This window comes from Peromyscus leucopus, chromosome 6, assembly GCF_004664715.2.
Source record: "Peromyscus leucopus breed LL Stock chromosome 6, UCI_PerLeu_2.1, whole genome shotgun sequence".
NCBI classification, from domain to species: domain Eukaryota; kingdom Metazoa; phylum Chordata; class Mammalia; order Rodentia; family Cricetidae; genus Peromyscus; species Peromyscus leucopus.
This window is the reverse complement of record NC_051068.1, coordinates 75,564,828-75,691,765: the sequence shown is the minus strand read 5'-3', so window position 1 is coordinate 75,691,765 and position 126,938 is coordinate 75,564,828. Positions and strand designations below refer to the sequence as shown.

Sequence of the window (126,938 nt, the reverse complement as noted above, 5' to 3'; positions counted from 1 at the left end):
GACTTACGAGGCCCCATTCCTCTCCAGACAGCTCAGTGCATCCACTCCCAGAGTCTGTAGTGAGAAGGTAGAACATTGTGTGGGAGAGAGCATGTGCCCTCTTTCTAAAGGATTTTTTTAAATTATGTATATGGTGTTTTGCTTACATGTATGTCTGTGGGTGTATGCAGTGCCTATGGAGGCCAGAAGAGGCCTTCAGATCCCCTGGAACTGCCATGTGGTTGCTGGAAACTGAACCCAGGTCCTCTGGAAGAGCAGCCAGTGCTCTTACTTGCTGAGCCGTCTCTCCAGCCCACAGAACACCAGTTAAGTCCGTCACTGTGGCTCATGCCCATCTGCACAGGCAACCACAAAATAAATAGGTCAGTAACATAAACATATTTCTAAAGGAAAGCGCTCGACAGAGAGCAAATGGGTTTAAAACACAAATCATACGTAGATACGTGCAGATAATTGTACCAGAATTCAGAACAATCCTATGTGTGCTTTTGCCCAGTCATATCAGAGTTTTGTTGCTGTTTGTTTGTTTGTTTAGATGTCTTACCCTCCCCACAAGTCCCCATAACAGCCTCCAGTTCAATAAACGATGTTTTAAAACTTCAGTGGGCAGAGGTACCTGCTGCCAAGCCTGATGGCCTGAGTTTGATCCCCAGGACCCACATCATGAAAGGAGAGAATGGACTCCTTCAAGTTGTCCTCTGACCTCTACACATGTGCTGTGGCTCATGTACACATACACACACATGCACATTAAGTAAAACTATTTTAAACCTTACAATTTATCTTTCATTATTTTGCTAATATAGAGACAGATGTGTATCACACATATGTGTGTGTGCATTGTTTCATTAAAGTGGTCTGATGTATATGTTCCTTTACCCTACCTTTCTTCTGTTGTATGTGTGTATTTTCAAAGAAAGGGTCTTGAAAAACCAAAAAAAATAAATAAAATATAAATAAAAAAGAAAAGAAAGGGTCTCATTACACATCCCTGATTGTCCTGGAACTCACTCTGTAGACCAGGCTGGACTTGGACTCAAAGAGATCTGCCTGCCTCTGCCTCCCAAGTGCTGGGACTAAAGGTGAGTGTCATAATCTTGTGACTCTACCAAGTCAACCTGTCTCACAATATTCTAAGGTGTTCATGGATCATAACTGACTGGCATGTGACAACTAGTCAGGTTCCCCCCCACACACACACACACCGACAGACACACACACACACACCGACACCACCAATGTGTATGGTGTTTGCCTGTACGTACGTTTGTGCACCACTTGTACACCTGGTGTCTGAGGAGGCCAGGGAGGAATTGGCTCCTCTGGACCCAGAGTTACAGGCAGTTGTGAACCACCATGTGGTTCGAACCTGGTTCCTCTGCAAGAGCAGTGCCTATGGCCTTAACCACTGAGCCATCTCTCTAGCCTGTAAAATGGCACTTTTGTGCCTGCATTTGTCCACCGCAGTAACACTGACATAACTTTCTTCGTGTGTGTACGGCTTTTGTATTTATAGAGTGATGATCAGGAGTAGGGCAGGGTTGCTGAATCAAAGAGCAAATCAATTTTCTATTTTAATAGAAGCTGCCGTACTGCTTACAAAAAAGATGTTACAGTTCCCATTTCCATTAGTGGCGTCTGAGACATATTTTCTCTGCGCCCTTTGGTTTAGATTCTCACACTTAGCTATTGGCCACCAGCAACCTTTTGTTGCTATTTGAAGATGTGCTTCTCTGACCTTCGGGCTGGAAGCATCTTCCCTGTTGATGGTTTATGTTGCTTTTTCTGAGATCAATCTTTTCACATCCTTTCCCATTTTTTTTTTCTGTCAGATTGCTGGTCTTTTTCTCATCAAAGTTTAAGAGCTCCTGGTAGATTATATACATATTTTTTTGTTATCAGTCTTACAATGTTTTTAAATCCAGCTTTGCCTGATGAGTTTAGCAAGTGGATGTCTTGTGTACAAAGCTTCTAAATCTTCACACAGTCAAAATGTCTATCTGTTCTGGCTTGGTGTGGGAGATCGTGGAGGAGCAGGGTGAGAGAATGAGAGATCAGTCAGAAGGCAGATGCCGTGTCTGCCTCAAGCAATGGTCTCCTGGCCAGGCGGGAGATGGCTCAGGACCAGGATGAGTGGTTCAGGAGACGTGGGAGGTAGACCTGGCAGGATCAGAGGAATGACAGCATGGGAGTAAGGAAGGGAGGGGTCTCAGGTACCTTTCCCCCAGGTCGTTGGGGATGTCTTTTCCTATGAAAGGGAATGCAGGGCGCTGGAGCTAGGCTGATGCTGGTGCTCTACGTTGGGGACAGTGAGAGCGTGAGAGGCCTGTAAACACGCAGTGTGAGTGTCCAGTAGCTACTTGGTAACAGGCATGGGCTTGGGAGAAATGTGACTCAAGCAGAGCATATGAGGACCAGGACCAGGGAGAGCATCGGAAGTGAGAAGGGAGGGCCTGTGTGAGGACCAGGACCAGGGAGAGCATCAGAAGGAGAAGGGAGGGCCTGAGTGAGGACCAGGACCAGGGAGAGCATCAGAAGGAGAAGGGAGGGCCTGCGTGAGCCATTTAGAAGAAGGATGGAGAGAAGCAAAGACCAAAAGTGGTCTGAGACGTAGACCAGGAAGGGACGATTCAGTGACTGTCGTAAGCAACAACACATGGGGCTGGGGATATGGGTAACTGATTCAGAGTACTGGCTCTGCAGTTGTGAGGACCAGAGTTCAGGTCCAACGCCTCAGTAACCAGCCAGTCAATCTGCATCCCACAAAGGCCTGTAACCCCAGCTTCTAGGAGGACACGGGATGGTCTCGGGCTGGCTGATTTCCAGCCTAGCCAAGAGTGAGTTCCAAGTTTAGGGAGAGACCCGGCTTCAAAAGGAAGAGGTGGAGAGTGGTAGAGGGGGATACCTAGCGCCTTCTCCTGGCCTCTGCCCGTGCACAGGCATGCACACCTGTACTTACACACAGAGAGACACATCTGAGGGAGGCAGAGCGAACAATGGAGATGCAGATGAACAAAAGGTACCAGCAACAGGACTCAGGAAACAGGAAAAAGTGCAAGAAAATTCAGATGCAAGCAGAACTGAACACACACTCGCATGCACACACACACACACACACACACACACACACACACACACACACGGCTTATTTCTGTATTTATTTTTAATTAAAAAAATTTCACCCACATGGTGACTCACAACTGTCTGTAACTCTGGTTACAATTCCCTCTTTTGGCCACACAGATACACGTGCAAGCAGAACACCCATCTTATAAGGATTCATGACATAAGTACAATTCAATTTTTAACTTTTCCATTTTGAAAATATGATCACCATATTTTCAACTCTGCAGTTAGTGAATGAGAATCCCTCAATGCCAGCCACACATCCCTCTGGCAGTTCTCACTTGGGTCCTGAGGTTGCCGTTGACTGCTGTTCTTATTTAGTTAATCTCAGACCTGGATGGTACTTGCTTAGGGGCAGGCTAACTCGTCTTACAGAATTTGGAGGGCAGGGTTTCTCCAAGTTGGTTCTTAAAAACAGATGATGCAGGTATAAAAATTTTACTCTCATGCTCATTGTGGCCTGTAGATTTAAGCAGCTTTGATGCTTAATTTTAACTGTCAACGTGACACCATCAAGAATCACCCGGGAAGGGAGTCGCAGTGAGGAACTGTCAGGATTGGGAGCCCCTGTGAGGGGGTTTTTGAGGTGGAAAGACCCGCCCTGAATGTGGACCACACCACTCAGGGACTGGAGCCTGGGTAAATGAAAAGGAGCGAGCCGAGGGCTGGCAAGCATGCACGCATGCGCTGTCTCTCTGCTCTTGATCATGGAGATGGTGTGGTGGTTGTTTTGTGTTCTGGCTGTCTTTGCTTACCGCCCATGATGGATGTAACCTGGAACTGGGAGCTACAATAAGCCCTTTCTCCCCTAAGTTGCTTTCTGTCGAGGTATTTTATCTCCGTGCAAGAAATAAAACCAAGACAGCAGTTAATGTTTAAAAAAAAAATCATTTGTCAACAAGAGGTTTCAGCACTCAACTCTGTAGACCCTGGTATTTTCTTCTGGATAGTGACATCGCAGGTTAAAGTCCTGTCCCAGCCCTGAGACAGCAGGGGCGGCCGTAGGGCAGCTTTTCTCCTCAATGAGCCTCTCCTGGCTGTGGCTTTGGGATCACACAGTGGCTCCTCTCCGCTCTGCTGATGCTCATGCATCAGCGCACACTTCCATGAGAAGCTCTCCTGGATGATCAGGACAGTGGCCTCCTGGGAAGAAAAGCCTCCCTCCACACATCTGCACATCTGCAGACCAGGAGCAGCCATTGTTTAAAACTCTAGGCCAGCTTGGCTATCAAATCATCGGTCCTCTGAAGCCAGAAATTCTCAGGTGAGTTGTTCCCAGTTTGGGGGTGAGCATCTTCCCTGGGTATGCAGACAGAGAAGAAGGTTACTACCGTCTTTATACTCAGGCAGGCGTGAGCAGCCTGTTTCTTTCACCAAGCTCCACAGAAATCCACTGCAGCGAGACTGAGGCTAAGTTCCCTCAGCAGTGATGTTGAACCATGGAAGCTGTACAAACATTTACAGAGGGCTCTCCATGTGCCAAGCACTTCTTCTAAGAGATTTACTTATCAACTAATTTAATCCTCAAAACTCGGAGAGTCGGTCTTATTCCTTTATTCATTAATCAAATGTTTGTGGAGTCCTTTGTATGTGCCAGACACTGTAATAAGTGCTCAAGGCACACTAGAGAGCAAGAAGATAAACCCCCTGCCCTCTTGGAGTCTATGCTACAGAGGGCACAGAGCCCCATGGGTGATGTTAAGGGCTGGTGAGAAAAACCCAGCAGAACGGGGCCTGGGCTGATGAGTACAAAGGGGGTGGGGAATGGTTGAGCAGAACCCAATAAAGTAAGAGTGAGTCTGAGATTATGGGGGTAGGGGTAGAATACCCAGAGGGTAAGAATTATCGGGTTATAGGTGAAGACTATCTTAGTTAGGATTCTGCTGCTGTGAAGAGACACCATGGCCATAGCAACACTCACAAAGGAAAAGATTTAATTGGAGCTGGCTTACAGGTTCAGAGGTTTAGTCCTTTATTGTCATTATGGTCAGAAGCACGGTGGCATGCAGGCAGACATGTGCTTGAGAAGGAGCTGGGAGTTCTGCATATGGATTGGCAGGCAGCAGGAAGAGAGAGTACCTCTGGGCCTGGCTTGAGCTTCTGAAACCTCAAAGCCCTCCCTCAGTGACACACTTCTCCAGCAAGGCCACACCTACTCCAACAAGGCCACACCTCCTAATCATTGTCAAGTAGCCCTACTCCATAATGACCAAGCATTCAAATATATGAGCCAATGGGGGCCATTCCTATTCAAACCACCACAAAGACTGAGCTCGGAGGGGCTGAGAAGCTAACAGCGAGCACTCCGCAAGTCAGGGACACAGCTGATGTCCAGGCTCTGACAGTAGCTTTGAAGCCAAGTGTCACCTTGGTAGGGGTCATCCCTGTCTTGCCTTGTCATTTTACCCTCAGTTTAAGTTCATGACTTCTCTCTGATGGCCAAGGGCAGAGATCTGCCTGTTTCAGCCATATCATCACAGCTCCTCTGCCTCCCCTGGTTTTGGACTGAAACTGTGGCCATCTGTCCTCTCAAGAGGTAACAAACCCCTGTACCCCAAGAGTAAGACTTCCTGGAAATGTGCCTCACATATACCCTTGGCAGCCAATCAATTTCTTGAATGGCTTCGTGCAGAACTGAGCTGCCAAATCAGTGTTTTTTTTTTTCCTAAAAGTTTTTTAAAGATTTATTTTATAATTGTGTGTGTGCATGCACATGAGCTCACAGGCACATGAGTTCAGGTGCCTGAAGAGGCAGGAAGACATTGTGTTCCCTGGAGCTGGAGTTACAGGTGGTTGTGAGCCACCCGATGGAGGTGCTGGGAGCCGAACTCCCGTCCTTTACAAAAGCAGTGCATACACTTAACTCTTGACTTTCTCCTTTCATTTCTTTTCTTTCTCCCCCGCCCCCCAAAAAGGGTTTTCTCTGTGTATCCCTGACTGTCCTGGAACTTGCTTTACAGAACAGGCTGACTTCAAACTCAGAGATTAGCCTGCCTCTGCCTCCCAAGTGCTGGGATTAAAGGCGTGCACCACCACTGCCCCGTTCCTTTTATTTCTTATCCTTGGCACTTAAAATGTTTCTCCTCCTTCATGGTGTTTCCCTTAAGTCTGCGTGGTCCAATGCAGCAGCCGCTAGTCACTCACCACTAGGGCAAACAGGAATGTGGTCTGAGTCTATAGTTCACCCTCTGAAGGCTTAATATGAAAGAGCAGAATAGAAAAATCTCATTAACATTTTCTTATAACCAAATGTTGAAAGAAAATGTGGTGGATTGAGGTTAAACAAAATGCATCATTAAAATTAATTTTAGCTGTTCCATATTATATCTGTATTTGATGGCTCTGTTCCAGCCTGTCCTTTCAAGACACTCAATCCCATCATTCTTGAAGGTCATGTCTACTTCTGGCTATTCCTGTGTTGAGTGGGATGGAGCAGAGAGCTACAGCATGCCTTGGGGGTTCCGGTTCTTACAGGGCTATTTAAAACTCCACGAGGCTTTTAAAATCTATTTTCCAAAGTCTGATTCACAGCATTTCAATACATTATTGATCATTTTATTAAAATCCCTATAAAATCCCTACTATTTTCCAGACACTCAGTCCCTCTCTGGGAAATTGCACTTCAGCTCATTTATGATGCGTCGTTACCTTCTTATTAATCTGCATGCTTTATTAGTTTCTGATTTTATTTGTGGAACTTCTTGCTTTCTTCCCATTTTTAGTTGTTGCATAGGGGAAATGCACACAAAGTTACGGAGCAGCCAGCACAGTGGAAACTTGGGCACATATTGGAGAACACATAGCCACGCAGGAGAGCACTATGTATGGAGAACCCACAGCCATGCAGGAGAACACCATGTATGGAGAACCCACAGCCATGCAGGAGAACACCATGTATGGAGAACCCACAGCCATGCAGGAGAGCACTATGTATGGAGAACCCACAGCCATGCAGGAAAACACTATGTATGGAGAACTCACAGCCATGCAGGAGAGCACTATGTATGGAGAACCCACAGCCATGCAGGAAAACACTATGCATTTTTGCTTATATGTTTCTGCAGGGCTGCAGATTGAGTCCAGGGTCTTGAGCATGGCAGGCAAGTGCTTTTCCACTGAGCTACATCGCCAGGATTTTTGATGAAAAATAACAACATCAACAACAACAACAAAGCAAAAATCGGTAGGCTCCAGATGAGCCCATTTCCTGAGAACAAGCCTATCTGGCTCCCATTTTGAGGGAGGGAACAGGCATGCAGTCATTTCGGTAACCTGAGTCAAGAGCTTCTTCTCTTACTTGCCCTGGTTTCAGTTTGATCCGAGGAGCCATGGACTATGGAATCACCAGCACAGGCACAGAGGTGAGAAAGGAGAAGGTGGCCGGGGGAGGGAGTGGAAAAAGAAGATGACCTGGGTCGACAGGAGGGTGAAGGCATGTTCCTCTCAAGCTAGCAACAGATGTTGGGTGACCTCACGCCAAGAGCTGCACAATTCTTTCCTGAGGGCTTCCTGGTCACATGTCATATTCATGTGTCTGGGTTTCACTCACAGACCAGAGGTGGAAGGCTTGATTTGTGACTACAGAATGTGAGAGGCTCCCTCAAGTACAAGCTTCTGGTCACCCTACAGAAAAAGCTACAGACAGCCTTCTGTACCTGAGCGGGAACTACCTGAGAAGAAGCCAAGCAGAGGAAGTGTGCAGGCTTGTTCTGACTCTGTCGTGGACTTTTTCTTTTGGTAGTAGATAGGTTCATAACATATATTTGATATTGAAAGTGAATGATGCAGTGCAAACCTTCACAGCTTCCATTCTGAATGCTAATTCTAGCTGTACCTACGTTCATTAAGTCGCATAGTCTTTGAGTCTGTTTAATTTTGGTGTGTGATGTTTTTATTTATTCCCAAAGTTTCTTTTCTAATAAAGAGAAAAAGGAAGAAAGAAAAGAAAACAGGTCTGGGATTTGCTTTATCGCCTTCCCCACCCCGCAGTGTGTGTGTGTGCCTAGTAAACCCAGGTAGGTACTGGGTTCTCTGCTTCAAAGCAGAAAGTCTGTCTGCACAAGCCAGCCAGCCCCGCTTCCGACGCTTTCTGTCTTTGAGTGTCACATGTGACCAAGTGAACGATGAGTTGACCAGGGTTGCTTATATCACCATGAGTGACAACTCAAGAGAGTTGCATCCCTGAGGGTTTGCTCAGTTTCAGAGGGACACACACACACACACACACACACACACACATCCCCACCCTCCACCCTCCAGCCCCCAGCAATTGCATACTGTTTTTCTAACCCTGGGAGAAGGGGTGAATCCTGTAACTTTCCAAACTTCCTTTCCTCCTTCCTCTTGCCAGGAAGGAATGTTTTGGCTCAGAGGAAATAGCTACCTAACACCCAGCCCTTCCTCTGGCTCACACATTCTCTTCCTCTGGCTCACACATTCTCCCAGCCCCTCTTCCACCGTGTTCCTTAAAGCTTGGAGTGGGAAATACGGACGTCGGATTATTTTCTTCCTTTCAGTTCTAAGTCTCTGTGGTAGGTACCACCTACTGCGCAGAAGCAGTTTCCCTGCCCGAGCAGAGGAAGCTGAAAGCATCAGTAATCTGTGGGTGTAAACACAATCAGAAGACAGCCGGACAGGCACATCACATCCATTTAACAAAACAGCAGTAACAGCCTCCCAATGGGGCCTGTGCCCTCCTTAGCCATGGCTTTGCCTTGTTTTATTGTACCAGGCATGGGTTCCCTCCTGTGAGGTGGGCCTCAAATCAGACCAGAAAGCCACTGTCTGCGTTCCTAAGGATCACGTTCTGTCACACCGTGCAGGCACATCTTCCTGGACTCCAGTCAGAGTCCATAACCAAGTAGGACTTGCTGGTGACACCCCTCCCCCAGCAGCACACCTAGCACCTACTCTTACTACAGATGCCGCCACCCATCGGGGAGGGAGCCATCAGCTGAGTCCCCCGACTTCTTGCAACCAAAGCATGTGATGTCTTCAATGGTCATTCCAGCATAAAAGCAATAACTGTGGCAATAGCTTTCATGGTTTATGGAACTTCAGGGGGCCTCCATGGCTAAAACTCGTAGGGAGGTTAACTCACCCTTGACACTGGGATTTCTGCCTAAATGTACAGGTTTTGAGACTAACTCTTCCCACCCACGTAGGATGCCTTTGTTCAAACTCTTAGCTTCTGTTTTTGCTGTTCTTTCAGATGCTTTCCAAATCTGCAGCACACTCAAGTCTTAGTGTTGTATAACGGAACACTTTCATGGAGCATGGACAGGATCACGGAAAGCCGCTGGTCTGTGGAGCAAGCTCCCGATGGACTGGCACGGCTTATGAAGTACTAAAAAGGGAGTGTTAGCAAGGTCCGGGGAAGCATGCAAAGGCCCTGCTACTTCTGCCAACGGTTTCATCACAAGAACAATGAAAGGTACTACTATCATCTAGCCTTCCGAATCTACAGCCTTTCCCCGTGATGCATCCTGCTTCCTGGGCCCAGTACCATTCATTGCTCTTGGAGGGCTCCTATGCCTCTCTTCAGCACTGCTGGTCTGGGTAGGACTGGCTTATGTTTTTTAGCCTAGGCCCCTGTGCCTGCCACTGGTGCTGGACCTGGGTCTGACGGACTCCAGGCCAACTCTGTGGCTCTTGCCTCTCCTCTGGCCACACCTGGCTGGTGGTGAAAGAGCCCTGATCTGGGTCAACAATCTCCACTCTCATCCCCATGTATACTTAACTTTTTAGGAAGAAACGTCTACCTCGTGCTATCAGTGGACACTGTCCACACCTCAGGCAAGCAGCAGGTGACTCCACTAAAGCATTCACTCTCTCCCAGAAATCACTTTCTGCTTTTATAATCTTGGGGAAGGACCTTACAAATCTCGTGACTGCCTGCATTTCATCAGCCCTGTAAGTTGTGATAGTTGATTGGGTCTTATGACTGCTCTCCCCCACTCCCATCCAGGAACGCAGAGGGAAAAGCTACACACAGATAGGTTGAAGATACTGTGCCATTTATGTATTGTGTGAACTTGGATGAGGTACTTAACCTGCCTGAGCTTGTTCTCTTTACCCAATAAAACTGGTGTTATACCCAGGTGCCACGGTGAGCACTTAGAGCCTCGGCTACTTGGGAGGCTGAGACAGAGCATTGCTTAGGATCAAAAGTTTAGGGGCTGGAGATATGGCTTAGAGGTTAAGAGCACCAACTGCTCTTCCAGAGGTTGTGAGTTCAATTCCCAGTACCCACATGGTGGCTTATAACCATCTGTAACGAGATCTGGCACCCTCTTCTGTATACAATAAATAAATAAATCTTAAAAAAAGTTTAAAGCCAGTCTGGACAACACGGTCAGACTTTGAGGGAAAGGGCAGGGGAGGGAAGGAAGGAAGGAAAAGGAATGAAAGGGGGGCGCTGGAGAGATGGATCAGTGCTTAAGAGCATTGTTGTTCTTCCAGAGGACCCAGGTTCGGTTCCCAGCACCCACATGGCAGCTCACAATCCCAGTTCCAGGGGATCTGATGCCCTCTTCTGACCTCCATAGACTCCAGGCATTGCTTATATCCACTTGAGTAGAAGATAGTACACATTTTATAAGACATTACAAAGAATAAGATTTAGCACATTTTGAAAGTAAAAAGGTAAAATCCGTGCAGGTAAAACACCTGTACACACAAAATAAAGTAAATTTAAGAAAGGAAATGGTGTCTATACAAAGCGTGCGATAATACTATGTTGCTACAAAGCATTATTTCCTTTACCCTGTGTGACAGTTCTGATTTGATTTTACTATTTCTCAAGAAAAACACAAGACTCTCTGAATGTGACTGTGGCGAATTGTGCAGACATGTGTCCTGGGAGGATGTGAACTCACCAGATGGAGAGACAACTGAAGAACTTTATCCTCTAGTGCTCCCACTGAACACTCTGTCTTGTGGAAGACAGAAACTACAGCAAGTCAGTGAGAGGCAACTTTTAAAAGAGGAACCAGTGCCTGAGAACATGGGACTCGCTTTCTAGACGGGGAGACAACTGGTCAACTTGGGCTCAACCACAGCCACAGGTCTGCAGTAAGTGGTAGATAATAACGAAGCTGCTAACACTTGTTGTCAAGGTCAGATTAGCTGGTTTTGTTTTGTGTCTGTTTTTTTTTTTTTTTTTTTTTTTTTTTTGCTTATTTTTATAAGACATTTCAAAGACTACGATTTAGCATATTTTAAAAGTAAAAACGTCAAACACCTGCGCAACAGATTTGTATGTCTTATAAGGTATCATTTGGACTCCTACTGTCTTTTATTTTTTTTAATGATTTTTTTTTTAATTGTCCATCGGTGTTTTGCCTGCATGTATGTCTGTGTGAGGGTGTCAGATCTCCTGGAACTGGAGATACAGACAGTTGTGAGCTGCCACATGGGTGCTGAGAACTGAACCTGGGTCCTCTAGAAGAACAGCCAGTGCTCTTAAACACTGAGCCATCTCTCGCGCCTTTTATTTGTAAAAAATTAAAATATCACATCATTACGCCTTCCTTTTCCTCTCGCTCACCCTTCCCATGTACCCTTCCTAGGTCCTCTCAGATCTGTGGCCCCATTTTCCTTATTATTTATGTATTATATTATATATTCACACACATATGCAGGCATAAATATATAAATCCAACCTCTGAATATGTTTACTGTTGCTCGTATGTACTGGATTTCAGGACTGACCACACGGTATTGGATAACTAATTAGGGGACTCATCAGTGGGGAAGACTAATTCTCCCTCTTAGTAGTTGTTAGTTACCGGTCCGGGGTGGGGTCCCACAGGATTTCCCCCTTGCCACATTAGGTTAGCCTGGTTTACTGGGGTTATCATTGCTTGGGTCTTGTCTTAGCAGTCATTGGGTTGCAGTATCCTGAGAATAGCTTCCCTGTCATCTCCAGGAGACACAATTGCAAGGCAGACTCCCCCTCCTCCGGACCTGACCCACCTTTCCACCCTCTTCCCTGAGCCTGGGTGCAGAAGTTGTGTGTTATAGATGTTTCCATTGGGGCGGGGCACCCGGTGACCAGTTGTTCTCTGTGTTTTGACCAGTTGTGGTGCCTGTCTGCTGCAGAGAAAAGCTTCTTTGATGATCAGGAACAGGGGGCTCACGAACCAAAGCCCCCAGCTCTTAAGCTCTTGCTTGGTCCTGTCCCCGTGCCACTGAACTCAGCCGGTGCCAACCCATGCCAGTTCTGCCTTCCTAACAAAGCCAGGCGCTTCTTGCTTCCTCCATTGCCTGTCCAAGCTTCTCTTCATTTTGTTCCTGTGCTATTTCTGGGACCCCTGTTCCTCTCTACAGACCATTCTCCACTCAGTGACAGAATTATTAAAAATCACACCCACTTCATAATACATATTATATCGATAAATCAACATGCGTCCTTAAGCCCATTGATAAAAAAGACTCTGGGAATGTGCCTGGGGATGGGGTGGGAGGGGGATCCTTTGTCTCTTCCAAAAAATCCACCCTGTTCCAGGTCAGGCTGGCCCCTGGCTGTGTAATGGGGAGAGGAAAAAACAGCAAGCAGCTAAGGGTATTAAAAAACAAAACAAAACAAAATAAAACATTGTCCTTGAGAACAGCTAGAAAGGAACCCTTTGCCAACAGAGGTTACTATTGCTTATTCCATAATATAAAATGCCTGCTGTGGGAACAGGAAGCTGAGAGCCCATCCATGGAAAGAAAGTTCCACCAAGAACTCCCAACGACTGCCTCAGCTTCCCCAGCGGATTTCTGCTGGATGTTGGTAAATCCCTGACTGATACGTTACCTCAGGCTACTCCAGTCGCTACGCTGAGTGTTGTAAATGGCTTTGATGATGTCTTGCTACCTGTGTTGTAAATGGCTTTGATGATGTCTTGCTACCTGTCTGCTACTTACGATCTGTTTGTTTACTTTGCTCCTAAGTACTTAATAGACTCGTTCAAAACTAAAGCACAGTTATCACAGGCCATTTTCCATACTATAAATTCGCTCCATTCAAAACCCCCAGAACTTTCCGTTTCACTGACTGTCCATTTTTTGTTTGTTTGTTTGTTTGTTTGTTTTGATCTGTAACTTTGGAGCCTGTCCTGGATCTTGCTCTGTAGACCAGGCTGGCCTCGAACTCACAGAGATCCACCTGTCTCTGTCTCCTAAGCACTGGGATTAAAGGCGTGCACCACCACTGGTGGCCTTGCCTGACTGTCCATCTTCAAGAGTTCCCAAAACGCGTGAAAAAAGTGGGACATGGGACTTGCAGGCCCCTGAGTAGATCCTTTGTGAGAGGCATCCTAGTGCTCGGTAAGACATGCTCTAGCTGTGGCTGCAGGAACATGTTGATGTCCTTGAGCCCACAATGAGGCAGGGAGAGATAAATATTGGTACTCAGCTGGCTTCCTTTTTTCTTCTTTATTCAGTCTGATAGCACACCCTACGGGACAGTGCTACCCACACTCAGGATGGATCTTCTCTGTTCAATCTCTCAGGAAATGCACTGATGGACTTACCCAGAGGTGTGTCCCAGATGACTCCGAGTCCATCTGAGAAGGAGGTTTAAACTCCAAGGAAAATTACTACCTAGAGTGAAATATTGCCTTTCGTGTTTGTGAAGTCTTACTTACCATTCCCTCCCCGCTCCACCACGTGTTACATTGGGTCTAACTACAGAGTTAAGACTGCTCACTACTTTGTTTTTCAGGTTTCTGGGGAGGCAGGCTAGGCTCCCAGAGGGCTCACCTCGAATGGGGCCCAAACCCTCCTCATTTACAGCTATGCAGAACAGATCCTATACACAGCTTTGCTGGCTGAAATGACCTCTGAATGGATTCATGAATTCAAGGAGACACCATTCAGGAGCTTTTTCTAGCCTGGGTTCTAGAAGTTCCAAAAAAAAACCAGTAGTCCAGGCACTCATCCCAATATGTCAATGAAGAAGGCAGAAAGGAGAGGAGAGGGGAGGGAAGGGAAAATAAATAATAATAAAAGCAAAGGGAGACTGACTCAATGTGGTCACATTAGGAAGAGGAACAAATACAGAGGTCCAGGGGCCCCACTCCCAAGTCCATCTTCGGGAGTCCTGGCTTAGTTTTAAACAGTAGGCACAGCATATGCACATAGCCCATCGCTCCTCTACTGTCCTGTGAGGCTCCCTCCTGCAGCCCTACAGACTTGATGAGGGCAATCAGAAGTGGAGGGTCAGGCTGGGGCGGTCACTCCCAGAGAGCTGTGCCCTATGGGGTTGGCCTTGAAGTGACACTATGACGGACCAAAGTGTGCCATCCCACCAAGAGGTGCGTTACCTCTTCCCCTTTACTCAGCCCACACAAGATAACCTCCCTCCCACTTTTTCCTCAAATATTAGAAGGGGCCCTTTGAGACAACTGCTAGAATGTGGGGTTTCTTAGAGTGCCTCACACAAGTACTTCTTTTCCTGAATCTCCCAAGGACAACCAGTAGCCTTGGTTTCTCTCTTCCATTGCCACGTTGTTGGGTGTGAATTCCATTACATTCAAGTCTGTGTGTGTGTGTGTGTGTGTGTGTGTGTGTGTGTGTGTACATGAACACCATGTGCATGCAGTAGCCCGAGAAGGCCAGAAGAGGGTACCAGATCCCCTGGAACTAGAATCACAAGCCTTGTGAGCCACCGTGTAGGTGTAAGGAATTGAATCTGGTTCTCTGTAAGAACAGCAAGTACTCTTAACCTCAGAGGTATCTCCGTAGCTCCTTGTTCTTTGTTCACAGACAGGGTGTTTTGTAGCCCACACTAGGCTAGAACTTGACGTGTTGTCAAGGGTATCCTTGAATTCCTGATCCTGGGTCTCCATCTCCCAAGTGTTGGGGTTACAGACTGATTTCTCAGCACCCCCATAGAACCCAGGGCAGGAAAGCACTGCCAACCGAGCTACATCTCCATTCTCTCCCTTGGGAGCAACCCCCCTGGCCCCCATGCACCCCAGCCCGAGACAGTCTGTTAATTTAGCTTTCGCAGGCTTGAACTCTTCCAACCCACCAGACCCCAGGTCAAATTACTGTTCTCAGACCTGCACTTTCAGATCCTCCTTCCTGGCTGTCCCGGTTCTTGCAAAGAGAAGCATCAGGCTTGGCCCTGTGCAGCTGAAGGAATGAGGGAATGAATGCTTGTCCTGGGAGCAGGACTCTGCTGTCCACATAGACACCAAAGCGTGCCGCCAGTTGTGAACACGAAGCATGCTTCTTGCTGTCATCTCCTTCACCCTCAGGTGGGGACCCAGTCACCCAGGCATGTGAACAGGAATTCACGTATGTCTCAAACCAGCCATAAAGTCGTAAAGGTCTTTCTGTCACTGAATTCCTGGGACGGAATTCCCACCCCATGAAACCTACTTTCTATCGCTTGCAGATCCTGGGAACCAGGCAGGTACAAGGTGTGGCCCAGAAAGTGAGAAAAGACATGGTCTTCTCCACCCCTGACAGTCAGTCAGAATGTCCCAGCTGGGAAAGGCAGGAGAGGTCAGACTTCAGGTACCAGGCAGCTGTCAGAAGTCTGTCTTGGAGCTGGGTAGGAACGATGAGTGTGTTGTGTGTGAGCCTATCACCTGGCCGGTTTTCACAGGCTTGCCGCTTGCTTCTATCTTTACTACGAGTTAACTGGCTTTGGGAGGATAAACAGCTTACCTAAGACCCAGTGGGGGGCCGAGTCCAAAGCCTCCCCTTTGCCCTGCCCACACAGGAACAATGACGGAAATGAATGGGGCTTTGGGACTGAGCTGCCAGGGTTGTCAGTAAGGCAGAGGCGAGCTGCAGAACGGAGAGCCCTATCACCGGGTGCTGGGGAAGTGCCTTAGGTCATGGTCTCCATGTATCGGGTGAGGGTGGACTCGTTAGACCCTTGATTGCACTCTGACCAGTGGCCAGTGCCAGGCCTTTCATTAAGAGAACGGCTGTTTCTATCAAGATTCTCTAGATGAGCCGAGAGGCCCTGCACAGCCGACTTCATGAATCAAAGGTGGCTTAGGATGCCCCATAATGCATTTGGCAGAGAGCCAACCAGCTCCCTTCACATGCTGAGAACCGTCTCTACTTCTCTTTTTAAAGGGATTGCCCAATGTGTGTTCGTCCTGTGACTGGCGTTTTGTGGTCCAGTTTTTCCTTCTCGTCACTGTGGGAAACTGTGGATGAGAAGGTAAGAAGAGACAGCCCAAGAGGCTTGGACCATGCTTTGTGGCATGCCACTCTCTGCTGCTCTGGGCTTTAGTTTGGCCAAACACTTGGAATTACAGTGTAGAAATCTGGGACACAGTGACAAGACACAGCCTCTAAGCCCAAACACACAGATGGTCATTTCCATCATACGCCTCACGGGGAGGTACATGTTCATTTTAAACCCAAGGGCTTAATAGGGGTAATCTTACTCTAGAATACTCTGCTCCCCCTTTAAAAATTTAGTTCCTGGTAGGAAGAGGGCATTTTGGGGGGGAGGGGAATCATGCAAAAATAATGGGTAAGACTTAATAGGGAACCATTTGTGGGTACCTAGGAAATAAACAGTCACATTTTCACCTCCTAAGCAAAAATAATGCGTAAGACTTAACACGGAATCATTGTGGGCACCTAAGGGATAAGCAGTGGCAGTTTTAACTGTGGCCAAGCTGGCGGCTGCAAGAAGGTGATAAGAGGAGAGCAAATGGGCCGGGAGCAGAGGAAAGCACATGGCAGAGCCGCGGGACGGAGACGGAAGGGAGGGGAGGAGCACACCCCCTCTGCTTTTCTGTTCCCTCCTCTGTACCTCCTATGAACTGCAAAGACCCAACCAAGTGTGATCACCACCGGGGCCTACATCATCCCCCTGCTTCTCTGTCGACCACTCCAGAGCAGTGACCGGTGCTCAGTCCCACTGCCCGGGACTGGCCAGCTCCTGGCCTTGTGTCTACCCGGGAAAATGCCTGCTGACCACGTCCACTCACGAACACTAACGGGGCTGGGGAAGGGACGGCGGGGCCTGTGGCAGAGGTCCTAGGGAGCCGGCAGGTTCTTTTCTTCTGGTGTCTTTTGACCCTAGATTTCCCACCCAAGAAAAACCAGTCACGTAACCCATTGACAGTGTCAACTTCTCGGTCTGCCTCGCGGGGCCCCAGGGCTGCTCTGTGTCACAGCTCCCAGGGGCAGCAGTCTACATGGGGTAGGTGTAGAGTCGTAACACATTTCAGCATGTGGCCCAAGTGTCTTGAGAAAGATTTTTATCATTTGTACAAAAACATAATTTAGGCTGGGCGAGGGCATGCATAGAAAAGCTACAGCTTGTAAAACTCGAACCTGGTACACCTCAGTGCCAGGGGTGGGACTCCAGGCCACCCACGAGCACAGTCCCACAAGCCGGAGGTGGCTGGTTCAGTGAGGGGCAGGAGGGCATCGGACTCCAGAAAAATGTAAACAGCGTAGTGTCAACGTAATTTACTACAGTCTCTGCAGTGTCTATAAAATGTCTTAGTGCAGTGGCTTACAAACAGTTTCTCCTTTTAAAAAAAAAAAAGCGAAACAGACCAACAGCTCTCTACTTCATGCATGGATGGTCTTCTCACTCCTTCTCTCTTCATCAATGAACGCAGAGAAACCATTGTTTGAAACGAATATGAAAACCTGCTACAGAGACACCCTGGTGAGGGAGGGTGCGGTCGGATAGTGTCCTGGGACATGCCTAGCACAGTGGAGCGGACAGGTGTCAGGAGTCTCTTGAGTCCTTTGCTCTCTGAATTTAGAAGACCAAAGCCCCGGCACACAATGTGCAGTGAGGTCTTCCAGCCACTGGAGGGCACCATCACCCTTCCTCTGACAACACATGTCCATACAGCCAGCCACAGAGAGGCCCTGGGTTTTTGTTTTTCTTTTTTTTTTCTTTTTCATAAAAAGCTCAGAGTTCAACGTTTGATTGCATCCCCCAGCCCTGCAAGACACACACACACAAAGCAGTTGTTAAAATACTGACTTCGGTTTCTTCCCTCCTTGCAAACGGCCTGCAACGGCTTCACAAATTTACGTGCAGCGTCAGGGTTCCGCTGCTACAGAACCCATCTGAAATCTTAATCCAGGCCAGCCCTCTGGCGTCTCTCCATTCAGAGGCAGAGTCAGTCTTTCCTCATTGACTCAGCCTAAAAACCAGGAGTCAGCATGACCCACCGAGAGCCCATACCCACGGAGTGAAGGAACAGAAGAAAAGACGTTTTCTTTGTGACTGGGCCAATTTGGTCCCTCTGAAGTGTTGGTGCAGAATAGGCAATCAGCAGGGTGGGCACCCGAGGGATTAGGGTGGCCGTGCCTGGAAACTTCCCAGAGGATCAAGGGGGAAGAGGAAGGTTTGTCTTGCCTCCCTTGCCCTCCTCTGCCACCCGGAACGTGGCCTACACCCAGTGGACCCCTGGAAAGGACCTGTAACCACATGGCTCAGTGGCCTGGAAATCCCACAGCCTCCGTGTTGTGCTGACCATTTATTCTCATTAGATTTACTTCCGCAATCTTGGGCGGCTTTTCCAAGGGGCTCTATCTTGGGATTCAGAGTGCAAATTCCCAAGGGAAGGTATGGCTGGTAAGGATGGGGGAAGAAAGGGGGGCTTCACGAGATCTTCAGAGCGAGTGAAAGGCAAAATGAAGGATGTGCAATGGATGGGGCTCTAGGGCAGCCAAGCATCTGGCCTAATAACAGTGGAGGCAGTGGATTTTGAATTTGTGGGCTGAAAATTAGAAGCCACTAGTACAACCAGACAACCTAAACACGCACACACGCACGCGCACACACAGACAGTCACACACACACTCATACCCTCACACCCTCTCACTCACACACACTCCAACAAAGAGAAGGGACAACCCCTGACTCAACACCTGTGCCCCCCCCCCAGTCTGCTGAGATTAGGGGACAGCTTGGATCACAAAGGGCATCTGGTCCTCTCCGAGGACAATATCCCCACAGCAGTGAGATTCAGGGAGAGAGCAGTGACAGATGAGGAAGACCTCATCCCCTGGTGGGAGGAAGACAGAGAGGTAAGACTTCCTCCAGCCTCTCCAACATCAGGGTCTAGAGACCCCCCACCCCACCCCACCCTCCACTCTCCCAAACTCAGTACGAGAGCTCAGCACCCTCCACTGGGCCACAGTGCTCCACTCAGGGTAGCCCCTTCAGGTTCACTGGACATGTCCCCTTGAAAATTTGGCAAAACACCTGCAGATAAAAGCTCCCTGCTCAGGGGTATCAATCAAGAGACTGAGCTTGCCATCATCAAGACAACAAGCAGCGTCTTTCCCCGTCCCTAATCATTGGCTTTGGTCACTACAAAGGTAGGTACACTCAGGGCAACCCTCAGAAGCTGAGGGCCATCTGGAGCCCTCGACCCGGCCTCCAGGTTGGCTTGCTTGCTTTCTTTATTTTTTTTGGCAAGGACGGGGTCCCCTTTCGCCTCCCTGGTAGATCGGCTGGCTGGCTACCGTCTAATCCTAACAGGTTCTGCAGGCCTTCTTCTGCACATGTGCAGTTCTCTGAAGCAAAATTCAATGCTTTCATCTTGACTATAAAGTGGTTCCAACAACTCCAGCTGAGGGAAAAGATAAGATACAAATTGGGCCCACGCTACACATATTTTTCAAGTCTTTGCTAAGAAAGTAAAAAAAAAAAAAAAGTAAAAAAAAAATGTTTGGGTGTATTTTGATCCACGGGTGGCATTTTCAAATGTGCAAAAACAAAAAATGTCTTGGAAGAGATTTCTTGTTACTATAAAGTCGTCTTCCTCTTGCTTTTCGGTTGTGAGAGAAACTCTTCCACAACATTATGAGATCCACACGGAGAGGACCAAAGGGGCTTCAAAGAGTACATTACACTGAACAGGAAACCCCGTAGCACCGGTCCGAAAACACTAGACAGACTGGTGAGTAGATGCGGCCCCTGGAGCTACGCACTACGTTACCAAAACCAAAAACTAGAAACCCAGGACGTTGGGATCATGTCGGGATCACGACGCCTGGGTGCAAAGAGCTAACCAGGACTGCCGCCCGGAGGCAGTCATCTCCATGACTGGGATCTTCCAACACGGTCCAGGTCTGACTGGTCTCTGCAGAGAAAACTGCCGAGTTCGGGCGCTGTGGCCTGTCCAATCACAGAGCACGAAGCAATGAGGAAAAGCCCACAGGGCTCCCCGGACCCGACCCTGCCATGGGCAATGTCTGCAGGGGGGGCCACCCTCCTTAGTCTATGGCTCCCGGATGGATGCTGAGCACCGGGGGCTCCAGGCAGGTCGGGGAGTAGTTGAGGTGGGGCTCCTTGATCCACAGCAGGGGCACCCCGTTCTTCCCCTCCGAGTTCTTGCTGGAGTTCCGGCTTTTGAAGCGCACCAGCAGGATGGTGATGATGAGGATGCCGAAGATGGGGAACGGGTAGAAGAAGACGAAGTAGAAGAGGGCGTCGTTGGAGCAGATGAGCGACTGCAGCGTGGAACCTGGAAGGCAGCAAGGGACCAACCGTGAGCGGGAAGGCTGGACTGCACGGGCCTGCTCCTGAGACTTCCCCCACACACTCTCCCAGCCCTCCCCACCGCCACCAGGGACTCGGAGACTTTTCCCCGTTCTTTTTCTCACAACACCCTGAGCACTCATGCCTCTCAAGTTCAAATGCTGCAGAACCTCCATTCCCACCGAGATCCACACGTCCGCCGGGAAGGTCACACACTCGGGCTTACTGACCGTGACCTGGCCGGTGTCTAGGGGGGTAGAGACGCTGACCCCCGTTCATTCTTACCTTCCTTCGTTCTGAGAGGGTATCTAACATGTCCTTCTGTGCCTAGGTCTACTGTAGACGCCTATGCCGGGGAATCCAGCACATCCCCTTCCTGGCTGCTTCAGGGAGCAGCTGTACTGGGAAAGGCACTTGCTGAACATTATCAACTCACGTAACCACTGTGGGCCACGGACGGTGTCCAGTGTCTGGCTGCACAGGGGGGACTTACAGCCAGGAGCCCTGACACCAGGTCTTTATCGGTCCTAGGCAGAACCCCGGCCTGCCTCTGCCTCTCAGTGATCCCCATGTTCACGAAGCTTATCCCAGGTGTCCACAGAGGCGGATCAAGTGTGTCCTCAGCACTTTCACTCCTGACACACGGGGTGCACATTTGGTTCAGGCTCTGTTTCCCCTTCTATCATACGGTCGTACACCATCGGAATTATTAAGAAAAAGTCAGCATGTACTGATAGTTGGCAAATTTATATCAAATGACTGACGATCAACCACTTTCAACCCATACACATTTCAATGTCACTTGACATGATATGGACAGGAGGTGATCCGGGCAGAGATTTCTGAGCGCCCGAACCTCAAATCAAGATGACGGGGTAGAACGAACTGGCTGAAGAGGTTGAAAACCTGAGATCTCTTCGGTTTCTGGATTCTAAGCCGATTCTACTAGAGCAAACACCACGTTCAGCCCGGTCGACTCTATGTTTTGACAGACGGGCAATCAAAAGAGTATTTCCTCCAGTCTGTGTTCGGAGCAAAAGGCCCTCATAGGAAGGAAACTGTTCCAGGCCATTCTGAGGTAACAGGCTGCTGCTGTTGTGTGCCTCCAAACTCCCCTGGCTGTCTTTCTAGGCTGGTCCCAGTGACCAGGCAAAATCTACTATACCCACCCCTAAGTCATCCTCCAAAATAAAAGTGACCCAGAAACATGGGGGACGGCATGACTGACGGGCTTTACCTCTTTGCCCGCTCCTGTGAATTTGGAAACACTTGCTAAGTCGCTGCAGACTGACCTGGCATTCTAACGTATAACAAAGAAACACTAAGCAAGACACTCGCCCAATGAGATCTTACTGAAACAGACTCAGGTAGAGGTCAGGTTGATCATAAAAGCCATGTGGTATCTCATCACTTTAATTCCTAGCCCTGGTATGTTGTTGTTTGCTTGTTTTTGGTGCATGGGTAACCTAAGGGTCAGCTCTGTAGGCTAGTGTGTCAAATTCTACATCTCAAACCCTACTAGTAAAAGCCCACTGCAGTTAGGAAAAATGCTTAACCCACAACCAGGCTCTGAATTTACTTTCTAGGCCCTGCAGGGACAACAGTCACACCCCTCTTCTGGAACTGGGGGAACTCACTTGTGTCCAGAACCCGGATGCCAATGGGGGCCGACTCCTCCTCTGTTAGCCGGTACCATTCCTTCTGGGGGCTGGGCAGCCACTCCTCCACATGGCAGGAGTAGTTGCCTGTGTCGTGGGGGTTCGCCTCAAGCACCGTGAGCCGGTAGAGCAGGGGCGAGAGTCTCTGGAAACGCAGCCTGCCCTCCCAAGGGCTGCCTTCGGGACCAAAGACGGCATCAGGTCCCACGCTCAGCAGGACCACCCTCTCTGTTGGATCTTCACTGTCCTCGTCTTCCGATACCTCCCCCTCCTCCTCTTCCTCTTGCTCTTCAACGCCAAGGCTGCCTCTTTTTCCTCCACCTTTAGTCCTTAGGGAATACCAGGCCACAGCAAAGCGAGAGTCTTGGCTCGATCGAGACAGGATGCTGCAGTCCAGCTGGAAAGCTGCCTTCTCGGAGACTGTGGCATTGGGGACCACCGTGTCCACCTGCAGGGCGGCATCTGGGGAGGGACAAGGAACGGAGAAGGGAGAAAAGGCTGATTCACTTCCCTAAAACAAACAAAACAGGCCAGGGTGGTGGCTCCCAAGGGAAAAGAGCCTGCCACACAGTCCTGAGTCCAAGCTGCCCCAGAACCCAGGTCAACAAGCCCAATGCCATGTGTTTGCAAGTGAAATGGAGGGTGCTGGAGAGCTGGCTCCATGGCTAAGAACACTTGATGCTCTTGCAGAGGACTGGGGTCCAATTGCCAGCAGCTACATAGTGGCCTACAACCATCCTTAACTCCAGTTCCAGGAGACCCAATACCTTCTGCTGACCTCTGCAGGTACTAGGCATGCATGTGATTCATTCATACACACACACACACACACACACACACACACACACACACTGACAAACTCATAAAATAAAATAAAATAATCTAAAAATTTTTTTCTTGTAGGGCATGGTGGCATCTTTAATCCCAGCACTTAGGAGGCAATGGCAAGCAGATCTCTGGATGTTCGAGGCCAGCCTGGTCTGAGAATTCCAGGACAGCCAGGGCTACATAGTGAGATCTTGCCTCACCACCACCCCACAAGTAAATTAATTAAATAAATGCATCAATAAACCAGGGAGAGGGAGGGAGGGAGGGAGAAGGGAGGGGATCTAGACTGTGGACAGGTCTCAGGCTTCGGGACCACACAGGAGCACACAGTGCGGCAGGGTGGAAACTTGCGGCCACTCTGTCGGCTCTCGTCAGCTGTGCGGAAATCCCCTCCGGTTTCATTTCCCTCGTTAGAGAAGTCTCCCGCTGGGGGTTTGAGTTAGACTAAACATCAACCTAACTGGCAGGGACCTAGCTGGATCTCCCCAAGTGTCTGTCTCCTCCCACTCCACGGGAGGTCGGAGGGGGGGGGCTTCCCCAGTGATCTGCCGGGTGGGAGTTGGGGAAGTGTGCTCAGCATCCATTCTCTACACTCTGCTTCCAGGGAAAGACAAGCACCGGCCTGCCTCCAGGAAAGGTTTCAAACACCAGCAGCAGCAAAAGAGCCAACTATGTACGTGAAAAAGAAAACTCCAAGGAGGGGATTTCTCCTCCAGCATGGCCGAGCACGGCGAGGTCAATCAATGCCCCTCTCCTGAGACAGACTGGGGCACGAGACAGCTGTGACTCTGACATCAGCTCACATTAGCTGTGGCACCACAAGGGGAAGAACTTGCAATGGTACAAGGACCATTCGGAGTGAACATCAAGATGCCCAGAAGATACAAGGTCAGGCATTCGCACTGACAGGTCGCAAGTTCAATCCCGTGCCATGTCCTTAAGGGATGGTTGGCTCCTTGCTCTGATAAGGCTCGGTGGTGCTGTGGTGCTGCAGGAGATACGGGGACTCTGCACATCTCAGCCTTAATTACGTGTTAAATGTAACAATAATTGCACCCAGTAATTATATGCCTTTAGACACTTTCGAAACGGCAATAGAGACACAAGGAACAAAGGGCCACACGGAGAAGTCACTAGTGTCAATAAAATGATTGGGAGAGGAGGGGAGGCCGGAGGGACTTGCTGCATTCTGCTTAAAGAACGATTCTTTCCCACAGTAAACCCACCAGCATAACTTCTGAACACACGGCTACTGTTCCAAGGTTTCCGTCATACTAACCACCTGTTCCCACCTGAATGGATGCTTTAAAAGGAAAATATTCCTATGGCCTAGAACGATTAACTGCTGGCTTTTATTCTAATTAAGAAATCTAATCACCTGAGGAGAAAGCCTGATGTGCGATTTCCCATTCATAGGAAAAACAAGTTGAGAGAATTTAGAATACGAATGTACAATATAAATGTTCATATGCTTAACTGCAAATAATTTCTCCCTTTTTTAAATAAAAGGATTTATTCATTTTTATTTTATGTGCACTGTTTGTGTGAGAGTGTCAGGTCCCCTGGAACTGGAGTTACAGACAGTTGTGAGCTGCCACGTGGGTGCTGGGAATTGAACCTGAGTCCTCCGGAAGAACAGCCAGTGCTCTTAACCATTGAGCCATCTCTCCAGCCCCTGCAAACAATGTCTTAACTAAACTAATTTTATTCAGGATCATGGTAGTTAACCTTTATTTCTGACCGCATTTGGAATCACTTAGGAGACACACCTTTGAGCACGTCTGTGAGGGCATTTCTAGAGAGGATCACCAAGAAGGGAAGACCCACCCACCCCAAATGTGAGCAGCAGCACCCTACAGGCTGGGGTCCTGGTGACCCAAAGGCAGAAAGGCAGAAAGCCAGATAAGCAGCAGCATTCACTTCTCTCTGCCTCCTGACCAGATGCCATGTGACCAGCTGCCTCCACGACACCCCTCCATGACACCCTCCACGACACCCCACCACGACACCCCACCACGACACCCCACCATGACGGGCTGTCTCCGCCAAACCAACCCTTCCTCCCTGAAGTTGCTTCTCTGGTCACAGCGACAGGATAAGTGCCTTTCAAACATTCAAAACATTCTTCACACAGGAGGCTAGGGGAGGCCTTACCGGGTCGCATGACCGTGACGACCGTCTGCCCGGCTGTGTCCTCAGCCCGTTTATACCACACACCGCTGGGGCTGGGCAGCCACTCCTCCACTCGGCAGCTGTAGGTCCCGCTGTCCTGGACCGCCACATTCTGGATGAAGAGCCTGTAGACGCCGGAAGACGGGCTCTCCAAGTGCAGTCGGCCCTTGAGGTTGTTTTTGGCGGCCTGTTCACCATAGTGGAAGGTAGCATCCCGGCTCAGGTGGGCCACTGTTTCCCGCTCTGGGTGGTTGGGCTTCCAGACAAACCATTCCACCGTGAGCTGGGAAGTGACGCTGGTACGGTTCAGGACCACACACTCCAGCTGGATCTGCCGGGTCTCCAGAATAGACAGGTTGCCCTGGGCCTGGCTGAGCTTCAGGCGGCTGTCTGAACAGGGAAGAAAGAGACACTGTGACCTGACCGCGAGCACGGCACAGCACCCCGAGAGAGCGGGTAACAGGTGCCCTTGGGGCCAGGAGAGTGTCTCATACATTTCTCAGACATGGCACCCTAAGTGTGCTGAATCCCTGGCCATGCGTTCAGAAGCCTTCCCAAAGCGCTTTAGATGTTTGGGGAGGGCAGACAAGCGACAAAAGAGTAACTGCATAGACCCCAGAGTGTGTGGTTGACTGAAGAGGTAGCTAGCAAGAGAAGGGGCAGGCAAGGGCAGAGACAGCCCTTCTCCCAGCAGGGGTAAACTCGAAGTTGAACCCAGGGCCCTGCACACGCTAGGCATGCACTAGACTACTGAAACATGGCCGTGGCTTTGAAGGAGAGCGGCCCCCATAGTCATGTATTTGAATGTTTGGTTCCCAGCTGGGAGAACTATTTGAGAAGGACTAGGAGGTGTGTCCTTGCTGGAGGAGGTGTGTCATCGGGTGTGGGCTTTGATGTTTCAAAAGCCTACACCATTCTCAGTCTGTCTGTCTGTCTGTCTGTCTCTCTCTCTCTCTCTGCCTAGGGTTAGTGGATCAGATGTAAGCTCTCAGCTACTGCTCCAGCACCATGCCTGTCTGCCTGCTGCCATGATCCTCACCATGATGGCCATGGACTCACCCTCTGAAACTGTAAACAAGGCCCCGATCAAATGCTTTCCTTTATAGATTGCCCCCGTCAAGGTGTCTCTTCACAGCAACAGAACAGTGAGCAGGACAGTCATCGACCCTTTGAACACTGTGTTTTGAGACAAGGTTTCACTATGTTGCCCATGCTGGCCTTGAGCTTCTGTAGCCTGGCAGGCCTTGAACTGGTGATCCTCCTGCCTCAGCTGTCTGGGAACCCTGGATTACAAGCCCACACCACTAGGCCTGTGCGAGGAGTAAACTTGTAAGTCTGACCACATGATAAATGGACTATGCAGAGCCAGAACCATAAAGGAACTGCCAAGGAAAGCCCAGCTTAATATGCACAGACACTGGGCCTCCGAATGACTTCTCTTTCAAGGTGAGGGAGAACAATGTGACATCAGCCCAGGAAAGATGGTACTGATGAGGCGGGGTGGTGGAAACAGCCACCAACAAGGTTTCCCCATGGAAGAAGTAGCATCCCTGCAGCTCCACAAAGGACCCGGATGAACCTCTCTGTACGAAAAGGTGCTAACAGCAATGACTGTAAACACACAAAGGAGCCTTGGGACCAGCATCCCCGAGTGACCTGTAAAGTGAAGGAGAACCCGACACGCTCACTCTCTGCACTTCAGTGTTGTGTGGATGGTTTGTTCCGCACAGAAGATCGCTGGTGCAAATAAAAGGCAAAAAAAAAAAAAAAAGATTCTATTTTTAAACAGTCTGGCCAAAATATACATATGAGATGTTAACGCTGGCACTGTATCTGAGTCGCAAGACTACGATGCTTTCCACTGTGGGTCCCCACTGCCTGCAAAGGCTCAGTGATGTATGCTTTCTCATCAGGAAAAAGTGGAGGGGGACAAGGAGCAGGAAAAAAAAAAAGAGATAAAGATGCAAACCACAGAATCAACTGAAAAAGCAAAAGCTGTGGTAGTCAGCACCCTGGGAGTTTTCTGTACTCAGATTCGCCACAGGAGAGGTGTCACTGTGCTTGCTGACGGGGATCCTCGTGGCCCCTTCCATCATTGTCTCACTTAGCTCGGCAGAAGCCTGAGATGGGGAAACCCCTTCAATATATTGAGGGCCCGAGAGGACCTTCTTGGCATCAAACCAAAGGAGGAAAGGAAAAAGACTGGAGACGAGAGAAGAAACCTTAGGAGGTGGGGATCAGAGGGGCGAAAATAACATTATCCTTGGGAAGTGGGGATCAGAGGGGCAAAATTCACATTATCCTTGGGAGGTGGGATCATGGGAGCAAAACTCACATTATCCTAATGGAGAGGAAGCGGGACGGAAGGCAGAGGCAGGGCAGGTGAGAGCCCCGCGGGCCTCACAGCAGCTGTCGGTCAGCTCTCAGAGGGCCCTGCCTGACACACTGCAGCATGGGCTGCAACCTCAGCCACCTGGGAGGCTGAGGCAGTAGATCTCAAGGTCAAGGCCTGCCCTGCCTGGACTACATGGTGAGTCTGAGTGCAGCTTGAGTAATTGAGACGTTCATCCCGGGGGCCGGCAGGCAGGCCGGACCCAGGTCATGGGATGGCCACAGAAAGCACCTCAGAGATGGACTTCCTGCTCTATGTACCAGTGAAACAGTCAGCAGAACATGCCCCTGTGTGCCAGATGGATCCCAGAACACAGGGCATCTTCTGCAAAAGGATGGGAATGGTGTCTTTGCATCCAGCGTGCATCAGGCCACATCTGGACGTCTGTCCCTGGTCCCATTGCTTTGCTGGGAGTCTGATGAAGAAACAACGTCCCTGATAATTCATGGAGCTTCATCTAGTGAAGACCCAGGCAACAAATGTGTCTATGTACATGCATATATATGTGTGTGTGTGTGTGTGTGTGTGTGAATATATCAACAGCATAAGGTAGCTAGCTGTCTGCATTCTGGAGACCTCAGCTGGCCTCAGTATCTCATTGAAGAAGCTCCCACAGGGGAGTTGAGGATGCTCAAGTCAGCATCAGGACAAGGGAAAGGTCTATTACAAGGCCTGCAGGGCACTAGAACTGACGGTCTGTGCGTCTACAACCACACCCAGGGTGTCTCTGTGGCGGCCTCAAGTTGTGTGTGTGGGGGGTGGAGTGTGTGCGCGCGCACATGCATGCATGCACACACATGTGTGTGGGGGCTATGTTCAGAGTTCCCCAGGTCCTAGGGTCTCTGCAGTCAACACACAGGCCCATGATGGCCACACCCCCTCTGCGTACCTGGCTGCTTCACGGTGACCTCGGTGCGCCCTGAAACCTCCTCGGCCAGCTTGTACCAGGCGTAGTTGGGGCTCAGCAGCCACTCCTCCACGTGGCAGTAGTAGCTACCACTGTCGCTGACCTCAGCCCTCTGCACGGTGAGGCTGAACAGGCCCCCCCGACGCGTGCCTCTCGAACTGCAGCCGGCCTCGCAGGCCCTCCTCCTCGGCATAGGTTCCATACTCGAAGGCCGAGCTGTGCGTGGTCTTGAGAATGAGCTTGCCGTCCGCGTCCGAGGGCTTGTGGACGTACCACAGCACGGCGAAGTGCGAGTTCTGGCTGGTCTGGGACTTGACGGAGCAGTTCAGCTGAATTGGCCGGTTCTCCACCAGCGTGAGGGTTCTCTTCGACTTGCTCACCTGCAGCTTCGTCACTGCGCGGGGAGAGAGGGCGACTTAGAGGGCCGGCGGTCCTGGAAACGGGGCCCGCCCCAAGCTCACTTCTAGGCTGGGAGACTGGGTCAGTCCAGCAGGGAATATACCATGAGTGAACATCCTTCCCGACCTCCCCCAGTGTTAGCCACCCATCTCCTGGCCCCGCTGTCCATTCTCCGTGCACCGCTCTCCACCCCCAGCCAAGACACCAATCTGCCCAGAGCTTGACCTTGCTTAAAAAGTTTAATGGCTCCCAACTGCCTGTAGAATCTACAGAGTAAGACTCACCTGGCCAGCACAAAGCCCGCTCAGAACTTGGCCTAACTGTCTTGACTCATCTCCTAGGACTCACCCTCCACACGCACCGCTCCCCCGCCCCACACGCCTTGCCCTGCGCCCTGGCCACTGGCCTGCTGTCCTGCCACCTCCCCGCCAGACTCTTCTTCCCACTCCATCTCTTGACCCTTTCTGTCTCCCATCCCACCAGGCAAGGTTTTTCCTCCCTTGGTGCCCTCTGGTACCCAGGCTGTCCCCGCCCCCTACTCTCATCTCTCCCCTCCCTAGATGCTCAGCTCCCAGGACCAGAGCTCAAGCTTCTTCATGTAGCCAGCTGACATGTCCCATCACCCACGGTTCCACTAGGGCTGTGAAAAGCTGAGGACACCCTGAGAGTGGGACAGTCTCAGTCTCACAGTGTAACTGCTGGTGGAACCCCTTATTTCTGTACCCTAGAGCCTAGCACAGTGTCTAAGCTTCGGAAAGCAAAAAGCCCTCCCTCGATGATTGCTAGGATACTGGAGATGTGGCAACGGACAGTTATGGGATGTTGGTGCAGATCTTGAAGAGGATAGCAACGGACGGAGCAGAGCCAGCACCAGCCTCGCTTCCCTTACTATCGTAGTCCAGAAGCAACAGGGATGGCCCACTCCAGATAATAATAATAGGGATGGCCAACTCCAGAGATCCCTGCTTGATAATGGAGACAATATTCACCTTTAAGGTGCCGAGAAGCCAAACTCTAGTAAAATGTATCTTAGGATGATAATTGGAGGATTTTACCCTATACATCATCACACTTGTCTCTGCTCTTCCCTACCAACCTACTTCTTCCTACTAAAAACAGAAAAATATAACAAAAAGAAGAAAGGAGAAGACAATTCTCTTAGTGAACCGATCGATAATCAAGGCAGGAGTCCACCACACTCCACTCTTCACACCTTAATTCTGGACCACTTTGCCAAGTACAGGACCAAAACAGGGGATGGTACAGGACCCGTGGCGAGGAAAGAGCTAAGGCTCCTGCCGACTGACCAGGCCCATCTCCAGGCCAGGCTGGGCAGTCCATTTCTTTAAGGCTGGAGTCCAGCAGCTGGAATGCGCAGAAACTGTCCAGGTGTGGGGCTGGGCCCTGGCTGTGACCCTGGGATTCTGGCCAGCTAGCTAGCCTGTTTCATTAGCAGCTTCAAGGGCTGAGTCCCATGTGTAAGGAAGGAGAGCTTCTGACGGCCATAGACCACTCTTCTGTGTGTCGAAGAACACACAGATGTTCAGGATGAATATGAAAGTTTGGCGAGAAGGCAGAGCAGGGTCCCACACCCAGCACCATTACTACAAAAGCACCTCTGAGGATCTGTCTCGTATTGCTGAGGCAGACTTTCTCCTTGTGAAGGACCTTTGAATTCACACACAGACCTTCGAGCCACGGAGAACACATTAAGACGGGCCATGGCCCCACACTCTAGCATCATCTATTTTTCCTTCCTTCAAACACAGAGTGCTTCAGGGCACACTGGGCATCCTGGAGCCTGGGTTGGCATTAGCCTGACGGTCAACTTTTCCAAGTGGACTCCTGTGAGTCCTGAAACAACCTGTTCCCTTTCCGACCCAATTCCCCACATGACAAACGGTATCTCAATCAGTGCAGACAGCACCACCTGAATTATCTGGTGTATGGCCAAATGAACTGGGTTGTTCTGTGTGGAGCAGAGAGAGCTTTAACATGTATTATTAATTGGGGCCAGATTATTTTTGCAACAGTTACTAAGGAAACCTCAATTGCTATAGTAACCGCATATGTTAAACTGGAATCCTATGACTCAACTTCAGTTCAGTCACATGGTCAGAAAACCAGAAGCCAAGGAAGAGAAATATTTCAAAGCATTTCCAATTTTTCTTTTTCTTTTCTCTTTTTGCTATCCCATGTCAAAATATTGTGAAGTATTGGGGAGCTTAAAAGAGAGGCACTTGTGAAATTTGGTACATGTCTGACAGACGGGCAGGGGGTCAGCTCTTACTTTAAGCTCAGCATTTCCTCCCATATCTCCGGGGTAGGGAGGACATGTCCTGAAGCCTGGAGGAGTCGGGAGGCTCCACGGCTAATTAGGAAGCATTCACAAGCCTGTCTCAGTATTGCCCGGGGCAAGGAGCGGCTGCAAGCCTGGTCTCCCTCCCCGCTGGGCCAGCCTGGACTTTTTAAGGACCCTGTGTTTTCATCTGCAAGTGAGATCACCAGGCGTGTGCATCCAATTCCCCCAGAGTGCCCAGAAGATTAAATGCAGGAGCTAAGAGTTTAGTACTGGACTGGGTGCACCCTGAATACTAGGTAAGTTTCAGCTCTTCTCGTTCCCTTTTGGTTTCTATTTCTGGTCCCAAGACCAAAGCCCATCATTAGATGGGACACTGATAAAAGTGGGCAACTGAACTTTTAAAAGTGCTGTAGACAGGGCCGTCAAGTTGGCTCGGAGGATAAGGGCGTTTGCTGCCAAGCCTGGCGACCTGAGTTCAAACCCAAGGACAAAGAGAACTGACTCCCATCAGTTGTCCTTTAATCTCCACGGTGTGCTACGTTACGTACCTACTTCCTATAACACACACACACACACACACACACACTCACTAAAATAAAATAAATCCTAGGTCTGGAGAGATGGCTCGGTGGTTAAGAGCACTGACTGCTCTTCCAGAGGACCTGGGTTCAATTCCCAGCACCCACAAGGAGGCTCACAACCATCTGTAACGCCAGGCCCAGGGATCCAACACCCTCTTCCGCACCAGGCACATGCATGGTACAGACATACATGCAGGCAAAACAACCATATACATAAAATAATCATAAACAAAAACTTCGACGTGCTGTGGACCAGCAGCATGAGATGACTTGGGTGGGCGTTTCTCAGAAACAGACTCTCAGGCCCACTGCGTCCGAATCTCCATCTGAACAAGATTCCTAGGAGAATCAGACTGGCCTTCAACCAGGGAAACCCCAGGCTTCGCTGCTCAGCAAACGGACTTGGAGTCAATGCATGCTGAGGCGAAAGGAGGACACTCAGAAGTGAGGCTGAGTTAATCCCCCAGTGAACCAGCAGGAGGTGAGAGGATGCAGCAGGAGGCAGGAGAAGGGTCCAAGGCTGGCCGGGATAGCAATGGCTGGCCGGGATAGCAATGGCTGGCCGGGATAGCAAAGGCTGGCCTGGCCGTGCAGTACACTCACACGCCAGCACCTGCCTTCCCAGCAGCTCCCATCATTCACAGCAACACCCTTTCTTGCTGCGGATGGGCAGTTTCCACCCCAGGTTTGGATCAAACCTAGGAGAGTCTGCCAGTCAGTCCAGGAAAGGCTGCTGAGCCACGAGGAACAGGGTGCATGGGGGACAGAGAGTGAAAAGGGGGCGCTCTGCGGCAGAGAAGAGCAGCTGCTCCCCCAGCCAACCTGCCCCATCCTCTGGTTTTATGCGTGTACTGCTCATGTGAAAGGAACCTACTCCACCAGTAAAGGGATTCTCCTTAAGCGCAACCATAGCTGCCTTATGCCAGGGGCCATTTTTAAAAGGGCTTCTCTTTTTGCATATGTCTGGGCAAAAGAACTATGACCCAATCATTGCTAATCACATTAACACATGGGTGACTGAATGAAAACCCAATTAATCTTTTAAAAGAGGGGCCATTAATTCTGATTGTGATGAAGGAGTGAGAACCTTGCAAAAAAGCTGTGGTCCCTGAGCGGGGCTCCGAGAAACACATGAGCGGGCAGGCGTCCAACAGGTGCAAACAGAAAGGGAGAGGGAACCCAGAACAGGCAACAAGGCCAGCTTCTCTGTGTACTGATCGGGGAAGAGCCAGTGGTCAGGCACGGTGGATGAAGTTACAAGGGTGAGTGGCCAATGCTGTGGGGTCCCAGGACTGGTTCTTGATCCTGCCCACCTGTAGCTCTCAGAGAGGAACTGATGGATAAGGTAAGCAGAGCTACCTGGGGACTTGTTAGAACCATACTGGGTCGGAAACAGGGGGAAGAGGGACACCCAGAGACCTGGGGGTTTGTGAGCCTACAGGCCCCGTGGTGCATTCAAGTGTGAGAAGCCACAGGTGCGGCAGCATGGCAGGTCATTCTGGGCGGGAGAGCAAGGAGAGAGCAGAGGAGAGGTGAGGAGAGATGGGTAGAGAATGGAGGCGAGGGAGGGAGAGTCCGTTCTCTCTAAAACACCTGACGGGAATGCCAGGGGCAGAGGAGGCCAGTGGCTGGGGCAGGAAGTGCAAGGGAGCAGGGCACCCAGGAGACACCCCGCCCTCAACACGCATGGATGCATGCATGCACCAACACATGCACGCACACCCTGGGAAGCGAGCAGCAAAAGCAGCTGCCGCTCATGACGTGTCGCTGCTGTGCCTCGGCTCCTGCTCTCCTCCTCCTGCGCGGCCATGACCTATCCAGTCTCGGATGAGCCCTTCCTCAGGCTGCCAGTCTGAAGACGGGTCCCCCAGTCTCTGCCCCAGCCATGGAGAACTTCCAAAAGAGCAAGCAAGGGGGTGGTCGCTCCCAAGCTGACAGCCTGTCCCTGGGACAGTGGTTCTCCACGGGGCGGACAGCTACCTTACTCCCCTGCCACACACCGCCCATCTTCACAGGGATCTGGAGGCAGCAAGTCTTTTGATTGCTACACTGGTTTAGGGAGTGGGAGATATTTAATGGCTCAAATTCTCTCCAGTAAAGCTCTGTCCTGAGTCCCGTATGACTTTCAAATGACATGCTATGAGTGAAATTCTTTGTAATCTACTCCTCAATGTACACAGCATCATGAAACACAACAAAAATTATCTTCAGTCACCCCCTCTGTAACAGCTGTCACTGCAGTTAATGGCAGCATGCACAGCCCCTCCAGCCATGGCTGTGCCCCCTTGTCACTGTCTTTGGGTAGTTATTTATGGTGAGATGCATTTTACTACAGAAACTTTAATATATATATATATATTCCTCCTAGCCAGATGTGGTGGCACATACCTGTAATTCTAGCACTTGGGAGGCTGAGGCAGGAGAATCACAAGTTTGAGGCCAGCCAAACCAAATGAAAATAAACAAAGAGTACCACCGGGGGAACCTGACACTGTTTAAAGGTTATGTGACTAGAAAACTACACTGAATTTTATTTAACATCATTTCAGGTTAGTAAAGGCAAACTGTCATCTAAGGGGGTACATGAGGGCTGGCGAGGTGGCTCAGCTATTAAGAGTGCACGTTGCTCTTGCAGAGGACCTGAGCTCAGTTCCCAGCACAGGTCAGGCGGCTCACAACCACCTGTAACTTCAGCTCCAAGGGATCTGATGCCGTCTTCTGGATTCCCCAAGTGCCTGTATTCCTATCTACACACACACACACACACACACACACACACACACACACACACACACGCTATAAAAAGAAAATCTTTAATAAAAGGGTATATGGTCTACACATGATCGAATCCCCAATTCTCCAGGTTAGGACATTGCTGCTTAACAAACTCATCTCATGCTATCCTCTACCCTAAGCTCTCTACAGATATTAACTGTGTGTTCCCCGCTAGTCCTAGCGAGTAAGTATTAGTCCCAATTTTACAAAGATTCTTCCTCAGTCACAGAGCCAGTGATCTGGGAGACCTGGAATCCCACCCAGGCCATGTGGTCCACCATTACTTTTAAAAGTATGAACTGCCCCACCCGATGTGTCCATTGCCCGTGCTGGCTCAGGCCCACATCTGGAAGGGCCGCATGCATTGCCGACTCCCATCTGTAACCTCCTCCAGCCAGTCTGCACTGGAGCCCTGTGTGACACCCACTTCTGCAGTCCCAGCAGATGCTCGGACATGCCCACAGGGGTAGGGAGGGGTGGGGCCGAGGGAGAGCAGCGAGGGCTGGGAGGGGAGACAGCAGATTAGGAGAAACCCAGGCACACCCTACCCCGCCTGACCTGTCTGCAGACAGAGCAGTGACCCTAACTAGCCGACACCAGTAACACACATCAGGTAGATTCCTGCTGCCACAGCGGCAACAAGGCTGAAGCGCCAGTGGAGGGCCGAGAACGCCTCTGGGGCTCACACACTCACGCTTGCTCTGTCCTGCAGAGGCAACAGGCAGGCAGAAGCTGTGTGGATAGGAAGAGAATCGAGGCAGCCCTGGGAGAATGCAGGGCCACTCCTCTGTCAAGGACAGCGCATGTTCACATACCACGGACGCACACAGTCGTAGGCAGGGCCCTCAGCTAGCTCAATCTGCCAGGTCAGCAATGTGAACGCAAAGAAAACGGATTTGGCAACATGCAGAGGGCATTAAATATTCATCCGCCTGCCCATCAGTCCGATCCCAGCAGAATACACCCACTGACAAGCAGGCTTCTGCCACCGGACGGATGCTGTCCGCCTGGAGGCTTGTTTATTGCTTTGTCAATTTTAATGCACAATATTTAATAGTCAGACCAAGGGATGGTCATAAACATTTGCAAAGTGAATGCTGACATTTCCCTTATTGCTTCTGTATTTAGCCATGTGAAATTGGAGGGTGTTTTTGGAACTGGAGAAAATCAGAAGGAAGCAAGATGATACTTCACAGTTAAGAGAGGGAGAGAAAAAAAAAAAAACTGAACAAGAATGGAACATATTGGACCGGCTAAGTCTTGCCTAAGTGCTCCATGGGATCATGCAGATACGACCAGACTAAACCAAGCAGAGAAAGGGAGGCTGATGATTGCCTTGGGATCACAGGCTCCGAAGCATGCCTATGGATTGCAAGTGGCCAATGAAAAATCCAGGGCAAGTCACTTCTGACAGCAAGTCACCCATTCCAGGTAACCAGAGAGCTTGGTGAAGTAAAAGCAGTGGGCTGGTCACCATCACTGGCTCTGGCAGGGAGCAGTCTGGGTACAGACCACATGGCACTTGACTGCAACGGACTTCGCAGCAGTGGAAGTGGATGGTAAATGGACGGAGTCAGTCACCGGTGCCCGAGTTTCTTGTCGATTCTCCTCAAGTGAGAACATTCACTAAACTATTCTTTAGGGGTGGATGGCATCTCTCTGGAAGATGCTAACCCAGGCTTGGAGGGGAAGGCTCCACAGGGAGGGTGGGAGGAAGGAGGCTGGCACTGGCGTGTCCCCTGGTCCTAGAGCCACCTTGTGGCAGAAGTGAGAAGAAATAAAGGAACCTGAAAGAGGTATGTATTCGATTTTGTCTTTAACAACTTGTGTGCCAACGAAGTTCCAAATGCTTTGTGGCCTTAGTGCCACAAAGCAAAGGTCCAGGGACTCCGGATGACAAAACCAGACAGGGCACCCACGTAAAGTGCCTGGTGCCAGGGTGCAGCCCTGGGAGTAGAATGCTTGCTTAGCACACGCAAAGCCCTACATTACACACACACACACACACACACACACACACACACACACACACACACAGATACACACACACACACACACACACACACACACACAGAGACACACACACACAGACACACACACACACACACACACAGACACACACACACACACACACAGACACACACACACACACACACACAGACACACAGACACACACACACAGACACACACACACACACAGACACACAGACACACACACACACAGACACACACACACACACAGACACACACACACAGACACACAGACACACAGACACAGACACACACACACACACACACACACACATAGACACACAGACACACACACACACACATACACACAGACACACACACACACACATACACACACAGAGACACACACACACACAACACACACACACACACACACATAGACACACAGACACACACACACAGACACACACAGACACACACACACACACACACATACACAGAGACACACACACACACACACATACACACAACACACACACACACATACACACACAGAGACACACACACACACAACACACACACACACACACATACACACACAGAGACACACACACACACACACAGACACACACACACACAGACACACACACAGACACACAGACACACAGACACACACACACACACACACACAGACACACACAGACACAGACACACAGACACACACACAGACACACACACACACACAGACACACAGACACACACACACACACAGACACACACACACAGACACACACAGACACACACACACACAGACACACAGACACACACGCACACACACACAGACACACACACACAGACACACACACACAGACACACACAGACACACACAGACAGACACACACACAGACACACACAGACACACACATACACACACACAGACACACACACACACACACACATATACACACACACACACACACACTGTACCAAAGGATGCCAGGGGACAAGAAAACACAAGTAAGTATAAATTTGGCTCATTGTCTACAAAGTACATAATATAATAAAATCACAAATGGAGCTCTGGGGCCAGACTGCCTGTTGAGGCTTGAATCCTGGCCCTGCCACTCATCATGAGTCACTGGGCAACTTATTCACCCTGGGTGGCAGAGTCCTCATCTGGGAGCTCTGTCAGGCACCCACACACCCACTGACCCTGCATGGACTAAAGGAGAATGAAGTAAGTTGTCAGAAGCAAGGCGTTTACGACGGTGACGGCCACACATTGCTACTGTTATTAATCCTATCACTGCTGTGGTTTCCACACACCAAGGACCTGAAAGGAAAAAGATCCTCCATGTCACGAGGTTGAGTGCATAATAAGATGTGATTACATGGTTTCAAAAAAGGGCACTATCTCCACTACCAGCATTTTTCATTAAGGCCAACTTACACTTGGGTTCAAATCCCAATCTCCCACTCATTGCTGATGGCGGCGAAGTTGGGGGCGGGGCACTGTTTGACTGTCCACTTATCAAATGGAAACTAAATACCTTCCTCCTGGAGTTACCACAAAGTCTCAGTGAGAGAGCACACCCCAAGGACCCAATACTGCCTCCAGTACACAGTCTCCCGGCCCCCAGTGAAAGCACCCGGCCTGGCTGAGCCTTTAGGGAGAAGAAGCTCTTTGGAAAGTGTTCGGCAATAAGTGCCTAAATAATTACCATCAGGAGGCAGTGACACTCAGCCATGCGGGGAGCCACACGCTCTTCCAGGTGCCTACCTTTGCTCTTTCCAGCCTCCAGAGGGCTAGCACGAGTGTTCCTGTCTGCCCATAAGCGCAGGCCTTGTGACCGCTGTTGTCAGGACCTTCCCCTAGGGAGGACAAGGCAACACCTCACCCCCTCCAGGTCCCAAGAGCAAAGCAGAACTCGATTCTGCCAAAGCTCACCTGGGCAAACCACTGGCTTTATCCAGCTCACTTACAGAGCAGCAGGCGAGGGGTTAATCGGCAGGAGCAGGGGTGACTTCCCAGCAACCACACTGGAAGGGTGCACCCAGCAGCAATGGTCCAGAGACACAGCTGTGCAGAGGGAACCCACTCTCCTAAGTCTTTCACCCACCTGTGTACTCTGGCCTGCCCATGCGATCACCTGCAATTAATGCAGAACTGCGATACAACTAGTTGGGAGGGGCATCTGGATACAGAGGTGAGGGTCCCATGACCCTTCCTGACCCCTCCTTCAAAGAGGGAAGAACCAATGGCCAACAAGCCCAGGTGGAATGACCTTTTGCAAGCAGGCCCAGGAGGCCCCGAAGATGGTGGCAGTTTGGAATGCTCAAAAGTGCCCAGTGCCAACCACGACTTGTGGTCACTTCCCAGTGAAGCCACAAAGTCTCCGTGGCATGTTGACGCTCAGGCAGATGCTGTTGCTGGATTCAGCCTTCTCAATGGCAGTCCGAGTTTGGAAAGCAGGACTTGCCCCTCCCTGGAGCCCTCCATGCCGTGTGTATGAGACACAAAGGCAGTCCTGAGCCCACAGCAATGACAGCCGATAAGATGGTGATGGGAAGGGCAGAACATATGAAGTCAAAGGGGTCTGGGCTCTCACCTCAGGCGGAGTCTCAGCTCTGCGCCTGTGTCACGGCTCATAGCAGTCAAAAGAGTCGCCATAAATTTGAATCAGAATCCAAACAATGAGAACTGTAATGAATGAGGTGCACACATGTGCTTCTGGTTCTAATAGATTCCAAGTAGTAACAGAAACAAGCAGACAGCAGGGGCTTATTCGGCAGGCAATGGCAAGCAAGGTCTGGAGGTCACTGTCTCTGCTACCTTCCCAGCAGGACAGGTACTGCTGCTCACAACACTGACCTCGAGTGGCAGACGAGACAAGGAGAATGCAAGTTACCATCCCTAAGTACTCTACTTCCTAAGGCAGTCAGCGGGTATCTCCACACCCTCCACACGAGCTCACATCCAATGGGGTCTCCACTTAGTCCTCCATTAACCTGAACACCCACTGAAGAACAGCCTCTTCCTCAGCATCCGGTTTGCCCAGTTCAACTCTAATTGGCCAGACAGAGTCTCAACATCTATAAAACCCTTTGTTCCTAATGGGGTACAGAAGAGGCCTCTGTGACGGGGTCGGGCAAGGGGAAGGATAAACGCAGACCTCACCACCGTTCTAACCTCACACTGCTGAAAACTTCCCCATCTGTGTGCGGCCCTCTGAAGGGACCAGGCTGGGCACTAATCATAGTAGGGGAGAGTGAGTGAGTGGGTCAGAAAGACAGAAAAAAAAAGTTTGTAAGTTCTAACCACCGCCATTGGCTATGTGTGGGGGCGGGGGGCTTTTCTATTCTAGGGGTGCAGCATCCTAGACTGGGCTCATCTGCTCCAAGAGCTTCCAACCTAGCCAGCCACGTTACTCCTCAAGCCATGGAAAACCCGATGGAGGTGTCTGGAGGAACCTCCGCTGCAGAACGCTCCCCAGGCTAGCACCTTCGGGATGACCGGCCTTCCCAGGAGAAAGGAGTTCAAACTCAGTCCATAGGACAGGTTCCAAGACAAGAAAAGACTATGAAAAAGACCACATGCTTCCTCCAGTGACCGGCCCCATGACCTCAGGCTAGCCCCTTTAATTCTTCCAGGGAATGTGAAATTCCAATCAAAGGGCTGTTCTTCCCTGTTGGGGACAAAGAAGCTCAACAAACACCTCTGTCTCCTTTCTCCTCTGAGTTCCTGAACAGGGAACGAGGAAACCCCACACAAAGTTACGGCCAGGATTATAAGACAGGAGCCTGCCCACATTTTAATGTCAGTGTCCACACACACACACACACACACACACACACACACACACACACACACACCACAGCAGGCTGGGGACTGTTCTAGATTAACAGAGTGCAAAGAGACAAAACAACCCTAAGTGCCGTGCGCTCCCCAACTGAAGTCTCCTTGGAGGCGGGAGTTACACGGAAGAACACAGCTGAGAAACGAGACTGAACCAATGATGAATTCCTGAGTCGGACTGTGGATGGGGGCTGCGGTTTGGCAGGACAGTGTCCTGTTCTTAGGGGGTCACAATCGTCCTAGTGCCCCCCACCTACTCTGGAATGCACAAAACGGGGGGGGGTAGTGGGGAGGAAGGGAAAATATACACAAAGGTAGAAAACACATACGGCAGACATGAACTGTCCACCAAGGAAAGGGAGCGCAGGTGATCTGAGTTTCTCAGAGGTGGGAGGCAGATGCTGGGCCAGGGCTCAGTTTCTCTCCTCACGTCTCCCCGTCAGGCAAGCATATGCCCTTCCTGTCTTTCCATGTCACATCAGCAGACATCCTCATGGCTCACATGTCATGGCAGAGCATGCCTCCACACATTACCCTGTGTCAGGTAAGAACAAGCATCCGCATCTCATGTCATAGGAGCACACATCCTCAGGTCTCCTATCACATCAGCACACATGCCTGTGTCTGTGTCTCACCCTGCCATGCAGACCCACCTGGGCCCTACAGCAGGGGGGCCCTGCAGCCCGAGCACCCACCTGGCTGCAGCACCCGAATCTCCAGCAGGTTGGAGGTCCTCTCCGCCAGCCTCGTCCAGGTATTGTTGTAGTTCCTCCGCCACAGCTCCGCCACGCACTGGTACTTGCCGGCCTCTGTGTCACTGGCCCGGCTGATGCTCAGGCGGACGTTGTTGCTGGACTCGGCCTTCTCGATGGCGGTCCGGGTTCGGAAGGTGGACGACCTGTCTCCCCACTGGACCCCTCCGTCCCGTGTGAAGGTCACCAGGTCGTGGAACTCAACTGTGCCCACTGGCTGGAACCGCCACGTCACCGACACGGGGACTCGGGACGGGTAGTGGGGTTTGATGATGCACTGTAAGTCAAAGGAGTCGCTGTAGGTCACCCCCGGCGTCCGGGAGATGGCGGTGACGGCAAAGCCCGTGTCTGCGGGGAGAGAGAGAGATGAAGCACAGTCGACAGCACCTGGCTTTTCTGGGGCAGTGTGTCGTCAAATACGGGCCTCCTGGCAGAGCCGGCAGGCAGAGCGGAGGCTGCAAGTTCTTAAGCGTTCTTGTCACGGGCAAGCTATTGCTTGAGGTATTGTGTTGAGGCCCAACTCAACAGTTCCTAAGACTTCACACAACTCCTTCTGAGCAACCCAGTCCTGTCTCCTCCCAGTGAGACCTGAGGTCCTCATGTGGGTTTACAGTACATCCTCCTCTAAGATAAGACACCAGAGCCTTCGCAAGGGCTCAAACCAGATGGCCAGGATCATCCCTAGCAATCCCAGAATTCTGTGCAAAAATAGGAGAGGGGGAAAAAAGTTCCAGAGCCAACTTCCTTCACTGCACATACCCAACCCTCAGATAGCTGTCCCTGGTCCTCTAGCGCATGACGACCTGAAGTAGGCAGGTGAAGGCTGCCAACGCCTCCTCTAATTCCCCAACAAAACCTAGGATCAGACAGGTATTAAGGGACAGAGGACAGGAGGGCTTGGTCTCCACGAGATGGACACCTGAGGTGGGGTGAGGCATCACTCCTAAATTGAGGTCCCTGCGGTCTGAGGGGGCTGTGAGTCTCTCAGTATTCCTTACTGACTGGGGAGCATGCCTGACCTCTAACACTCATTCTCCAGTACACGGGACTCACAGTTCCTTCGGTGTGGATGAACACACTGATCATAACAGTAGCGGTGGCCGGTGTGTGCTGAATGCTGCGTGCTAGGCCAGCTGTCAGAGGCTTGGCTTTCACCCCTCACTGGATCAACGCTGGCCTTCAGGCAGGCTTGCTACCCCTTTTGCAGAGTGCAGAGAAGTCAAACAAACCACCTGATACTGAGTGCAGTGAATGGTAGAGTCAGGCTACAGACCTACGTGCACCTCATCCCAGGGCCTGCCTGGGGCTGCTCTGCCCACGGGAATCATCAGACTGGTCAAAGGCACCAACTCCGCAGCAGGCAGGCAGTCACCTTCTTAGGACAGTTCCCAGCTGTGTGGCGTGAAGCAAATGACCTAAGTCCCCGCTGCCTCTGTTTTCCTTTCTGTAAAGGGTCCTTGTGAAGGTTAACTGAGTATGTAGCACATTGTATTCAGTCTAGAAAATATGTAGTTTGGTTAAGAAACCAAAGCGGTGAAATACTTGAAAGTCTGCAGGTGAAATACAAAGAGTCTTCGGGATTTCCCTAGGGAGCTGTTAGAGAACGGGGCGGCAAAAATTGCTGAACTCTCCGGATCTTCCATTTAAAAAAATAAAGACACCGAGACTGATCCTGTGTGGCTGTGACGGCAGCTTAGGCAGTGGTGGGTAGCACACAATGACACAAGAGGGGTACAGATCAGGGATGCCAGGGAACAGGCCTTGCGCTGGGTGTTCCTGGCTTCCCATATGGAGCCATGGTGCCCAGGCCCAACACAGGCTACACTGTGGACACAGACCAGAGTGCACAGGGCTGAGCCGTCCCTCCAGTCACAATGGTCTATGGGCAGCCTATTAGTTCATCCCCACACCTGTCACTGCTGAGGGAGATCCATACAGAAATGTTTATGTGTCACTGTGTACTTTAGGTAAGACCATGGCTGGCAGGACACCCATAGTCCTAGTTCCAGAGGGAGTCTAGAGAGAGGGTCAAGTGAGCAGAAGCCGCCTCAGGATTCCAGGGGAGTGCTACGCAGCATGTCCTGGCTGTGGGAGCAGCCAGATGTATAGTGAGTTTAAGAACACTCCTAGGGAAAGAACCCGGCATCACCCTTCCCTGGATACCCCTAACCGCCTTGGTGAGGAAAAATTACATGTAGCAGATCCCAGAACCATCTCCTAAGTTCCCCTGTCTGGCTTCACAGCAGTGCCAAGCACAGGCAGCAGGAACTGCGATCATCACTGGAGGAAGTTTCTAGAAACAGAAATCCGAGCTGCCTGGGGACTGCAGAAGGCAAGCCCATCTTTGGGAGGAAGCTTTCAGAGAGCAGATGCAATCGCAGTGAGGTGGGGGAGGACACAGAGGCTGCATCTGGGCTTTCCATGATGCTGTGTCCGTTCCAAGTCCTAGACTGCAAGCCGGTCTAACCAAACGGGCACCAGGGAACGCCAGGGGTCTGGAGCAGCTTACTGTTTCCCTGCTGTTTGTGTCTTTTCCTTTCTTTCTTTCTTTCTTTCTTTCTTTCTTTCTTTCTTTCTTTCTTTCTTTCTTTCTTTTTTTTTTTTTTTTCTTTTTTCTTCCTTCCTTTCTCTTTCTCCTTTCTCTCTCTCTCTCTCTCTCTCTCTCTCTCTCTCTCTCTCTCTCTCTCTCTCTTTCTTTCTGCATGTCTTGCTTGGGGAAGACACCTTGTTACCCTGAAAAGCTCCAGGATTCCTAGAACCGTGGCATGTGGCCTCCCTCTTTGTGAGGCAGCTGGAGGGAAGCCCTGGCATGGGGGGGGGGCGCGTTAAACATCAAATAGAAAACGTTTTATCACCAGACGATTGAAAACAGATATTTAAGAATAAAGCAAAGGCGTTGCTAATCTCGGTAGGGAGAACAAGGACTTGGTCATAGTCAGCTCTACCCTGCGCGGCCATCTTTACTGGGTGCTCGACAGCACCACCAGCCTTACCTCAGGGAAGGTGGTGGTGACACAGCCCTCGAGAATGGGGACAGAGAAAGCCTCCTGATAAACAGAAGGCCTGACAAAATAAGTTATCTGCCCAGCAAAGTAGCAGGCTGGTCTTTTAAAACGTGATAGACCGATTGCATCTGGCAGATAACACAGACAGAAGCCGCTTTGGATACCCCGTGAGAAGCAAATCTAATATTGCTTGGTTTCTGCAGATCTCAAGGTATCTTTTCACTCGGTGCAAATGCGGAAATGTTTTCTTCTTAAGTGGGGGCTTTACAGAGGAAGAGATAAAAACACAGGCCTAGATGGGACAACTGAGCTGGGTGCTGAGACTCGGGCAGACACGGGGCGAGTGTTGTATCGCTGGCAAAGGACTTTCCATCTTGTTCAGCCACTTTTGGGGGGCTGGACTGTGAGCAGCTGGGCAAGACCCCTGTGGACAGGAGACACTTATCTCTCTACCCAGTCACTCTTCTCTTTCAGGCCAGTTTTACCACAGCTATGTCCTGCTAGTTGGTAGCACTAATCTGACTAGAATCTTGACACCACCCAGCCCCAGGGGTGGTAACAGCCCAAGGGGGTCACTAACCCCAGATGCCCCACCCACCATCAACTGTTAAAGTTTCCTCAACCCTGAGCATGCTACCCTAGAGTCCTTTCAACAAAACCCCTCTAGAAGACACCATTATCTCCAATCAGAACTGGCTTTCCTTTTTGCTGAGTGTGTGACGTGATGCATATATGAGCATATGCATGTTTGTGTGTGGTTGCATGTGCGTATGTATGCATGCACAGGCCTGAGATTGATGTCAGGCACCCTCCATTGTTATTCCACCTTATTCATAGAGGCAGGGTCTCTCAATCAAACCCAGAGCTCACTGGTATGGGTGGTCTCAATGGTTAGCTTGCTTTAAGGCGCCCAGGTCTGCTTCTGAGGCTGGAATTACAGGCATGATACCAAAGCCCACTCCACATTTTCCCAGGGTTCTCTGAACCTGAATTCCAGATCTGCATGCTTACAGAACGCACTTTAACCACTGAGGCATCTCCCCAGGCCCTGCAACCAGAACACTGACAAAGAGGGAAGGAGCCGGACACAAACGCATCCGCCATGGTCCCACTGCTCACTCACCAAGAGCTGTGATGGAGACGAGGGTACTGGCGCGGCGCTCTCCCACGATCTGCCATTCCCCATCCACGGCCCGCACCCACTCCGTCACGTGGCACTCGTACTGGCCCTCGTCCTCCTTCCTGCTGTTGAAGATGCCCAGGCTGAAGGAGTTGGGCTGCACCTGCTCCATCTGGACGCCCCCAAAGCTGCTGCGCTCCCAGTAGGATGAGCCTGGCTGCACGGTGCCGTCCCGGTCCAGCCACATGACGTTGCTGCGGCGGTTCTGCCGATCCACAAGCTGCCAGATGACGGAGAGGCGGCCCTGCAATCTGCCCACTGTGCGGACACTACAGGAGAAGCGCAGATCCTCACCCTCGAGGATGACGCTGGCGTTGCTGGCCACCTCCACCGAGATGCTGCTTTCTGGGGACAAGAGAGAGTTCCACACTGAGGGGTTTACAGTCTCCATGGCGCCCTCCTCAGAGACGAAGGGTGCAAACCGAATCCCACGATTCTGACAGTGGCACTCCAAGGATTCGAAACACTCTGATTTGTTTTGAGACACAACTTACATGTTGTAAGATCTGGCTGTTCAAACTGGGCACTGCTGCCTAGATCTGGTGGCCTAGAAGGCTCTACGCTTGGTGTAGTGGATTGGGACAATGAGGTCCTGAGACCTAAGAGTAAACCAGAACCTGAGAAATAGAATACAGTGACAGGATGTTGACAGTATAAAATTATTTATGGGTGACCTGTTCAGATGTAGTTCAGGGCTGTTGGCTTGGAGTTTCGTCGTGAGGGGTAACTTCCGAATCCTACTGGCCCTCAATCTCCCACCACTTGGAGCTACAGCAGTCAAACAAAAGCTACAAACATTCTTAGTGAATCCTTCAGGGAAGTATGAGGAAGTAGAAAAAAAATGTCAGGAAGTGTTTGGAAGATGGCATGTGCTTGTGTGTGGAAAATGGGGCACAGATGGTCTAGTCTCCCAGAGTGTGTGGAGAGCAAAGTTTCATTCCCACAGAAGGAGCCACAGCCAGCGGCTCACCATTTACCGCTCTCCTCTTCACTCACTCACTCAGCCGTGGGGCACCTCTGCTCTCTACCCTGGCAGTCTGCCGAGCAGCGGTGGAGATAAGAACTCCACTCCCTGCCTAGCTTGGTCTAGCCTCTGTCCCTCCTGTGGATGGCGGCTCTCAGTCAAGGGGATGATTTAAACTCTCTAAGCCTCAGCTGCTGCTTCTGTAAGATACCATTTTTAACTTACAAAAGATGAAAAAGCAAAGAGGACAATGCATACAGATTGTGCGGCACACACAGTATGTTTTTTAAAGGTGGTACCCACAATCATGATTGATTTTACTATACTCAGGGATATTTCTGCTTTCATAAAGAGCATGGCTAACACTTTCTTAATTACGCATACATTATTCTGTATAATTACCTGTATTGAGCTCAATGAGCTCACAAGAATTAAACAACACAAAACACAGTGTCATAATCAATTTGGACTCAATTTTCTAGGCACCACTGACGATCAATTAAGTCAAACCCCAGATCAAGAAGCACACCCGATCACTGCAGCATTTGGATCCACTTATTCTTCTCCCCTTCATTTCCCCCACAGGCAGAGACAGAAAAGAAGAGCAGCAGGCCTCAGCACTAGGCGGTTTTGTCAGAGTGAGTATGCTGGGCTTGTTTCACAGGAAGGAGGTCTGGACACGATGGGACAGCAGTCTTCAGGAGGACAGCCTGTCCAGGGCAAGGCTCTGGAGAGCCATCGTCCACAGTGGCTGCACTGCCTCGCTGTGGAATCTTGGTGTTCTTACCAAGCCTCAACTTATCATGTGCAGAGTTGGGATGTTCCTGGTGCCAACTCAGGGTCATGACAGAGAGAATGAAATGGGGAGGAGGGGCAGAGCTGAGGGCTGTACCTAAGGTTTCATGGACGCTCTGCAGGCATTCTATTGCTGAGTTACAGCCCCGGGCTTTAAATTTGTCATCATCAATATTCTTCCTCCCTGTTTTCAACTCAAGGTGAGGTATGCAAAAGGCAACTTCAGCATCAAGGAAGAAAAAAAAAACCCTTCCATCTGTCTTGTACAGAAGATGGACCTGTAGGACATCAGTCATATGCTCTACTGTCACCCCAGTGGACTCTAAGGACATGCTGGATGGCTATTTGGAGAAAGCCTGGAAAACCTAGATAGAAGAAAAGCCTTCTGATAGCTGAGGCATGGGTAAACACAGATCTGGTGCTGCGCTGCCCATTGTAACTATTTATACAGGTTCCCAGGCTTTAAAAAGGTAGCCAACAAGTTAAAAATCCTCCAGGCTGAATGAAAACCAAGACAGAACTAATGAAAATCTGAGTGTGTGTTCACAAATGAAATCTCCAGTCAGGAGGCTGCTGGCGGAGCACAGGCGGAGCGCAGAGCAGCGGGTTTGGAGTTAGAGCAAATGTTCCTAATGCGATTGCAAGTCAACCACCAACTGAACAACCGGATCAGCCACTTCCCTGTGTGCGCGCTGACGTCTCCATCCACAAGATGGATGTAACACTAGCTTCTACAGGGACTGGAGGATGGAGAGCGGAGAGATCATTTATGCAGAAGCACTTTGGGTTCTTAGGAGGAAAGGTGCCATTAAAATCCAGGGCATTATCACCATTACCGATTGATTGTTATTCTTCAGTAGACTTACCCAAGTGGCCTTGGGGCAGGATCTGGTGCTGCTGGGGGACTTTAACTACCCAGTTATCTGCTGGAAAAGCAATATAGCAGGCCACAGATCATCAAACAAGTTCTTGGAAGGGCTGGGGGAAATCTTTTAGTACAAAAGATAGAGGGAGCCAACAGTGTGGCTGCCCTTCATGCCGTCCTTACGAAACAATGAGAGATTAGTTTAAAAGTTTAGAGTCTGTGGTTAGGGCAGGCACAGGAAGACAGGACAAAGAGTGTGGGCATTCAATCTGACAGTTTCAACTGTTCGTGTGTTTAGCAAGCACCTAAATCTATGCAAAGCATCATGCACCGCGAGGAAAGCACGAGAGTTCAAGGTTACGTACGTATGTACGTATGTGTGTGTGTGTGTGTGTGTGTGTGTGTGTGTGTGTGTGTGTGTGTTCAAAGTACAACGAGCAGGACAGAAAACAATCCCATTGATGAAAAAAGAAAGGGTGACAGGCCTCCTCTATTTTGGACTTCACACTTAACAGAGAAACATTTCAAATACATAATCGTGTAAATAAAAATGTAAAGGAAATCATTACAAGGCGAAGAGGAGGAACAGTCCTGGGAACTAAGAAAAGGTTAAAGGTTAGTTCTTAAACTAGACCATCTTGTTTAAAATCAGAGCTTTGTAAGTTTTGATTAACTTTTTGCTAAGAACAGAACTGTGAGAGAAAAGAGATTAATAAGGACATCTTGGCACTATGGACATTTAAACATGGCATGCACACACACTGTTTATCTCTCGAGTTCCCAGAAGAGTACCACCCATCCTGATACTGTCAGTGTGCATGGAGGCAGAGTCCCTGGAACAGCCTTGAGAGGGCCAAGCTCTTGAAGCATACTCCAGGAAGACAGAGACCCCATCCACTGAGCACTTTATATGCACATTAAGAGGAACCTAACACTTGGTACATGCTAGCAAGTACTCTATCACCCACTGACTTTTAACAATGCAATTTCAGTACAAAAGAGACAATTAGGGAAATACCTGCCTTGATACCTGGAAAAACCCAGACAGCAAATCCTTCTTAATAATGCAGCTGATGATATCCAAATCCTCCCCTAAGAGATGAGCTCTTCTTAAGTGAGATTTCAAGGCAGGCCTCTGCCCACTTCTTTTGGGATTTAATTCCCCTAGAGGAGCAAATGACTTCCTGGTCTTCCTCCAAGCTGAGCTGGCAAGGCTGGTGTTGTACACCGAGCTACTTGAGCTCAAGGCTGCAGGTACCATCTCCAGCCCAGACATGTCCCTGTCGCTTTGTAGACATGGGGCTGGAGGAGGTGGAGAGGCCCTCTCTCTGGTCATCTTTATCCCAAAGTCTGCCTCTTCTCCTATAGCTAGTCTCTCTCCCACTGCACCAGGAACTAGTAAGTGGCGCGCTTCTACTTACTGAGGGGAAGGACGACGATGGGGATGTTCTTGGGACGCTTGCTTTCCTTGTCAATGAACTCGCCAGTGACAGTCTTCTCTCGCTCTGTCACCCGGCAGTTGTATTTGCCACTGTCTTCCTGGCGGAGGTGGTATATCTTCAGCACAAAGACACCGTCACCCTCTTTGGACACTTTAAGCTGTCCCTTGGCTTCACGGTGGGCAAATTCACTGTTGAGGACGGGCACAGCATTAGGCCCCATGGTGGCGATGAGTGAGCTGTTGAAGGCCCAGGAGACGGCAAAGTACCGGTCGGGAATGTTCTGAGCCTCTAGGACACATCTGAACTCCACCGGCTCCCCCACTGTGTGCAGCCTCTTATCTGTCTCCAGACGCACGGTGAACTCTTTGTCTGGGAACACAAACAAACTGGATGCAATCTGGGCAAATGGGGCTGCAACCCACCAAACTGCTTCAGGAAATCCCTATTCCCCTGACCTTCTTCATGACAATAACCACAGAGAAGACTCAGTGTTCATCTTGGAGAGAAAAATCCAACTCCAGCCATATAAACCCTTAAATACCAGAGTCCCAGCCAAACCCAGGAGGTCTAAGGAGTTTGCCATTCCCATCTAGACCAACAGGGCTCTGATGCCCCAGATTAAACCATGTCCAATGACACAATGGGTGTGCATTGTTATGAATGTCTCTGAAAGTGTGCTTACTAGGGGGATCGCTCGCTTAAGTTACAAAGACAGCCAATGCTGCCACTAACAGGTCAGCAGACCTCCCAGCTGGGCTCTGCAAGTCCTCATGACCCTTCACCTCCCTTGTCTTCTCACAGTTCAGGGAATCACAGATGACTCCTTCACCACATCTCTGTCCTTCTGCCTCCAGCACCAGGGCTGCCCTCCCAGGCCATCACCACAGCCTGGCCATGTAAGTTCTTCACAAGCCTGTCACCTGATTTAATACCCAACCTGTCTAACAAATGTCCACATGCCCCCTCCTCCACATGCCTGAGCTCTTCCTTCTAAATGACCCAATCAGATGGGACCTCCTTTACATCATGTAAAATCTTTTCCTGCTCAATAGGGCAGACATCTGGCTGAAGCAAGAGAGGAGCACACAGGTTCTTATGCTCTACCCACTGGTTCCCACACTTGCATGTGAGGAAGTGTACTCACTCAGGTGCACCTCTCTGGTATCCCCCAAGCACCCACTGAAGTTCCAAGAAGAATGACTTGACAACTCCTGGTCCACAGGGTCAAGCCCATGCTCCACCTCACAGCATGTAGCTGCAAGTACCCACCCTTTCTTCCTTCCTCCCTCCCTCCCTCCTCCCTCCCTCCATCTCGCTCTCTCTCTCTCTTCCTCCCCTACCGCTCAATCTAGACCTCAACATCTGGTCACTTGACCTTCTTCTGCCACCCAGCTACCAAATGACCTATGCCTCCCGCATTTCCTGCTGCTGTCTGCTCAACCTTGACACAGCTCAAGTCAGCAGAGGAACTGGAATTCCCAGGTGTGCTGTACTAGCCGTCTTCTCCGGGAAAACGTGGCGCTCACACAGCCTTCACTATTCACACAGCACTCAGCACCCTAAGTGCGCAGAGCAATGCCGTTCACCTTGGCATCCCCAGATGCCTCACACCACACCCTCAGTGCTGTAAATACTAACGTCTATTAAAATAGACATGAAGCAAGAGACCGGAAGCCGGAGTTGCAACTCCTGAGCCTGAACAGGAACACACAGTGAAGTTATCAACACTTCTTTTTTCCATTAAAATTTTCCTTTGCTGGCTTAGGCTGGATATATTTGCAGGGCAAATTCAAAAATGTCCTAATTCTAAATTGGTAAGATTAAAATAAAGAAGATTAGCTGATGCAACCTAATTTAAAAGTATTAAGACTCCAAATTAGGCCCAGACTTTTTTGACACTGATCTTAACACCAACCAGGAAGGAAAAAAACGATAAACAGGAACTAAAGCCTCTTGGGTAAACTTAATATTAGAAGATCCAGAAACCGCTAAGAGCCCTGGTCCTAAGTGTGGATCAAGTGTGCCTTCTCACCAAGAATCCAACCTTCTTTTGCTTTCACACCCATCAGGTGTCCAGAGGATCCTCTCAGCCCTGTTCCCTCCAGAGCTGTGCTAGACAAAATGTAGGCAGGTAAGAATGACCAGGGAAGTACATCAGAAACGTAGCTTCCCACTACCGCTCCCAGCAGTCTCCGAGCAGGGACTCCAGGGATGAGTCAGAAAGTTTAGTATTAGGTGAGTCCGAAGCATTGCTCTCAAATGTCACAGTACCCATGCAAGGACCAAGGTAAGCGACCTCCAGGACAAGAAGGACAAGAGGCAGGGTCTGACAAGGGTGCGACCACCGGCAACATGACACTTCCTCTGCTCCTCAGGACCAACAGCCCTCAGCAGGCCACCTCAGTGACAGCTTGATGAGCACCCTCCAACCAAAGCCAGGCCCACGTAGAGGAACCTGGCCCAGCTCAGCCAAGGCAGCCAACAACTGCCGTCAGTTCTACACTGGAGCTCTGCAGGTGCAAGAACCGGGAGGAGAACCTGGGTCTCAGGAGATGCCAGGAGACACTGTGGAGGACTGCGGCTTGCCAGGCCGCCATCCCTGCCTCAGTAACTGAAACATCATCAAACTGGGTGGCATCCACGGCTAACAGGAATGGGAGCCCAGGGGTATAGGATACAGAGATTTTCTGTGAAATCTCTCATTTTTAAAATTTTTTATTTTATGTGTGAGTATCTTGCTGCATGTATATATGTATATCCCATGTGTGCTTGGAGACCAAAGGGGGCAAAGGACCCCCTGGAACTGAAGTTAGCAATAGCTGTGAACTGCCATGTGGGAGTGAGGAATTGAACCTGGGTCACCACAAGAGCAACAAGTGCTCTTGGTCACTCGCCAGCCATCTCTCCGGCCACATTTTTCTTCAAAATCTCTCATTTTTATTTGCAGTTTCTTTTCTTTTTCTTTTTTTCTTTCTTTTTTTTTTTTTTTTTTAATATTTATTATGTATACAGTATTCTGCCTGCATGTATGCCTGCAGGCCAGAAGAGGGCACCAGATCTCATTACAGATGGTTGTGAGCCACCATGTGGTTACTGGGAATTGAACTCAGGACCTCTGGAAGAGCAGCCAGTGCTCTTAACGGCTGAGCCATCTCTTCAGTCCAAAATCTCTCATTTTTAAAAAATAAATCTCTTATTCAAAATGATGTACGACACCATGTTGTCAAGAAAACATGACGATGAGCAGGGGCCCAGTACGGGTAGGTGTCTGTGACTCACTGGAAGTTGGGTACCTGTTTTCTCCAGCCTACATTACAGTCATCTCTAACCTCACCCCAACCCCTACTTGTTGTTACGGTCACCAAACAAGGTGTCCCCACACCCTCCTAGTGTCTGAATCCCTACCAGGTAAAGGACAAGAAGCAGAGAGAGACTGACCGGTGGGCTGGACGTTGACGATAGCACCCTCGGAGCGCTTCCGGGTCATGGCGTACCAAGAGCCATCTGGATCCTGGATCCACTCGGCAGCCTCACAGTAGAACTCGCCCTGGTCGGAAGGCTGCAGGTGGAAGAGGGTGAGGCGGAAGGTGGTCCTCCCCAGCTTGTCCAGCCGCACCTCCCCCAGGCTCTGCCTCTGGGCGTATTCGCTGCTGGAGTGCAGGATGAAGTCGCGGCTCAGGGCAATGACCTCCACAGGCTTCTCGCCACCCTTCCGCCGAAGCCAGGATACAGAGAGGTGGCTGTGCTGGTCGCTCTCAGTGGACACTTCACAGCTGAGCTCCAGGGGGTCCTGTTCCACTTTGTGCAGAGTCTGGGGGACAGCTGTGGTCTGCAGGGAATCTGGGATCACTGTAACAGAAAATGTTCCCACGGAGGAAGGTTACAGGGCTACAGAATCTGAGACTCGCCTTCCGGGAGGCTAGGGCCCTACACCACACAGAAACCACTGTTACAGCCTCAACAAAAGCAGCTCTGACAATCGATTCAAGGCCACAGACAACCCCGAAAGGCATAGAAACCTAAATACACTTTTCTGTTATGATAGCTAAGATAATATTTTTGGCACTGACACCTGCTTGGTATTTTAACGACACTCAGAGCAAAGACGGATTTTATTTTGAAAATGTATACAACAAAGAACTCCCTGAGAATACCATATAAGAACAATCGTTGAGGTCTAATAAGATTTGCTGTTCATTTTGGTATTGCTCTGAGATACCTTAACGTCACGCCCTGGACCTTCTGGCTTTACATTCCTATACAGTCCTTCCCTTTTCCCTTCTTGACCCACTCTCCATCCCACCTCCCAGTTTACCTCATCAGTACACTGTCCTTAGAAGGACACTTACAGAGGACACTGGGGAGTGGAACTAGAGAAAACCATCCTCACCCCTACTGTCCTGGGGACAGAACCTAGGACTTCATAAGTAACAGGCAAGGACGCTACTACTGAGCTACAACCCTAGACCCAGCTCTTGGATTTGGAGACAAAGTCTCACTACGTTGTCCAAGGTGGGCTTGAATTTGTGGTCTTCCAGCCTTCTAAGCGGCTGGATTATGAATGGACTCCAGTAGGCCTGGTCTGCTCCTCTGTTCCTTCACAGGATTCATCAAAGTGGCCCACAGCAGAAGGAAGCCACGGGACACAGAGGACTCAGATAAACGAAGACACTGCTGGGTCCCATCACTGGAGTTTTCTTCCGACTTTTATCTTTCTGAGGATTAAACGCCACCCCCACACTGCTGCCTCTGCTGCCTGATAAAGGCGCCCCAGTCACAACAAGGGTACGTCTTCCTCCCAGAGCCTGTCCCAAGACTGAGGCTAAAAGTCCACTTACTAGGGTACAGGTTCATTATAGCAATGAAAACTAAGCCAAAGCAGTGTCCTTATCGACAAAGACCCACCAACACGTCCTGCCTAACTGGGGGAATGAGAGGTAGAGCTCAGGACGTGGGCACAAACAGGAACAGCCTGTTCTTTGTCCTTTCTCACTGGCAATGGGTAGCCAGAGATGTCCACACGAAATGCTCCCACCCTTCCAGCTGGCATCTTCTACAGCATGCAGAGAACATCTGGAGAGAGAGGCCATCCATAGCTTCTTAGCATGCAGCCAAGGAGGTCTCAAGCACCCAGAGCCCTACTCACTCCCTGTACCTCAAAACCTGTCCTTTTTGCTCATCATTTCTGGGGGATGGTGTCCAGGGAATTTCACCCCCAAACAGGGACACCTGTGTGTTGTCAATTACTTCACATTAAAGAAAGACCCTCTGGACAGTAGAAGATGCTTTAAGCAGCGACGTTCCAGTGCCTGTCTGTCCAAAGGGCAGGCCTGCTGAAGACGCTCTGACCTTCTATTTCTTCTCTGGATTTTCTATTAATTAAACTCCTATCGACAGGAAGGGAGAGTAAGGAACACAACTGCTCGTAGGCAGCTTCAGTCACAAGCTACTCTCTGTCTGTGGGATCCACTCACTTCCCACAGGAACCAGTACTGATGTCTGAGCATCCGCCGAGGTTGTTCACTAAAATCACTTACTATCCCTCCAAACGCTCCCGTTCCCTTCTTGTTCCCTCTCCCCGCTGAGCGTCTGGAACTCACTGGGTTAGTGAGCAGGAACTCTCCGGACACACACACACATTGCTGCACTCCTCTGACGCCCCTCCTGCCGGATCTCTGGTCACTTCATCCTGGCCTCTGCAGGGGGGAGCTCTGCCTTGCTCTTATAGGGGCTTTGCCTCTCTTCCGGCTGATCTCATCCACTTTACCTTCCAAGCCCTGCCTCCAAACTGTCGCCCACAAATGTCCTTGCCACAGGGCAGTCCCGTTGCCTCGGCCTCCTGGATGCTGGGATTACAGGCATGAGGTACCACGCCCGGATCTTGCCTTTATACACTCCTATTGCCTTTCACCAGTAAAAGGTTAACCACTGAGGTTCTTAATGTTCAAGAGGACTCTCCCAAGTGTCAGCCTTAAAATAGTGTTCACGAGTGTACCCAGAAACCGTGTTCACTCATGCTCCCTAATGTATTCTAAGACATTTGGGGAAGAATCTGTTTTTCAGTCACATGGTATGCAGTAAAGGTACATGGCAACAGAGGGGACTCAGGCCGGACATTGGCCACTCGAGAGCAGCGCTTCCTTCCTTACCCACGAGGTCCATCTTGGCACTGTAACTTCCAAAGTAGCGCTCATCCGTGTTGGGGGTGTGACATTCATACTCCCCAGCATCCCGGGCTTGCAGATCTGTGATGTGCAGTAAGGCCGAGTTCCCCTGGATTCTCTCCACGTAGATCTTCCCACCTCGGACTCGTTGGGTGTAGATGGCGTACGGAAAGGAGGAGTCCACCGTGCTAACAATCTGTACTTCACGCTGCGGGGCGGAGGGCAGGTAAATGGACCACTGGAAGTTCTGCTCCGAGGGACCCTGGTAGCCACTCACGTTGCACCAAATGGTGATGTGGGAGCCCTCTGTGCGGTACAAGGGCCCTTCCTGGACGGTGACCTGTCGCTGTGCTGACACCACACCTAAGGGAGACAGACACAACAGCGTGCTTACTTTTCTGACCAAATGCAAAACAGCGAGCAGTCCCCGGAGGATTTGTTATTTGTGTGACATGATGGCAATATAAATAGGTTACTGGCCCTTTCCGAGGCACCCTGTGATTTATAAATATTAATTAAAACACTGTAGTAAAGCTCTGTATCTCATTTGCATATATGAGAATTTGATCGCACAAGGACGTGGCTCTGTTACTTATTCAACAGTGACCCTTGTGAATTTCATTTGGTCTCTCTGTCATTTATACGGCAGTTTTATATCTATTTATTAATGCTGTTTATAAAGTTTTTAATAAAATGAACAGGAAAAGTTGAATCCTTGGCACAAACCCAGCCAAAAACAAATAAAAGCAACCGCTTTGTAATCTGGTTGAAATTAAATGTTTCTCCCATGATTAGCAGGGCTGGCCCAAGAAAGTCATTGAGTCTTTTTATTTGAAGGGGGTGGGCTGTGCCTCACACTTTATTTCCATCTCATCCCAAGGAGCATCTCCTTTTCCCTGTGCAAACGGTGGCGAGCAGATCCCGCAATGGCTGCCGGGTGATAAGGAGTGAGCAGGAAAGTGAAGCCGAGCAGATTCCCACCAGCAGACGAAGCAGAGCAGGACAGTGCATAGGAAGACCTGAAACAAGGTCAGCCGCCCTTGGGCTCCAGGCTCTGACTGGCCCGTCAAGACCCTGCTTCCTGGTTTCCAACACAGCTGCCCAAGGTCACTTCCGCCTCTGCCTGCCCTCTCTTTGCCCTTCACATTGCCTCTTGCAGGGGCAAAACCTAACTATGGAGACTCAAGTTTCTCAACCCCTGCCATCTGCTGTGCCTTCAACAGGGTCTAAGTGTGCCCCACAAGGGGTCCTCGGCTGGAAGCCAAGCCTTTGGTGAAGAGAAGTAAGAGGGGCGGAACCTTTAAGAGATGGGGCCTAGGACAAGGGCAAGAGGTCAAGAGGTCATGGGGCCACTGGAGAGATCAATGCTAATAGCAAACCCTCCATCTCCGGCTTCCTGCCTCACTCTAAAATGGGTCCTCACTCTTGTACATGCCAGGATAACATAACCATGTTGTGGCCCGGTCAAGAGGGCCCTCACCAGAAACAGAACACACAGGGCCAACCAACCGTCTCTGGCCTTTGGTCTCTAAAACCATGGCTTTAAAAAAAAAAAAAAAAAAAGTGTTTTTAAAATAAAACACTCCACTTTAGGATTTTGTTACAGCAATTAAAAAAATGGATTGCTGGCTGGGCTGTGGTGGAGCACGCCTTTAATCCCAGCACTTGGGAAGCAGAGGCAGGTGGATCTCTGTGAGTTCGAGGCCAGCCTGAGACCAGAAACAGAACAAGTTCCAGGACAGCCAGGCCATGTGTAGAGAAACTCTGTTTTAAAAAATTAAAAAAGAAGAAGAAGAGGAGGAAGAAGAGGAGAAGGAAAATGAATTGCTATATCTGACCATTCCTGAGCCACTCAAACATGGAGAGACACCTCTCTGCGTGCTCCCTGGGCAGCAGCTGGATGTGGCAGATGCCAGGGACAGCAATGTGTGGCAGAAAGAGCATCTGAGGCCTGGCCTCAGGAGTCAGCACAGCTCAGACCAGACACAGACGCATTTTCGTTTGCAGGCCTTGGTCTCATCTTACAGAAAGACATCAGAGAGGACAACATTGCAATGCTGGTGAAGTCACTTAGCAGCTGAGACCCTGTGTAAGTCACTCGAGGCCTGTAAGCCTCAGTTTCCTCCTGTGCAAGACGAAAAAGACTGGATGTCTATAAAGCCTCCGACTTGGAGCCTAAGACACAATTAATACTCAACAAAAAGCACACAATGGACCTGGATCTAGAGACAGATCTTGGTCAGTAACTGCTCAGGGTCATTTTGGTAGCCTCTTGTGAATGACCACATCTTGGCTGCGCACACTTACCCAAAGCTACAGCCTACTCCCATGAATCCTTTCCTTTTACCCAACAGAAACTTAGCTCAGGCAGACTGGCTCCTAGGGAAGTGGGATAATGCTAATCTCAGTGGGACACAGCTCAGTCCAGCCCAGGGGGCCCTTGGGCCTCAAAAGCAAGCTAGCCTAATCTGCATGACAACAGACCCCCCCCCCCAAAGGCCAGCTGTGCAGAGCGAAGTCCTGTGGTACTTGTATCTGTTTCAAAGTCTTATAGAGAATGCCATCCTGGTTTCAGCAGAAGCAGCAAAATGAGAACTATATATACAGTTTTACAAAGGGCAGGGAGGGGTTGAGGAGAGAGCTTAGTTGGTTATTGTGTCTTACCACACAAGGAGCTGAATTTAGGCCCCAGCACCCACTGGCTAGGCACCGTAACCCACATCTGGAACCCCAGCACTGGCAAGGTAGGGACAGGAGGCTGCCCTGGGGCTTGCTGGCCAGCAGAGTTAGCCAGCTTCTGGGTCGTGGGCAGAGAGAGCAAGGGGAGCTCCAGGGTCACTGCAAAACCTCGATGTCAAAAGATGATGAAAGAAGATGCCCGTCATTGACTTCCCTCTTGTGGAACATTATCTTAAGAGGTGTTACATTTGTTTATGCTGTGGAATATTTGCTTAATGAGGCAAAGGTGTGTTGCATTTGTTCAATTCTGTGACGCTGTGTTACTTTGTCTGTCTAAAACACCTGATTGGTCTAATAACAAGCTGAATGGCCAATAGTGAGGCAGGAGAAAGGATAGGTGGGGTTGGCAGCAGAGAGAATAAACAGGAGGGGAATCTGGGAAGAGAGGATGAAAGAGAGAGAAAAGAAGGGGTCAGCCAACCAGCCACACAATCAGACAACGAATAAGAAGGAAAGAAAAGATAAACAGAAATAAAGAAAGGTAAAAGCTAAAAGCAAAAGATAGATGGGATAATTTAAGTTAAGAAAAGCTGGCAAGAAACAAGCCAAGCTAAGGCTGGGCATTTATAAGAAAGAATAAGACTCCATGTGTGTTTATTTGGGAGCGGGGTAGCAGCCCCCCCCCCATGAGTAATTAAACAACTACACTCCCCCCTTCCACATACAAGTATATGTATGTCTATGTGTGCACACGCACATCCCAAACCAAAACCCCACCTATCCCCCCACCCCCCCACCTACATGAGGAGAGGATACCTAAGCAAGACAAAGTGACACATGAACCTGTTGCTTTCTGCTTGATGACAGCTATTACTATATTTAAAGCCACAGCGAAGGCAACTAACAATAATTTTCAGTGTTAAAATTTGGCACCTAACTTGAGTTTTGAGAAACTTTTATGAAATTTATACACACATACACATACACTGTGACAGTTCACTCAAACACTTGAGTACTCCTGGAATGCACAACACTAGGAAAACAAGTTGACTCCAATCACAACATTAGGGCTCCTTGACATCCAGTCTGTTCTGTACGTCAGTGATCTGTCACTGAACAGCTGCAAACACGCCATGCCCACTGCAAAGAAGGCTGGGGGCAGCTCAGGGAAGGCCAGCACCTTCCTAGATGAACTGCTTCTCATCTTTGGACCCACATGGAATCACAGAGACACGGAGGTAGGGGAAGCTTCAAAAACTAACAGTGCCTTGATGCCTCCGATGATGTCATCCATCTGGGCTGCAGCCTGGGGGAATTAGTTCTCTCCTAGCACCGCGTGGTTCCCAGGGATGGAACTCAGGTCACAGGCTTGATGGCACGTGTCCTTACCATCTCACCAGCCCCATGAAGTGCAGCTTAGGCATCAGGATTTTTAATTGCCCCCATGTAATCCTGAATATGTATATCAGACTTAGAACTGTCTGCTTTGGGGTTGAGGAAATGGCTTCATTGGCCATACAAGCATAAGAACCTGAGTTCAGATTCCCATTCCCCATGTACAAGCTGATACAGCAGCACAGGCCTGTGATTCCAGTGCTGGGAAGGTGCAGTCAGTCTAGCAGAATCGGCAAGCTCCAGGCTCAGTAAGAGAGCCTGTCTCAGAGGAAATAAAGCTGAAAGCAATCAAGGAAGACATCCGATGTTGAATGCTAGCCTCGAGTGCACACTCACGTGAGCACGAATACACTCACAAAGAACTGTCAGCCTTAAGATGTCTCTTTTCTGAATCGAGCCAGTCAGGTGCCCCGATGAATGGACACATCCCAACTGAAAGCTCTCAACAGTGTAAGCTCTGGGTTTGGAAGATTCCACAAAGTGCCATTCTCCTGTTTTTTCTTGTCCAAAGAAAACAGCTGAGCCCCATCTGATGCAATACATGATAATGAGCTTAACCAGCGTGCGTTCAGCTCACAGACCTTACACAAGCACAGAGCCTACACCCCAACCCCCACAAAGGGTAAACAGTGTTAAGTGCCTGAATGAGCAGGGCAACAGGGTCAGAACAACTCATCCAGACCAGCAGCAGATTACAATCAATCCTGACAAATAAACAAACACCGTCCTGTACGTTAAAGCCATACCTCTTTATCAATCATCTCTGTCATTCCCTAACAAACAGCTCTTCATACCTGAAAACAGGCTCTTCTTAAGAAGTGGGATTGTTTGTTTGTTTGTTTGTTTGTTTTCAGATGGGTCTTGTTGATTAGTTAGCAAGGCTAGTTTTGAACTTTTGGCAATCCTCCTGTCTCAGCCTCTCAAATGCTGGGGTTACAGGCATGCATGACCATTACCTAGCAAGAAGTACTTAGTACAGAAATAAACTGAACTTTCTTCTCTCTAGACTAATTCCCCTTCCACACTCCACACTCGCAATGTCCTGGAAAGTTTCTGCTGCCTTCAAACAGACCAGGTACCCAACTCGGCCCAAGGCATCCATCTGGCCATCTCCTTTCTTAGTCTACAACAGCAGGTTCCTCCCCAAGAGGACCTTTTTAAAAAAAAATGATAATCATAATTTTAAATAAATAATAATAACTACAACTTCAGGCATTCTGTACTCTTCAGATTTCTTTGTAATAGGCAAATAGCAATTCTGCAATGAGAAAAGAAAGACTGAATATCATATATAACCATGTAAAATGGACTAGAAAATAAATACTGGCCATAGAATGACAAGTGATTTTATTTATTCCCTTTTATACTGCACTCCTCTGCAGAGTATGAACCAAAGCTTTACACCAAAATAAAAATGATACCTGACTGCAGTATAAAATATGCCGGCCGGTGGTGGCGCACGCCTTTAATCCGAGCAATCGGGAGGCAGAGCCAGGCAGATCTCTGTGAGTTCGAGGCAGCCTGGCTACAAGTGAGCTCAGGAAAGCGCAAAGCTATGCAGAGAAACCCTGTCTCGAAAAAAAAAAAAAAAAAAAAAAAAAAAAAAAAAAAATTATCTTTAGTTACTAGTATAGAATAATAAACATTTGTATGAAATGTCTATATTGTGTGTGTGTATATATACATATGTGTGTGTGATATATATGCATACACTTCGTACACTTGGTTGAAGCCCTAAGTCCTGAGCTCCTAATGCCCTTGCTATATTAATGACAGAGGGCTTCTGATACCCAACGAGCCTCTTCCAACCATATCAGAATTTGTGCTAATGAGATGACTCAAGGTGACTAATGAAACCAAGCCCTTAGAGTTTCCAAAGGTGGCCATGAGTAGCAGGTTGGAAATTTCAGCTCCATCTGAGATCTGTAGGAACAGGACGGGGCTAGAGACTAAGTTCAACCACCAGCAGCCACTGATTTAAAGAGGCATGCCCATGTAACAAAACCCTACACAGAAACCCTCAGTGATGGCCAGGAGCAGTGGTGCACACCTTTAATCCCAACACTCTCAGGAGGTAGAGGCAATAACAGTCAAATATCTGTGAGTTCGAGGCCAGCCTGGCCTACCTAGCTAGTTCCAGGCCAGTCAGAGTTACAATGAGACTCTGCCGAGAGAGAGAGAGAGAGAGAAGAGAGAAGAGAGAAGAGAGAAGAGAGAGAGAGAGAAGAGAGGAAGAAGAAGAAGAAGAGGAGGAGGAGGAGGAGGAGGAGGAGGAGGAGGAAGAGAAGAAGAAGAAGAAGAAGAAGAAGAAGAAGAAGAAGAAGAAGAAGAAGAAGAAGAAGAAGACGACGACGACGACCACCTCAGTGGTGGGTTAGGATGCCTTCTAGGTTCATGAACACATTGTGCCAGGAGGACGGTGTCCAAACAGGCCCAAAGCCCTTGCACTAGGGGCTCCATACCTTGCCCAATATGCTGAGTAGGGCTGGCCTGTGGGGACACAGGAAACTCAGAAGCAATGCACCTGACTTCTGAGGGTGGATCTCTCTCTCTCTCTCTACTCTCAGGTCACATATTCTGTGTGGGGACATCAAAGCAGCAGATGGGGGCCCACCTGAGGCTCGGTGCCACCAGCCAACACTAACCTGCTGGCAGCTGACAGTCACCAAGAGTGGATCTTCCAGCCATACCCAATCTTCACAGGCCAGCTGGCTGGCCCAGAGAAGACTGTCTCTTCCTGGGAGACCCCAAACCTGAAATACTACTGAATTCCTGAGTCACAGAGACACTCCACCCCCACCACTGCTGCCCTGAAACTGTAAACATCTGTTGCTGTTATTAGTGAGGGCTAAGTTATCCTGAGCCAATACATAACAAAGACTCCTTCCAAGCCTAAGATTAAATATAAAACGACACCTCATACATTATTTATATATTCTAGGGGAAAAGCCCATTTTAAAAGACCCTCCAAAGAATTATTCAAGCCCTAAAGAGCCATGGTCTGTGGGCAGGTGGAGTCTCCAGCCACAGAAACACACACTGTGAGTCACCTGACCGGCTTTCAAGGCATTCCTGTCTGGAGCTGGAGAGATGGTTCGGGCGTTAAAGGCTGGGCTCACAACCCAAATGTCAAGACATGTTTGTCCAAGGGTACGTCCATATTAACCACGTTCAACCTAGTGAGCCTGGCCCTGGGAGACATGACTCAGCAGTCCATGACCAGGGAGTGGCCAACACACTTCACATTCGATTCTTGAAACATGCCTTGGGATTCAAGGAAATACATCTCTCATGGAAGGATCCAGCTTTTTATGTTCAGGATGTATGACTGAGCACTTATTCAAACATCTGGGCTATGTGAATGCGTGATAGCTCCGTCAGCCAAGCACTTGGTGCCCGAGCTTGAGGAACTGAGCTCAAGCCTCACCCCTCAATGCTTACTCAACACTCAGGACTCTACAGGGGACTCAGGCCCACCGATTTACCGAAATACCTAGAATACGGCTTGAGTGACGGCTCAGTCAGCAAAGTGCCTGACACACAAGCATGAGGACTCAGTTTTGATGCCCAGAACACACATTAAAAAACAAACAAACAAAAGGCTGGGTGTGGCAATGCCCACTTGTAATCCAGTTTGGGGGAGGTGGAGATGGGCAGGCCCCTGGGCCCTGCTCTCCAGCCAGTCTAGACCACCGACCTGGGGAGCTACAGGCCAGTGAAAGACTCGATCTCAAAAACCAGGGTTGATGGGGTTGGAGAGCTAGCTCACTGGCTCTTCTCCGAGGATGTGGGTTCAATTCCCAGCACCCACGTGGTAGCTGACAACCATCTATTAGCTCTAGTTCCAGGGGAATCCAACAGTCTCTTCTGACCTCCGCAGACACCAGGCATGCACAAGGTATACAGTCAGACATGCAGGCACAACACCCATACACATAAAATGAAATTCAAAATAAAAAATAATAAAGGCTGGCGGTGCTTGTGGGACAAACCACAAGGTTGACAGGTGCACACACACATACACACACATACATGAATGAATACATACACACACACATACATGCATGCATAGAAATGAAGTAAAGGAATGATGTAATGCACCATCTATCAGTCTCCTGGGGAACCCTGAAGAGCAAATAATACTTGAAAGCCAACAAATGAGTATTTTAAAATTTCATCTCACTTCTACCAATATGAGATATCGATCTAAAAATGGGTCTCACAAAAGCTCTAAGTACAGGAGTATTAAAAGGAACATTAATGTTTAACTTTGGGTTAAAGATGCAAAACAGCATTATGTACACAGTGAAATACGTTGGAAACCCTGTCCCTAGAAAATAACAAAGCACTTGCAATACAGTATTGAGCCGCTGAGTAGTGAGGGCAGGGCTGCCTCTCACCTGTTACAAGAACAGCAGCACCCCCTGCCCCCCCACTTTCTCATTTTTCTCCAGTTTTTAAATTAGCAAGTACATGGCATTTGAAGATGAAGATGAACGAGGCCAGTGAAGGGCCCTGCCCTCAGTTTTGTGCACGTCACTTCACCTGGACTCATCCTCGACTGAATGAGGTCGATTTCATTATAGCTACACTTACCAGAGGAGGAAATGGTCTTCAAGGGTAAGTAACTTTCTCCATGACATTAGAACATGACTAATGGCTTTTCCCGGCGCCGTGGCTCGGTGAGAATCGGAGATAAGTGATAAAGCACCTATCTGCCTCCTCGCCTAGTTAGCCCTGAAGGAAATGACGGGGAACCCAGAGAACTCCAGATGTCGAGGGGAACCTAAACCCGGCCAGCCAAGCGAGTCAAGACAATCTCCAGATAGGAAAGGACCCAAAGGGTGTGTCAACCAACACCTCAGTGACAGCATCTGAGGAGTCCCAACTGTGAGCCTTTGGCCAAGGGAGGACCGGAAGTGGGGATAAGCTAAACCCATCCTCTGTCAGAAGGCCTTCCAGGTCAGGGGACAGGCAGACACAAGTCAGCTGGACTCACTGAGCCCTGAACAGTGTGTGGCACTGTTCTACCTACTCCTCACAGGTGACCCGATGTAACCCTCACAGCAAGTTAGGAGAGATAACCCGCTTAGTGCCGTTGCGGTAGAGAGACAGAGCCTGAGGGCCGGAGGGTGGGAAGCAGCGTGGGGCTGAATGACCTGCACTGAAACAGTACATTAAAAATGAAGGTTATGGAGAGGTCCGTGCCATGCCCACGCAGAGACAGGCTAACCAAGGTCTAGATACGACCCGTGGGGTGCGAAGACAGCCAAGGCTCACTGTGTGAAGCCACGGGCACGTGGACCAGGACCTGAGTCCTCGCTGTCATCAGAAAGGACCCTTCGGAAGAGAACAGAGGTGGGCAAGGTGGGACACATGGGGGGGAAATGGGATCAGGGGTGACACATGCGATCAAAGTCTGCAATCTACCTCCCATACATAGGCACCTCCCGGCTAAGGCCTCAGCCAAGGCCGCTGTGCTCCGCCCCATCCACAGATCCTGTAAACTCGACACAGTGACCGTTTTAAACGGCTTCGTCTTGGGCTGATTTGTTACGCCGCAAAGATAACCGGTGCACATGCTCTGCTTTCACTCACGGTGTCTTCAGAACCTATCAGATGATGGATACCAAGACAGCACTATGAGGGAAGGGGAGGTCAAGCGGGTTCGTCTAAGCTGATATTCCTGATAGAAATGATGCTGACTATTATAATCCAACAGGGAATGATGTCATCAGCGAGGTGCCCAGTGACACCCTCTCGGCCTGGTCCAAAACCGCTTCACAGCCACAGCGGCAGCTGGACGGTTTCGAAGGATGTGGAGCAGGGCATGCCACATGGAAGCATGGCTGCAATTCCGGGCTGAGCAGGAAGCTGGCCTGGGTCTGTCCTACGACCATGGGGCCCTTCAGTTTCAGCTGGGAGAGGGCACGGAGAGACATTACCAAAGGCAACCTTCCTCCGGGACTGGAGAAGAACTGAGGAAGGCGCAGAGGTAAACAGGGAGATGGATCAGATGCCTGTTTCTGAATCATCGCTCTTGGGGCCGCTGGAAGACAGAGCAGAGGGCAAGGCTAGAGGCAGGGACACCAAATGAACAGGCAAGGGACTCAGCAGGAGACCCGGCCTGCTGAGGGACTCAAGGGCACGAGTCTCATCCATTCATCTTTTCAGTCTTTAAAAAAAAATGTGAATCTCCTCCCGTGGTGCCTAAAATAGAAATGGCCTAAAGATGATTAATAAATGTTAAATATTAATGCCACTTCTAAGAAGGTGTAACTACCAATGGTTCACTTTGCCTCAGATGATTCCATGTCCCCGACACCTGTACTGCTGAGTGACCAGCACCCGGCCCGTCACACACGGATGCCCATGCAGTCCCTCATGAGAGAACACTGGAGTTGTGTCGCTGCTAACCCACGGCCTTGGAACACTGGAGTCGCTGTATTCTTAGGCCAGAAGACTGGATTCGCTTTTTTTTTTTTTTTTTTTTTTTGGTTTTTAAATCAGAATGTCACAAAGTCTTCTGATCATTATACTGATCCTGCTCCTCTTCATCTGCTCAGATCGTCACAAATGTTACCTCAGGGACAGCTCTCTCAGACCTTTGATACAGGGCCGTGTGTATATAACCACTGAAAACACACAGTATTGCTCAGAATTTTCACTAACATTATACTTTAGGGGCTGGAGAGACGGCTCAGCGGTTAAGAGCACTGGCTGCTCTTGCAGAGGATCCCAGTTCAATTCCCAGGTGGCTCACAACTGGCCATGACTCCACTCCCAAGGGATCCAGCACCCTTTTCTGCCTCTGTAGATACCAGGCATGCATGTGATGCACATACATACATGCAGGAAAAGAAATATTTAAAAAATTAAATATACTTTATAAAGATGTATGCTCCTTTATATGGCTATAATATTCCATCACAGGGTCATCTTATAATGATAAGTATTTGGGTCATGTACATGTGTACATATTTTTTCTTATTACTGACAACCCTTTATAATGTGCTTGTCCTTTCTCATCTGAATTGACGCAATTCCCCTGATTCTGTCTCAGTGACCACTTAGTGTGAGTTCCAGTAAAGGACCATCCCCAAAGCCAGAACCGCCTTTCTGCTGCTCAGGCTCCCTTCCAGAGGACCTCGCTCTTTCCACCGGTGACGGGTTCAGCATCACACAGCCCAAAGACCACCCTCCCCCTGCACTCTCAATTCTGTCCCTCCTGAAGAGGTAAGGGAAGCAGCCCAGAGTTCCACTTCCCTCTCTCATCCCTCTCTCCCCCTTACACCCATGCTAAAAAACGGCAGGAAAGAAGGTTCCAGAAGGATCAGCATCAGTGGACAATCTGTAGCCTGTTGCCAACCCAGTGCCCACAGCCATAGGGTAGACACTTCCCTCCACCCCACTTGGAGTCAATGCAGCAGTCAATCACAGTGTTTCTGTCTGAATGTAAGTATCCGAATGCTTTCTCTTTTCTGGATGGAGGGGAAATTAAAAGATGGGATCAGATTACTTGCCTGTAAATGCACGCCTCATAATTACCCTGCCCGCTCTCTCTGGTCTCAGAAATGACGGCAATGGGCTGGGATTGGGCTGCTTGCTGCAAAGGGCAGCCTCGTGGCACTGCTCTCGTGTGTCATGGACCACAAGCTCAGTGTGACTTCCTGTAAAGGACTGCCACAGAGAACCAGCACACGCCAGGCTCCCTGTCACAGGGCATCCCCAACGCCCGCTGTCACTGTTTCAGGCTTTGGACTCCAGTCTCCCCGGATTCTCTGTCTCTGGCAAAGTCTCTGTCATGTGTCTGCCTCTTTACTGGTCCCACCACCCCACCCGAACAAGGATGCCCAGAAGAACCAACTCCTCCTCAGCTTCCGGCATTGAGTCCCTCCTGTGCGTCCTCCCAAAAGATGCAGGGTATCATCTGCATGCCCACAATGTTTGATGCCCAACGTGGACACTAGAAGAAGCTGCTGGGACCAGCCCTTGCTGAAAACAGGCTGGGGGGCGGGGGGGCGACACACGACTTCCCTGAGCAGTGTCAAAACGTCACTCACTCAGGCAGCAGAGCGAGGCAGCAGGCAGGGAGGGGCTTTTCCAACGGCTTCAGGAACAAGGCCTGGCTATGAAGAGGTGGCCACTGCTCCAGGAAACTGGGGGATCCCAGTCTGCCACATCCATCAACACAATGTCTTCATTCTGTCCCCTGGTACCCAGGCAGGAGAGTGAGAACTACTGGGGTATACGGCCCTCAAGGAAGGCGTAGGCTCTCAGTAGGGACGGTCAGAGGAGCCGAGCAGTTCCTACTCCAGGAAGGCCCTCTCCCTCTCAAACACTCCCCTGTGCACATCTCCAGTGCTCTTCTCACTCCATGGCAGGCTCTGCTAGCCAGTGCCTTCCCGACAAGGTCCCTCTGGTCCCCTGGAAGTGCGAAGTGGGCCTCTCAGTAGTCAGGTGGGAAGACCAGGGATACCGATAACCACCAGGTATCTGAGGGGAAGGGAGAAGTCTGGAGGACAGAAAGCAGACGGTATGTATGAGAAGATGCACGGCAGGATTTCTGAGCAGCCCAAAGGATCACGGGAGGAAGGCTCTGTATGGACCCCTGCTCATCCAAGCGTCTGTCCCCCAGTTTAGAGAAAGCATTGGCAGAACCAGGCTTGTTGAACACACAGATCTATTTTCTCCAGAGGAAGAAGATGGCTGAAGCCCGGTCACTGGGAAGGCTGGAGTGGGTGTTGTGTAACCTGGTGATCTTTTTACTATTCTATGGAGCCAGCCTTCCTGAATGCCCCACAATCTTGAGCATTGTGTAGGCCCTGATCCTGAGCTTTCTCTCAGTGAGTAGAACCCACCAGAAAGAAAGAGGTCCCAAGCACTCTGTATCCTCCAAAAATAGAATCTATCCTCATGATTATTACAAATCCTTCCTCCTTAGGCCTTGTTCTCAGCTCTGTTTATCAGCCAATAGAACTCATTCTTATTGTAAAGGTCAAAGGTGCTTCGCGGGCGGTGGTGGCGCACACTTTTAATCCCAGCACTCGGGAGGCAGAGGCAGGCGGATCTCTGTGAGTTCGAGGCCCGCCTAAGCTACAGAGTGAGTTCCAGGAAAGGTGCAAAGCTACACAGAGAAACCCTGTCTCAAAAAACAAAACAAAACAAACAAAGGTGCTTTGCTATTTTGCTAGGGAGTTTCTGTGTAGCAATGCCTGAAGCTTTGTTCTGAAAACTGTCACATGGAAACCTCTCCCCAAAGTTTTACTATGCTTAAGTGTGTAAGAAAAATAAACCGCAAGGTCAGACTCTAGAAGTGTTGACCCTGGTCCTGCTAAAGTACGCTGACCCAAGTTTCCATCTTCACCTCACAAGGATTGTTTCCCTACCAGCGGGGATCCCCAACACTCTGCCCTCGAGGGCATGTCCTTCACCCAGCCAGTGTGAGCTCCAAGGGCTCTGCTCACACATGCTCACTGCTGCGACGGTGGCGTCTACAAATTCTCTAGGCCAAGCTCCGATATCCAGGCAGCTTACAGCATGGTCATTAGTTGTTGTTACATGTATGAATGTGTGATGGCATGTGTGTGGAAGTCAGGGAACAACTCTGTGGGGTCTGTACTCCCCTCCACCCTGGCTTCCAGGTCTCTAAGCTGTGCAACAGGAACCTTAACTCAATGGCTCAGTTTGGGGGTTCCCCCAAGCATTTTCTTTTAAAACTGTCCTCAAAATCATGCATCCGTTGTGGCATGTATTGGGTCTATCCAGGTCAAGCAGTGTGTGGTCAGATGGGCACCTGGAGCCTTGTCAACCAGACTTAACTGCTTAGGGCAGGGATTTAAGCACGGGTGGTTAGGCCCCTGAAACACACTTAGCGTTTTCCAGAGAGCAATCTCTGATCTGAACTAAAAATAAACAGTCTCGAGCCCTGGCACCGATCCTGGGGGAATTGCCACGCACCTGTGGCTTATGGTGACACTCATCATTCTCCCTCCCCTCATCCCTGGTGTCCACTGCTGGTGGTCCAGGCTGCTGCACACTGCCCTCCTCTGTGGGAAGCCCTGGGATCGCACAAGTCAAGGAAGGTGCACAGAGCATGACTACACATTGGTAGTGAGCTCTGGGCCCATCTGGCTTGTTCTTCTGCTGAACACAAAGTAGTCAGCATCACAGATACACAAAGTAACCCCAGGCAGAGGTGAATTCTGCAGCAACCCAGACAAGAAAGCAGCGGATACATGGGGCCAGGATGGGTGAAAGTTTCAGACTGCACCATGGGAGGAGCGCCCAAGAGAAAGAAGAGGTCCACCAAGAAATAACTCAGACGGGCTTGCTTGGTGGTACACACCTGGAAGCCCAGCACTTGGAAGCCAGGCAGAAGGATCAAGAGTTGGAGGCCAGCCTGGGCTGCAAAGTGGGACCTTGTCTCAACTCCTTGGAACAAATAAAGGTAAACCAAGGAATGTATTGAGGAAATCACAGCATCCCTTCACTAGTGACCTGGCCACTAAAAATCACAGAAAAGATCCTGGGGGGTTAGCTCTGCAGGAGAGTGCTTGCCCAGTATGCCTGGGTTCAGTCCCTAACAATTTCCCACCTCTACCCCTCAAAAAAAAAAAAAAAAAAAAACAACACAGAGAAAATATATAAACATCTGAAAATGCTTAAAGCATGTTACCAAGTAGAAGGGGGAAAAAGAAGTTATAAAAAGAGTTGAAAGCATTTTTAAAAAAACAAAACAAAACAAAAAAAAGGGCTGGAGAGATGGCTCAGAGGTTAAGAACACTGACTGTTCTTCCAGAGGTCCTGAGTTCAATTCCCAGCACCCATATGGTGGCGCACAACCATCTGTAATGAGATCTGGTGCCCTCTTCTGGTGTGCAGGGACACATGCAAACAGAACACTGTATACATAAATAAATAAATCTGAAAAAAAAAAAAAAAAAAAAAAAAAAACACCACTCCCCCACATCCAAATGCATGGAGGAAGGCTATTGGGCTTTAGGCCTTCTACAGCATCTGTAGAGAAATGAATGAGTAACAAAGGATGGGCTTCTTCGCTGCACTGTGTTCTCTAATTCACAGCAATGGATCACAGCCAAGCTCTCCAATCACCTGCTTTGTAGAACCCACAAAAGGAGGCAGTATTCTGATGCAGACTACCCTGAGGTGGAGTAAATGTGACAGGAATTGTGACCAAAGGCTTGAGGTGGGACAGGAGAGCAGAGCTAGGAGAAAGGGATGGCTGGGGCCAGCCTGGCCAGGGGGGCGGGGCAGGTGTGCGGGTGTCAGCTGCCCTCTGCTCAGATTCTATGCTGGGGACCTGTGTGAACAGACATGACCTCCTTTACTCATATTTTTTTTTTCAAGCTTAGTCGCTCTCCATAAACTCCTTATTTTCTGAGTTATTAAACTTTCAATTCCACGTTGATCCTTTCTGAGCCTTCGACCACATCTCTGCTGTTGGCATGTCCCAATCGGATGCCTCCAAGCAGCATTAAGAGACACCAGGAGCCCGGATTCAGATTAGCCTTCCAGGACATCAAGAGGGCACCTGAATGGCAGATGGCCCGAGGAGTCCTGAGAAAGCAGAAGGCAGAGAATTAATATGCAGGCTTCCTCGGGCTGACTGTGACAGGGCCAGGGATGTGACACACGCTGCGGGGCTCGTTCTAAAGCCCTGCTGAGTGTGAGGGCCCTGCGGGACCCGAGATGGCAGGACTGGGGTTGTGAACATCTGCAGCAGGGACCAACCCAGCAGTGAGGGCTCAAAGCCTCCACCCTCCGCGATGCAGACTCGGCTCAGATTCCATAAGGGGCTCCCCACGGTGCACCCTACTATTTCAGGTAGATTAAGCTTTCTCTGGGAGGCAACAAAAAAATATGAGAGCCATTATCTTGAAACAAGCCGTCCTGGCCATGACTTGGTTCCTGGTGGGATTTTTATTTTTTATTTTTTTAGGGGGGGTGGAGGGGCTGGGGGCATTGAGATAGAGTGTTACTAGCCCTGGCTGGCCTGGAACCAGGCTGTCCTCCTCACAGAAATCAGCCTGCCTCAGCCTCCTGAGTGCTGGGATTAAAAGTGTGACCCGTGAAGCTGGATCCTGGAAACTGGACTAGGAGAACATGGGGTGAAGAAAGGACAAATACAGACATGAACAGACAAGCTGGGACGGGGTGGAGACACGCCAGCAGCAGCTCAGAAAGTCATCGAGTTTCCTCTGAATTACTGGGACGGACTTGGATTTATTTCATACAGGGAGTGAGGAAGCAGGTTTAGCCCATCTCAGTAGGGGGTCTCCGTGAGGGAGCAGTCTTGGGCTGTAAACATCTCGCAGGAGGAAGCTGCAGTGACATTTCCGGCACACACTGTCACTAGCTGTACAGAGAGAACAGAGGGAGGCTTTGCCGTTCCCATGGGTCTGAGGTGACTGGGGAAGGGGGGTGTCCCCTCATGTCAACAAACACATCCTTTCCACACTTCACCCACTCCCCAGAGGCACGCCCCTACTTCTCCCAACTTCTCACCGGAAGGAGAAATGGGGGCTGAGGACCTGTCCTTCCAGACGCCACCATGTAATACGCTAGGACTTCCACGGGAGCCTCCTCTGTCAACTGCACAAGCATTTGGTAGAAATGTGTGCTGTTCCCATTTTACAGGTGACATAAGAGAGGCTCTGAGACGCCAAGTTCAGATCATTCCTTCCACAAATACTTACGGTGCTGCTTCTTTGCTGAACGAGATGCTAAGGGGCCAAACTCCAAGGCCACAGCCCCGGTCTAGGAAGGAGAAAAGGCATATACATGGTGCTTTGAAGGACATACGGACGACAAAGTGAGGAGTCCTTGCTGAACAAGGGATAGGGAAGGAGAGGGGGTGGGGAAAGACTTCACAGAAGTGAGGGGCGTGAGGTGGGGGCCAGGCTTAGATTCAGGAAATTGGTATTTCCACACAGGGACACCGGATCTCACCAGAAGGTAGCCTAAAGACAAAAGAGCCACCGTGGGGGGCTGGAGGTCCAGAGGACAAGCGGAACATTGCTGGGTGGCAGGTGCACACGGGCATAGAGGAAAACCAGGAAGGGCGGCAGAGAGCAGCCAGATCCGGCTGGGGGCCCGGAGGCTGGCTGACAACCTGTGAGCTTCAGCCTGTGCACAGTGGAGGACCACTGAGGAGGAGAGGCAGGGGGCGTGCACTTCAAACGGCGTCTTAGAAGATGGTTCGAGAAGGGATGATCAAGTCTAGAGCTGCTGAGGCCTCAGCTAGAGCAGTCACGGCTGGGATGGGGGAAGAGGAGGGTAGACAGTCGGCAGGAGAGATACAAGGGACATGTGGACAAGAGACAGGAGGACACAGGGTGTCCTGGGAGCCGTCTCCTCCCGGGTCCTGAGTGACTGCTGCCGGGAAGAAATCCACCCTGCCTTGTGGCTCTAAAAGCCTTCGCCTGCAGCCAGTGCTCAGCAAGACAGAGGGAGCAGAGGCAAGAATCACGGGGCAGACAGGATGGCAAGCACTGTGACAGCCGGTGCCTTCACAGGCCACAACAACCTGCCCATCGATTGCAGAAGGATGCCAGAAGACAGTTAATCCAAGGCCGCTTTCAAATACCTGCCATCCGATCTCCTCCCAGTCCCTATCCGCTGCATACCCCGAAGCTCCCAGAGCAGCTTTGCTGGCCACAAAGGTCAAGGCAGAGCCAAAGTCACCAAGGCAGAGCCCATTCCTGGAAAGCAGTGGACTCCAAATTTACACATTCAATCAAGGAAGGGCTCAGAAAGCTGACGGAGAGGAGAGGGAAAGGACAAAGGAGACATTCATGCTGGAAAATAACCCTGGCAAGGGGGGGGGGGGTTGGCCTCCTGCAGGCCATGTGCTTAGCCTAGAGGAGAGGACCAGGTTCCATCTCCAGCAACACACACACACACACACACACACACACACACACACACACACACACACACACACACGAAAGAAAAAAACAGGACCAGAAGAGAAAACAACCCCATGAATGGCTGCGACACTCTGCTGGGACTGCATGTTTGAAATGCCTTCCTGAGAACCAAAACTCAGAACCAATCAGCACCCCTGGAGGACTCCCTCCCTCCTCAGCACAGCGACTGCTCATGGTGACATGAGCACCAGGTGACATGAGCGCCAGGTGCCATGAAGCAGCGTCTCCGGCACCAGCTTCATGATAACTGCTACCCAAGGCTTCAGCATTCCCCATGAGCAGCCCTGGGAGGCGGGGAGAGACAGGGCAAACTCGCAGAGCACTGAATGGGCATGTGGGTCTGAAGGGTACATTTTTCAATCCCTTTTCCAGGTTTAGGAAAGCCATGAAAGAAAATTCCGGCTTTAGGGGGTTAAAAAAAAAAAAAAAAAAAAAAAGATTATGCCCATTAATTGTTGCTGACCTTGTCTGGCAGGATTAGCTGGCCATACCTGTACAGCCACGGGGCCCAGCTCCAGGGCATGGGGAAGCAGGCCCAGCCCAGGAAAACAAAAGGCCACAGTGGGGAACGGACAAGGCCACCGACAGAAGTGACTCTGGAGAAGTTCTCAATCTCCCCTTGAGGGACGGTGACACCGTGTTTACTGCGCATCTGATTGACTTGCCAAGGCAAAACTCCAGAAGAAAGCGAGCCTGGGACCGTGCAGGGCTTCCCATCGCTGTGATCCCTGCCGGGCTCATTGTAAAGTAATGAATTTCGTGGACACTCGCAGAGGAAAAATAGCTTCCAATGCTAGGGATCGATGGTGCGCACCGCAGAGACACAGCTCTCAGCTTCCTCAAGCTATGTCTGGGAATTACCCAGAGTTCAGTGGCAATCTGTCCCTTGGAAGGCCAGATAAGAAGTCAGCCCCAGGCCTCAGCAGGTCCCACGGTCCCACAATCCAACCACTGAAGATGCCCTGGCCCAAGCATTCCTGTCATAGCTGAATCAAGCGTCTCTGGCTCTAGGGTATGCGGTTGGGGGAGGGGGCCACAGAATGTCACCAACGACCCAATCATGTTCAGCAGGGTTCCTCTGGGTTTGAGGGCAATGTGTGTTGTGGGTACAGATATTTGATATTATAATTTCCTTTCTAGGGATGAATTCTCTATATACCAACTTAAAAAAAAAGGAAAAACAGATAATCCTTTAAATCTCTTCTCAGCTCCAAGACTGTGTAATTCCAGGAATTGAACCGTGTGACTCAAACAAAGCACCTGTTTCCCTAACTTGCACGCTCCTCTATGCCAGGAAGAGGCACTCCCTTAAGTGTTGGGAGGGGAAAAAAACTGCAGAATCATGATCTCAGGATCAAAACAACACAGAAACCATAGAAAGCCAGGATGAAGCGCATCCTGGAAGGATCTGACTGGAATTAGAAGCAGCACTTAAAACTGCAGGGTTTAGGAAAGGTTGGACAGAATCCAGAGCCGAGGTTATCCCTGCGCCTGCAGATTCTGCCTTCTCTGAAGGTGGGCAGCCCAGTCTGGAGGCGATGCCCATGGCTGTGGCAAGGCCACCATGCTACGGAGACGAACCTAAAGGCTCAAGAGCAGATCAGCTCCGCAGACGTGGACAGTTCACAAAGGGTTAAAAATGGTGGAGGCCATACACAGAAAGCAGGCGGTGGGGAGGGCTAGGAGAGGGAGCAGCAGAAGCTGCTTCATCTGTGCTGACTGCCCAGTTTGTAGATTTTTTCCTCTTTGAGGCAGGGTCTCACTATGGAGCCCCTGGCTGTCCTGGAACTAAGTAGACCAGACTGGCTTCAAAGTCCGAGATCCACCTGCCTCTGCCTCCCTCCCCACATACCAACCCCCCCGCTTCTCTCTTGTACTCCTTTTAGGTAAGCACATATGTATGCATTGCCTACTCAAAATAAATGAATAAAAATTCAAGCTAAAGGAATATAGGGAGATGGTAAAAACAGACAAAGATAATTTTAAACTTTTTCCTAATAAAATACTGCTTAAAAATCTTTTGGTTAAAAAAAAAAAATAGAAGTGAGGGGGTGGCCGGAGCAAGCAGAGAAAACACTAGAAAACAAGGGCACACACACGGTCCCGCCCCAGCTCATCTCCTTCCCATCCTCACTTGCTCACATCTGCCCGGCAGCACCCATATCTATCCTGACTTGTGCCCAGGACACTTCCTGCTCTTCCTCCTCCATCCCTGCCCCCCCCCCCCAGCCCTCAGTCATCCGCTGCCCCCTTTCCTGTCTCTTGGCTGCCACCAAACCTGGGGCAATGCCTGGTGCTCTGCTCCACCCCAACCACGCAATGAGGCAGAGCTCACCTGTCCTTCCCCCACCTGAGCCAGAGTGTGCTTCCCAAGGCGGGAGCAACACTGTCCCCCTTCTTCACCCACCTGAGGAGTGGCACTGACCCCCCCTGGAGGGGGGGGGCGGGCTCTGTGCTTCCCTCCTCTTCAGCCTGATGAGCTCTAGCAGAAGTCTGATGACTCTAGCAGAAGTCGCACCGCTCTGGGACTTGGAGCCTGGATCCTAACAGCTCTACAACTTCTCCGGGTAGCCTGGGGTGCTCATCTGGTGCCAGGAGCTGCTGCGGACACCCTGACTGCTCGAAGGCCACCGGTACCCTGAAGAAGCCCCGGGCCCGCACCCAACTCCAGTTCCCCAGCACTTTTCTTGAGTCTTATTCAGAACTCATAGAAGTCACTAAGACTTAAGGCAGCTCTAGGTAACTGCGGCCTTTGCCTCTAAGCAGAGGACCCCAAAACCTAGCCTTCCCTACGCCCTCCACTGACTATGTCTTACTGGCTCCAAGCCTTGCGCCACCGATTCCAGACACTTATTCAGATAAATTCAGCACTTCGGTCTACTCTGCCTGACCCTCCAGACAGTCCCGTTATTGGGGCTCCCCCCGCCCCCCTGTCCTTTCTGGCTTTCAGGAGCCTGCTTTTTCCTCTTTCCTAATTTGACTCTCACTCAAAAGCTGTCCCTGGGTTCTGCTCAGTACTAACTCCTGTAGGCCTGGCCCTCTCCTCCTCCTGTCTCAGGCTGGCCACTTCCCCAGGCACCTGCACCTGGGGCTGCCTCAGCTGCCTCCCAACATTGCCCTTCCAACTCCCCACACACAGAGGAGAAAGGACTATTTTTTATGTCCCACCCACAATGTTCCAGAAAAGACTTAAGGCAACAGCTCAGGCACTAAGAATGCTCCTCTTCAAACACTATAATGACCATCTTTGGGGGCACCGAACTAGAGCCCCCTCACTCCAAGAATTAAATCAGCACCTGCCCACGGAGTCTCCGGCCTGCATCCACAGTAGGACTCAAAGCACTTGAAGTCCCCCTTCATCTGGGAGAAGGCCTGTCCTCCTCTCTGCACCCAGCTCGCGGCTAGTTACAATGGAAAGCCCTTTTGTCTGCTCTGCTGGGAAACGGCCCTCACCTCCGTCATCAGGAAGTCCTCCTGTGTTGAGTCCACACCACAGAAACATTTCCCCCCACATCCACCTGCCTCCCTGCGCTGAGGGCCACCATCACCCAAGGTCATCCTGTCGTGCCCTCTGTGCCCCAGGAGGTAGGTGCCCAATATAAATGCTTCTGAGATGGATCACCAGCCTTTCGCCTGCAGCCCCCAACCCAGCGAACCCCCGGACACAGAAGGCATCCCATCCAACAAAACCCCGGCCCCCAGAGCCCAGGCCACATTCACACTCCCTGGGAAGGAGGCCTCCACCAGCCAGCTCTACCCTCTGACTGTCTCATAAGTCTACTACGCTCTCCGTGCCCTCAGGAGCGCTTCTCTCGTCCCCACGTGGGCTTCAAGCACATCAAGAGCAAAGGCTGGAGATTTCTGAGCTCACGTCCTTAGAGCTGAAGAAATGCTATGCTTAAGTAACATTAATAAAATAATGGTGCTACCTGTGGCATCTTAGGTCTGAAGGCTAGAAAGAAATACGGGTGCTAGATCCCCAGTCCCTAGGATGTAGTATCCCACATATTAAGAGCTCAAACAAGCGAACAAACAAAAGCAACAACAAAAACATCAGCTGAATGAATGAATGAATGAATGTGAACGAACGAATGAACGACCAAATCATCATCCTGTTTTAGAGGATGAGGTCTGCCCAGCCCCCTCTGCACCAGGCGCCATGGCAATCACCAGTAAACCCATAAGGGGGTAACAGGTACCTCTTCCTGGCGACACAGCGCCCTCCTCTGTCCAACCCTGGGTTTCTCAACGCCCGCCCCTTGCAGTTCCAAATGCAGGGTTCCATGGGAGGGTCTGGACGGCATCCAGGACTATTTATCTTCCAGGCTTTACAACAAATGGTGACAAATGGCTCTGCAGAGCTACTGGGCCACGGAACAGAGCAGATGGGACTGCGATTCACACTACCAGCTTAAATTCTATCTGGTGCTGTTTCAGACGAGGGCATTTACCTAGGAACTTGATACAAGGCGGTGTTTGGGGGCGGAATTCCACCTGCAAGTCTGCCAGCTGCCCTCACTCTCCTTTATGTGCCCTGGCCACGAGGCCCTAAAGTGGAGGAAGGGTGGGTTTCTGGGGTGCAGAGTTGAAACCACCACCAAGCTCGACCGCCCTGTCCTAGAGTCAGCCCTCCAGGAAAAGGGGGTCTCTACTGACAGCCGCCGTGGTGGGAAGCTTGTCTCTGGGGCTGGGGGTACGGCCCAGTGGTAGGGAGCTTGGTTAGCATGTGTAAGATCCTGGTTCCAGCCAGAGAGAGAAGTGGGGGGAGGAAGGGAAGAAAGAGGAGAAAGGATGGGAGGGGAGAGGAGGGAAGGGAATGCAAGGAAGGGGAAAAGGTGAGAAAGAAGGTAAGAAGGGGAGGGGGGAGAGAAGGGAAGAGGGGGAGAGAAGGGGAGGGAAGGGAAGAAAGTCCTGTTAGGAACCAAGACCAGCAGGGCTCTGAGATCTTGGATACGGGACAAGCTCACTCTCATGTATCTATTCAATGGGTAGCAGCTGAGTGCATACCATCAACAGGATGCTGGCACTGGCACTGAGTCCCGGGACATTGATGGGCACAGTCTGCTGGCTTACAGGCCAGTTCCGCTCCCCACTTCTTGCAAACAGGCTCCAGTCTGTCCATGGCCCTCAGCATGTTGTCAGAACTGCATGCTGTTTTTCTTCAGGTCTGACCAGGATGGAGTAAGCAGAGCCAGGGACACAAGACAGCTTTGTTTGGGGGCCTCACTGCACAGCAGATGCATGCCAAGTAAAACCCTCTATCTACCCCATCCGTCTCCGCCCCACACACAGTGTGCATCTGGAGTCCCGGTCCACAGACCCAAACCGACAGTCTTTTCTCCTTCCTTGCCAATCTGTGCACCTGAGGACCTTCTTGCTTTACCATGGTACAGGTAAGGCTGGGTATGTGGCCTGGTGGTAGAGCACTCAACCAGCATGGCGAGACTCCGGGTTTAATTCCCAAGGCCACAAAGACAGACAGACACACAGAGACACACATCCTCAGATTAGTGCAATCCTTACTTTCATCAAACTCGCTAGGAAAATGCAGTTAAGGGCAGAATCCCCCAACACACCAAGGAAAAGTTCTGAAAACACACTCTTTCTCTGTAGTCTTCAAGGTCTTCCTGTATTTTGAAGACAGTATCACTAATACTCTCTGCACTGGGCTCCATCAATCCACCGCACCCAACACTGCCAGACAGGTCTGCCATGGCTGGCCACACCATTCTATTCTACTTGGCCACTGAGGACACTTGCGTGGCTAGGGGCAAAACTGCAGTCACTGAGACGGGGTGTGAGGTCTGCTGGAAGAGAGGGGACATGGGAAGCAGCAGGGGAGAGTGGACAGACAGGGAGAGGTCGATCGTTTGTGACACCCTAAAGACAGGTCCTGCATCCTGTAACATGGACTCAACCGTTCCTTCTTACCCATCTAGGGTCTACCATTCTAACAGGACTCAGCTCAAGTCCCATCTCTCCATACCCATCCCCTCTACTTCTGCACAAACCACAGGTGTGGAGACAGGTGTGAGCCAACTGTAGGTGACAGAAGAGAAGCTGCCTTTCAGAAGGACCGACTCCCTGAGGCCAGGAGCACTCCTGGCTGGGACTTCTCTGCTCTTACCTTCTTCTTGGGAGGAACAGTGAAAAGCCAGCAACACGGTTTCTTCCCCAGATCACTGGAGCTGCGTAGCTCTGCTTTCTCTCTACCTCTCAGCATAGACGTCCAGGAAATACCTGGAGTCATGGGCCTCTAGGAACTCACTAAATGTAGGCAAAGCCACGAGCTATCATTAGATGATAAAGAAACACATTTCCTCGGGATCAGAAAACAAAAAAATGCTAAGTTATCTGAACTCAGTCAAGAGAGTAACATCAGAAGACACAGTGTTCCCGTCCTCCTCCCTTTTTATTACTTACTTACTTATTTATTTATTTAGAGATAGGGATTCCCTACACTGCTAATTTTGATCAGGCTGGTCTTAAAATCACAGTTCTCTTGCCTCAGCCTCCCTCAGAAGCTGAGACAACTATAGGTGCACGCACTCTACCCACCCAGTGGGGATCAAGCCATTTATTTATCCACTTATTTATTTATTTGTTTGTTTTTTCAAGACAGGGTTTCCCTGATAGCCCTGGCTGTCCTGGAACTCACTCTGTAGGCCGGCTTTGAACTCAGAGACCCACCTGCCTCTGCCTCCTGAGTGCTGGGATTAAAGGTGTGCGCCAGCACTGGCTGGCTTATTTTTTCGACAGGGAAGATTGTAAGCACCTAGCAAGTGTATAACAAACACCTATGCACACCCACGGTGTGCCAAACCCTAACACTCTGCCCCTTTCGTGCCAGGCTTTTTCCCAAGGAAGAATGAATTACAGACTCCGCTCGGGTCCCTGTTTTGCCGCCAACCCTGTCACTCCCACCTGCCCCAAAGCAGCCACATTTCTCACTCTTACACACTTACACACTTTTACTACACAGTCGTCAACAGCACAGGGCTTTGCATGTCTTGAAGCTGTCGGAAACGACATGGCTGTGCAGGTCTCATTCTGCAGGGTTTGTTTGTTTGTTTGTTTTGACTTGAGGAAACACTTTCTAGAGTAATCCTCATCGACACAAGTTAGAGCATTTGCTTCAGCTGCCGCGTGTCAGAGCCTGCTGTCCTAACAGTCAGTGCTGCCCAGGGAACTCATTTTCCAACCGATGGACTTTCAACTGGCCTGCAACTTTCCATTGCAATCTAGAGTCTTCTAACTGTCCCCAAGGGACGGCTCACCCACACCAGGCACTCTTCAAAGCTCTGCAACAATGCTGCCCTGATTTACAGTCCCCAGGCAGCATTCCAGTGGCCCCGCCTTGTGTCTCCTCAACTCCTAGTACTGTTTGACATTTCCACTGATCCACTGCGAATGAAAGGTTACCTTCTTGTTACTCTGAAAATGAAGTTTTAAATGGGAAAAATAAATGCCTAATAAATTCAGCTTAATAGACAAGAGTTTTGAACAGCACCTGGGAATACACTAGCAGACCTCATGTTTTCCTGGAAATCATACTGGGTGGTGGTTGGTGCACGTGAAACAAGAAGAGCCATGAGCTGGAACTGTCAGAAGCAAGTACATGGGACGTCATGGCCTCGCTCCCTCTCCTTTGGTTCCCATTTGACATTTTCCACAGTAGGAAGGGGAAGGAAGGAAAGCTGTGGTGCCTCTCCAGGGAACATCAGTGATGGTGGCTGGAGGCAGAGCTTCACAGCTGCCAAGCCTCCCTGGAGAAGATGCCTGCAACAGTGACCACAGGAGGCAGGGAACCCCACAAGTCAGGGTGGAGCCTGCTGGTAGGACTCAGGGGCAGGAAAAGGAGGCCAGGAGAAGTTTGGGAGTTGTGTTATGTTTTTATTCAGAAGCTCCCAATGCTAGCAAATTCACATTTCTAGTGACCCTGTACAAACTGGCAGCACCTAACAAAATGTTTTGAGATGTTAAAAAAACAAAAAACAAAAACAAAAGCCCAGAGCTGGAGAGATGGTTCAGCGGTTAAGAGCATGTACTGTCCTTGAGTTTAGTTCCTGGCACCCACATTAGGCAACTTATAACTTACAACTCCATATAACCCCAGCTCCAGGGACTCGGACACCCACCTCTGCCCTCTATGAGCACCTACACACACACACACACACACACACACACACACACACACTTAAAAATAAAATGCATTTTGAAAACTACATAAAATAAATCTTAAAAAAAAAAAATCACTGAAGCCAGGCATTGTGACACACACTTTGGGAGGCAGACACAGGCAAATTTCTCTAAGTTTAAGACAAGCCTGGTCTACATAGTGAGACCCTGTTAAAAGAAAGAAAGAAAAAAGAAAAAAGAAAGAGAAGAGAGAGAGAGAGAGAGAGAGAGAAGAAAAAAAAAAAAAAAAAAAAAAAAAAAAAAAAAAAAAAAAAAAAGAAAGAGGAGGAGGGAGGGAGGGAGGGAGGGAGGGAGGGAGGAAGGAAGGAAGGAAGAAAGAAAGAAAGAAAGAAAGAAAAAAAGAAAGAAGAAAGAAAGGGAGGAATGAGAGACAGAGAGGAAGGGCAGGAGGGGGGGGGGGGGGGGGGGGGGGGGGGGGGAGGGGGGAGGAAGGGGAGGAAGGAAGGAAGGAAGGAGGAAGGAAGGAAGGAAGGAAGACAGGCAGGCAGGTAAAGAACTCAAGTTTTTATTACTAAATTTTTTTATTTGAAATACAGAACATTTCATTTGTTTTTATATTCTGCAATAAAAAAAAATCTGTCTGAATTATTATTTAGAACACAGAGGCCAGAGACATGTCTCCACACATAAAAGTGCCTGCCACACAAGCCCCAGAGCCTGAGAGCGATCCCCAGAACCCACGATATGCTGGGCACATCTGTAATCCCAGCACTCAGGCGGCGGGACAGGAGGAGGCAGACAGGAGTCCCGGAAGCTCCTGGAAGCTCCCGGGCAGCTAGACCTGAGCATACGGAACAGCAGCAGAAGCAGGGGGACAGAGCACCCACTCTCTAGAGTCTGTCCTGACTCCACATTTGCACACAAGCCTGTGAAAGCACAAGGATGTACACACATGCACAGCATGTGCACACACACCTGTACACACAAACACGCAAACACACACACACTTATAGATACAAAACTCTGCAGTTGGTGAGGGGCATCTGAGTTGGCTGGGTTCGGGAGAGGAAGGTGAGTCTGGGATCACTTGGCAAAGACAAGAAGTCAAACTGTCTTCCTCCAAGTGGAAATGCAATAATGGTTAAGAACATTGGAATTCTGGGTCCCCCTGAAGCCGGAACAGGTGGCAAGGAGGGAACCCTTGCCTAAGGAAAGGGGTCCAGGAGCTGGAGTTGGTCAGGGCTCCCAGAAGGTAAAAGATGAGTTGGAAAACATGAAACAGAACAGCAGGGCATAAGTGAATCACACCCATGCCCCAGCACTGGGGACACTGAGGCAGGAGGACTGCCATGAATTCCAGACCAGCCTGGGCCACTGAGTAAGACTCTATCTAAAAACAAACAAACAACCAGAATGGATCCAAAACCTTTTCCCTGGAAGGAAACAAAAACTTCCTCCTGCACCAGTAAGAAGCAGCGCAAGGGCTCAGCAGGGCTAGGAGGTGGGCAGAGGAACAGCCCTAACCAGAACTCAAAGCCAGGGTTTGGACCGGGGAACAGAGAGACCAGGAGCTGGTGTCTGGAAGCCAGGGCCCGGGCACTGCAGCAGACGCAGGACTCTCTGCAGAAGTACTTCTGTGGCAGCACCATCCATCACTTCTCCATGCTAAGCCCTGGGAGCTCAGTAGCAGATGTCAGCAGAGGCCATCCGGCCGTTTGCCAACAAGCTACGGGCAAAACTGCTTAGCGACATCATTCCTGGGTGCCTCTGCCTAGTGTGGCCTTAGAACGTCTCCCTACCTGGACCCTATGTCTGTCCCAAAGCGGGCAGTCCTCCCATCCCCACCTCCACCCCTGAAGCAATTATCTACCGACCACAGGGACTTCCCACCCAAGAGGCCGCCATGAGAAGCAGCACCTCTGTGTGGCTCTACTCCCCGCGCAATGAGGTCATCTGACCCTGTCCTCCCAGCCTCTGCACGGGGGAACCTAGATTTCCTGCTTCCCAAATTCATGCTCTTGTGGCTGCTCTCAAGATCCATCCCGAGGCCCCTCCTCCACGCTGCATCACACTTCCAGGCCACCAACAGAGCCGACCAGGAGGGTGGCTGGAACCCCAACTCTCCAACAGTGCTCTGTATCTCGAAACTCCTCAGCTGCTCGTTCCTCCTCTGACACCAGAGGACCCATCCAGGCATCTCCACACCCGCCTGTGCTCAAAGGCAAGGAGGAGCCTTCTTGCCAGAGTCACTCCTGGGCACACGGTCCTCCTGGGTGGTCAGGCATGGGAACCAACAGGATATAAAGGGAGTCTGCCTCCACAGCTAAGCACATGCTCGCAGGCAGACACAGCCCCCTCTAGAGGTCACACTGTCACACAGGTTAAAAGGCTTCTGAGGTGACCCATCCTTTATCCCCTGTGAGACTGAATGAGACTTCTACTGCACAGTACTGAAGGCAAAGTCCAGAAGGGCCGGGTGACTGAGCCACACTCACGGATACTGGCAGAAGGAGGGAGGGGCCGGGAAGAACTTCCACTCCCAAGGCCAGGCCTGGCAGCCAGGTGAGCTCACCTGCCTTCTCCGCCTTTCCCAAACATGCACGGGAAGGAAGCTTCCATGGTGTGCACACACGCCACAACACCGGTCCTTTAGAAAACATGACCTGTGCTTCCCCTCGCTGCAGCCTCTGAATCAGAGGGTGCCTAATTACCAGTGGTTCCCCCCACACACTCAGGAAATTCTGCCTCAAATAAAGAAAAAAAAAAAAAAAAGAGTAAATCCAACCACATGTTCCTGCGTCCCTCTCCGTTTCAGACTCCACACGGACGGAGCAGAGCTGTAACCTGATAGCGGCCCTGTCTGGTTTTGGCTCTTTCAAAACGCGGGGGACCGAACAGGGAAGCAAAGCAGGGAACTGCAGTCGTCTGGCTGCCGGTCAAGAGGAGCCCTGAGCAAGGAGAGAGAGAGCCAGGCCTAAAATGGGCTACAAACTGGGCACTGCCCCTCACAGCCTGCACACCAGCAACCAGCAACCAGCATATCTATCTATCTCTCTCTCTCTCTCTCTCTCTCTCTCTCTCTCTCTCTCTCTCTCTCTCTCTCTCTCTCTCCCCAGCATCCCATGACTTCTGAGCTCAGGTGTCTCTAACTCCACCTCTGGCTAGGAGCCAGGATCTTAGGTGTGAACTAACACACACACGGGAAGTGAGCCACCAGGCACAGATTGTTCCAGTGTCCACAGGTAACTGGGTCCCCATCAGAGCAGAGGGAACTCCCCCGGTAAGTCTCAATGACAGCTAAGGCCGAGCTGAAAGCCAGCAGCAGGAGGAGGAGGCGGCAGCATTTGGGGAAAGCAGCAAAGGGTTTTCCCCAGGAAACATCTCCACCATCAACCAGCTCCCCAGGGGTTACACGCTCCCTGATACCCCATGTTAAAAGGCAGGCTCAAAGCACAGGGACACTGTGATATAACAGGAGAGGCTCTGAGATACAAGCCAGAAGTTCCAGGTCCTTTTCATAGAGGACTAATCAAAGTGTGGGATGGTGCAGCCTAGATAATCCTTATAAAGTCAAACATAGAATTTCTTGATTGACCCAGCAATTGCACACCTAGGTATCTACCCAAGGAAAACAAACACCTCTGCGCACCAAACACCTAAGTGTCACAACAGTTTTACTCTTAACAGTCACAAACTGGAAACACCACCAGCAGCCGGCTGCTTCTGAATGTGGTATATCCATACGATGGAATACTACTCTGCAATTAAAAAGGAATAAAGTAGACACACGGCAACATGAAGCATTATGCTGAGAGAAGACAGATCCAAAGGACAACACTGCAGGATTCTATGCCTATGGCGTATGGGACAAGGCCAGTCTGCACTAGCAGGACTCAGATGCCCTGCTCCCGAGTACCTGGAAATTGGGGAAGAGGCCAACCTCGAGGAAGCACAAGGGGACTACTGTACACTGGGCTCTAATAATATAGACCCAACGGCTTCTGAGTGTCCAGGCTGCCTGACCTAGCTGCCCTTCATGCTGACGTGTGTAACTGTTCACACTTGACAACATTCAGACAACTACATACTTTCCAATCAGTGAATTGTGCTTATGCAGACCACACTACAATAAATTGAAAGAAAACACCAAGCTCCTTAACCTTAGCTTGAGTGCAAAACCATGGCCATGACCTGAAGAAGTGACATGACCTTCTGGGCCTCCACGGCATGGCCACCCCATGGGCAGGCATCCGTAAGGCTAACTGGAAGAACATGCGTGAACACACAGAGCCTGGACTGGTGTGGGAGTACAAGAGACACCCACTCCTGCTCGCCTTCCTCGGTGCAGGATGATACCCCAGAGAGCCACAAAGCCTCTAGGCAGCTAAGTCAGAGACGAGCTGGAAAACAAGCGGCAGACACTGAGCACAGCCAGACCTAAAATGCAGTGTGGGCAAACCATCACGGACTCACGGAGGCCATGGACTTAGGGAAACCCTGGACTCGGGGAAGCAAGCCACAGATGTGGGGGCACGAAAGACACACGGAAGTCATAAATGCTGCTGGCTGGGATGTGGGCTGCAGGAACAGCACAAAGCAGGGGTTTGGTGGCGACAACGTGGCCATTCAGCTCAGGGTCAACCACCGGCCTCGGCATCTCATTTCCTGTGCCTTAACGAGGGGTTGTGCACGCGCCCTCCCTCAAATGCGACACAAAGTTCCCTTTATTAACTCGCTGTGACTCGCAGCTTGTTCCCACTGTCTCCGTTTGAACCCTGCGGCTGGAACACGGATCACAGGCTTCAGCAGTTCCCTGTCATTCCCCCACAGACATGGTTGCATGCAAACAGAGAACTCCTCGGTCGAGCCTCAAATGAAATGCTGTTTCATCCAGGAAGACAGAGACTTCGGGACCCGGGCCAAAACCAGAACGGCTCCAAACACTTCTAGAAACCTGAACCTGCCAGGACACACGAGTTCACACACAGATCACGCCTCTCAGCACAATACGACTTATCCATCGAGACAAGGTCGGCGCTCGGCTCACCAACAGTGAAACAAATTTCCTCCATTAACCGAAAGAGAGTGGAACCGGGCAAAAGTGGTGCCGAAACTTATTCCAGGTAACCCAGATGGCCGGGGGCAGCAGTGAGTGAGCTGTCATCTGTGACACTGGAGGAACACAGAGCGGAGACGTGAAAGGCAGCTGAGAGAGCGTGCCTGAGGCCACTGCCACCGGCCAGGACAGCCTGATGGTTGACCAGCGCTCCTGCCCGTTACCTGCCTATGTTTCAAGCAGCTCTAATTCAGGGAACAAGAGCCTGGCCCTTCCGGCCCACCACCCAGTGACCGATCACGCGCCTTCCCCAGATCGCCTCTAAGTAAGTGCTCCGACGACGACGACGCCCTACACTCAGAGGGCCAAGGCCGGGTCCAGCCTCACACACAGCCTGGGACATGGCGGATCGGCCCTGTTCTCAGTGTACAGGGAGAATGGCGAACAAAAGAAATCCTCAGCGCCAGAGAAGGATGGGAATGGCAGGAGTCTGGGAAGACACAGGAGGGTAGAAAGAAAAATGTTCAAATGTTGGAGGGGACACCTACAAGTCACAGTGCAACAAACGGTCAAAAAGGTGACGCTGAGGGGCAAGGGAAACTGAGGCAGTGCCGGCCGAAGGACGCGGCTGAGTAGCCACCTCCAAGCCCTCTGTACTCACCATCACATTCAGGACTGGCAAGCACTCAGTGACCGCCAAATACGGGCTCCGCCTTCTGGAGTGCGGCCGCGACGGCCTTATCAAAACTGGAACAAGAAAGAACTCCCAAGGGAGTTGACGGGTGGTCAAAGATCACGCCTTTATGGCTCGAAACTATGTACGGTGGCCGGCATCCAATCTCCAAACGGCCATACCATGCTGAAGGCAACCTGTGGCTGGTCAGCTGAGGAGGGCGGCCACTCTGGCTAACACTGATGGTGCCTAGCACTGACCGGGGCAGGCGCTGCGTCCCAGGCCCCGCGCCAAGCGCTCTCCCTAAGGGCTCCAGTGAGCGCTCAGCACCCGCTCACATCTCCTCGCTTAGGGTCGAGGAACCGAGACCGTAGAAGCGTTCGGATAACTTGCCGAAATCCATGCGGCTGTCTCCCAAAAGCAAATGTTTGCTGAATGCTGGTTGGGGGAAAAGAAGGATGGATGACTAGAAAGACAGACAGACAGACAAATGAGAGGCTGGGCTGACAGTGATCACCCTCTTCCAGGGATTCAATGTGACACAGGCCCCCGTCGGACGGAAGAAGAAAGCTCGGGGGTGTGAAATACGAGCGGCTGCCAGTGAGCCAAGGGGCCCTGACAAACACTCATGACGACACCCTGGGCCACGGGAAGGCAGAGGGAAAGGAACTGGAGCCCTTGCTCCACTAGGAAGACAGACGGTGCTGTCCCCGTCCTTAAATTTTTCAACTCAGAGAGAAAAGTCCCAAGTAGGCAGCGCCATCTGTCTCCCTCCCCGGCCTGCAGGGTTTTCTTCTGGGGGCCTCTGGAGTCAGACAATGGGGGCTCCCACAGCCACGCGGTGAGAAGGAGGGGGTCTCGCCCCGGCCTCAGCTTTGTTCAGAGGGAGAGCCGACTCCCCCCCGCCATGCACTCTCACTTGCTGCCTGACGAAAACCAGATGTCAAGTGCCCCCGGCCCTCCTGGGGCCCTGTGCTCTCAGGAAAGGAATGGGAGCCAGACAGCAGACAGACTACACCCCAACTAAGCGTGCCGCACAGACTGGCAGCGCCGAGCTCGGGGCTCCAGAACCTTTCAGGAAGAGGCGCCTTTTGGATGTCTTCAGAGCAGGGAAAGATAAGGTGTGGGTGACAATTCATCCCACTCAGGGACTAGAGCTTGTTCTTGAAGCTCCACAGTTCACTGATGGACATGCCCAACAGTCACCAGTAGGTACCAGTCACCAAACAGTGCCCTCTGCAAGACACTTGACTTTCCGGAGAGAGCAGACCCACGGAGAGAGCGGCCGCACCACTCATGAAGAATTCCCTCCCCTGGAGAGCTGAAGGGCCCTGAAGCCGGAGGAAAAAAACCTGATGTTCAAAAACAATGAGAATCCCAGGGATAATATGGAGTTGACCCATAAGCTCTAGCCTGCTTGCACATCAAGACAGGAAAGGAAGACAGCTACAGCCTGAAGACCACATGCCACGCAGACCGCAGGGCAGCCAGTGGCGCCCACCACACTTCAGCATGTGTCCACTGATCCGTGGTCTGTCACGTCACAGTAATCCCTGGCCGCTCATCCTTAGAGTCTAGCCCATTGTCTCCCTGAATTCAAGGTCTCCTGAGTTGGATCTCCCATCATTATCTCAAAGCCCCAGTGGCAAAAACCAAATAACATCTCCCTAAAATCTGACTCTCCCAAATTTCCATGGCATGTCATTTTCCAAGTCATTACACACACGCCCCCAGAGTCAGCGTGCGGATTTCACTCACTGTCCCTCAATAGCCAAGCCGCCTTTCGCTGGTTACTCTATTGCTTTACAATCTTCCTGAGATGTCTTCACCCCCAATCCCTACACCTCCCAACTCAGAACTCATCCCGACAAATGAATGCTTCGGCAGCTTACACTGTCCACTTAGCTTTGACTCCCACCAGCCCCCCACTTCCAGTCAGCCTGGCTCACAGCTCCTTAATCCTACTTGCACCCCAGGGTCCATGCTCATGAGCCTCTCCTCTCTGCCCAAGGGCCCACAATACTTTCATGTATAAATCAAGTATCGAAGTCCACACACACAATCTGAGGTCCTGTGGAATCCCGATGAAATTAGGACATAGTGTCGCCGTTCCGACAATGCCACCTCCACGTTCACACCTGTCTCCGCAGGTCTGCCCATGCTAGCCCCCTCCTCAGACGCCCTCCTGCTCTTCCACACAGATCCTAATCCTTCTTCGGAGTGCATCCACTCCAGATGCAATCTCCGCACTCACATGTTCCCTGACAGTGTATTTCCCGCTCCTTTCCGGCTTACCGCGGGGCTGAGCACTGGCTCCTAACAATATGCTTTTTGACGACAATCTGAATGGCGCTATTTCATGAAAAGAAATCCCATTTCATGCTCGCTCAGGGAGTGTCTGAGATAGGTTGCCTCCAACTATGAGCAGCCAAAAATATCAACTCGTCCGGTAAACACGGGAACAGAAAGTATGGAGGCTAGACTGCTCGCTTTCCAGGGCCTCCGTCAAGACCTTAATCCCTCCCCGTTTCTTCTCTCTAGACAAACGTGCTTCCTCGTGGTGATAAAACAGCTGCCTTGCCTCCAAAAATCTAGTGGAAGGAGCTTTCCCCTTCCCGATGATTCCTATGAGAAAATGTTTTCCCCAGAATTCCCTAGCAGACATCTCAAGTCTCATTGACCAACCTCATTGGCCCACATCTCAATGACAGACTGCTTAGAACGATCAGCACTTACTCCGGAGCTGGAAGGAGGGTCACCTTTCCTGGAGTGGTATGGCATCCAAACCAACCAAACTGTCCCCCTACCCCCGCAGCAGGAAGAGGAAAGAATAGCTGTTACATGAGCAATCAATTATTCCTGCACCAGCAGAGGCCAGGTCATACATCTGTGTTTCCCCTCACACTTCAGCCCCATCCTGTGCTGGCACAGGAGGATACTCGGCAAATAACTGGGCTTGAGCAGAACTAGAAATTACCCTGTGCGTGTGAGAAAACGCTGAGCATCATAGCATGGTGGTACAATTGGACATTTGTGTACAGAAACTGGAAAGACAGCCATGAAATCCTAACAGATGCAGAGACGTTCTCATAAGAGAAGGTTGGGGTACTCTGATCCAACTCCAGCCTGGGCCCAACTCCCAGTTCCACAGATAGGGAGTGGGACCCCAGCCAGAAGCTCGGCTTCCAGCAGGCCCAGCTGGGCCTTCTCCTCAGTTCAACTCTTGCCTCTGATGGACTAGTGGGCTCCAGTCCAGCCTACAACGCACCACACATGAGTTCCAGGCTCAAAGGAAGCCCACGGGAAGGAAGGTCCATGCCATCAAAGGTAACCAAGCATCCTGTGTAGACCTGTCAGCTTTCCTTCACTGGGACAAGACGCTGAGACAATTCCAGGGGTCTCAGCCCATAGCTGTTTGGCCCTTTTGCTTCGGGGCTTGTGGCAAGGCAGGACACCATGGCAGAGAGCGAGAGTGGAGCCAAGGGCTAACCTCATGGGGGGCAAAGAAATAAAGACACAAAAAGGAAGTGACCTTTCGAAGAGCAGGACCCTACAGACATCACTTTCTCCCAGTAAACCACACACATAGCATCACAGGCTGGTGGTGACCCAGTCCTTGTCACATGGGCCTTTGAGGGACATTCAAGATCCAAACCACAGCTCTGTAGCCATACAAATGGTCAACGAATGCACAGGAGCAGGCGTGCTAGCCCGCGGAGAGACCCTTCAGCTGTGGCATGCCTTCTCTCCCACCTCTTTTCTGCCCAGGCCAGCCAACCCCTGCCCCTGCCTCCTGGTTCAGACTTCCTGCTTACTCCCCCAGCTTCTCTGGCCAGCGATAGCACCACAAGTCCCAAATACACATGTCCCCGTGTGGGGCTGAAAGGGGGCCTAAAAATGTCATGGGAAGCACACAGGAGGCAAGGTCCCCCACCCCCGCCTACTCCCACCCCTACCCCCACCCTGCCCTCCCAATGCCCCCAGGCTGCATCAGAAGACTACACTACTTGAGTTTTAGGAATTCCTTTCTAAATACTGGAGCTGACATTTCCTTGGCTAAAGAGAACCACATGAAATACTAAGAAGTAAACCAGCCGGCCTGCCCAACCCACAGCCCGCAGCCTGCAAGCAGCTGGCGACAGCTATGAGTATGGCCCAACCTAACATCATTGACTTATTTAAAACAATTACATATGTTTTTTAACTTGACTGCACCATTTTCTGGCATTACCTTTGTAAATGACAAGGTCACGTTGCAGTATCTTAAGGTTGGGCACACCTAGATCATGCATTCCACCTTCAATACATATTAACTGAGCAACTACTAGGTTGAACCCTATGGCCCTGCTGACATTCGGCTCTTTTGCTGACCTTTGAAACTGGTAACATTATACAGTTCATCTTACTATCAACCCTGTGCCAGGCAAGAGCAAGAGTCCTGAGATACTACAACAAGTCACAGATACAATCTCTGCAAGGATGGGGGTGTACAGTCTAGTGTTGAACCGTTCATTACAAAAGTAACCCACAGTTTAGCCTCGGTGCGCTCATCACGGACCAGGACACCCATCCTCTTGGGCATGGCTTCACTGTCCGTCCATAAATGGCATCCTTGCTGATGACCCGCTAGCACAGGAGGCTGAGTCCCCTCCACAGACGCACTGCCAAGCACACAGAGCACACCACACATTCTAAATGCTGGGACAGGCAAAATCAGGTGTGTGGAAGCATCTGAAAGAGAAAACTATGGAACCTCTGATACTGCCGATATGGTTGAGTTAGGGTCTTAGCAATACAGATCTTAACACAGCATGTAAACTACCCGCATCCGGGAGTTTCATGGGGACTATTTAAAATACTTAGGAGAACAAACGGTTCTCAGGCACAATCTAGTATTTCCGAAACTCCATTTGCATCAACAATGGGTCTGCTAATTGCAAATCATTCTTTCTTCTCTCCTATAGCGGGTCCCCCAAGGATCTTTATTAGGCACTCCATTAACCTAGTCTGGGTTGCAATATTTACTTACAAGTAATAACAGTGAATTTCTTGAAAAATATTTGGCAATTCAGGCATTTCACTAATTTAGCTAATCTTCCTCATTAGTCTACACTGTTAGGGCTTTGATCATTCTACCAAAAGAAATGACTGACGCTACACTTGAGGTTCCGGCCACCAAATCCTTTCAAAGGGTACCTTTGGTAGTGGGAACGTGAGCTCACATTCAAAGTGAGTGGAAACAGAAAATCAATAGACGACAACTTGAAGAACCACTGTAATCCAATTTGGTCCAGCCATGGGTCCGTGTGAAGTCACGTCCAAACCATAAGCAAAGCACATGGAGATGTCAGCTCCTGCACCTCTGATGTTTTGATGAACCCGATCTCATTTGTGGGCAGCGGGCTTCAGACGGTTTTGCAGCATCTCCCGGAGCCAGCTCCAGACACACACTGCAGGATCACAAGTGAGCCGGGATGAGATCTTCACTCCAGCTCACTTATTGTTCTGGGTACCAGCATGGAGACTTAGTAACACGCTGGTCACACTCATGAGGCATCCTGAACTCTCTTGACATGGTAAATGAACATCAGGCCTTGTCCCTGTGCCAGAGACACACAAAGGCCTGCTGCCAGCCAGAAAGACACCAGGCCTTTCCAAAGAACACCAGGCCCCATCCCTCCTCCTCCTCCTCGGCAGAACCCTGACAAATCTCCCAGATGCAGGCAGGATGCTCATGGGCTGGGGAGATTATGTTCTGAATGTCTTAAGAGATTAGTTACTTAAAATCCTCTCCGTGACTTCAGTCATCCCTGCCACAGACACAGAGTAAAAGGCTCCTTGATTAAAGCTGAATGCCTACACACTGGCAGAAGGGAAAATATGCAGAAGAAAACAAGAGTCGGATTCCTGATGGGCACAGCACCAGCTCCAGGAGGGGAACTGGGTAACAGTGACAGCGAGGCATGGATAGGAATCACGTGTTCAGCCGCAATGCCAGGCTCCTGCATCCACTCCTTCCCTCCAGATCACAGATATCAGAGACATAATCTGATTTATCCCCAAAGGAGGCCCTCTTCTCCCCAAAAGCCAAATGTGGGAAACTGCAGAACCTCTGTGGTGGGGTAAGAGTGGAAGAGTTTATCTCCTGGGATGTTTTAAGTACAACAAAGCTGATGTGCAGAGCGACGTTAGGGGAATTTTCCAGGGCTTCGGCCGCCCCTTCTCTCGCCTCCTCAAGGCCACCACCAACCTCTTCTTCACCTCTAGAATAATTTACCTCTATAATTAAAAGGGCTGCACAGGAGATCTGCCAGGATTCTTTCAAAATAAATTCATATCTAGGGACACATTAGTTCTGCTTCTACCTCCTCCCCCCAGAAGCCCACTCTTCTAGTCTCCCAGCCAGAGACTATCACTATTCCCAGAGAAGGCTAGGGAAAGAGCCAAGCAGGGTGCTCAGATCGGATCTTGCTTTTTCTTCATAGTGCCATACCACAAGACAGCCCACAAGACTGTTCAGAATGCAGTTTTCCATTCTCAAACACCAGGAGACAATATAAAACTGTCCAGCAAATCATCTCTAAGCAGAGTCAGAAAGGGCTGTCTAGTTTTCTAGTTTGGGGGTAGCCTGGAACAGATGTGTAATGAGGCCCCCCCCCAAAAAAAAAATAACAAGTGTGTATATGCATCTGTGCATCAGAATTCCCAGACCACAGCAGAACCACTGCCAAATAAAACCAATGAGGAAAACCAGAATGGCCTCAGGCAAGCACTGCTCACAGCGAGAAAGCAGGCCTAGCACAGAGCACTCAGGGGCAGCAGCTGCCTGCATTGGGCCATAGCCATGGCCACCAGGCAGTTTATAACCAGCTTGAACCTGCAGACTTAAAGATTACTGGAGGGGGAAAAAGCCCCTGGCTACCCTGGAGTCCAACGGGAACTCAGGAGAAGACTACAGAGGAAAGCCTTCTTAGGGTTACCACCAAAGTTGTAAGGATGCCTAGTAAGGGCCCCCCGCAGTGGTGTGGCCTGGGCTACGGACTCCTAGACAGAAGTCACACTGCAGGAGACAGGGGACACATGGAAGGTGAAGAAGACCAATCAACCTTCCCACCGAAACTGCAATACAAGGAGAGAGCCTGGCCTGGACGTCGTCTCCTATCTGATGAGAAGTGTGCCCTTTTTCTATTTCTCTTTTATTCTAGTTCCCTAGAAATTCAGAGCCATGGATGAAGCTCCCAATTCCCCAAGAAAGACAGTATCCCCAATAGTCAATAACAACAGTTGGTCCCCATATCCAGACAGCATCTCCAACAGTCAATAACAGTCAATCCCTGTATCCAGACAGCATCCCAGCAGTCAATGGCAAGAATCCACATATCCAGGCTCAGGATACTTGCCTATTTTCAATAGAAAGAATTTCTCCTATACCATCAATTACTTCCATCTCCTCACATCAGCAATATTCTAAATCCTTTCCCTAGAGGTCCGTTGTCATGGGCTGCCCTGGGTATTAGTAATCCATGGCCATTAAAGAACCGAGGGAAGGAAAAAGAGAGAAAGGATGTCAAAGTGATAGCCAGAAAACAGACTTACCTTAGGGACAGGGGAGGGAGGGAGAAGAGGAGGGAGAGAGGTGGAGAGAGAGAGAGAGAGAGAGAGAGAGAGAGAGAGAGAGAGAGAGAGAGAGAGAGAGAGAGAGAGAGAGACCCTTTGTACCAGAGCGTTTTTAATCAATCCCCCTATTTATGAAAGATTAAAAATACTTATCAGGTGACTACTTAAGAGTGTTCGTCACAGCGTTTTGTTTTTTGGTTTTTTTTTTTTGTTTTTTCGAGACAGGGTTTCTCTGTGTAGCTTTGCGCCTTTCCTGGAGCTCACTTGGTAGCCCAGGCTGGCTCGAACTCACAGAGATCCGCTGACTCTGCCTCCCGAGTGCTGGGATTAAAGGCGTGCGCCACCAACACCCGGCTCGTCACAGCGTTAACCTTCAATTCCAAGGCGTTTGAGATAACAGAACAATGAAGACTTGGAGTAGACACTCAAATATTTACTGGGTGAATGGCTAAAAGGTTTCGGGAAGTCTTAAAGTAGATTCTAACAGAGGAGGGCTGCTCTGGTGGTCTCCGGAAGGGTGACAGGGGTCAGACTCAGTTTAAGAGTCTCCTACCATATGTGAATTCAACAACCATCGCTCCAGAATAGCAGCCATTTTTACAAGGTGAGCCAGGCTCTGCAAAGCCACACCGGTGAGCCTGAGAAGTAACCCATCTTGAGAGTATCTCTCCTCAGGAGGTGAGCTGTAGGCAGCAGGGGAGGGTTCTCTTCCTGGGGTGGAAATCTCAAGCGGGGAGGGGGCTGCTGCCTGGGAACTTGGAGACTAGTTCCTCCACTGTGGTTTGAGGGAGTCATGTGAAAATGGAAAACTCAGTTCTTTTCCAGCACGAGAACAAACAAGAATGTTGGACTGAGTCAGACGCAAACCCCAGTGTTTATGGCTGTCTCCTTAACAAATCCTCAGTGGGTTTCATTTTAATCGGACAGAATTTCAACATTATGACAAACTGGTCAGTAAAACATGAACATGCTTAATTTGTCAAATTTATGTGCTTTTCAGAGAAAATATCCAGGATAAACAAGTCGATTATCCTCATTAACTACACTAACATTTAAGGCCAGTGTTTTTATTATGACTCCTGGTTGCCTGATGATGGGGAGACGGAATTATTCTGTTGTATAGCTACTGAATGAGTTCACGATTCCCCGGTGACTTTACAAATTACAGCCTCAGCTAGCGATAAAATAAGCAAATCAGTTCTGATATGACTATAAAATTAAGCCTGGAAAAAAAGAAGTGAGGTAAATCACCCCTTTAAAATCATGTTGTGGAACAGAATGTTCTGTATGCTTCCATTTATGTCAGAAAAATGTGCATTTGAGTATACACGCAGAAGTGTCTGAGAGACTATATACTAATCATAAGAAAGATATATCAAATCCAATAAGGGGTGTGGGACAAAGACAGGAATGTGCACGTTTTAATTTCTGTTTTTCTTTTTTCTCTTTTTTTCAGTGTTAAGAATGACACTCTGCCGAGCAGTGGGGCACACGCCTTTAATCCCAGCACTCAGGAGGCAGAGCCAGGTGGATCTCTGTGAGTTTGAGGCCAGCCTGGTCTACAGAGTGAGATCCAGGACAGGCACCAAAACTACACAGAGAAACCCTGTCTTGAAAAACCAAAAAAACAAATGACACTCAGCCACCTTCACAGGTAAAGCAAACACTATACCACTGGGCCAGCCCCCAACCCCTACTTCCTATATTTCTTACAACAGAGTTACATTCTCTTGTTACCTCTGCCAAAAAACAAAAGCCTCAAAATCAAAAAATAATACAGTAAATATACGCTATCATCTAAATTAAAACCAGTATCTGATCATCTTACTGCTATACAATACTCTAGCCTACAGCATTCTATTTAACTGCTTTAAATTATGGCTTAATTCAAACCAAATGCTCTGTTTTAAAAAAAAAAAAAAATTAAAAAACAAAACTCTACATTTCCTGTAGGTGAGTCCTACCTAAGAGATTGTGACATCTCATTCTCTGGAAGTCTTTTTTCCCTTTCTCTCTTGGCTTCCTCTTTGGACTGACATAATACACATATTTATGGAGTCTGATTCGGTGTTTTGATTACACAATGTGTACATTCTCTAGAAGTCCTTTAGCAAACAGTAAGAGTCCCCGGGGCGGGGCAGCCTGACCTGCAGCGCCCAGTGAGAGCTCACTTCCAAGCTCCTCTTCTCTCCACTGAAAGTGCTTCCTGGCTAAGTCGGCCAAGGTTAGTAATGTAAATAAGGACACACACCACCGAGTTACCCAAGGTCCCAGAGGCCTCACGCCGCCACTTGTGGTCAGGAAGCTGGCCACCTTGGAGATTTCGAAACACTTGAGAGTGCGGCCAATCGCAGTCCAGGGCCAAGGTGCCAACGCTCCAGTACACAGGTGTGTGTGTGTGTGTGTGTGTGTGTGTGTGTGTGTGTGTGTGTGTGTTGTGGACTTCGGCCATCTTTGCAACCCACAGCCCAAGCCTGACAGCAGGACTGTATGAAAGTGAGCTACCATACTGATTATCACATAGGAAAGGCACACTATTACTTAATAGACAGTGTCTCTGAGAAAAAGATTTGAAAATGGGCAGCTGTCGGGGACGAAGGAACGACAGAACAGGTCCTCCGAGAGGTCGGAAGCCTGCCTCTAGACCCAGGCCCTGCAGAGAGCAGCGGTCACCAAGCAAGGGTGGGTACCAAGCAAGGGGTGGGTACCAAGCAAGGGGCGACAGCAGACAACACTCTGGAGTACCAGACAATGATGCCACGGGCAAAAACTGATTTGTATGCAAAACTAACACCAACTTAAGGAGAGCCTGGGCAAACAGCATCAGAGAATCACCAGAAGGAACACATGACCAGCATCAGTTTGGGTTTCGTTTCCAATAAAGAGAACGATGAGCACCAGCAAGTGGGGGAGGGGGGACACTGACTTCTTGAATTCCCAACTCTACTGCTTCTACTCTGATTATCAGGTGATAAACACCAAGAACTGAAAACCTGGTGTGTTCAAGAGCAGGCATGTGCCTTCCCTTCTACCTCTGGGATCCTTTGGGTGACAACCTGGGGACTGGATGACCACTTCCCCAGGGATCCTCCAGCTCGATGACCACTTCCCCAGGGATCCTCCAGGTCAATGGCCACTCCCCAGTGATCCTCCAGCTCGATGACCACTTCCCCAGGGATCCTCCAGGTCAATGGCCACTCCCCAGTCATCCTCCAGCTCGATGACCACTCCCCAGTCATCCTCCAGGTCGATGATGACCACTTCCCCAGTGATCCTCCAGGTCGATGATGACCACTTCCCCAGTGATCCTCCAGGTCCATGACCACTTCCCCAGGGATCCTCCAGGTCGATGACCACTTCCCCAGGGATCCTCCAGCTCGATGACCACTCCCCAGTCATCCTCCAGGTCAATGGCCACTCCCCAGGGATCCTCCAGGTCGATGACCACTCCCCAGTCATCCTCCAGGTCGATGACCACTTCCCCAGGGATCCTCCAGCTCGATGGCCACTTCCCCAGGGATCCTCCAGCTCGATGGCCACTTCCCCAGGGATCCTCCAGCTCGATGGCCACTCCCCAGTGATCCTCCAGGTCAATGGCTGCTCCCCAGGGATCCTCCAGGTCGATGGCCACTCCCCAGGGATCCTCCAGGATTCCCACTGACAACTTTCTCCGCCACCTGTCTCTGACCCCGAAACCCAGTTTTCATACCAACTGTCTGCTCCAATTCTTACCAACCAGCACCAGGAGGACCCGGCTCACTGACAACCTTCCCCCCACTCCTAGAAGTTCCCACAATCCTGCCAAAAATGCCATTCCCCTGGTCCTTAGAAAAATGTCTAGAATTTGGGCTGCTCCCGAAAGCACTTCCAGATGGACCAGTGACCGGCTTCTCCAGCATCTCCCTCACCTGAAGTCTCTTTCTTTGCTGCTCTTGCTCTCCCCGACCCCAACAATAGACGCCCCTCCTCTCAGAGTGCATGATGTCAGTGCTGGCCAGCCTATCTGCCAATCAATTTACCTTTTGTTTCTCTGGTGGCCTTAGATATCATGTCCTAGGGCAGTGGTTCGCAATCCTCCTAATGCTGGGACCCGTCAATACAGTCCCTCGTGCTGTGGTGACCCCCCCCCCACACACACACACCATAAAATTATTTCATTGCTACTTCCTCACTCTCATTTTGCTACTGTTATGAGCCGTCATGTAAATATCTGCTGTGCAGGATATCGGCTATGCAGCCCCATGAGAGGGTTGATCAGCCACCCCAGAGTGTCATGACCCACAGGTTGAGAACCGCTGTCCTAGAGGCCTAGATGTACGCTGCAAAGCTTCCCCTGGATGGTGGAGAAGACACTATCCGGTGAACGTAATTAAAGGGCTGGGCTGAAACTTCGCCCGGGCTCTCATTAGTATAAAGCCTTATTATAAAGCCTTTTTAAATGCATCTGACCACCTTCCAGCCGGGGAGAGTTAATATAATTCAATCTTCAGTTTAGGATCTTGCAGGGCCCCAGGCTCATCATTCTCTCCTGCTACTATAATTATAGATGGAAAGAAAATGTAGAGACTGGGTGGACAGTTGCTGGAAAAGTGAAGTGGAGAATACAGCTCCAGCGTGTGAGACTTGCCCTCTGAAGGCGGAGTTGACAAAGGAAAAACAAACTCCACTCTGGGGTTAAGGGAGGTCCGCTGCTAAGGCCTTTGTTGAGTACCTGCCTCTGTGGCCACAATTAGTCATTTAATAAAGGGTTCTTCGAGAGGGAATTTGGCAACATGTGATTTTCGACAACTACAACCTTGATTTTTATGTAACTGCTCATTTCTTTGAAAATCAGGGGGGCATTCACGCACAGGTGTCCTAAATTTTCTTAAATTGAAAAATCAACGTTTTATAAGGAAGAGCCATGCTTCACTTCACTGGGAAGTTGAAAAGAAAACAGGTGTCTGCTGTGGCAAATGAGGAACTCCCAAAGGAAGCTAAAAATGTGAGCCGGAGAATGGCACCCCCCACCAGGAGGCACCATGGTTTTCCCCTGGAGCCCCTTCGGCCAGTCTCAGGCTCCTAGCTCAATGAGAGCAGACTGGGCTCTGGATTCTAAGTCCAACTTCAATTCATTACACTCTACAGCCATCCTCTTTCCAGCACCATCCAACCTAAACCGGAAGCTTCCACTTCAACTTCCGGTCACTGAGTCATTTCTTCAGCCCTAAAAAGCCACCCCCATGTCCCGTCATTATAACTGCTGGCTCCTGCCCACCCCTCCACACCCTGCCCATTCTAAACACTGGGAAAGACACTTCATTAGAGGCTTTGAAAATCAAGGAGGCATTCATACACAGGTGAGCTAAATTTCCTTACATTGAAAAGCCAACATTTAAGAATTAGAGTATTCCCGTTTCTTCCGCCAACCACCGCAAGTTTTGGGGCTGGCTTTTGAACCCTGACAGTCTGTGGGGGGAATTCAGGAGGTATGTAAACCTGAGAGTGAGGAATGGCACCTTTATTCTCACTAGCCTCTAAGTGAACCTTAACAATCCCTTTGATTCCTCCAGTAATGTTTGTAGAATCAGCGATTCTCGAAGTAGAAATCACACACTTTTATCAATGAAGTCAACACATCCTCAAAATACCAAACTCTCATCACTATCCCAACACTAATGCTTATTAGGTTCCATGTGAGGAGTTGTTAGTTTAATGTGTTATTAAAGAGGAATGCTACGCGATCACAGCGTTCTTTTTGAATATTCTGATAGCTCTATTTCAATATAATCGATTTCCTTTGAGGAGGGGGTATTTATATATTTTTAAATGCTATGCTTAGGTTCACCAGACTGCCAAAAGGAAACACAAAAGACCCAGAACCCTTGTTTGGTAGAATGAAGGCCTGAGTGCCACCATCAGAAACGCTGGGTTCAAAACCAGACCCTGGCAATTTCCAGCTCCTTCTAGAGCAGTGGTTCTCCACCTTCCTAATGCTGCAACCTTTTACTACTACAGTTCCTCATGTTGTGGTGGCCCCCACCATAAAATTATCTTCATTGCTAATTCATAACTGTAGTTTTGCTAGTATGATGAACCATAGTGCAAATATCTGATATGCAGGATATCTGATATGCGACCCCCCAAAGGGGATCTTGACCCACAGGTTGAGAACTGCTGTTCTAGAGCAAAGTTAATTCCTCACCCTCAGTTGGAGCATGGCAGCCCACAGGAAAATAGTATTTACTTTGTGAGGGCTAGGAACATAACTCAATGGTAACCAACGTACCTAGGGTGCCGTGGGTCCTGGGATCCATTGCCAGCATTGCCAAGCAAACCAAACCAAAGTATGTCTATTTACCTTTGAACCCACTCACCAAAAATTAACTGAACTCCTACTTCCTTGGTGGCAGACACAAGACAGTTCTGGGGCTCACGTAGAGACCATCCTTAAGTTCTTTATACTGAAGGCCACACTATGGGAAATGTTGGTGCGTAACACCCTATAAATACAGTATTCACTGCGAACGCCACACATGTTCTTTGTAATTATATGCTGGCTTCTGTTGCTTCCTCGGCAACAACTGTTGGTTCGTCTAGCTCATGTCTTTCCCAGTAAGGCTCCTTATTGGCCAGAGTCTGGGCCTCGCTCTCAGAAGGAACGGCCTGTTTGATAAAAAGAACCTCAGATTTGGAACTGACAGTCCTGGCTTCAGTACTATACTCGGCCACTTGTAAGTTTGTGGCTATGGCAGAAGCCGATATTTGTCCACCAAAACCTGCACTCTGCTTAAAGCAATACAGCCCCAGGTTTTAAGCATGGCCGTGGCACTTGGGATAAGCATACTTCCCAGTCTTTCTTGCAGTTAAGTATGGCCATTATGCCTAAGTTCAAGGCAATGAGACTATAAACAGAAGAAATGTGCATACCTTCCGGTAAGCATCCTTAACATACAAGATTCATCATGAATCCTTCATTAATCCTTTCTTCCCTCCTGATGGCTGGAGCCAGATGGCCATATTGGACCCTGAGCTAATATTGAGAGTAAAGGCCATGCACAGGAAGCAAGCCTGCAGGAGACTGGGGCCCAAATACCATGCAATGCATTAATCTGGCCAGCAATCCATTTTAGGCAAATTACTTAATCTCCTTGGACTTCAACATCCTGGTCTATAAAAGGATGGAAATGTAAGGTACCTGTTGCCTAAGGTTGTCTTGAGGACTGAACCATAGGCTTGGTTCACAATAAGGACTGGAGTTTAAAGAGCTGGTATTACCGTTGCTATGGTAATACCTGTAGCCCTGCTGCAATGGACAGTATAGCATAAGGAACAGAACACAGCCCTGGGTACAGAGAGGTGACTCAAACCATTTCTACAGTATAAAGATGCCACTGTCTGGATCTTAAATGACCCCCATACACCCAAAGGTTTGGACCACGCATGGGGCGGCGGTATTGGGAAGACAAAGAGGACAACTTTCAGAGGTAGGGCCTGGTGGGAGTCTTCCGGTCACTGAGAGCATGCCCTTTAAAAGTACAGTACAACCCAGCTCCTTCTCCTCCTTTTTCATCCTCGGCCATGAGGTGAGTGGTCCTGCCTGCCCCCCCCCCCACTGCTACGCCACCAGGATGCTCTCTCTGCCCCAAAGCAACAGAGCCAATCCCTAAAGCTGTAAGGCTCAAAGGAACCTTTTCTAGGTTAGTTATGCCTGGTATTTTGTTATAATGATGGAAGGCAGGCTACCACACGGGGCATCCTGGCCAGTCCAGTCCTCCTGACAAGAATCTCTTTCTCCAGCACCTTCATGGGATGGTCTTTGAAGCGAAGTATGCCGTCCTTTCAACAGTGTGAGGGCAGTAGTGCTGGCTCGTCCATCCATCACGAAGCCCATCCCGGCTTTAGGCCCCTCCCCTGAATGATGTAAGCCCCCTGCTCTGTCATCTGCTCCCTCCTTCTCTTCTGCCTTTGATCGCCATGCCTCTGAGTTCACGCCAATCAGTACATCAAAGTTTCCTTCCTTCTCTTTTGGAAGCACCCTCTGGCCTCTCCGTAACAACTGGAAGGAAGTAATAACTTCATCCCATCCTGTTCACACACAAGGCTTCCCAAACCTTATAACCAATGTATGGGTACACTGGAGAACACAAATGCCCGCACACCATCCGGATGTTCTGTGTTGGTTCAGGGGTGGCTCATCTCCCGCGTTTCTCACTGCTAACACTCCCAAAGCTATTTCATCTTGTTTGCAACATCCACACTGGTCTGGGAGGTCTACGTCTTCATGGTACACAAAACTGAAGTGTGCTTTCTGTATCTACAGCCTACAGGCATCTTTCCAGAGTGGTCTCTTCTTGTTTAAGAAGACACAACTCCTACTTTTCTTCTCTTACGTATTCCACTGCCAGCTTTTCATGTCGCCTTTACTCACCCAGACTGTGCCCAGGCACAGACACGGTGCCAGCCACCCCATCTCTCCCGCCCCATTCCCTCTTCCTCACACTCAGAGGAGCCTTGATATCTCTCTCTCTCTCTCTCTCTCTGTCTCTCTCTCTCTCTCTTCTCTCTCTCTCTCTCTTTCTCTCTTCTCTTTCTTCTTCTTTCTTCTTTTTTTCTTTTTTTTTTTTTTTTTTTTTCTTCTCTCTCTCTCTCTCTCTCTCTCTCTCTCTCTCTCTCTCTCTTCTGCCCCGCTGACTCCATCCATTCCTGTCAGTGGAGATTCTGCTGTTCACCAGCCCAGGCCTAAGATGCCTTTGGAATGGAAACAAGAGGTGGTAGCAGCCTCTGGCTACACACTGAAGAGCCACCTGGGACAGCCGAAGGACAGGAGACTGGGCAGTCGGGAGGACAGGGACAGAGACTTGCATGATCAGTGTCCTAGACAGGCAATAAAAGAGGACCCTGAACCAAACTCCACACACTGGCAAAGGAAGGGAGCAGAAATGTGCAGACCTAAGTAAGGGTCACACACATCTCACAGATTCACCCTGCAGTGCCCATCACAGAAGGTCGCAGGGTTTCCTAGCTCAAACTGCCACGTCTGGAGGATGGCTCCTCTATCAGTCCCACTTTCGAGCACTTAACCTGACTCAACTTTCATACAACTGTATTCTCGGTGTGCAACCCGCACGCACGGGCTCAACACCTCCAGATTCTTGACTGTGTTGGAGTCGCAGTACACATTGATTCACATCACACAGCAGGAATGCTGACATGGGTCAGACCACACCAGCGGCCAGCAGGAACCAAGACTGAGTGTGGTTTCTTCCCTCCCCAGACACCCTGTGCTTCTCCCAGGTGAAGACTGGTAGGAGGCAGGCCTCCCTGGCCACACTGTCAGCTATCAGGTGACAGGCAAAGAGGATGCGAGTCCCCCAGAGGGGCTCGGAATGGGGCGGGCACTAGTGTGCCTGTCCACAGTTCCAAACATCTCCAGTCACACACATCTGGCCTTCCACCCCAGGAGCCCTTTACAGCCACAGCTTCCTCCAGGGCCCCTCTTTGCACACGAGGGTGAGGGTGAGGGAGGATGACAGCACTCAGTGGGTGCCAGGGTCCCAGCTCCCCTCCACAGAGGGACCTAGAGAGCGAACAGCAGGGAGACCAGCAGGCAACCTCGCATTTCTTCAACAGCCAAAAAGAAAGAAAGGGCGCAAATGTCATAGTTCCCTGTTTTCCCATTGGTGGCTCCTTCTGCCCTGGGCCCCACCCACCCCCTCAGCCACACACCCAAGCCTGGGCCGGAGGGGAGGGGGGCAGCCTCTGTTTGTGTTCTTTCCAATCTCGATGAATCACTAGCTGCTGATTCAAGCTGAGACACAAGGACCAATACTGTACAACACATATAAATGCAGTCTGAGAGACCAGCCAAGGGAAACCTACCTACCTGCTTTCCTTTACCTGAGCACACAGGAGACATGGGGACCCTGTATCCCAACAACAGGGTCAACTGACTAAACTCTAGACAGACAGGGGTGTGCATGCCTGTGCACATGTACGTTGGGCAGGAAAGGGCTGACACTAATATACTCACACACTAATTCCCCAGCTCAGCCAAAGACTCCATTCCCACTCCAGAGAATTTGGTATCACTGGTCTGAAGTGGTTACCCAACTATCAAGATTAAAAAAAAAGATGCCTTAAAGACATCAGCCTGTACCCAAGTTTGAGCACCACCGAACGAACACACTGATTATGAGTTTCAAACACATTTCAAGGCAGTCAAGATTTTTTTAGGACATCTTACATGCCTTAATTGCAGACTTTGGGTGTTTTATTGAGATTTGGATGTCAATCAAGATGAGGCTGAAATCGGAATTCAAGTCTCTTAACTCCAAAGTCCATCCCCAATCCACACCCCTGTCAACTTTCGTAAGGGTGCAGGTAATTCACTGACAATCTCCAGGGATAAATTCCTAAGTGCAAGACACCTAGAATAGAGAAGCAAATGGCCAGCAGCCATAACTTCTTAGAATGCAGAGGACAGAGTCACACAGAGGAGGTAGGGGGTGTGTCCATTCTTGAGGTCTGAGGAGATCCCGTGAAAGAATGCACCGGGTGCTGGATATCGAGTTTAATATAAACCGAAGCATTGGAAGGTACTCGGTGGAGACGCCCTCCATGGCATAACAAGAATGGACAGGGGCTGGGGATCTACACTGGAGACGGAAGCCTGGAGAGGGTCAAGGGCCCACTTCTGAGACCACAGTTTCTTCCTCCTCCTGAGCCTTCAGACTTGTCTCTGAGGGTATGAAAACCAATCATCCTAACACACCCCTTGCCAGGCAAGGCCCAGTATCTCCAGCCTCACCTCCTACAGGGGCCATGAACTGGGCTGCCTTGGTGCGGAGACACAAGACTAGTTAGTGTCTTCAAACACATTTAGCCTACAGACTTCTTAGGCAAGACAAAGCCTCCCTTCAACACCCCCCCACCACCCACTCCCACTTCCCCCTCCAAAAACAACAGTAAGAAAAGGCACCGTCATTCAGTCATTCATCAAACCACCTTTCCCAACAGAGTGAGAATGATGTTATAACTTCCCTGGAACCTGCAGACCCAACACGAAAGTGAAAACCTTGGAAGCATCAACCCACACACCATCCCTCAGCCGCAGGGGCTTCACCCAAAGGCCCAGGGCAGTAAACACACCTGCCTTAAGACAACCCGTATTCCACCAATGGACCCTCTTTAATCCACGGTCACACTCTGGCTACCCCGTTCCGTCCCCCCAAAGCCCAGTGTGGATGGAAGAGAACCACAAGGAAATTAGCAACGAGAGCAGGTTTAACTTTCACAGCCGTAGAACTGATAAGCAGTCACTTACCCAGCACAGCCAGCCAGCTCAACACTGGGAAAAAGCACTTCATGTCGGCGGCGGCTGCAGCAGGAAAAGGACACTTTGCACAGGGCACTGGGCTTCTCCCACCGCCTAATCTCTCATTACTGCCAATCCACTTATAGCTCCGGGGAACAGTTTGGAAACAGAACTTCACAGGGGGAAAAAAAAACGAGAACCAGTCAAAGACAGAAGGAGAGAGTTGGGGGCAGGGGAGGGGAGCGGCAAGAGAGTCCTCTACGCTAAAGGCAGGGTCCAGAGCAATTCCGAAGGCGCTCTAGGCTTCTGCCACATTGTATGCCTCGCAGTCTCCACCGGAACTGTGGATTCTGGTGGATTAATCCTCAAGGAAAATGGGAGGAAAGAGAGTCTGAGAAAATCCTTTCATCCGTTGATTATACAGAAATGTCCTTGGCTTCGCAGTGAAGGTGTCTGAGATGTCTCATTCGGATCCCCCAGAGGGAACCAGGCAGGTTTTGTCAAAACCTGGGCCAGTCAAAGCACCCAGACTGGTGAAGACACTTTGGGTTTCTTCATCAAAAAGTCCATCTCCATCCATGGTGATAGGTCACGGTGCTGTCACCTGCCCCAGAACCTCCCAGATGCACACGAAGTAAGCTGGCATTCGGTAGCCCGGGAGCGGTCCCACAAAAGCCGGCAGATTTCTAAAACAAACACAGCAGACGTTTATCCAAGGCCAACACAACCACCGCAAAACCGAGAGAGGCCGAAGCGCCGGGTTGGCCGAGCCACCCGGCTCCCCTCCCTGGCTCGGGCAGCCCATGTGTGTGTGTGCATCCTGACCTTGTCCAAGTCTTACCTTCCGTGCCCTACGCCTCAGTTTCCCCGCCCAGAGCAAGGCAATTATGATTGTTCTCAAAACACTTTCACCAAATGCCTCTTCACTCGCGGGCTTTCCCGTCGCGGTCCACGGCGCGGGGCGCGGCGGGCGGCAGCCCCACCCTCGGCAGCGCGGGTCGCCACGGGCTGGCACGGGGCCGCGACTCGGGCGCCGGCCGTGGGAGCCGGGGCGCGCCGCGTCCCAGGTGGCCCGCTATTGTTTTACCTCCCCGGCGGTTGCTTCTGAGACGCTGGCAAAGAAAAGGCACCGAGCAGAAGGGAGCCCAAGGGCTCCGCTCGCCGTCGACCGAGCCCGCCCCGTGCGCGCCGGGTCGAATGGAGGAAGGGGCTTGGGCCCGGGGCGGGACGTCGCCGATCCCCACGCCACGCTCCCCGTGCCCCCGACCCCGATCCGCGCCCGCCCGCGCTCACCTCGCCCGGGGTCCCGCCGTACCCAGCGGCCGATAGTCCGCCAGTACGCGTCCCGCACGCCTCCCAGGACGCGCAGCTTCCTCCTCGCCTCCCGCAGCGGCTCAGGCTGCCCCGCTCCCGCCCCGCCCCAGGCCCCGCCCTCCAGCTCCCGCCTGGCCCGCAGCTCCCGGCGTGGCGAGCAGGGGCGAGGGCGGTGGCCTCACAGGGACACGCCCCCGCTACGCCCCGCCCACCGCCCCGGAGGAGCTCCCAGGCTGCGCCCGTGCGCAGCTGCGGACCACCTGGGATGATGAGCTGATGCCAAGTTAACCCCGGTTCGCGCACCGTGGCCCCTTCCCAAAGCCCAGGCCCTGGTGTCGCGTCTATTGCCCGATAAACAATAGCAAGGCGCTTTGCTGGAGACTTGAATTTGTTTTCATAGTGAACCCCCACATTGTGTTTTACTCTAGTATAAAATCTGGGAAACAACCCCGAAAACAATCTGGGTTCTTGCCCAGATGCCTCCGCTTCTTAGCGGTGGGCCTTAGCCCGTTTGCCTCGGTGCCTCAGTTTGCTCATCTGTTCCGAAAAGGAAATAACCTCTGCTTAATAGGGTTATGTGAGATGTCCACGCCACACTTGTAAGGCACTTAGCGGAATGCCTCATATGTCAAAAGCACTCAGTAAAAATGAACTGTCATTATTTTATAACAGTGCTCTCCATGCAAGTGCCTCCGTATTAGTCAATTACAAACACTAAGTGCTAAAATGACTCATTACAGACGGAGCAAGTCGGATTGTACTGCCCTTTGCGGAGCTTGTTGACTGCTTGGGGTCACTAACACGAGCCGTACATAACTGGAAAATGGGATCGAGGAAGGCTCCCAACCCTGTGTTGTTGGGGTGGAATAGGGCAGGATAGGACCCAGGAAGCTTTCTCCTAGAGAAAACGGATAATTCCGTGGAACAGAAACAGGAGAGGAGAAAGAGCAGACATCACAGGCCCTGGAAACACACCTTTCTTTAGAGGCCCAGAGAGGAAAGACTCAGCACCTATGACAGAAAGCTCTGGGCGCCCCTAAGTAGACAGGAAGGAAGACTAGCAAGAAGGGGTCTGTAACAAAGAATCAGAAGCCAAAGGGGTGAAGGATTTGGCCTTGAGATTGAGTCCAGGAGACGCCCTTGATTAGGGAACTGTGGCTAACAGATGTGCATTTTATAAAACCACTTGGCTTCGGAGTGGAGGGTGGGTGGAGGAATTTTCCGGAAGACTGAAGATGTCATGGCCAAGGATAGGTGAAAAAAATCCAGGAAATGGAAGTAACCAAGACCACACAGGCAGCTACGGGGACAGAGTGGGTTGAGCAGGCCTTGGTGTCACCCCATGAGATGTCCAGGTGAGTGTGAGAGAGTCGTGGCGACAGAGATCAGGACTCACAGGATGAGGATGGAGGTTTGAGCTGAGATTCCCAAGCTGCATCATGATTGGCTAGCCATGTCCAAAGAAACAACCAACAGATTTCAGAACTCAGTTTTCCATGAGAGCAAAACTGTGTACTGAAAGAAAACCTTGACGGGCCAGGGAGAAGGCTCATTTGGTAAAGTGCTTGCCATGTAAATGTGAGGACCTGAGTTTGATCCCCAGAACCCACATTAAAAAAATGATGTGGATGGCACTTGAGGGGCCATGACTTGTTGTCCTCTGAGTTCTACACACAAGGGCGCATAAATGCACACATATCCACAAACAAAATGAATGTACTGATAACTCACCCATCCCCCCCCAAAGTCAATACCTCTATTATACAAGACAATGAAGACCTTGTCATAGAGGTACCCAGATAACTGGAAAGTCTGTTTGTCCTTTCCCTTCTCCCTTGGCTGTAAATTCCATGAAGCTAGTTCGTCCTGTAATTATCATTTATCCACAAACAACTCTTGGCATTTGATCTGCATATGTAATTGAACTATAAATACCTCTATCGTATCAAATTGAATATTTATCGCATATTTAAAGTATTGTATTGAAAATCTCCTCTCATAGATGACATATTCCCTCTTTCCCCCAAGACAACAGAGGCTCTGGTGTCTCTCAGCTCTTGCTAAGTAGATGCCTTTGTTTATTTCCTAAACATCTATGTGTGAAGAAATGTCTCTGTTCTCTTAGTACATTCTTGTGAGAAACAGACAATGAGACAAATAAATATATTACACAATGGCATGTGTGCTAAAGACAGTGAGGTGATGGAATAGTGTGTGTGTGTGTGTGTGTGTGTGTGTGTGTGTGTGTGTGTGGTGGGTGAGGCGAGACAGGAATTCTGTTCTAGGTGGGCTGGTCAAGGACGATCTCTCGGGAGGTATTAAAACAGAAACCTGATTTAGACACAGGGAGGAGGAGGAAATGGCGATGTCTGAAGGAAGAGTGTCATAGCTGTAGGAGATAGCAAGTGCTGGGCCAGTTAACATGCTCTGAAATTAAAAGGGTTTTTTTGCGCGTACAACTTTATGCCAGAAGAGGGCATCAAATCCCACTATAGATGGTCGCTAAGACTTGAACTCAGGATCTCTGGAAGAGCAGCCAGTAGTGCTCTTAACCACTGAGCCATCTCTCCAGCCCCTAAAATACTTTTGTTTTGTTTTGTTCTGCTTTGCTTTTCCTGACAGGGTTTCTCTATAGCCGTGGCTGTACTGGAACTCCATCTGTAGACCCGGCTGGCCGTGAACGAAGAACTCAAAGATCTGCCTGCCACTGCTCCCCAAGTGCTGGGATTAAAGGTGTGTGCCAGCACTGCCCAGGTTAAAAGTATTTCTAACATATTATAAAGGAGAAATGGGAGGAGTGTGATCCAAGAAGCCACAAAGGTCAGACTGTAGGACCTTGTGAGCTGGGAAGCACTTTGGATCATGGGCTGCGGAGAATAAAGGGCAACAGGAAGTGGGAGGAAGATGATGGACAGGAGTCTCTGACATCGTTCGGCTGAGAGGGGGTCAGAGCTCTGTTGAGGGCAGTAAATATGAAAGTTGTGACCAATGGACAGAGTCTGGGAACCTTTCAATTTGCACTCTCTAAAGAACTGAATATGGAAAAGATGAGAGAGACCAAGGAATCTTCTTGAAGGTCCATCTCAGCCTGCTTGAGAGCTCTCAGCCCTATCAATCTGCCTACACCTTCCCAAAACTCAGTTTCTCGGGTCCTCTACCCAGACCTCCAACCTTGAACCTCTACACTCAATAATCCCTTGTCTGTTCCCAGGTTTTCCTTCTCAACCTGCCCCTCCTCCAACCATTCGAATGCCTAGCAACCCTCCCTTTCAACCTTTGGCTTACGTCATCACAGCAGAGTCCCAGCCTTGGGTTCTTTCTAAATTCCACATTTAGGGAATATCTACAATATGCAAATAATTGTGTGACCTGCTGGACAGGGAGAGAAAGGCACAATGCAAACAATGTCTCTGCCTCCCAGACACAAAAAAAAAGACGGGCCGAAGTAAATGTGAACCAGAACCAGGGTTGATGGTCCCTGCAGGAGATCAGAGGCAGGCAGAAGTGAGCTGCAGAGGGTCCCGACTGGGCATATAGGCACCAGCTGATCACCGTGTCCCGTACCCACATTAACCTTGCTTCACAGCACTTCACATTTCAACTTCCATCCCCTCCTAGACTGGCCTGGAACAAGGTAGGTATTTTGTGAGTCTTGGAAGACCCCTTAACCTTCTCCGTCAGGGAGCTCAACACATGAAGCTCATGGAGCCAGATGGAGAAGCAGCCACAGGAAGAATTGGGGCTGGGTGGGCTAGACTGAAGACACAGTCCCTAAGAATTCTCAGGCAAGTACCACCGGTAGGCATGAAGGACCCTGGTATCTGAGTTTCCTACTTCAAGAGAACCGGGACATCTAGACATTTCCTGGAATTCTTCCTAACGTTGATTATTTTCTGTGCATGCGTGTCACCGTGCTTGTGGGGAGTCATTTCTTGTAGGAGTCATTTCTCTCCTTCTATCCTGTATGTTCAAGCGCAGGTCACCAGGCTTGGCAGCAAGTGTGCTGTGTTGTTGCTTTGGCAATCTTGGGGACTGACATGCTCCGCAAGTACTCTACCACCGAGAGATGTGCGCAGCCCCCTTTTTATTTTGAGACAGGGGCCACTCACTAAGTTACCCAAGCTGATCTAGAATTGCCTGAGCCTCCTGTGTAGCTGGGCTTACAGACCTGCCTGCACCACCAGCCCCCGTGTTTAAATTAAATGCTGTGGGGAACAACATTTTTAGATGAGGTATGGTCAGGAGATTCTGTGAGTTTGAGATTTCCAGAATCACGGTTGGTTATCATCAAAAGGATCAATTATGAAACCCCAAACCAGCAAGAAGTTCAGCTTTGAAGGCAAAACAAAAAAAAGGATGGCTACCAAAGTTCTCCTTTGTCATCTGAAAGAAAGCTGGGGCAAAGCGTTTGGTCTGAGGAGAGCAGGTATGGATTACACTCTCCCGTGGTGCTGACTGCTCTTCCACGCACCAGGAAGTGTCCTGTGAAAAGAGCAGAGCCTCCTACCTCACAGCTCAACCTCAGCGAGGCTCAAAGTGTGCGCTGAACAGTTCTCCTGAAAGGCAGCTTCCCTCGGTGATTACCTCCTACACAGACAAGGATCCCCGGAGCCGAGACTAGGAATAGCTTACACAGGCTGCCATCTGTCTTCAAACACACAGAGACTATTATAGCTTGAGACCAGGGTAGAGAGTGGGTAGTCCCCACAGGCTTCACCCACAGGTGGGTGCTCAGAACCTTCCATGCGCCACCTAGCGTTGGAGAAGTGAGTCTGTTGGCCTGGTGGAACTGATGCCTGATTATCCCAGAGGGGAAAGTCTAGTTCTACTTAGGGAACATTCCCCATTCCCTACAAAACAGTGCTTGCTTCTTTCATCCCTGATAACGAACAATGGCTCTAAACGCTAACGCATGAGTTTGGGGCCCGAGTCTGTGTTTATGGACACCTAACTCTGCACCAAGCTTTTTCGTTTCGGTTTTTTGAGATGGGTCCTCACTCTGTATCCCAGGCTGGCCTGGAACTCACTATGTGGTTCGTGTTAGACTCGAACTTGAAACAGTTCTTATGCCCCAAGTGTAAGGACTGCAGGTATGAGCCTCCATGCTCAGCTACTTATCCTTTCTTGCCTGAGGTTCCTATTTATAAATGTGAGTAGCACCCACCCTCAAAGTAAGGTTGCATGTGTTAGTGGTCTGATGAATGGAAAGAACCCAGCCAAATGCCCAGTTCTCAGTACCCATGAGCTGTTCTCTATACTAATGTGTACTTTCCAACGTCCACTGAGCAATGGGGCAGGGTCAGACGTTCCAGCTTCTCATCCAGACTTTGTTGCTATGTTCTAAGAACCTTCTGGACCCCAACTTGTAGTGTGAATCCTAATTGGTTTTAATAATAAAAAAACCCAGAGCTAGATATCAGGGTGAAAACTGAAAGATCAGAGAAGCAGAGCAGCCAGCCACTAGAAAGACTTCTTACCTCTAGGAATCCTCAGACAGGAAGGGCCGAGCTCCTGTCTCCACCCCACCTTATCACTTCCTGTTTCCTTCCCCCAAGTACTGGCATCAAAGGCATGGGATCCCAAGTGCTGGGATTAAAGGTGTGTGCCACCACTGCCTGACCTCTAGTGACTAGCTCCCCACTCCTATCTCTAGACAAGCTTTATTTGTTAGAGCACACACAAGGAATCACCACACCAACTTCTTCCGGCAAATGAGGTTGAGTAAACTAAAGCCCTAAACTGGCTACACGTGAGTTAGTGCAGACACGTTTAAAGGTACGGGTTCCCAGGCCCATCTAGAAGATTCTATTTCTCAATACCTGCTTGAGATTTGGCTTCACAGGACTTTCAAAGGCCAAAATGTTAGGATGTGTCAGCTATAGGCTGAATGTGGTTCCTTGAAATATGGCTGCCAATGCCGCAGTGCTAAGAGGTGGAGGGACCCTGAAGAGGTGATTAGATCATGGGCTCCACCTCTGTGGGAGGTCACACCACAGGAAAGAAAGCAGGCTATCTGGAGCTTGCCCCTGGCTCTCTCGCTGTCTCACCCAGGCTCTTCAGTGCATACCTGCTTCCCCTCCACTTTGCCAACACGTATCAATATGTCACAGGGCTCTCACCAGAAGTCCATGCCAACGCCACAGTCATAGGTCTCCAAAACCACAAGCCAAACAAGCTTCTTTCATTTATAAATCACCTAGTTTCCACCTCCCCCACCCACCCCCAGGGGAAGGGGGTATGCCTCACTATATAGACCAGGCTAGCCTTGAACTTGAAGAGATCCACCTGGCTCTACCTCCCAAGTGATGGGATGAAAGGTGTGCGCCGCTTAGCCTGGTTCATCACGTGATCTTAGGTATTAATGTTACAATAGAAAGACTAAACACGGATCTGCCTGGATCCACAATCACATCCTCGCTCATCAGCGTTTCTGGTTTGACTAGAGAGCCTCTTGGCTACACAGTGTCCCTTGGAGTCAAAGAATCAAAAGTTAGTCCCAAGTGTGGTCTGCAGAACACCCTGGTTCGCAGCCCCAAACACTGAGCATCGGATGGCTCCCCCTTGCTGGCTCACAACCTCAGCAAACCCTGCTTTGTTTGGTTGGTAACCTAGCAGCCTTAGATCACCGGCTTCTCGCCCTTCCCTCTGTGAGTTCCCTCCCTTTGCTAAAACGCTGAGGAGCCCCAGAGGCTGTGGGTCGGTTAGATGCCTCGCTGCTTGTCCTGTTGGAGTGACTTCTCTGAGTTCCATTGGCTGACCCCCAAGCTTTCTCCTGCTCCATGCCATGGGGCTGCCGGGCCGGGTGCCCAGGTTGGCTGCCACTTCCAGCCACACTGTGGTCCAGGGGAAGAACTCTGAAGAGTTTGTTTTGGTCCCTCTGGTGAAGAGGAAAAAAAAAAGTTATTTGGATTACAATGCCTGTCCTTGTTCATGGGGAGGTGTGTCATCACAGGTCTGAGATTCTAAGAATCCCAACACTGGAGTGCAAAGCCTAGCAGAACCTTCTGGATGGGGTGCTTTTTCTGAGACATCTGTTACCCCACGATCGCCAGGGCTGCCTGGGATGGTTTGGCTGGCATACTGCCTCTCCCCGTAAAAGAGTGCAAAGACGTTGGCAAACCTCCCCCCAAATATACATGAGCCTGGCTGACAGTTCCAAAGTTCACTTGCAAGTTAATTATTTGGAACCCAGAGCATATTTTCCCATAACAGTAATATGATAGATGCTGATTATATTTCCAGAATGACATGCAAGTGTGCTTAACCCTTCACATGCCTGAATGTGACCCACTGAAGAAGGAAGACACGGTGGACCAACACTGTAGCTGAAGCATCAGGTTATCCTGAGAAAGAGCACGGATGCAAGACTCTTGTCTTTTGAAAAAGAGAAAAAATAAATATTCAGGTAACTGAAAACAGTGTTCTATGCCCTGGGGTGTTAAAAAAAAAAAAAAAAGGTAGGCCTCAGGGCTGGAGAGATTGGAGAGATCACTCAGTAGTTAAGAATCCTTTCTGCTCTCGCAGAGGACCGAGTTCAGTTCTCAGCTCCTGTATCAGTCAGCTCACAACTACCTGTGATTCCAGCTCTAAGGGATCCAATGCCGCTTTCTGGCTTCCACCAGTGCCCCTGCATATGTGGCATACAAAAACACAGAGATACATAGAGATAAATAGAAATAAATCTTCATGAAAACTAAAAGAAGCCAGTCCTGCTTTCTGCTCCCCCTCCCTCCCCCGGGATTGAGTTCTGTGTGCTTCTCTGTTTATTGTATGTCTTCCCCAGAGAATGGAGGCTCGGAGTAGCTAGAATCTGCTCTGCCTCTGTTCTCTAGGGTGTGCTCAACACTTAGAATCAAGGCTAATACACAGCAGGCACTCAACAAATGCTAGCTGAATGAAAAACAAAAACAAACAAACAAAAAAAAACAAGTTAGCAAAGAGAAATGCTATCAAAGCTGGATATGGTATCACTTGTGTGGAAGTGATCTGAGCTCAAGATCAGCCTGGTTTATAGCAAGTTCCAGGCCATCCAGGGCTACACAGTAGCTTGGTTTATGTTTTAATGACCTCAGGATCTTCTGCCTGCCCTTCCAAAGTATACATCTTATCCCAGTACTCCAGGAAGCTGAGGCAGGAGTGAAGTTCCAGTTTAGGCTAGCCTGAGCTACATAGTTAAGACCCTAACACAAAACAAAACAACATCCCCAAATAGGTGTACATGTTTCTAAACTACAGATGGGACCTTTGTGAGGCTGTCACATGCTTACATAGGAAGGACTCAGATGTCCTCAAATGGGTTCTAGGCATCCCCTTGATCTCGCTCCAACCTCCCTATGTTCTTGGTTCTATCAGTAAGCTGTGGTTTCCCAGACATGCCTGTGTGTTTGCCAGGTACTCCATGAGGTGGCTACTTCCTTCTTGTATGGCTTCCACTAGCTTGGCAAACACCCACCCTGTTAATGAATAAAACCCACCTCTCCTTCCCCTTCTTCCGGGGTGAGTTCATGTCTTCAACGGCCAGGTAGAGATGTCCAGGGCGATGCTTTCCCACTGACTTAGTCTCTTTGTTTAATGCACGTTTTCCCCCAATGAGTCTCTTGGGTTGGAGACTGGCCGCTGTAACTGCGTAACCTTGCTGGCACTCGGCAGGCACTTCAGTGGAAGGAAGCATCTCAGAATGGATTCCGTGAATGAATGCCCTTGAACTTACTTTCATCACAGACTGGGCCTCAAGCCCTTGGGCTCTAGGGCACTGTGGTGGCTGGGATGGTGACATCTTGTAAGTATTCAAGTAGGGTGACTCTCTTCTTAGTGGATGTGGGAGGTGATTCACATAGACACTAAGAACAGATTTTTTTTTTTTTATTTTGACTTGTACAAAGAACTTTAATTACTGATCATTCCCTTTAGTTTATCCACGAGAGCTGGGAAGGACCATCTGCTGGGGATCTCCAAATCCCATACCCAGCCTAGTCCCAGGGGCCCTGGGGAAGCAACCAGCAGCAGCGCTCGCCTCCCGGCCTCAGAGTTGTCTGGTGTTTGGGAGCCTACACACGGACCTTAAGTTCACAGTGCAAATTACCCCATATGGATGCCAACAAGCTTTCTCCGAAGTCGCTTGTAATTTTTACCACACTCAGTGACCCCTCATCTCCTCCTTCCCTGCACTTTATAATTTGCTATTTATGGATGAGAGCTGGGGAGCCACAGAAAAGGAAGAAAAGAGCTGGGGAAAGAAAGGGCAAACCAAAGGAGAATTGGATGGGGAAATACAGAGGAGCAGAAGAGACAGAGAAGAAAAGAGGGGAGGAGGGAGGGAAGGAGGGAGGGAGAAAGAGAGGGGAGGGAGAGAAAGCTTGAAGTAACCACAGATATCTGTGAAATATGTCTGAAGTATTTCAAACCCAGCAGGGGCCTTGTGGCAGATCTTCCACAATTAATAATTGCCCAGAGGATCCCGCACAGAACAAAGCCTTTTTCTCAGCGATCTCTCATATGATAACCCAAACGCAGGAGCTGCTATTTCCCCCCAAACTCTACCAACCACCGCCATCTGTCTTGGTCCTGAGCTGTTCAAAACCATTTTTTTTCCCCTTCACATGTGAGTGAGTGTGCATGTGGGTGCCTGTGTGTCTGTGTGTCTCAGATATCAACAGTGGGACTCAAGTAGCCTTGACTACAATGGCTGGCTTGTGGAATTCCGAAGTAACTCCCCTAGCCGCTCCTGGCCACCAGATGTCAGGCAGTCAAGTCGGCCTTCCTTTCATCCTCGCCCACCACAGAGCCATTTCAACTTGGTGGTGGAGGGGGTTCACAGACATTTGTGGGCTCCACCCGGGATCTGAAGGAGGTCTGATCTTGCCTGAGGCCAGCTATGGGGGTGGAGAGAGAAAGAGAGCAAAGTCACCTAGAGGTAGGGCTGGATTGGGGGAGATTTGTGCCGAAGGTTCAGCAGAGGAGAAAGCCTGCTCTGTCTGGGAGTCTGGCCTTGGCCACCAGGAGAAGGGAGAATGGACACAACACCAAGACTTGTGTGGAGCACCGTGGGCGGAGGCGGAGGAGGGGCGCAGGGACCAGGGCTCCTTCCCTGGGGGTGTTTGCTGGGTGGCTTTTTCTCAGCTGGACACTGGGACCTGTGTGGTCCTAGACATCATCCTTTCCACCAGCTCCTCCGTCTTTTTCTCTTCCGATTCCTTCTTTCTTAATGCATGTTTTACCCCTCCTCCTTTCCCTTTTTCTCGCTCCTTTCCTCTCACGGCTACTGATTTACAAGAACAGAATCCGATGGAGGTAGTCGGCTGTCCCACTGGACAAATACACTCATGTCAGAGGCCTGGGAGCTGGCAGTCCTTACACAAGGATGCGAGGGGACCGATGGAGACGGTGACATTAAACCCATCAGTTAACTCAAATTCCACTTCCACACTTCCTGCCACTTTAGTATTGCTTGTCAACTTGACAGGTTCTTAAACTGGAGGGGAAGCCTCTAGACATGCCTGTGGGGAACCTTCCTTCTTTCCTCCCTCCCTCCCTCCCTCCCTCCCTCTCTCTTTCTTAGACAGGCTCTCACTCACTACATAGCCCTGGCTAGCCTGGAATTTGAAATGTAGACCAAGCTGGCTTTGAACTCACAGAGACCCAGGAGCTTCTGCCTTCCTCGTGAGTGCTGGAATTAAAGACATTTGCCACCTCCACCACGCCTGACTGGGATTATCCTGATTATGTTAATTGGTGTGCAAAACCCGTCATAACCGCGGAAGGGGATCCTGAACTGTACAAAATGGAAAAAGGGAGCTGAGCACAAGCATGTATTGGTTGCCATCTGTTACTTGACTGTGGCTACAGTGTGACCAGCTGTTCCAAGCTCCTGGAGCCTTGACTTTTGCACCGCAATACCTTGAACTGTGACCCACAATAGACCGTGTCTTCTTTAAGCGGCTTTTGTCAGAACATGTTATTACAGAAACGGGAAGGAAACCAAAAGAACTAAGACGTTCTCTTTCACTGGTGGAGGGGTAAAAAAAGATTTCTCCTGCTCCTCTAAGGTTCAACTGAAATGAATCAACAATAGACAGTTTAATAGAAAGAAAAGGAGTATAAATTCATTAACATGAACAGGACCAGGGAAGAAATCACAGTGCATGTAAGCTCCGAGGATCCCCAAGGGCCAGATGGTGAAGGCTTAAGGAACTTCCGGATCTCGAAAGCTGGATTCGAGAAAGGTCATCTCATTATGCAGATGAAGTCGTCTCTGGGGTAACCTCTTCTTGGGGAAGAACTGACAGTTATGGTCTAGGCTGGAGTTTTAGGGCTTACACACTTCTTTCTCCTAGGGCGGCTTAAGCTTTCCTAGTTATTCAGTGAGACTCCTCAGGAGCAGACTGAAGACAATTAATTACCCTTCCCCCCTTTTATTTTAACTTTTTTTTTCTGGAAAAAGCCTTTCTCAATCATATAAAGGAATTCCCGAGAAAGCGCCTCCCTGCATTTAGTAAAACCGGGGAAGAACAGATCAGAATAATCTTGATTCTGAGGCAAATTCTCTTTCAGCCAAAGTGTCAGTCTCTGAAGCATCATTTTTTGGGTTCTTAAACTGGTTATGTGACCTCAGGACTTTTTTCTTCTCTCTCTCTCTCTCTCTCTCTCTCTCTCTCTCTCTCTCTCTCTCTCAATGGGGTTTCTCTGTGTGTAGCTCTGGCTGGCCTGGAACTCACTCTGTAGACCAGGCTGGCCTCAAACTCACAGAGATCCTCCTGCCGCTGCCTCCGGAGTGCTGGGTTTAAAGATGTGTGCCGCCACCATCAGGCCTCAAAATATTTTTTTTTTAAAGATGTATGAACTAACAGGTGGATACTGGGAACCAAACCTGGGTTCTGTTTAAAAAAAAAAAAAGTTCTTAACTGATGAGTCATTTCTCCAGCCCCTCCCCTCTTCAAAAGGTTTGTTTTAGTTTTATGTATGTGAACATATCTGCGTGTAGGACTGAAGAAGCCGGAAGAGGTTGTGAGTCATCCAAGGGGATACTAGGGACAGAACTTCTGTCCTCTCCAGGATCAGCAAACACTTAACCACAGAGTCAGCTCTCCAAGCCCTGGGAGAATGATCTTAGTCAGTCTGTTGTCATCTGCAGAGTGGAGACCAGAGCATCTGCTTTATCGGGACCTTTCCTCAGAGGGTTAGTGGCGTGGCTTGTCCTTGCTGTCAGCTTGACTTGGAGCCACCTAGGAGACGCCCAGAGGTGTCTCTGAGGAGGTAGGTTCCTGAGAAGTGAGGTAGGAAGACCCACCCTGAATAAGGGTGACACCGATTCCCGGGCTGAAGTCCTGCACTGAAAAAAAAAGTAAGCTGAGAACCAGGTCAGTTTGGAAAAGTTTGGCAAGACAAATGGTGGGGGGAAATTGTTGATTCCACATGGACTATGGTAAAGCCATTAAGCTGATTAACACCAAGGAAAGATCAGCTTTGGACTACAAACTGCTCAGGACAATTTTGAGATGGCTAGCTGAGATGATCGAGCCTGACAGACTACTTGAACAAGGACTTATGACAAGCCCTGAACTTTCTCATTATGCAGCGACTGGACAAATGATACAGGACTTGACAATTAACCCCAAAATTTTCTTTTCAGGTTCCCCTAAAGATGTCTTCACTCCCAGAAAGCAGGAAGTATTTTTAAGAAAACGACGCCCACATCCCCAAGAGGTGGGATGGGAGGTTTTTGGTTGTTTTGTGAGTTATGAATCTTGTCATTGTTTATGATGGTTGGTTACAAGTTGTTAATTGTTAATGGTCAGGAAAAAAGCTGAACAAGGAGATTAGATTCAGAGTTTTTGTTTAAAAAAAAAAAAGAAAAAGAAAAAAGAGAGTATAGATATGAGGTAATAAGACTCTTGCTACAAAAAAAAACCCAAACAACAAAAACCCTAAACCGCAAATACCACTGTGGTGGTTTGAATAGGTATGGCCCCTCCATACTTACGAGTTTAAATGCTCGGCCCACAGGGAATGGCACTATGAGACTGTGTGGCCTTGTTAGAGGAAGTGTGTCACTGTGGGGGCAGACTTTGAGGTCTCATATATGCTCAAGCCATGCCCAGTGTGACAGTTCACTCCCTATTTCCTGCTGATCAAGATGTAGAACTCTCAGCTCCTTCTCCAGCACCATGTCTGCCTGCATTCGCTATGCTTAAGCCTCTGAATCTGTGAGCCAGCCCCAGTTGAATGTTTTCCTTTATAAAAGTTGCTGTGGTCATGGTGTCTCTTCACAGCAGTAGAAACCCCCCTAACAAAGACACCCACCCAAAACCCCAAACAAAAATTACCCCCCCAAAAAAAATAAAAAGCATAAGCCCAAAAGAGAATTGCAGAGAGAAGGGGTCAGCTGCGCCAAAGGACAGCCAGAGAGACTTCCTGTAGATGTGACCTCTGCAAATGGACCGGAGAAGGTGAGGGAGCCAAGGAAGTCCGCATTGAAGGAGGAGCATCTTGAGACAGGAGGGGTGTGTGGGACCTGACAGGTGACCTGTGAGAGAGGAGGAAATGAGCTCAGAAGGAGGCATGCATGTGGGGTGGGAGGGAGCAGAGAGCGCCAGTGCGAAGGACCTTGCCTGCCATTAGAGACTTTGGAGGGAGCAGGAGGAGTGCCAGGACCTGGTTAATGTTTTAACAGGGTTGCTCAGGCTGCTGTGTGGACAAGGGACTGTGCAGGTGAAGGAAACAGGGAAAGCGGTTTAAGATGAACGAATAATCCGGGTGACAGATGGTGTGGCATGGACCAGGCAGTTCGTGGTGACAAGAGACTGGATTCAGATTTTTATTTTTATTATTTGTGGAGCTGGAGAGATGGCTCAGTGGGTAAGAGCACTGGCTGCTCTCCCAGAGGTTCGATTCCCAGCACCCACATGACAGCTCACAACTGTCTGTAACTCCAGTTCCTGGAGATCTGACACCCTCACACAGACATACCTGCAGGCAAAACACCAATGCACATGAAATAAAAATAAATGTATAAAACAGAGAGAGAAGAGAGAGAAGAAGAGAGAGAGAGAGAGAGAATATTTATTTGTAAACCAGGCACAATAGCACATGCCTTTAATCTCAGCACTCAGGAGACAGAGGCAAGCAGATCTCTGTGAGTTTGAGGCCAGCCTACTCTACATAGTATGTTCCAGGACAGCCAGGGCTACATAGAAAAATGCTGTCTCAAAAAAAAAATAAATAAATAAAAACAAAAATCTGATGATCTGGCACAAAATCATGAGCAGTCTTGACAGAAGCTGGTTGCACGTGGGAAAAGCACTGGGGGAGATAAACTTCAAATAGTCCATTTTAAAGCCACTCATGAAAAGGGACAAGGGTAGCTGATAAGACTAAACGACACAGAAAAAGTTTTAAACATGTAGCCTCATCAGGCTTGATGACACACCCCTTCAATCCCAGTGCTTGGGAAGCAGAGACAGGTGTATCTGAGTTTAAAGCCACTCTTGTCTATATAGCAAGTTGTAGGCCAACCAGGGCTAGCTAGTGAGACCTGGTCTTAAAAAAAACAAATGGTCGGCTGGGCGGTGGTGGCGCACGCCTTTAATCCCAACACTTGGGAGACAGAGCCAGGTGGATCTCTGTGAGTTCGAGGCCAGCCTGGTCTACAGATCGAGATCCAGGACTGGCACCAAAACTACACAGAGAAACCCTGTCTCGGAAAACCAAACCAAACCAAACCAAAACAAATGGTCAGCCGTGGTGGTGGTGGTACATTGGCATACCTTTAATCCCAGCACTTGGCAGAGGCAGATAGATCTCCAAGCTCCAGGTCAGCCTGGTCTACAGAGCAGGTTCCAGGATAGCCAGAGCCAATCAGAGAAACCTTGTCTTCAAAAACAAACAAACAAAGAAAAAGAAAGAAAGAAAATTAATGTCATCACAAAGAACAAAGCCCCCTGAAGCCTGAGGCCCTGTGGGCTGACCCCTCTCCTGTCTATTCCTGTCTTTAGAGTATGATTTTATTCTAATACATTCTGCTTGCTCAGATTCTGTGGGTCCCAGTGAAGTCCTCTCAGTGAAAATACAAGAACTGAGGTACCCTCATACCAGTTGAAACAGATTTGGGCTTCATGGTAGAATAAAAGATGGCAGATGTCATGAATTCTCTCTTAGACTTTGTGAGAGATTGCCACCTTAACAGCGCCCCCATCACTCTTTGGGATTTGCACATTTTGGGATCAGAACACTGCCTTCCTCATGTGAGACCCCCTAGCCATTCTGCTGGAACACCATATGAAGGGAAACCCTACCCAGGAGGCCCAGCCGATGGACCTCATAAACCATCCAGTCCCAGTACTTCTTCAGAGGACTTCAGTTATCCAGCTGAGACCAATGGAAATCAGAACCATGTAGCCAAGCCAAGCCCAATTTGCCATGAAGACTCACATTGTTTTGTAGTCATAAGTAACTGGTGCAATGATGTGGCATTTGAGGTGTTTGGTGGACATTTAAATTAAGGTGCCATGTAGGCAGTTGGGTGGCTGAGTTTAGAATCCAGGAAAGATACCCAGGCTGTAAAGACATATTGGGAGCCATGAGCATATGGACAAATAGTTTAATCACAAGGGTGCTGAAAACACCAAGGAAGGAAGAGAATATATTTAAAGAAACCCAAGGCAGAGACCTGGGGCACAGTAGTGCCTGGAAAGGAAGAGGAAATCTGCACATGTGATAAAAAGGACCGGCGAATAGGTAAAACACCAGGCATGCATGAGAGCTAAGGACAAATGCGTTTCTGGAAGAAAGGAGAAACAAACGCATCGACAACCTGTGAGTAATTACATAAGATGGTGTGATGACTAATCTTCACCATTAGACTTAGGATCACTGTGGAAACTCATTTCTGAGGTGTTTCCAGAAGGACTTTACTGAGGAGGGAAGAGTCACCCTGACTGTGGGTGGTCCTCCCCACATAGACTGGGTTCCCAGACTTAATACAAGGGAGATAGCCAGCCAGCCACCAGCATCCATCTCTGTCTGCTTGGATGCAGACACAGTGTGAGCTTCCAAGACTCTGTCATCATGCCTTCCCGACCGTCATAAACTGTATAGCTTCAAACCTTGAGCCCAGACAAACCCTCAAGCTGCTGTGACAAATATTTTGTCAGAGCAATGAAAAGAGGAGCTGAAATAGTGGGGACCAGGAAGTGATCACTGGACTTGGCCCATGAATGCTTGGGTACTTTGAAAGTTTCAGTGAAGCTGTAAGTGTGGAAGCCGGCTGAGAAGTTCCAGAAAGAATGGAGGGAAGGAGTTAGAATTAGATGACTGATAACCCCTTTGAGAAATTCTAGAAGTCCATCTTACAAATGAAAAAGAGAAATGGTTCATGCAATGGAAGGACATGGGGATAAGAGAGTAGTGAGGGTGGAGAGGGATTGTTGTTGTTGTTGTTTGAGACAAGATTTCGAGATTTCTCTGGATAGTCTTAGTTGTTCTGGAACTCACTCTGTAGACCAGGCTGGTCTTGAACTCACAGAGATCCACCTACCTCTACCTCCTGAGTGTTGGGATTAAAGGCGTGTGCCACCACCATCCAACTTGGTTGTTTAAGGCTGTGAGCACGTTGTTTATGGAGAGATAAACTCAAGCAGGCGTTTGGAAGCTGCTTTTGCTAAGCCAAGCCAACCAAACAACCAACAACACTGAGTCCCTCACTCAGGTCCACAGCTTAACTAACGAAACACAGAGGAAGCCTGCATCTCTGTTTGGTGTCTGTCTCCTTTACTTTGGCTCACCGACTTACTTCCATAGGTCAGTGTATTAGTCACTCAAGGAATGTGTTTCTAAGCCTGTCCTACCACTTTCAAGGCTGTGAGGACTTGAAGAAATCAATCATCTTCTTAAACTTGAAATTATCTTCAGTTCCGGGAGGAACAGAACTTGGCAGGATGGACCATTCCTGGTTGAGGTCAGTTATGCACTTAGGGAAGGCCGTATCCTGGAGCAGGAGTGACCATATTGTAGGAATCCCTCAAATGACGGCCAAGATAAGAACTTCTCTGGATCACTTTGCTAAACCAGAACTGAGACAACGATGGACAGGACCACACCTTTACTTAATTATGAGACTTCTTGCCCCTTTCCCAACTCTTCCTCTGTTGCAGCCTAAATCTCATGGCAACACACCCCAAGGACAGACTTCTCAGGAAGGGGAGAACTGGACTCCTTTATTTGATCTTTTTCCCAACATGACCACATTGAATAAATCTTCCTGCTTCTCAATGTTACTCTTCTAATTGGCATAACGGGACAGGTGGCCAAGCATAAGTTGTCAGAGCTGCTGTAGGCTTTTACCCTAAAAACTTTGGTAACAGAAGGATCTAATAGGGAGGAGAATATCAGTGACACAAGCAGCAGGAAGGAGATCAAAGGATGATGTCCTTGAGCAGATGATTGGACTGGGGGCCCTGGTGCACCAGTGCAAACACTGGCCTGAGCTGGAAGCCAGGGAGTATCGCATAGAATGCTGGAGGAAAGGGGCACAGTCACTAATGTAGTTAAATTCCTAGGTAGCTGTAGGGACAAGAATGTGGGATCTCTCGGCAGAGCTGAGGATGGATGACGATATTTTAAAGGATTGAGGGGAATGGAAGGAGGAACTTCTTATTTAGAAATAGGTAGTATTCGTTGCTATTACATCCCTCCCCGTAGAGGGCAAAGGTTCCCATTGAGGGCTAGCAACTTCCCCCATGCACCAGCTTTTACTCTCCCCTGAAACGCTACAAAATGACATTAAACTCAATAAACACAAAAGACAAAACCACAGAAAGAGAACAGGAGAAACACAATAGCAACATAATTTGGGGAGCCAGAGAAAGCAGAATGCTGGTAACTGACTAAATTGAATCAATACTGTCTTTAGTTACTTTTCAATTGTTGGGAGAAAACACAAGGACCAAGGAAACTTAACAAAAGTCAGCATTTAATGTGGCGCCCGGTTCCAGAGGGTGAGAGTCCATGATCATCGTAACAGGGAGCATGGCAGCAGACATGGTGCTAGAGCAGTAGCTAAACTCTTACCTCTGACCCACAAGTGCGAGGCAGACCGAGCTAACTGGGAACAACATGGGCTTTTTGAAACCTCAAAGCTACCCCCAGTGACACACCCACTCCATAAGGCCACACCTTCTCTAGCAAAGCCACACTTCCCAAGCCTTCTCAAACAGTTCCACCAACTGGGGAGCAGGCGTATGGGCTATTTCCATTCAAACCAGCACAGGCCTAAACGTGTTCAGATGTGTAATAGTCCTGTGCTCAGGCTAATCTGATTTTATTTCCTGACCAAAGCTCTTCATCTTGACTAATGTGAGTCAAGCAAAGGAATTCTAGTTCCTATGCCAGCAACTCTTCCAGGTATGAATGCATTGTAATTCTGACCAATAACATACACGTCTTCTGGTTGTCTCTTGGTAACGACAAAAAGACAGTCCTAGAAGTACTGGTTTCTTTGCTTCTCGCTGCTGCGTACAAACAGAAACAGGACTTGAAGCAACTGCAGTGACCAAGGCTGGCCAATGGCCTAGCAGTCCTCAGTGACGTCACTGAACATCAGGCGCAACCCTGGAGCTTCCCTTCCTCCAGATCTCTCAGCATGTGAGATACAGTTGCATCTTTTTCTCACTGACCATGACCTTTTGTATTGACTCATGTGTGATTTGCAATCGGAAGAATTGTGATACAGAACATCAGCAAAACAAAGGCAGAATTCATCTTAGCATCATTGAGGACACAAATTGAATTTGGTGTAGACAAAATAAGAGCAACATGCCAGACACAGTCTAGACACAGAAGAGCAAACCTCCCCTTCCATGACTACTTTATTACAAAGTCTTTAGGAACGAGTTGGGGCAGACATTGTCATTCTAGAAAACAGAAAATGTTAGGTACCTTGAACGAGATATGAGATGGCAAAGCTGTGGGTTAGCGTTCATCAAAGGAGCGGGTGGGTGATCCCTAGAAACCAGGAGGAGGCAATAACAAATATAAGGCTAATTTCTGGGTGCTCTGGATAATCAAGTGGTCAGCTCTGTTTGGCAGACTGGCAACCTAGGTACAAAGGAGCTAGGGAGATAATGGTACACAGCTGCCGTGGCTCAGGATTGGAGAGTCCTTAAATTACACTGAGAAACCAAAGCTTGCTTTAGGTTAGAAACAG

General features: G+C 49.8%; 1 protein-coding gene across 1 annotated transcript; it reads right to left on the bottom strand.

Annotated features, from left to right (window-relative positions):
- Nucleotides 1–17,337: 17,337 nt before the first annotated feature.
- Nucleotides 17,338–107,827, bottom strand: Igsf3 (immunoglobulin superfamily member 3). Its single transcript, XM_037206938.1, is given in 13 exon segments — nt 17,338–20,597; nt 22,249–22,731; nt 25,252–25,659; nt 28,551–28,707; nt 28,709–28,962; nt 41,148–41,552; nt 45,333–45,734; nt 48,015–48,074; nt 49,435–49,824; nt 52,894–53,304; nt 55,605–55,982; nt 106,436–107,112; nt 107,720–107,827. Coding segments are annotated over 12 exon segments (3,642 nt in total). The 5' UTR covers nt 106,479–107,112; nt 107,720–107,827; the 3' UTR covers nt 17,338–20,346.
- Between the last annotated feature and the right edge of the window lie 19,111 nt (nt 107,828–126,938).